Genomic DNA, 144,179 nt, shown 5'->3' on the forward strand with positions numbered 1-144,179 from the left:
TCAGCGGCAATTGAAGACACATTCTCCTCCCCGGGGGAATAAATGCCAGGGGCTGGGAGGGCTTGGCAAGGGTGAGCTGCCTGACCCCAGGGCAGAACAAGGGCAATCTGGGGCTAGGAGACAGAGGAAGAAGCTGCAGACCCCTACTTAGCCTCTCCCCCTCTGCTCCCCGATAAAAGAGGCGGCGGGCACGAGTGCTGCAATATAACATCTCTATTTTATTTAAAAAAACAAAACCAAACCCCTCCCTTGGAGGGCCAAGGCTGTTCCTTTACAAAGCTCCCGTCAGAGGAGATTGGCTTCTGCCATCAGAAGGAAGTGAGCGGCACGGCGGAGCTGAAGCCACCCACAGTTGGCGTTTCCCTCTGCTTCCCGGTCGCCCCGTGCCCTGGACCGCCTCCCCCAGCCCGGGGTTCCTTCCAGTCTCTCCCTATGGCGGCGGACTGGGGCGCCCCAGTAGGAGATGATGGTCTCACATTCCCCTCTTCCCCTGCCACCTCTTCCCGGCTCCCGCTGGGATGAGCCTACAGGTGGCTGGGGGGGAAGGGGAGGCATGCCGGGACCCTTGGAGGCAGCCAGGGGAGAGGTGGGAAGGGGAGCCCCATCCTGCCCGGAAAGTTACAACCGCGGAAGGGTAGGCGGGCCGGCAGCGGGGCCGCACTCTGGGATGGAGTTAGCGAGAAGAAAACATGCACGCAAGCGACTTAGTGTTCCAGTCTCACCACATTTACAAGCTAAGTGTTCAAAAATGAACTAGGTTGGCCAGGCGCTCAGGGGACCCCCACGGTGCCCTCTGACCTTCTGCCTGAACCCCAGAAGGGTGGTAGAAGGGACCCTCTCCCAGCCTCCCACCCCTGGCTTTTCCCCCATTATATATTATTATTATTATTATTAATAAGAGATTACATTGCCCTAACGAGGCCTTGTGGCCCTGGGGAGAGGGAACCTAGTCCACAGGAGCCCTGGGCCTCGAACTCCTCCCTTTCCTCCCTCTCCCGCCCCTCTCCTCCCTCCCCCGCCCCTCGTGACTGATGACCGCTCTCTCCCATTTCCCCGGTGCCAAAGTGCCCCAGGGAGGGAAGGGGGTGCTGGGATCTGGGCCCCCTAGAGCCCATGCTCACGGCCAGGGCCCAGTCCTCTCCCTGAAAGGAGCGAATGCCGGGTACCGCTGGCCCCGTCTACTCCGGCAAACGGAGGGCCGGGAGCTGGTCCGCCCTGTCGGAGGGGGGGCGGCGGGCAGGAGCCCGGGGACCTGTTCCCTGGGAATGGCAGCATCGGGAGGCAGTGCCGACTTTGTGCTTGGTGCGGCGGCGGGCCCGGCTCCCTCCACGCTCCCTCCAGGCCGGTCCGGGTTCGGCCTCAGCACCAGGGGTCCCGAGAGGCCCGGCCGCGGCACAGGCTGTCGCTGCGCTGCCAGGCGCTGTGGATGAGGCTCAGGGCGTCCTCGCACTTCTTCTTGCAAGAGGCCTCCTGGACTGCCTTGTGCGGGAGGTCCACCTGGGCCAACAGGGATAGTGGTCAGAGGCCAGAAGGGGGGATGCCGGCTCGGGAGAGCCAGGGTTCCACCCCCCGCCGCCCCTCCCCACGCTCCATCTGGGGATTCAAACACCAGATGGCTTGAGCTCTCAACCCGAGCCCTGTCCTTGAACTGACAGGGCTAAGGAAAGCTGTCCTATCCCTCCCCATACTTCCTCCCACCAGCCCAGAGGCAGAGGTAATAACAACAATAATAGTAGTAGTATTTGTTAAGTGTTTACTTTGTGCCAAGCACTGTATTAAGTGCTGGGAAAGGTATAAGATAATCAGGACCCACATGGGGCTCACAGTCTCAAGTAGAAGGGGGAACAGATATTTAATCCCCATTTTGCAGATAAGGAAACTGAGGCTCAAAGAAGTAAAGTGACTTGTCCAAGGTCACCCCAGCGGAGACGTGGTGGAGCCGGGATTAGAACCCAGGTCCTCTGACTCCCAGGCCCGTACCTTTCGACTAGGCCAAGCCGCTTCTCTGTATGTCTAGGCTGAATTAGGAGACGGCCCTCCCTCCGCTGGTAAGCATATGGAGTTCTTGACCACCAGGAGGTTACGTAGAACAAAATCTAATCGGTAGGCCTAGGCAGGGTTTGGATAAATGTACAAAAGAGCAATCTGTAATGGGTCACTAGAGGAAAAGTTAGGGATATAAGAGCAGTGTGGCTTAGTAGAAAGAGCACAGGTCTGGGAGTCAGAGGACCTGGGTTCTAATCCTGATTCTCCCACTTGTCTGCTATGTTACCTTGGACACGCCATTTAACATCTCTGTACTTCAGTTGCTTCACATGTGAAATGGGGATTCAATACCAGTTCTCACTGTCCTCTAGAGGTGAGCCCTATGTGGGACAGGGATTGTGTTTGACATAATCTGTATCCATTCCAGTGCTTAGTACAGTGCTTGGCAAAGAGTGAAGCACCTAACAAATGCCATTAAAAAAAAAAGAATGCTGGCTGATCCATCCCTAGATGGATGTACAAGAGGGCAGTCATGACCCGGTTCCTCCGAGCATCCCGTCACCTCTATCGGAAACAGAAACGGACAGACGGAAATCGTGGTCTGCCCCGGGAACGGTGTTTGATTCTTGGATTCCAATTCCAGGTCAGAGAGCCTCAAGTGGCGGCCTTGGTCTCCATAACGAGTCCTCAGGACGGCCTCGATTTCTGCAGCCTTGTATTAGCTATGCTTGTCCGTGTGAGCGGGCAGAGTTGTGTGCGATTTTGGATGAGAGTGTTAGATTCAAACCTCCTAAAGGACAGGGCTTTAGCCAGTTACCTAATCTTGTAGCCAGCTCAGGACAACTCTGGGCACCCACGGCCCTCTCCTAATATTCTCTGATGCTGCTGCTTGATTGGTTTCAGCCCTCCATCTCCTTTCCCCCTGGAACCCTGGGCTCATTACCTGGTAGAGGGCTTTCCACCCAGCACTCAGGGCTGAGAGGAGCCGGTCCAGTTCCGTGGTGCAACTCAGATAGATGACCCAAGGAGGGAGGAACTGCTTGCGGTCCTGGGCAAACTCCTGTGGAGGAATTCTAAAATTAGTTTTTTTGGGTTTTTTTTTATGGCTTTGGCTAAATGCTGAACTATGTGTCACGCACTATACTAACCCTTAGGTAGATACAAGATAATCAGGTTGGATGCGGTCTATGTCCCACGTGGGGCTCACAGTCTTAGTCCCCGTTTTACAGATAAAGTAAAGTGCCAATAATAATAATGTTGGTATTTGTTAAGCGCTTACTATGTGCAGAGCACTGTTCTAAGCGCTGGGGTAAACACAGGGGAATCAGGTTGTCCCACGTGGGGCTCACAGTCTTCATCCCCATTTTACAGATGAGGGAACTGAGGCACAGAGAAGTTAAGTGACTTGCCCACAGTCACACAGCTGACAAGTGGCAGAGCTGGGATTCGAACTCATGAGCCCTGACTCCAAAGCCCATGCTCTTTCCACTGCGCCACGCTGCTTCTCTGTGTGGCCAAGGCCACACAGCAGACAAATGGCAGAGCCGGGATTAGAACCCAGATCCTTCTGACCCTCCCGCAGGCCCTTGCTCTATCCACTAGGCCTCAGTGTATCTCAGGCCATTGGGGTGGCCTCACTCCTCCCCCTCCCCAACACCCGGCTCCCGTTGGGCTCTGGTCCTCGTACTCACCACGATGCAGTACTCCTTGCCAGGCTCGGTGGCTACGCCCGCGATGTCAGCCAGCTCCATGGTCCCCAGGGAGCGGAAGAAGCTGGTCTGGCAGTCCTCGTGGCACGTAAACAGCCTGTCGTCCGTGATCACCAGGCAGCAGGGGATGCAGGGGCTGGGGGCCAGGCCCTGGGGGATCACCTGCTGGGGGATAGAGGAGGCCGCTCAAGGACCGGGTCACTCCTGCAACCTCAACCAACTCAGTCCCTGCGGCCGGGCAGGGCCGTGGGGCCGTGCTGCTGCTCCGGGCCTGGGGGAAGTGGAAGGCACTCTCGACCTAGCCACGGGTGCCCCACCAGGCCCCAGGAGCAGAGGCAGGTTGCCGTTCCTTCCATCTGCAGTCGCCTGGGCCAGGCCCGGCAGGAAGCGGTGAAATGAAGGTAGAGGGAAAGGAGAGCGGATGGCGGGGCTGGGAGTGGCGTGCCGGGCCACGGCCTACCCCTTTGGAGACGGCCTGGCAGAAGTACTGCATCCAGTCAGCCATCTCGGCCTCGTTGTCGGCACTCAGCTCCAGGGATGGCCGGTCGGTGAGGATCACCTGGAAGGCGTGCGGTCGGTCGGTACTGTTGGATCTCCGGCAGCCGCCACACTGCTCCCCCCTGAGGGCAGCCACAAACTGGGAGTGAGGGAAGGAACGGGACGCCAGACCGCACAGGGCCGTGACCCCCAGCTGGGCCCTGGTTCCTCCCCAGGTGGCCCAGGGCTGCCCTGCAGCGGAACCACCGCTCCCTCTGGCAAGAGGACGTGAGAGCCCCTGTGGGTGACCTCGGACTGGCTGAGGATCTGGCTCCCAGAGTGCTTTCGCCGGCTTCCCTCGCGGGCAAGGAGGAAACACTAGGGGAGTCTCGAGGATTTGGGGGTGGCCCATCGCCTCTCCTGGGCTCCCGCTACGGAACATAAACGCTTCCCCGTTGCCCCAACAGTGTCATCACCCGCCAACCCAGGTCCTTAGATCGCCCGCTTTAGACCTCTCTTTTGAGCTACCCAAGAAAGAGATTCTGTTCCACGCTGGGAAACCCTGAGAGGCCGTGTTACCTAATGGAAGGAATATGGTCTTGGGAGTCAGGAGACCTGGGCTCTCTAATCCTGGCTCCGTCATTTGCCTGCCGTGTGACTTTAGGCAACTGTCACGACTTCTCTGGGCCTCAGTTTTCCTCGTCTATAAAATGGGGAAGAAATACCTGTTCTTCCTCCCCCTTAGACCTGTGCGCCCCAGGTGGGTCAGGGACCATGTCCGACCTGATTATCCTGTATCTACCCCAAAGCTTATACGGTGCTTGACACATTTGAAAGCACTTACCAAAAACAACAGCTCTTAAATTGAGACCTTCTCCAGCTTGGAGCCACAGCGACAGGGAATTGGCTCTGTGAGTGAGGCCAATCTGCTTGGGTAGGGGTAAGGGTGCTTGAGTAGGGTAGGTTTGGAGGAGGCCCCTGTTCCCCAGCAGGGCCCGGCCCTAGAAGCGGCACACCCCAATGCTAGAGACAGTTCCTCCAGCCTTCTGGAGGACTGTCTTGGGAAGCAACATGACCTAGTAGCTAAAGCACGGACCTGGGAGTCAGAAAGACCTGGCTTCTAATCCAGGCTCCAGTACTTGTCTTCTGGGTGACCTTGGGCAAGTCACTTAACTTTTCGGGGCCTCGAGTACTTCGTCCGTAAAATGGGGATTAAGACTGTAAGCCCCATACGGGACAAGGACTGTATCCAACCTAATTAACTTGTATCTAACCCAGTTCTTGGAACAGTGCTTGACACATAGTAAGCGCTTAACAAACATTATCATTACTATTATTCTGGTCCGGGGGCCACTCACCCCATGTTAATGGAGAGCAGAGGGATGACATCGGTGCGATCTGGGTACTGATACAGGATCCCGTTGCTGACCGGAAAGGAGACAACACAGATGGCCATGAGGAGAGGGGAGGTTGGTTTCTTTGACCCTCTCTTGGCTCAACAAGTGGGTTTCTGGGTCCAAGAGGCCTGAGGGCTCCCCTTTCGATGCCAGGATCTCTCTTCCCAAGAGCTCCCTCCTGTCCCATTTCTTGGACAGGGACTTCAGGCCCAACACTTACCGTCCTTAGACCTGATGGGTACGGGAGGTGAGGAGGTGAACGCGGGTGGGAAATTGCAGGGGGAAGTGAACAGAGTTAGAGTGGAGTGAGGAGACTTTGAAAACCAGACCTGCTGGGAAACTGTGACCCAGGGGAAACTCCCATGGATCCAATCCAGAATCCCTCTCCTCCCACATCAGGGGCAGATGGAAACCAGAAAGGGAAGCTTGGGGTCATTCTGTGGTGATTCTGGGTGGCAATGTGGCTAGCTCAGTCTGTAACTTTCCGGCAACAAGGTGCTGGACTACTGGTCTCTATCTTCTCAGGTCCTTGCCCACCCAAACTCTGGTTATTCCAGCCCGTTGTGGGGATCTGCCCTCTCCCACTCCACCAAGACTTCCCCTCCCAGGTCACTGCCGGCCAGGCAGGGCCTCTGCCGGTACTCCGAGGGGCCCCCACCTGAGCACCACGAAGCAGGTCTTCCAGTGCTCCTTGCCCAGGTATGAGGTGCCGGCCTTGTAGTGCAGGATCCCTTCTTTGGTGACGGAGTTCTCGATGGATGAGTAGTGGCAGGGGACGGGGCCCAGAGCCTCGTCCAACGGGTCCTCCCAGTGTACAAGGCCGTAGAACCGCACGGTGACGGCTGGTGCCTGGGTGAGGGAAGGGAACGGAGGGGGAGGTGGGGCGCGGGCCAGGACGACTGCCAGTGGATTGACCCTTGGCGGTGCCAGGGGTAGCCTGATCTCGGGAACGGCTGCAGGGGAAGTCGCGTTCTCTGCTCTGAGATGGCCTCTGGACAGAGGGAGCTAGATGTCATGAAGGGCCTCAGGAGGCTCACAGAGTAATGCCCAGAAAACCACTCACAAGTGGTAAGAATTGGTGGCCTTAGGAGCTAGAGGGCATCTAACCATCAGGTTCTTCGTGCGTGCAACAGACTGGGATGATGGCAGCCATAGCACACCCCAAACAATAATTACGGTAATTATGGTACTTTTTAAAGTGCTTTCTAGATGCCAAGCACTGGGGTAGATAGAAGTTAATCGGGTTGGACAAAGTCGCTGTCCCTCATGGGGCTCACAGTCTCAATCCCCATTTTACAGATGAGGGAACTGAGGCCTAGAGAAGTTACATGACTTGCCCAAAGTCACACAGCAGGCAGGTGGAGAAGCCAGGAATAGAACCCAAGTCCCTCTGACTCCCAGGACCATGCTCCATCCACTAAGCTGCTTCTCAGCCTCCTTCACCCCTCCGTGGCCCACGACTCCCAAGAAGGTCCATCCCTGGCAAAGTCTGGGCACCCCTCAGAGTCTGCCCTGCTGCTCACCTCACATTTAGATTCCTGTGCCACAAACTTGGCCAGAGCGAGTTTCTCCATGGTGGCATCAGTCAGGATGCTGGGGTAGGGTGGTTCGCGGCAGCCTTTAATCATGGCCGACTTCAGAGAGACCAAGAAAAACCTGCAAGGGATGGGCACTTCCGGTCAGCAGTAGGGAAGACCCGCTGGGGAATCCCAAACGGAGTCGGGAGGACTGGGTTCTGGGTGCTCAGGTGTGGCACTCTTTCCCCACTGGTGGGTACGCTCCTCAAGGGGAAGCAATCAGCGTTGTCTGGTCACTCCCCACAGCACCCAACGGAGGGCACAGCATGCGGAGGGCAAGGCATTCGACCTTCCGGACTGTCGACTACTTGGCTCCAGGCCGGAGGGGCTGCTGAATGCTCATAGCTCAAGAAGTAAGACATGTATGACATGAGAAGCATGGCCCAGGGCTGGCCACTGTAGAAGGAAAGAGTTGGTTTTTTAATGGCATTTGTTAAGCACTTATTAAGTGCCAGGCACTGTACTAAGCACAGGGAGAGATGACTTCTAAGTCATCTCTCCTTCCTCCACCCTTCCTCATAAGGTTCCTCCGAGCTTCTTGGTACCAACATCAGAGGGGGGATACTGGGCTGCTTGATCTGACCCAGGACTGGCATTTATAGCCTTACATTCCTGAATGGGTTCCCGGCTATGGCCAAGAGCAAGTAGGAACTGAGTCGGTCAGGAAGAAACGCGGTGTATCGGCGGCAAGGATGGGACGGGATGGGGGTGAGCAGCTGACATCATGGCTTCACTCACTCTGCGAGGGCCACGTCAGCAGTGTCGAGCAGAAACTGTTTTCTCCGGTTGGTACAAACCAGGGTGATTGTCTGCTGGTCCAGGCCAACCTACCAGAGACAAAGTGTGAGCATACACAGAGAACACATTTTTTCATTCTCTTTTTCTCTCTCTCTGTGCCTCTGTCTCTTCCCTGTCCTTTCTTCCTTTCCCCTTCCCTCCAGCTCACAGCAGCGTGGGGCGGCTTGGAATTGAGGAAGAATGCTGCCCTCCAAAATTAACCCCAGTTTGGCAGAGAAAAGGTGAAAGGAGTCCCAGGGGCCCAGATCGCCCTGGGGTGCGGGGCAGCTCTTGGGCAGAGACACAAGGAGTAAAGGCGAGGACACCGAGTGATCGCATCACAGCCCACTGCCTGTTGTGAGATGACTTCCATCCAGCAATCTGGGCAAGCATCCAGAAGTTTCCAGGGATCGTTGGTGCCCTGAGGAAGGTTACTGCAGGGCAGGGTTAGGGGATGGTGGAGGTCGGCGGAGGTGAACTTCGGGAACTGGTTATTGTCGCTGTCTCCTGATGCTATTGAGCAAGCCACAGAGCCAACCCCCCTCCGGGGTCCAGGAACCAGCTCCTCGCAGCCCCAGGGGTTCTGCTTCTCGAGCTACCCAGCACTGCTGCCCACTGCCCTGAAATGCCTCCCTTGTCTGCCACAGCCCCACCCCTCTAGCCTGGCAAGGAGACACTGCTGACCACCCCCTACCCCATCAACCAGCTTGACTCTCCACAGCTGGCCACAGAGAAATGAACCCACCATGCGGTGGTCTGAGAGCGGGGGCTTTTGGAAAAGGTGACCTCACATCAACACAACAAATAGCCTTAAGAACCCCTCACGCCCTGGGGCCATTTTTTTTTAATGGTGTTTGTTAAGAGCTTACTATGTACCAGGCACCGTACTAAGCCCAGACGTAGATACAAGTGAATGAAGTTGGACACGATCCCTGTTCCAAACAGGGCTCACAGTCTTAATTCCCATCTTACAAATGAATGTAACTGAGGCACAGAGAAGTGACTTTCCCAAGGTCACACAGCAGACGATTAGGGGATTCAGCATTAGAACCCAGGTCCTTCTGACTCCCAGGCCCACCCGGTCACGCTGCTTCCCTGATCCAGGAGGACATCTTACCGAGACATAGTCAAGTTCGTTGTAGGACACGGCCTCTTCTACCATGTATGGCTTCTCTGTGGCTCCTGAGGGAGGAGACCACAGGGGTGAGCAAAGGTGGCTTAGAAACCGCCCCTTGAAATACCCTGAAATCCCCCACCTCCTGGCTCATTGAGGGCTGCCATTTCCCCCTGCTGGCTGAGAATAAGAAGTGTGGAGAAGCATCAGAAAAATCATGGTCACTGAGGGTGAAGCAGAGGAAGGACAAATAATAATAATAATAATAATAACAACAACAATAATAATACTGATAATAGGCTTTAAGCTTCTCTTTAAACTCACAGTCTAAGATGGAGGGAATGTGTCTAACAATGTTGGTATTTGTTAAGCGCTTACTATGTGCACAGAACTGTTCTAAGCGTTGGGGTAGATACAGGGTAATCAGGTTGTCCCACGTGAAGCGCACAGTCTTAATCCCCATTTTACAGATGAGGGAACTGAGGCACAGAGAGGTTAAGTGACTTGCCCACAGTCACACAGCTGACAAGTGGCAGAGCCAGGATTCAAACCCATGACCTCTGACTCCCAAGCCCAGGCTCTTTCCACTGAGCCATGCTGCTTCTCTACCAACCTTATGTGTCTCCCAACCCTAGTGTACTGTTCCCTCCCAAGTGCTTATTACAATGTTTGGCACAGAGTAAATAATATTATTATTGTGTTTGTTATGTGCTTACCATGTGCCAGGCACTGCACTGTGCACTGGGGTGAATACAGGCAAGTCAAGTTGGACACAGTCCCTGTCCCACATGGGGCTCACAGTCTTAATCCTCATTTTATGGATGAGGTAACTGAGGCCTAGAAAAGTGAAGGGACTTGCCCAAGGTCACACGGCAGACAAGAAGCAGAGCCGGAATTAGAATCCTGGTCACATAGCAGAAAAGTGGCAGAACCGTGACCTTCTGACTCCCAGGCCTGCACTCTACCCTCTAGGCCATGCTGCTTCTCTCTTTGATTAACTGACCGATTAATAACTGTGGTATTTGGTTAAGCACTTACTATGTGCCCAGCACAGTACTAAGCACTGGGGTAGATGCAAGATAAACAAATGGGGCCAAGTCCTTATCCCCCATGGGTCTCACAGTCCAAGGGAGAGGGTGAACAGTTTTTCATGCCCATTTTACCAGTGAGGAAACCGAGGCCCAGAGAAGTGAAGCGATTTATCCAAGGTCAGAGGCACAAGGTCTGAGTCCTCTGACGTCCAGCCTCTGCTCTTTCCACTTAATAATTATGGTATTTGTTAAGTGCTTACTATGTGCAGAGCACTGTTCTAAGCACTGGGGTAGATACAGGATAAACAGATTGTCCCACGTGGGGCTCACATTGTTTAATCCCCATTTTTGCAGATGAAGTAACTGAGGCATAGAGAAGTTAATTGACTTGCCCAAGGTCAGACAGCAGACAAGTGGCAGAGCCGGGATTAGAACCCACGACCTCTGAATCCTAAACCCAGGCTCTTTCCACTAAGCCACGTTTCTTCTCACTTGGCATGAGCCTGGAAGTCAGAGGACAGATTCTAATCCCAGTTCCATCACCTGTCTGCTGTGTGACCTCAGGCAAGTCATTTCATTTCTCTGCACCTTAGTGACCTCATCTGAGAAATGGGGGTTAAATCCTCATCCCTTAGTCTATGAGCCCTATGTAGGACAGTGACTGCATGCAAACTGATTATTTTGTATTTGCCCCAGTGCTTAGAGCAGTGCTTGCGACATATTAAGTACTTTAATACCAAGGAAAAAAAGACTGAACAAGGAGCCGTGGCATTGAGAGGGAGGCAGGTGGGGGCCTGAGACCAGACTGGCTGCTAGTGCTTTACAGACTGTGCTCCTTCCACATCTGCAGCAGGGCTTAGTGGACAGAGCGCAGGCCTGAAGGACCTAGGTTCTAATCCCAGCTCTGGCTGCTCTGTGACGTTGGGCAAGTCACTACACTTCTCTGGGACTCAGTTACCTCATCTGTATAATGGAGATTAACAGTGAGCTTCATATGGGACAGGGACTGTGTCCAACCTGATTAGCTTGTATCTAAGCAACATGGTGTAGGTGATAGAGGCCTGGGAATCAGAAGGTTATGGGTTCTAGTCCAGGCTCCGCCAATTGTTTGCTGTGTGACCTTGGGCAAATCACTTTATTTCTCTGGGCCTCAGTACCCTCATCTGTAAAATGGGGATTAAGACCGAGAGCCCCATATGGGACAGGGATTGTGTCCAACCCGATTTGCTTGTAACCACCCCAGCACTTAGTACAGTGCCCAACACATAGTAAGCGCTTAAAAAATGCCATTATTATTATTCCAGTACTTAGAACACTGCTTGGCACATAGTAGGCACCCAAATACCATTATTATTATTATTATTACCACCCAAGCATCGGGCCTCAGGGTGCAGTGCCTAGTAGCCAAATGGGGAATCCTTCCCCGCTAGACTGTAAGCTGGTTGTGGGCAGGGAATGTGTCTATTATATTGTTATATTGTACTTTCCCAAGCACTGAGTACAGTGCTCTGCACAAAGTAAGTGCAAAATAAATAAAATTGACTGACTTATTCTGCATCTTCACTCCTCCCAGCCCTGCCCTAGGCAAAAGCAGGGCAAGCACCAACAGAGCGGGAAGGGAGGAACTGGGGGGAGGAGGAGAAGGGAAGATACCTTTCCGGAGCAGATAGACGTAGCAGTCGGTCAGCAGCACGTAAAGCAGCTGGAGGTTCCCTTCCATGTGTCCTGTGCTCATCCGGATCATCTGGGGCCCGAGGGGAGAGAAGTCGGATGCCCCTTCGAGCTCTGAATCTGCGGGCATCGCCGTGGCACCACCCTGGGGGATCCACCATCCCCGCTCCCCTGACGGGTTGGGTCCCTCCCGCCAGACCGCTTCCCTCCCCTCGCTCTTGGAGGGAAGACATCAGGGGCCCCTCAGCCGAGTCACCCGGACTCACTCACCCGGAATAGCTGCTCCTCGTTCTCTCGGAACACGTGGATCATCAGCAGGAGCAAGTGATTGTTGTCCACCCTGCAGAGGAGGGGGGAGGGAAGAGGCATAGACGGGAAGGGAGCACCAGGGAGGCAGTCTGAAGCGGCAGCTTCTCACAGGACCAGAGCCTCTCACCCGCCACCCACCGAGCCAACCCTCTCTGGCCTCCGAAGCAGCCTTTGAGTTGGGGACTTCGGGCTACTCCGGTTCAGAGTGGTGCCATGAACGTCGGATCCGGCATCGCTCTGTCTCTGCTTGGTGGCCGGCATTTGTGGTCCCGCTCGAGAGGAGCATAAATTGCTTGCTCCTTTACATAGGGGAGGGGGACGGGACCCACCCCATTTCCCCAGCACCCCTGCTGGGCTGGCAGGGGGCCCCTTCCTCACCTGAACTCCGAGGGGTGGATCATTTCAGAGGGGCTCCCTTGCCCCTCATCCACTCCGGAGTCCTCAGCACTGCTCAGGCAAGGGCTGGGCTGGTCCCTCTTGAGTCGGCAGACGGCCTCCCCAGTCCCCGCTTCGGACTCGTCGGCTCGGCTCACGGTGGCCAGCTCCAGCTTGGCTTGGACCTCCTGATTCTCAGACCCTGGTGGCAAGGCCTCTACAGGCCCAGGTGCTTGTCCTTCTCCTCCTCCTCCCTTTCCTCTTCCTCCTCCCTCTTCTTGGCCAGCAGCCTCAGGGCCACCAGAAACATGTAGCGGTTGGCCAGGCCCTGCAGGGTCATGGTCGCCACCACCTGCTGTAGCAGCGTTTGGACTCTCGACGGTAAAGCGGTAGAAGTCCATCGGGGCCGGAATCCCCTCACTAAAGTCACAAAGCGGTGGTCCCTCCGGGGTCTCCCCTGGAGAGCGGGTCCGAAAGGACTGGTCCGGGGGCTCGACGGGGGGTTGCCAGCCCCTGGGATCCAGCTGCCCATTCAGCTGGTCTATCACTTTGCTCAGTGGCTGTCCCACGCTCTCCATGGACGTGTCCTTCATCTCGGGGATCCGCAGGCCTATCTGGCTCAGCTCCGAGCGCTCGCTGCTCTCGGCCGTGCCCCCCTGACCCTCGCCCCCATTCTGGGGCGAGGAAGGCCTGGGGTCTGGCGGGTCGGCCCCGAGCCCTGCCTCGTTGGCACTGCTGTCCCCGTCCCCATGATGGGAACCAGGCTGGTGGGTAGAGCGGGGGTGAAGGGCATTTGGCTCCTCTTCGGATTTGGCCTTTTTCTTCTTGCCTGTTTTCTTCTTCTTGGTGACCCTGAAAGGCAGAAAAGCACCCGTGATGGGAGGAGCCTGGAATTCAGCCACTTTCCAGGGGCTTCGGATGGGACCCAAGTGGCCTGGGTCCCTCCTAGGCAACCTCCTGGAGAACATAAGCAATGCCCCACTGGGCCACACCAAAGGGCTGGTCCAGCCAGTCCCTATTCTTTTTTTTTTAAATGGTATTTAAGTGCTTACTATGTGTCAAACACTGGCCTAAGCTTTGGCCCACAGTAAACGCTTAATTGGGGTAGGTAAAAGTTGATCAGGTTGGATCCAGGAGGACTAGTGGCTGAGCAGATGCGAGAGCCTAGGAGGTGAATCTCATCAACCCCGGGAGGTGAATCTCACACTGGGGTCCCGCACTACTCCCCAGTGTGCCCGAGGACTGCGGGAGGCCCCCGAACCCCAAGGGGGAACTCAACGTTTCCTTCCCAAGGAGCCGCTTCAACCCTGGGGCAGAGGTGGCCCATCACATCCCTCCGCCACACGGGTCTTTCCCAACTGACCTGATGACTTCAAGCTCTGTGCAGGTTTCTGAAGGCTCCGGCCCTGTGGCCTCTTCCTTCTCCTGGGAAGTGGCGTGCACGGGAGTGGTATCGGAGGAGGACACGGTCTCTGCTCGGTCCTCGTTGAAAGGGTTGTAGCGCTGAGTGGGGCTCTTCATGGAAGCTTTGCTGCTGGTCAAATCGGAGGCGGTGGAGTGGGGGCAGCTGATGGTGTCCGTGAGGTCTCCATCTGGGACAAACAAGAGCAGGGAGAACCTCTCCTGTCAGAGGTTGGGACCACAGAATGGGAAACGGGGAGTTCCTTTCCAAGAAGCCGCTCACTGGCTGGGAGCTGTGCCCGGCCTGTACACAGGCTGTGCCCCATCTCAGAGCAAACTGCAAAAGGCATTTCTGCTTTAAGGTGAATTTAAGGGAACAAGAGAAATAACTCCGTGCATTTTGGGAATGTCTTTCTCGAGAGCTCAAGGCTCTTTCATAGATATCTTCCTTACTCTCCCAACACTTTTGCAAATATGAGCAGGCATTATCACCCCTGTTTTAGATGAAGAAACCAGACACATAGCAAATCAGTGATGAGGGTAGGACTAGAAGCCAAGTTTGTTGATTCCCAGCCCAAGATTCATTCTTCTAGACCCTGCTGCCTCATGGATAGGAAATCCTTGCTCCGAAACAACCCGGTTTTTAAATACCTTATTTGCTTTTCTTGACTCTAGAGGATGAAACTGCGGCTCCTTCCCGAGTGGGTGAGGGGAATGCATCACTAGATTTTAAGCTCCTTGAGGGCAGGGATCACATATATTATCTCTAGTGTACGCTCCCAAGGGCTTAGAACAGTGCTCTAATCAATAAATGCTATTGATTGATCACCAATATAAGATACTTAGTTCTATGTAACTTCTGCCAATGCTCCAGGGCCAGTTCATCTCTTGGTTTCCTGATGCTTCAAGGATGGCCATTGACCAATGAACTCTACTCAATTTTCAGCTCTCCCCCAGAGTCTTAGGCACAGTCATGGCAACACACCTCTTTCAGTTGTTATACTGTAGTCTCCCAAGCCCTTAATGCAATGCTCTGCACGCAGCGAGCGCTCAATAATAAAACTGATTGATAGGGCAACGTAAGAGAGGGAAGGCACTTCAGAGAGGAGCTGGCTTAACTCTGCTCGTCGGCTTCATCAGCTTTAGGATTGGGGAGACAAATTGGGCCAGTGGAAGGGAAAAACCAGCATTCATTAGTCAGAAGAGGAATGACACCTGAACAGAAAGCCCTTAGGCCCAGCTGGTGGAGCGGCCCGGGGTTGGGGGTTAATGGGTGGGGGGCACAGGATGACACGGTACATTTGCCAGCTCGCGCACATCTTGCTGGCCATTATCTGCTCAGAGTAAATGCAGCGAACGTCATTCTACCCTTAGCCCCATCTGGAATGCTCCATTTTGTCATCGGCTTCTTAGCAGGTCTTGGAAACCACCAATCAACTGCCTGCTGAAGACAGCAGATTACCTTTTTAATAGCAGGGACCTAAGAAAGGGGTGGGGGGAAGCTCTTCCCCAGCTGCTTAGAGCATTCAAGTTTGTTCTGCGGACAACCGGGGCAAACGTAAGGAGCCCGTTTCCCCCACGCCTGCACACTGCCTACCTCTAGCACAGACACCCCAGAAACCCGGATCAGGTCCTGGTTAGTCTCTCCCCAACACGCGCTATTATTCCTCAACAGTTCCACCAGACTTCTTGCTTTGTTCCACCTCCTCAGCCTACGGGGTTAGTCAGGAGATGAGAACTGCTACAGCAGCTGCTACTCAGAATCCTTCCAGCACCCGGTGCTGAGGTTGGACAGGCCACTGAGTGTTGTCAAGAAGGCCCACTGGTGACTCAAACCAAGTCGCATCAACAAAATCACCACCAAGTCCAAACCATCAGTTCTTAGAGCTGTCCCCTTCCCCCTATTTTCCTTCCCAGGGACGCCCCAGTGGGATTTAACCAACGGATGTACCCTCTTCCAGGTCATGTTGATGACAGCAAGTGCGCTGATCTCATTCTCTGCATTAGGAGCTTGTTAGAAAATGGGGAGGGATGGGGAGAGGGGGCGAGAGGAGGGCAGACCCTGGGTGTCTCCCAATGACTCAGGCTTTTCCCGAGCATCCTCCATTGCTTACAAGCTCAGGAATAATAATAATAAAGATTGCTATTATTATAATTACGGTAGTTGTTAAGTGCTATGTGTCAAGGACTGTACTAAGTGCTGGGGTAGATACAAGTTACCTGCCCTACATGAGGCTCACACTCTTAATTCCCATTTTACAGATGAGGTAACTGAGGTCCAGAGAAGTGAAGTGACTTGCCCAAGGTGACGCAGCAGACAGGTGGAAGAGCCAGGATTAGAACCCAGGTCCTTCCGAATCCCAGGCCTGTGCTCTATCCACTAAGCCACACTACTTCTAACGTGTTGGCAGGATTGGCCGAGGGAACACCAAAGCCAACCCGGCCTTGCCAGGTTCCATCAGCGAAGAGAGAGTTCAGATCTTTGGGTTGACAAGACGCTGCAGAATAAGGCTGGGCCCCAATCACCACATGATTAATCAGCAGGAAGGAGCCGGACTGGGGAAGTCCGGTTGGCTTTTAGGCTGTGATTCGGGAAAAAGCAATGCAGGGCACATGTGCCGTGAGGCGAGCTGCTTGGAGACTGAAGCTCTGCTGATGGAATTCTGGGTTTCAAGTCAGAATGGGCCACAGTCTGGGATTCTGAAGCGCTACAGACATCTTGGTCAGAGGAGCCTTAAGTTTTATCAGGGAAGAAAAGAGACATCACCATCAAACGGGGGTCTGGCACTCAGGCTACATGGGAAGAAATCACCATATCCCAGCAAAGGCCCGGGACCCAGGAAGTGACCCTTTAAGAGACAAAGCTGGGGGAGTCCCAATGCCTCAGAGCAGTTGCCTGACTTGGAGATCCTTCTCTAGGGGAGTGAGGGATCGTCCCTCAAGCTGGCTCATGGGGCAGGAAAGAAGTCACCAGACTGAAGGTGGTGAGGGATTGAGGCCCAAGTGTGTTTCCTCTGGGCTAGGAGCCAGATCTCAGGAGGGGGCACTCAGATCTCCAAGCTAGAGATTCTTAGCTTAGGCAGCTCCGGAAAACTTGCAAAACTGCCTGAAATCCTGCTGCTCCGGTCTCATTTCTCCTCATTCTTGTCTTTTACATGATTTCATTTTCCTTTATGCGTCTGTCACCAACCACCTCCCTCCTCCCCTCTTATTTTTAGGCTGTGAACCCCTGGGGGCCAGAGACCATATCTATAGCTCATCTTTGCACTTCTTTCTCAGTGCTTACTGCAGTGCTTGGCACACAGATGGCACTTAATAAATATTATTAGTACTGCTAACCCTGGGGTCTGTTAGAAATCAGGCTGCTTTCAAAGCAAAACGTCTAATGGAAAAAATCAAAAATGCAACTCAGACCTCTTGTACTTTCCTTCAGACTCTTTAAGCTTGCTGCTCTCAGGCATGAGGATGACACTAGTTAGGATGGGAATGGCTAGTGACTGTTTGTGGACTGAAATAATGATACAACACTACTACTACTCCTAATAATAATGGTATTTGTTAAGCACTTACTATGTGGCAAAGCACTGTTCTAAGCGCTGGGGTAGATACAAGGTCATTAGGTTGGACACAGTCCCTGTCCGACGTGGTGCTCACAGTCTCAATCTCCATTTTACAGATGAGGCCACTGAGGCCCAGAGAAATGAAGTGACTTGTCCAAGGTCACACAGGAGGCAAGGGGCACAGCTGGGATTAGATCAGCCATGACCTTCTGACTTTCAGGCCCATGCTCTATCCACTCTACCATACTGCTTCTCTAATAGAAATGATAATAATAATTGCAGTATTAGTTAAGCGTTTACTTTGTGCCATGCACTGTACTAAGCGCTGGTGTAGATATGAGATAATCAGGTCTCACATGGGGCTCACAGTCCAAGTAGGAGAGGGAACAGGTATTTAATCCCTATTTTGCAGATAAAAGATCTTTGAAGTCAACCAGCTGCTGGGAAACAATCCCTCTTAAAGAAATCCACAAAGAGCTTCAGTTTAGAGGTAATATAAAATTTCTTTACATGCAATTTTCTGTAATATTATCTCTAGACTATTATTTATTGTCTATTAAAGTATTTCAAAGCAAAATATTACATTAACTAAATAAGGAGCTGTAACATGACTAATTAGTCTTTACAGGAGGCTACAGAAATAGAAGCTTTGCTTAGCTAACTGATTATAATTTTTCAACTTTAGGGAAAAGTATGTCCAACTTAGTTTCAACAACCACCCTGGATAGTTGTTGAAACTGGGTTCTAATTCCAGCTCCGCCTCTTCTCTGCTGTGTGACCTTGGGCAAATCAATTAACTTCTCTGTGCCTCTGTTACCTCATCTGTAAAATGGAGATTTAAACTGTGAGCCCCATGTGGCACAAGGACTGTGTCCAACCTGAGTAGCGTGTACCTACCCCAGCTCTTAGTACGGTGTCTGGCGCATCATAACAAATACCACAAAAAAAAAATCAAAAAAAAAAAAAAAGACTCCAGCCCCGGCCTCAGAAAACCGCAGTCTCCCAAATCCCCGAGCCAAATTCAACAAGATGCTTGAAGAGCTTTCAACTACACCACAGCAATCCCCCCCTTTGCTTCACCCCCTATCTCAAGGCGATGTGCTATTCGTCTTTACCCCCACAGGGAAAACGATACTACGGCTTGAGAAAGAGTCCACCGCACCATCACCCATCAGTCCTGCTCTCCACTGCCTTAGAACTGGTCTGATTTAAAGAGCCTGTTCTTGGTTCCTGAGAGACGTCGCTGAAGGTGTCACATGAAACAAGTCGGGATGCCCTGAACAGGTACTTCAAGTCACTGATTGTCACGCATTCAACAGCCCCATGCTAGATGCAACTGATCCATTAGTAGGAATTAGAGTTAGTAACAGTGATCACCCCAGGGCCCTGAGTGTCATCACTTTAACAGACCCCCCAGCGTATTGCATAAGGCAGGGAAATTGCATGCTGGACAGTGTTTGCTTGTGCACACGCTCGGCTGTGTGTGTGTCTAATTCCCCTGCTGCTTGAACACATGGAAAGTTGTTAGGCCTGAGCATTGGGTTCCCCTGCTACCAAATTCCATCAGGATTAGCATACTGAATTTGGGTTTGCTATTAATGAACTGATTTCAGAGCATGCAGCAAGCTTGGCACAGAGACGTTGCAGAACACATAAACGGGGTAAGAGCGGACCGGGTCCCACCTTCCCAGTCTGTGCTGGGTACAGACGGCACTGCTGGAAACACATCTCCAAAATCATAATCTACAAAAATGAGGGACAAAACTGAGGATTAGAAAACATAGGCAGTGGGGTGGGGGCGGGAGAGGGGAGGGGAGAGGGGAAAGTAAGGAGGGAAGAGAGAGACATGGGGAGAAAACATGAGAGAAAAAAAATTACCCTTCTACATTTCATCTAGAAAATGAAGGACATTTAGTTAGAGATCAATCAATGGTATTTACTGGGTGCTTATGGTGTGCAGAGCATTGTACTAAGCGCTTGGGATCAGAGATTCAGAAGTGAAAGGGAAACTGTTCTTCAGGCTCAGCTCCCCGCACAACTACCACCAGAGGGAAGGAATTGGTCTTTGAACTAGACCAGATGGGGTTTTCCTTTTTTACAAAAAACTGGCGTGTGTGGCTTGGGCAGAAAATGAGCCACTTCAGAATGCCCCAAGTGGCCCGAGTCCTCGACCCACCTGCCCCTGAGGAGCTCAAGAAGGGAAGCACACAGTGACTGTAGTTTCCTCCGGGTCACTGGAAGCTTGGAGGGCTCTTTCAAGGCTCCTCCTCTTGTCATCCATGGCTACCGAGAGCCCTGATACTGCCAACTCTAAGGGCCATAACCCCTTTGAGTACTCGGTCCCAGGAAATCCACGCAGAGTCAAGGACCTGGTACTGGGGCAGCCAGTAACCCCCAGAGGGCTCCCAAAGGCTGAGCCCCAGCTAGGTTCTTCTCTCCAGTGATTCTGTAGCTTCCGGCTGTTCCCGATCTTGAAACCAGGCAAGGTTAGTTGGCAGGAAGGTCTGGCCTCTTGGTCTGATCCTTTCCTGCCCTCCTTCAGGTGAGAATGTGGCTCGGCCTGACCATGGAAATGATTCCCAAGGTCTTACAGAAATCAGCCTGCGGGCAGGGGAGAATTTGAAATGGGAAATAGCGATACACAGCTCTGCTCTGGGGTTTCTTCGGGTCACTCAGCTCACTGCCAGCACTGGCAGCCTCGTGATGGGAAAGACTGGGGAAATTGGGTGGGCAAATGCCAAATTTCCAGGATGATGGACTTTTCTGGACGCTTTGCTTTCTATTTCAGAGTCCACTCAAGCAACGTTGGCGTTTAATCCCAGATCGGTCCCCTCAACCTGTTCCTTCAGCACTCCTCAGGCTTTTAGGGGATAGGGCACGACCAGTTGGGTGCCTAGTTCTAGCTGGTTGACACTCCAGCTGTCCTACTAAAAAGGTTTGACTTGGGGAGCCCTAATGTGAGCCAAGGAAGGTGCCAAATTGCAATGCCAGGCCACCCGAGAAGGTGGTTCCAGAGAACAAGACGGACTCCATCCCGCACTTACCTTCGCTGGATGGGGCGATGGCACTGTCATCCCACTCCAGGTTCGTGGAGGTGACAGAGTTGAAGGAGTTGAGAGACAAGCTGTCCGAGCCATGGACTGAGCTGGGCAGGCGGTCTTCGAAATCCAGCAGGTACTGAGGTTTGTAGTAGTCGGGCATGTAGGGGGCCAAATCTAAATAAGGTGCATCCTGAGTAGAAGGTGAAAAGGGGACACAAAGGGTCAGATTTAGAGCAGGGAGGGATTTGGGCTCAGAGAGCAAGGTCTAGTCTAGGTAGGGGAACGGTAATGCTGACTGACCCTGCCTCTACCCTCTATAGTGCTCTAGAGCTACACAGATCAAAGAAGCTACGTTGCCTAGTGGAAGGAGCTTGGGCCTCAGAGTCAGACGACCTGGGTTCTAATCCAGGCTTTGCCACTTGCCTGCTGGGTGACCACTTAACTTCTCTGTGCCTCAGTTTTCTCAACTGTAAAATGGGGAGTCAATACTCACTTGGTCTGTGGGTCCCATGAGGGCCGGGGACTGTGTCTGACTTGTAACCTCTCCAGGCTTTGGACAAGCCCATTCTGACCCAAGTAAATGAGTGTAGGCTCATTGTAGACTAGATCTAATTAGGATCAGGAAGTGCAGGCTTCACTAAGTTAGCATGGGTTACAGCTGTCCCCATCGGCTTCTGGGACTACAAATCCCATCAGCCCTCCAGGGCAAATCACGCATCTGCAAAAACACTGCACAATACGTTACCGGGTTTCATTTGTCAGGCCGTGGGCCCCTAAACAACAGGGCTTGAGGGGGAATTTGAGCTGGCTCCAAACCAATGGCATCTTTCGTAGGCCTATTTCAACCAGAGATACAGGTTCAGGCCCTAGGGACTACCTGAAGGACTTTCCCACATTCCCCTGCTAGCCAATTCTGCTTCTTTCCTGTGGAAATCAACTAACCCAAGAGGAGGGAGGTCAGGGGTGCGATCCTCAGCATTCTCAGTTTTCACAATTGCCTGGTTGGGAAGAAATGGTTATGGTGGCAGGGAGAGCTTAGAACAGTGATTGGCACATAGTAAGCACTTAACAAGTACCATCATTATTATTATTATTGGAACCAAAGTCTTTACCACCAAAACTGCCCATCTGTCCTCTTTCCAAGTGTCTTGGGAATTCCAAACTTCTACCCAAGTTTCCCTGAAGCCTAAAAGTGAACCTGTTCAGACTCCTTCCTCTTTCCCAGCATATTTATTCTCAGTTCTCTCTCATAAATCATACATATACGGTGTCCACCCTAGATGGAGGTAAACCTCAAGGTGGGGAAGGGAGAAATGCAGTTCTCTGGGTATTTGGGTTTGGACAGGTAAAAATTGAGTTGTTTTTCATGGATTTTCTCCATAAAACTGCCATCGTGGGGAAAATCCCAAAGAAACAACTTGAAGTTTACAGTTCACTGCTGCTGAGGATGATGGAGTATTGGCTCTGCTCCCCAGAAAATGAATGGTGTCTGTTACCCCCTCCAAACTGTAAGCTTACTGTGGGCAGGAAATATCCATGAACTCTGTTGTACTGTACTCTCCCAAGAGCTTAGAACAGTGCTCTGCCCACAGAAAATGCTCAATAATATCACTGATGGACTAACTGACATAGTGAGGATGAGCTAAGAAATGTTGGCCTCATTTAAGTCTCCTTACGCCTCCATTCACCAGATCCTATCAGTGGCTCCAAACTTTGGCTCTCCCATGACTTCCTCCTCAGGAAAGAGCTTAACTGGTCTAGATGAGTTCCCTCTTTGTGGGCCTGATAAACTACATTTCATTCCTAAACCAACCACCTCTCTTGCTGGGCCCGTCAGCTTTACCATGAGCACTGCTGACCTCTGACATGTGCAGAATGGGGTTTCGATACCTTTTCTCCCTCCTACTTAGATTGAGTGCCCCATTTGGGACCTGGTTAGCTTTAATCTATCCCAGCGCTTAGTACAGAGCTTGGCATATAGTAAGCGCTTAACAAATACCACTCAGTGAACTTTGGTGTCTCCTCACCAGATCCAAGTCAAACCGAATGAACTCCAGCCCGGATACCAGAGTCAGGAAGAGAGTCAGGTGATCATGGCTGCAGACGAGGGCATTCCTGCAAGACGAACAGGGAAGTGTTCTCAGTTGGGAAGCGCAGCATCCAGCCCAAAGAAAGGGTTGAACCAAGCACATGACCTCCTGAAGGACACCTCAATACAATTCCCCTCAGTCTGAGCCTTTCAGCGTTCTCCCCGAATGATCCTGAGATGTCTCTCTTGATTTTGATGCAAGTGCTTATCCTTGAGCACCCTCAGATGCAGACTCAAGCCTCATCAAGGAGATGATAGGAACAAACAACTAACCTAATGAATACATTTCTTTACATTTTATCTCGCCTGATGAATACAGATGTTTCAAAGCTCTCCACCACCTTGCCCTTCTACATCTCGGCCTGCACACTCCGCTCCTCTGGCACTAACCTTCTTACTCTGCCTCGATCTCGCCTTTCCTGCCATCAAACCCTGGCCCAAGTCCTATCTCTGGCTTGGAATGCCCTCCCTCTTCACATCCACCAAACTAGCACACTTCTCCCCTTCAAAGCTCTACTGAAAGCTCAGCTCCTCCAGGAGGCCTTCCCAGACTAAGCACCCCTTTTCTCTTCTCCCCAACCCCTTCCCATCGCCCCAACTCACTCCCTTTGCTCTACCCCCCTCCCTACCCCAGAGCACTTGTGCATATATGTACATATTTATAATTCTATTTATTTTTATTAATGATGTGTATATATCTATAATTCTTTTTATTTATAATGATGCTACTGATGCCTGTTTACTTGTTTTGATGTTTGTCTCCCCCCTTCTAGATTGTGAGCCTGTCATGGGCAGGGATTGTCTCTATTTGTTGCTGAATTGTACTTCCAACCTCTTAGTACAAGACTCTGCACACAGTAAGGGCTCAATAAATACGATTAAGGAATGAATTCTTCTGCTTTCTGTGAAGTGTGCGTGCCTGCTGACCAGACTAAGTTACAGACCTATGGTCAGAGGGCCAGAAGTCTCTGAATGGAACTAGTGAATATGGACCACGAGGGAGATCAGCTATATTAGCTCCGCCACTAGCGGAAAGACCACTGGCCTGGGAGTCAGAGGACCTGGATTCTAATCACGGCTCCACCACCTGCCTGCTGGGTCACCTTGGGCAAGTCACTTCACTTCTTTGTGCCTCAGTTTCCTCAACTGTAAAATGGGGATTCAAAACCTTTGCTCCCTCCCACTGACACTGGAGCCCCATATGGAACAGACATTGTTCTACCTCCCCAGCATTTAGTACAATGCTCGGGGTATAGTAAGCGCTTAAATACCCCGATTATTTTTATTAGCTGGTGATGCAGGAATTACATCTCTGGGAGAGGGTAAGGGAAAAGGCTCCATGGAAGATCTGAGACTTGCCAGGGCTGCTTCCCAAGAATGAACAGAAAGATATTTGGATGGACTTAGAGGCTATCATTTTGCTCAGCTAGGACTTGTGTAAAAGGTGGGGAGTGGAGAGGTACTTAGAAACTCTAGACTAAGCTCACTGTGGGTACGGAATGTGTCTGTTTATTGTTATATTATACACTCCCAAGCACTTAGTACAGTGCTCTGCACAAAGTAAGAACTCATTAAAGACGACTGAATGAATGATTGAATGAATACTCACTTGACATAGTATTTATGCAGCAAAGTCGAGTTTTCCTGGAACAACCTCAGGTAACTCTCCAGGGAGTTCTCATTGAGAGCGAGGTAAAGCCAGGCCCGACCTGAAACAAGAGGACAGGTGTGCAGATCCAGCCATGGACAGTCATTCTTCCCCAGGCAGGGTGCTGGACTAAGGGCAGAATGGGGACAGGGGACCCGTGACTGGACCAAACTCTGAATGCACACTGGGGCACCATCTCTGGAGAACGTTATCCTTCACACTATAAGAAGCAGCATGGCATAGTGGATGGAGCACAGGCCTGGGAGTCCGAATGTGGTGGGTTCTAATCACGGCTCCGCCACTTGTCTGCTGTGGGACCTTGGGTAAGTCATTTCACTTCTCTGTGCTTCAGGGAACTGTAAAATGTAAAATGGGGATTGAGACTGTGGGCCTGATATGTCCAATCCGATTGGTCTGCATCCACCCCAAATCTTAGCACAGTGCCCGGCACACAGTAAGGGTTTAATGGTAATAATAATTATGGTATTTGTTAAGAGCTTACTATGGGTCAGGGACTGTTACTAAGCACTGGGGTGGATACAAGCAAATTGGGTTGGAGATAGTCCCTGTCCCATGAGGGGCCAGTCTCAATCTCCATTTTCCTGATGAGGGAACTGAGGCACAGAAAAGTTAAATTATTATTGTAGTATTTGTGAAGTGCTTACTATGTACCAAGCACTGTTAAATGACTTGCCCCAGGTCACACTGCAGACAAGTGGTGGAGCCAGGATTAGAACCCATGACCTTCTGACTTCCAGGCCCGTGCTCTAATAATAATAATGCTGATGATATTTGTAAAGTGCTTACTGCGGGCTAAGCATCACGAGGCTTCCTAATAAATACCACAATTATTACTATTAAACCATCTGCTCCCCTTCTTTCCTTTTGGGATCAATCTGTCCAAGATGAATATCCCCATCTACTTCCTAGCAGACTCCAAAGAAGACAACCTGGAAACTGCAAGAAGTCCTATAATTCCCAAGTCTGATATCTATCCCTCTTTCAAAGGGGAGGAGTGGGGCCTATCCTTAGGGGCTTTGGCTTTCAGGGCAGAGATGATCTTTTGAATTACTTAGGCTGGAGCACTAGCTGTCCGCCTCTGTAAACTCAGCCAGGGGTAAAAGTGCAGAAGAATCAGGAGTTGGAGTTGACACCCCACTGCTGACCTTTGACTGCAAGTGATGACTGAGGAAACAACTGAATGATACCCACTTTGACACCAGTGGTCCCGTCAGAGCCCAGGAGGCTCGAATCCCACTCTCCTTGCCCAAAGCAGATGCCGTGGGTACTCACTGCGTCCCAGGTTGGTTGCCACGTGCTGAAGCACTTCTATCTGTCGAATGGCTTCTCTCCGAGTGAAATGCACCACCAATACCCAGTAGCCCGAAGAGAGATCCTGTAGCCTGAGAAAGCAGGACATCTGTGAGGGTTCAGCCCGGGACAGGGGCTGGAAGCTTGGATTGTGGCCACCAGCCAAAGGATGTCCCCCTCGCCAAGGGAAGCTAGAGGCCTAAAAATGCCCATTCCAAAATTTTCTAACGGGAAAATAATTCAGGCCAATCATAATGAATCCCCCTGCTTCCATTCCAGCGTGGTTTAGTGATAGAGCACGGGCCTGGGAGTCAGAAGGACCTGGGTTCTTATCCCAGCTCCATCACTTGCCTGCTTTGTGACCTTGGGCAAGTCACACCTCTTATCTGGACCTCGGTTCTCTCATCTATAAAATGGGGATTAAGAGTGTGAGCCCCATGTGGGACTAGGACTGTGTCCAACGTGATTACCTTGTCTCTACCCCAGTGCTTAGAAAAGGGCTTGGCACAAAGTAAGCGCTTAACTGGTACTAATATTATTATGATTATTTATAATGGCTACTGGCACCTTCCACAAGCCCCTGCCCCCACGGACAATATACCCTGACACCAGAAGTCAGGTGGCAGCCCATATTCAGAATCCAAGTCCTCTTTTTGGCAGAGGAAAGCAAAAGCCAGACAAGGCAGGCTCTCCTGCCCTCCTGGCCCTAATCACGCCCACGTCCACGTCCACTCTTGTTCCTAGCAGAGGTCCAACCCCAAACCCAGGCCATCTTACCCATACAACAGAGCGTGGTCCAGGTGTTCGCAGAGGCGCTGAAGGACCTTGTCGTGGTTGCGAATGGCCGGGGTCTCATCCTCACAGGCCGCGAAGTAACTCTGCAACTAAAGACCAAAAAGTGCCCTGAAGAGCACTGGAGCTGGAGAAGCTGCCCAGAGACATTTTAGTAAAGTTTCGATCAAGCAGCCCCAATCCCAGCAGAGTCTGACTTTCACCACGTAGAGCTATGTTTTGGGTTCCTTCGGTTTGGGCCGGGCTGGCTTTCTCAGCTTCTAGAGGGTAGGACGCAGTCCCACTCTGAGGTTTGTTTTCCCTCTGAGCTCTGTGTGGACAATATACCTACAAACTCTCTTGCATCATACTCTCCTAAACACTAGGTACAGTGCTCTGTACACAGTAAGTGCTCAATAAACACCACTGCCTGCTTGATTCAGCTCACAGTCCGGCCCAAATAGGTATTTTTTCATGGTATTTGTTAAGCACTTACTACATGCCAAGCACTGTACTGAGCGCTGGGATAGATACAAGATAATCAGGCTGGACAGAGTCCATGTACCATGTGGGGCTCACAGTCTTAATCCCCATTTTACAGAGTTATCTGAGTCACAGAGAAGTGGTTACCTGCCCAAGGTCAAACAGCAGACAAGTGGCGGAGCTGGGATTAGAACTCAGGTTCTTCTGACTTCCAGGCCAGTGCTTTATCCACTAGACCATTCTGCTTCGGTTAATAAATGGTGATCCCTCCCGCCACCCCCAACTAAAGTCCAAGCCTGATCTCATCCGGATTGGTGGTGCCACAGCCAGATGTGAGGGGTTGCCCGCTGAGGCTTTGCCATCAGCGAAGGTTTTTGATTAGAGGATGGCTTTTGACTGGAAAAAGGTATTTTACAAGGCGGACAGGCACAGCCGGGATCCTGAAAATCGCCGGCCAATGGTAATGGCGAAGACCGCAGCAGTTGCTGGTTCACTGCGCTACAGCGCAGCATCAGCACTAGGCTGTGGTCACTTCGGTCGGTCACTGTGGTCGGGTTCTGCTATGCAAAATTACACCTCGCAATGTGCTGCATTTGCTTGGGAAGCCGTATGGCCTAGTGGCTAGAGCACGGGCCTGGGAATAAGAAGGTCACGGGTTCTAATTCAAGCCCTGCCACTTGTCTGCTGTGTGATCTTGGGGAAATCACTTCACTTTTCTGTGCTTCAGTTACCTCACCTGTAAAACAGGGATTGAGACTGTGAGCCCCACATGGGACAGGGTCTGTGTCCAATCCGATTTGCTTGTACCCACCCCAGCACTTAGTATACTGCCTGGCACATAGTAAACGCTTAACAAATACTAAAATTAAAATTGTTATCGATGCACTGCATGCCCCAATGGGAAAAGGATGGATGGGAACCATCAAGGACATGTACTGCCATGCCAACCATTACTGCTATAATCAACTCTTCCATTTTTTTTTCTAATGGCATTTGTTAAGCGCTTACAATGTGCCAGGCACTGTACTAAGTACAAGCTAATCAGGTTGGACATGGTCCCTGTCCCATATGGTATTCATAGTCTTAATCTCCATTTTACAGATAAAGAAATGAGGGACAGAGAAATGAAGTGACTTGCCCAAGATCACAGGAGTGGAGGAGCTGGAATTAGGACCCAGTTCCTCCAGCTCCCAGGCCAGGGCTCTTTCCAATAGGCCATGCTGCTTCTCATGAGAGTCACCGGTTGGGATCTTCCCGTCAAAAGTCGCAGGACCGAGGTTCGTCTGCATTCTCGATGAGAGACCCCGTTAGACGCCATTAAACGATGATGACCCCATGTAATGGGGGCAGATCGCAGCAAAAATCGTGAAATGGGGGATGGGGGCATGAGGGGGTGCTCAAACTGACCCCTGTAAGGGCTAATGGAGGATCAGCTGGTGGCCAGTGGCCTTCCCCAGACAACCACTGCTGGGAAGAGAAGTCGGATTGTAGTCGAGGAGGAGGAGAGCTTCTGAACCTGATCCAGATCCAGGCCTGGGTGTGTGCCCAGCTCACGTGCACCACCCATCAAAGGAACCGTTGTTTCAAGCCCAACCTGGTTTCAGACGAGCCATGGGCACAAGGAAAGAGGTTGGCCAGACCACAGACCCAATCAACTGCACAGGAGGGGAGTCTTCAGTCAATTAATGGTACTTATTGAAGGCCTACTCTGTGCAGAGAACCGTATTTAGAGTTTTTGCAGAGTACAGCAGAGTTGGCAGACACGTTCCCTGATAGGTTGTGCTTCTTGGGCCAGGGACTGTGTCCAACCTGATCACCTTGTAACTACCTCAGCGTTTAGAACAGTGCTTGGCACATAGTAAGTGCTCAACAAATGCCACAATTATTAAAGCTGATGGGCTAAAGAAAGTCTGAGACTCCCTGAGAACTGAACCATGCATCATTGTCTGAGACTAGCATCGCTCTGACTTGCTTCCTTCATTCATCCTCCCTCCTATCCTCTATATGTATAGATCTGTAATTAATTTATGTAGATTCATAATAATAATGTTGGTATTTGTTAAGGGCTTAGTATGTGCAGAGCACTGTTCTAAGCACTGGGGTAGATACAGGGTAATCAGGTTGTCCCACATGAGGCTCACAGTCTTAATCCCCATTTTAAGATGAGGGAACTGAGGCACAGAGAAGTGAAGTGACTTGCCCACAGTTGACAAGTGGCAGAGCTGGGATTCGAACCCATGACCTCTGACTCCCAAGCCCGTGCTCTTTCCACTGAGCCACGCTGCTTCTATCTGTCTCTCCCTCTAGACTGTGAGCTCACTGTGGGCAAGGAGTGTGTCTGTCGTTGTACTCTCCCAAGAGCTTAGTACAGTGCTTTGCACACAGTAAGCGCTCAATAAATACGACAATTGAATCAAATTAGCTTCTCTCCTGTTGACACTCCACGCTAAAATCTCAGGCTTTCCAAATGCACAGAGGTGACAGAAACCTTGACAGCACAAAGCCATCCCAGCCTTCCAGCCAGAAAAATGTGCTTTCAAGGGCAGTAGTCCAGAAAAATCCACCACATTAAGTCTCACGTGCTTTTGGATACAGAACAACCATTCAACTCCTACCACAAAAATAGCTTCTCTTCCCACTGCACCAGGCAAAGGTCTAACACAACACAAGGAAAGATCTGTTGGCTACTTCCTGTGTCCTCCCAGTTTTCCAGCAGGCCCTAAGTCACATTAAATGGCGAGAGGGATTCCCTGAGAGACCAGCACAACGGTTGGGCTAGAGTTCGAGAACAAAGGAAAGGAGTGAAAGGCCAACTGTTAAAAGCAATGTCCATCTTACACAGGCTTCTTTTCAGGCCTGGCTGAAAGAGTTTCTGTGCTCTTTTCCAATTAGAAGTCTAATACAAATGGATCGGGGGTTTCCCCATCCAAAATTAGAAACAGTCTCACTAACAAAAGTGGCCAATAGACCAGTCAGATAATCCACCACAATGAAGTAGGTAAATCAGGCTGTGAAGAGATATCAATTCAATCTATTATTTCTACATGTGAGAGAAAATACATCCTGGGGGTTTTTTTATTGTTTTGTTTTGCTTTTTACAGTCTTTGCTAAACTGTATGTGCCAGGCACTGTACAATGCACTGGGGTAGATGCAAGCTAATCAAGCTGGGACACAGTCCACGTCCCACATGGGGCTCTATGGTATTAATCCTCATTTTACAGATGCGGTAACAGACATAGAGACATTTTAAATGGCTTGCCCAAGGTTAGCAGCAGACAAGAGGTGGAGCCAGGCTTAGAATCCAGGTCCTTCTGGCTTCCACGCCTGTGCTCTATTTACTAGCCCACAATGCTTCTTAAAGCTAGATAGAGATTGATAGTCTACCATAATGAAACTGGTAAATCAGGCTGTGAAGAGTTATCAATTCAGTCTATTATTCCTACATATGGGAGCAGATGTGTTCTGGTTTTTTTTGCAGTATTTTAATTTTTTTTTACAGTATTTGTTGACTGCTGTCAATGTGTCAAGCATTATTCCAAGCACTGTGGTAGATACAAATGAACCAGATCAGACAATTCCTGTCCCACATGGGGCTCACAGTCTAAATAGGAGGGAAAACAGATATTGAATCCCCATTTTCCAGTTGGGAAAACTGAGGCACAGAGAAGTAAAATGATTTGCCCAAGGTCAGACAACCAGCAAGTGGCAGAGCTGGGATTAGAAGTCGGGTCCTCTGACGCCCAAGCCTGTGCTCTTTCCACTAAGTCACACTGCTTCACTAGGCCAAGCTTGCTTTTGTTATATGTCACTTTGAAATCATCCAATGAGCAAATTACCCTAAAAACCTCCATTCTTAATTGTGAAGAGCAAAAAGGTAGGGGACAGCAAGGAAAATTCAGCCACTTATATTTTTAAGTGCTTACTCTGTGCAGAGCACTGTAATAACAATAATGTCAGTATTTGTTAAACGCTTATTATGTGCCAAGCACTGTTCTAAGCGCTGGGGTATATACAAGGTAATCAGGTTGTCCCACGTAGGGCTCACATTCATTCCTATTTTAGAGATGAGGTAACAGACACAGAGAAGTGAAGTAACTTGCCCAAGGTCACACTGCTGACATGTGGCGGAGCTGGGATTAGAATCCACAACCTCTGACTCCCAAGCCTGGGCTCTTTCCATTGAGCCACGCTGCTTACTAAGCTCACTTGGGAGAGTTCAATGTAACAATGTAAGACAACTCTGTTTGCACAGATAATCCAAAACTCTTGATTTTAACCCATGTTTTAACCTTATTCCAATCAATAGTCAGACTTCATCTACTGCCTGTGGGTAGACTATGCTAAATCCTTGGTAATACAACAGAGATAACAGATATCTGTCTTTAAGGATTTTACAATCTAAAGGGAAAAACAAGCACAAAATTGTCTACATTTAGGAGAAAAAAGAGATTGGGAAGATGGATAGGTGAAAAAATAGGCTTTTCAGTAGTAGATTTTGTAAATCAACCTGTCTATAAAAGTTATATGGGTGGCCCTGAATGCACAAATGCTGAGACATGTACATATCTGCAATTTATTTATTTATATTAATACCCACCTTCCCGTCTAGACGGTAAGCTTGCTGTGGGCAGGGAACATGTATAGCAACTATGTTATACTGTACTTTCCCAAGCACTAATACACTGTTCTGCATACAATAGGGGCTCAATACATATGATTGAATGATTAATTGATTGAGACGAGCAGGGGAGAAGAAAAGAATTGGGGAAAGTCTCTGGAGATGGGATTTCAGCACAGCAAAGTGGATAGAGCATGGCCCTGGGAGTCAGAAGGTCATGGGTTCTAATCCCGGCTTTGCCACGTGTCTGCAGTGCAATCTTGGGCAAGTCACTTAACTTCTCTGTGCCTCAGTTACCTCTTCTGTAAAATGGGGATCGGGACTGTGAGCCCCATGTGGGATAAGGGAAGGAGTCCAATCCAATTTGCTTGTATCCACCCCAGTGCTTAGTACAGTGCCTGGTACATAGTAAGTGCTAACAAATACCATAATTATTATTTTGAATAATTATTATTTCAGAAAGGCTTTGAAGGTGGGGAGGAGCTGTATGAAATCTGGTGGATTTCAAGGGAGAAGTAATTTTTGCCAAGAGAAAGTGAGAGTAAGGGGTTGGAGGCGAGAGAGAGAATTAATAGAAAGTAGGTTATGAATGAAAGGTGTGGGCTGGAGTGTAGTGGGAGAAGAAATCAAACAATCGTATTTACTGTGCAGAGCACGGTATTAAGTGCTTGGGAGAGTACAATATAATAGAGATGGTAGTCACATTCCCTGCCCACAGTGAGCTTATAGTCTAGAGGGGAGAGAGACATTATTATGAATAAATAAATTACAGATATATACATAAGTACTGTGGGGCTGAGGGAGGGGTGAATAAAGGGAGCAAATCTGAGCGCAAGGGAGATGCAGAAAGGGGTGGGAGAAGAGGTATTTATAACCACTTAAGTCATTTTAACTTCTCTGTGCCTCAATTTCCTCATCTGTAAAATGGGGATTCAGTGCCTGTTCTCCCTCCTACTTCTGAGTCCTATGAGGAATAGGGACTTTGTCCAACCTGATTCCCCTCTCAGGGTCACACCTGAGGCCTATCAGTCACGACTACAGGTGGGAGAGTCAAGCAGAGGCTGACCCATTCCATTCCTAGCTTGGTCAGAGACTAGTGAGTGACAGGCCATCAGCTACAAGTCAAAACTCCCCTGTGCTGGGTAATAGGGGCACGGGAGAGAGTCGAGGGCAGAGACTCAGTTTTACTGCACAGAAGGTGGCAATGGTAAACCACTTCCATATCTTTACCAAGAAAATTCTATGGACACACTACCAGAAAGATTGCAGATGGAAGTGGGGCGTTCTGGAAGAGATGTGTCTGTGGCGTCACTATGGGTAGGACACGACAGCATAACAACCACCACCGACCTGATTAACTTGTATCTACTCCAGTGTTCAGAACAGTCCTTGACACGCATTAAGCACAAAACAAATGTCATAATAGTGACGGTGATAACACTAACAAGAAGTACCACCGACTTTTATGTCTCTATGACTCCCATCAAGCCAATACAGCCTTCATGACCTAGGAAGACAATATTAAGCATGGCTCACTACTACTACTAATAATGACGGCATTTGTTAAGCGCTTACTATGTGCAAAGCACTGTTCTTAGTGCTGGGGGGATACAAAGTGATCAGGTTGTCCCACGTGGGGCTCACAGTCTTCATCCTCATTTTACAGATGAGGTAACTGAGGCACAGAGAAGTTAAGTGACTTGTCCAAAATCACACAGCTGACAAGCGGCAGATCTGGATTTGAACCCATGACCTCTGACTCCCTAGCCTGGGCTCTTTCCACTGCACCACGCTGCTAGAGAATGGCCTTGTTGCTCACTCAACACGCCCAGACATTATCTGTCTCCCCCTCTAGACTCTAAGCTCGCTGTGGGCAGGGAATGTGTCGGTTATATTGTCACACTGCATGCTTCCAAGTGCTCAGCATATAGTAAGCACTCAGAAAATATGATTGATTGACTGGATCTAGACACTCAGAAAAGCCCCACATCCCTGAGGAAGCCCTCCCTGGCCTGTTCTAAATGCTGGGAAGAGCCCTGTCTCCCCGAGAGTTGAGAGTCTTCAGGGAGCCGATGACCCAGTCATCTCCTCTATGGCGCATTGGGCCCCTTCCCATTAACTCTGGCCGGAGGGAATGTCAAGGACTATCCATCTCCAAACTAGCATCCTTAAAGAGTCAACTGGGGGCAATCAGGAATGAGCTCCTGAAGCCACTAAGAAGGAATAATAATAATAATTGTGGTATTTGTTGAGGATTTACTATGTGTCAGGCACTGTACTAAGCACTGGAGTGGATACAAGCAAACTGGGCTGGACACAGTCCCTGTCCTAGGTGGGGCTCACGGTCTCAATTCCCAATTTGCAGGTGAGGTAACTGAGGCCCACAGAACTGAAGTGGCTTGCCCAAGGTGACACAGCAGACAAGTGGGGGAAACGGGATTAGAACGCAAGACCTTCTCTCAGGCCTGTGTGCTATCTACTAGGCCATGCTGCTTCTCAGGAAGACCTGACACCACAGATGGGCAGGGTTACAAGGTGTGAATGTGAACTGCCAGTGCACGACAAAGGCGATGGATATTAGTAGTATTCATTCAATAGTATTTATTGAGCGCTTACTATGGGCAGAGCACTGTACTAAGCGCTTGGAATGAACAAGTCGGCAACAGATAGAGACAGTCCCTGCCGTTTGACGGGCTTACAGTCTAATCGGGGGAGACAGTCAAGAACGATGGCAATAAATAGAGCCCAGGGGAAGAACATCTTGTAAAAACAATGGCAACTAAATAGAATCAAGGCGATGTACATTTCATTAACAAAATAAATAGGGTAATATAAATATATACAGTTGAGCAGACGAGTACAGTGCTGAGGGGATGGGAAGGGAGGGGGGAGGAGCAGAGGGAGATGAGGGGAAAAGAGGGTTAAGCTGCGGAGAGGTGAAGGGGGGGCGGTAGAGGGAGTAGTAATAGTAGAGCAATTTACTAAGCACTGGGAAACACTGCTAGGGTGGGAATTGGATAATCCCTGGTTCTCAAGGGGCTCACAATCCATAAATAGATAGGGGGCAAATGGAAACTGGTGACAGACCCCCTAAGGCAAGATGAAAAAATTAAAACACTAAAACAACAGAAAAGTCAAGGTTCCCTATTCTTGACAGCTCAGTTTCTTAGAAGGTGAAATCAAAGAGGAAGGTGTTCTGTCTTGGGGAAGCAGTATGGCTTGGTGGAAAGAGCATGGGCTTGGGAGTCAGCAGTCATGGGTTCTAATCCCGGCTCCGCCACTTGTCAGCTGTGTGACTTAGGGCAAGTCACTTAATTTCTCTGTGCCTCAGTTACTTCATCTGTAAAATGGGGATTAAGACTGTGAGCCCCACGTGGGACAACCTCATTACCTTGTATGTAATCCAGCGCTTAGAACACTGCCTGGCACATAGTAAGCACTTAACAAATATCATCGTTGTTATTATTACCACCTCTTAAACTGCAAATCCCATACGGGATAGGAATTATGCCCAATTTTGATGCCTGACACAGGGTTTAAGAAACACAATGACTATCATAATTTATAAGGCCAATCAATGCTCTAGTCAGTCAATAGTATTTATTGAGCACTTACTGTGTGCACAGCACTGTAATAAGTGCTGGGGAGAGGGCAATAGAACAATAAGCAGACACATTATTTGACCACAAGCTTAGTTTAGAGGGGAAGCTCTAGAAAAGAAGCTCGTTATTACTCTCTCTAGGATTCCACTCCAACTTGTTTCAGGATTTTCCATCAACAGGGTTACCTTGAGAAGCAACATGTCTAGTGGATAGAGCACAGGCCTGGGAGTCAGAAGGACCTGGGTTCTAATCCTGGCTCCTTTATTTGTCTGCTGTGGCCTCGGACAAGTCGCTCCACTTCTCTGTGCCTCAGTTCCCTCATCTGTAAAATGGGGATTAAGACTGTAACCCCTACATGGGACAGCCTGATTACCTTGTAACTACCACAGTGCTTGGCTCATAGTAAGCGCTTAACAAATACCATAATTATTATTATTATTCTTTCTCACCTGGCTGAGTAAGGCTGAGCAGATGCCACGTGGTGCCTAATGAATACACAGGGCTGCCCCGGGGGCTCAGTCTGGGAAGGTCTCCTAGAGGAGGTGAGCTTTCAGTAGGGCTTTGAAGGGGGGAAGTGTGCTAGTAGTAGCAGCAACGGTATTTGATGATGATGATGATGATGGCGTATGTTAAGTGCTTACTATTTGCCAAAAACTGTTCTAACCGCTGGGGTAGATATCAGGTAATCAGGTTGTCCCATGTGGGGCTCACAGTCTTCATCCCCATTTTACAGATGAAGGAACTGAGGCAGAGAAGTTAAGTGACTTGACCAAGGTCACACAGCAGACAAGTGATAGAGCTGGGATTTATTAAGCAATTATTGTGTATAGAACACTGTACTAAGTGCTGGGAAAGAGTATATAGATGGGAATTAGAACAGACCCTGTCCCTTAAGGGGCTCACAATCTATGAGGTTTGAGGCAGATGGACAGTTAGGGTAGGGCATATTATTTGGGCCAAAATCAAGAATAATCCTATACAGACTGTGTGCCCCAAGTAGGACAGGCACTATGTTCAACTTGATGATTTTGTATCTACCCCAGGGCTTAGAACAGTGCTTGACACATAGTACTCACTTAAATACCATAATGCCTTAATTACATGTCTGTTATGCTTCCATCCCTTAACGGAATATCCAAAGTGAAAACTAGTTTTGTTGATTTCTGTGATTTTTTTTTAAAATAAATGACAGTTAAGTGCTTACTATGTGCCGGGCACTGTACTAAGTGCTGGGGTAGGTATAAGCTAACCAGGTTGGACACAGTCCCTGCCCCACATGGGGCTCACAGTCTTCACCCCCATTTTACAGATAAGGTACCTGAGGCCCAGAGCAGTGAAGCGACTTGCCCAAGCTCACATAAGCAGAGAAGTGGCTGAACCAGGATTAGAACCCAGATCCTTCTGATACTCAGGCTCGTGCTCTTTCACTCAGCCTGTTCTTCAGTGCTTCTTTACTGTTCTTTCCTCCACCACGGTAATCGATCCTCCCGGCTTTACCGGAAGAGTTATATAGGTCCAATTCATGTGACCCGGCAGCTTCTTTCCCATTGAGGTTTCTGGCACTGGCCAGAGAGAAGGAAGAGACTTCCCTGTGACTCATCCCTTGCTGAGGTATTCTGAAGGACTGGAAGTCGCGTGACCACTGGAGAACCCATGGCTGTGGGGAAGCGTGGGTCGAGGCGCCAGGCCACTCAGCTCAGGGTTGCTTCCTGCGCCTGACTCACAGACACAGCATTTTAATTAGGGCCAGCCGGCTCTCACCAGGAGCTGGTGGCTAGGTTTCTCTCAAAAACTTCCAAATGCAGAAATACATCAATCTCTCTAAGCCGACTGCTGATTCCTAAAATCATCAGCTCAATGCACTGAGGCCCCTCAAAATATTTGGCATCATTGAAGGGAATTGAAAACAAACCAGAGGTCAGTTTTGCCACCACAATTGGTCTGCCTTTCTAGACTGTGAGCTTGTTGTGGGCAGGAAATGTGTCATGATATACTGTACTCTCCCAAGCACTTAGTACAGTACTTTGCACAAAGCAAGTGCTCAATAAATACGATTGAATTGAACATAAAATATCCACATCCCCTGACCATCAGTTTTAAGGAATTTAATCAGCTCTCTCCCTCCTCATCAACTCCCTCCTCCCTCTACATCCCAGTTCACATGTTTTGCTCCTCTCACACCAATCCACCCACTGGGCCTCGTCCTTGTTTCTGATGCTGCTGACCTCATAATGATAATAATCATTATAATAATAATCATGGTATTTGTTAAGGGCTTATTGTGTGCCAGGCACTGCACTCAGCGCTGGGGTGGACACAAGCACATTGGGTTGGACACTCCCTCTCTCACATGGGGCTCACAATTTCAGTCCCCATTTTACAGATGAGGTAACTGAGGCACAGAGAAATGAAGTGACTTGCCCAAGGTCACACAGCAGACAAGTGGCGGAGCCGGGATTAGAACCCACGACCTTCCCCTTCCCAGACCCGAACTCTACCTGCTACACCATGCCGCTTCTCATGCTCACGCTCACACCCTCTCTCCTGCATGGGACACCCTCTCCTTTCACATCTGGCAAAACACTACCGTCTCTATCTTCAAAGCCTTTCTGAAATTCCAATTTCTCCAGAAAGTCTTCCCCAATTAACTTTTCAACACTCTGCTTCATAACCCTTTGACTACCACTTAAACACTTTCATATCACCTAAGCTCTTAGGTACTCACACCTAAACCCTGTGCCATTTCTACACACGACTTTATATAAGCTCTATTTCTTTTAGCTGTAATATTTTTATTGCCTGTCTCCCTGCTCGTTTCTAAGTTCTTTGAGGGTAGAGATTATACTTATTAAGTCTACTGTATTTTCCCAAGCACTTAGTACAGTGCTAGTAGTATTAATAGTAATTGTGGCATTTATTAAACACCTATGTGTTTAAGCACTGGGGATGATACAAGACAATCAGGCTGGATGCAGTCCTTGTCCCACATGGGGATCACAGTCTAAGTAGGAAGAAGAACAGGCAGTCAATCCCCTTATTTACAGATGAGGATACTGAGATGCAGAAAAGTTAAGTGACTTGCCCAAGGTCATGCATCAGTCAAGTGGCAGGGCTAACATTAGAACCCAAGTTCTCTGACTCCCAGGCACGTGCTCTTTCCACTAAGTCACACTCTTCTGTTCCCTAAAGGTACTCAAACATCATTGATCGACTGATTGATTCATCTGGAATAACGCTTAAAATTCTGGTCACTACATCTCCAGAAGGACTTTAATGAGCCAGAAAAGGCAGAAGAGAAATCTAAAACAATTAGGGGAATGGAAAACAACTCAAAACTCTATCTGGGCAGGGAATGTATATGCTAATTCTGTTATATTGTACTTTGCCAAGCTAAGTGCTTAGTATAGTGTTCTGTATATCGAACTTGGCACTTAGATATTCATCCCAGTCTCAGAATACTTACGGAAATTTCCTTATGCTGTTTCCCCCATTCCTAATCTACTTTAATGTCTGTCTCCCCGTCTAGACTGTAACCTCCTTGTGGGCAGGGATAGTGTCTGCCAACTCTGTTGTACCATACTTTCCCAAGCACTTCTTACAGTGCTCAGCCCACCGAAAGCGCTCGGAAAATACCACTGAAATCAAATAAAAAAAAACCACAAATGAAAACAAATCTAGAAAGAAGAAGGCTGAAAGAGGACAAGATTAAAGTCTAAGAAATCATAATGAAGGGTAATGATGATGACAGTGAGCCTCAGTCGGGAATGACAGATGACAGTTAATCCTTAGACTTCAAGACCAAGAAGTGCTGTGGAGGAATTAATTCTCGTGGTACCGTTTGTCCGCTGCCACTCCTACTCCCTCTCTCTCTCTTTCCTGTCAGGGCCAAGGAGAGAAACAGGGCTGCCACACACGGAATAATACTCGCTTAACTATATTTCCATGCAGGATCCATTTACAGCCTAAGTTCCTGAGGGTCAAGGAACTGAAGCTCCCCAAATCTTAGAATACCAGAACTAGGGGACACCCACCCACTATGATTTGAAAATGGGAGATTCAAGGCAAGCAGAGACAGACATTCTTGACCTGGAGGATGATAAATGTGGGGAATTCAATAGCTCACAAAGGGTGTGGATTAAATTTGGGGCCAAAGGGTCCAGAAGAAGTTACTAGAAGGGAAAATTGGGGGTGAGCAAGGGAAAAATTAAAGATTTAGAAAAGGCAGGAAGGGTTCGGAGGATAATAGGTCCTTGATGAATGATTACAGGGAAGAGTTGAAGATACCAGAAAGAAATATCCTGATGTTGAGGAGTTGCCAAGGAGCTCAAGGAGTAGTTGGTACACACAACTCCATCAGAAACACTCCCTGGCGAAAGATTCAAATTCATTAGTGTGGGATTAAGAATGAAACTAACTACAGGGTTATAAATACCCTCTCTCCAGCTCCTTAATGAAGACAAAATAGCTTGTAATCCTTCAACCCCAAGAGGGTGTAAAGCTTTGAGATTCCTTGAACTGGGCATGGACGATTTAGCTTTCGACTTCCCTGGTGTGTAAGTATTTAATACTACTACTAGTCAGTCAATCGTATTTATTGAACACTTACTCTGTGCAAAGCACTGTACAAAAGTACTCGGGAGAGTACAATTTAACAGTTACATCCTCTGCAGACAACAAGCTTGCAGTATAGAGGAGAAGAGGGGCATGAATATAAATCAATACAGATATGTACATAAGTGCTGTGGGGCTGGGATGGGGGATGAATAAAGGGAGCAAGTCAGGGCAACGCAGAGGGAGTGGGAGAAGAGGAAAGGAAAGCTTAGTCAGGGAAGGCTTCTGGGAGGTGATGTGCCTTCAATAAGGCTTTGAAAGGAGGAGAGTCATCATCAGATACTATAGACAATAGTAGTATTACTACTACAACTACAGTGACGACAACTGCCACAACCAGTTTCGTGATTTTGGAGCCAATTCTTTTCTGGGAAACCTGGAAAGCAGCTATCCCAGCAACAGCTGGTAGAAGCTCAGCTTGGGTGTACACGCTCAGCCTAAAGCTGACTGCATTCAATTCACACCCCTGCCTCTGGTCTTGTATCTGTGTCAGTTTCACAGTCAGGTGGGGTGGGGGGACAGGGATACTGAAAGGAACCCTGGCGCTAAAAGGAAAAAGACAGCCGACCTTTCCCACCTCAGTTGGGCTGCTGACCCAACTCTGGCTAGGTTGGATTCGATGGGCAATGTCAAAGTCTTCTTGTGGGTGCATTTAGATCTCGCCCTAAGAGGGAAGCAGCAGGGTGTATATGGAGGAGTTGGGTGGGGGGTGTGGGGGTCCTCTGCTCACACAGATCAGAGAAAACATGTGGCCTAGTGGACAGAGCACAAGTCTAGGAGTTAGAAGGACCTGGGTTCTAATCCCAGCTCCACCACTTGTCTGCTGTGTGATCTTCAGCATGTCACTTCACTTCTCTGTACCTCAGTTCCCTCATTTGTAAAATAATTATGGAAATAATTATGGTATTTCTTAAGCGCTTGCTATGTGCCAAGCACAGTACTAAGAGTTTGGACAAAGTCCCTGTCCCTCACCGTGCTCACGGTCTTAATCCCCATTTTATAGATGAGGTAACTGAGGTACTGAGAACGGAAGTGACTTGCCTAATGCCACACAGTAGACAAGTGGCGGAGAAGGTATTAAAATCCATGGGGATTAAGACTGTGAGCCCCAGGTGAGGCAGGGACTGTGCTCAATCTGATTTCCTTGTATACACCCCAGCCTGGAACAAACCAAGTGCTTTACAAACACCATAATTATCATTATTATCATTATTATTATTTTTATGATTTCCCTTCTCAATGCTCCCTGTCCATTCCTCCTTGCAGCCACCACTGGATCCAAAAAAGAAGGCCCTGGGTCTGAGATTCCTTGTTATCTGAACCCTGGGGTAACTCCATCCGCAGTGCCAGCCAGAGAGCTATTTATGGAGCCAGCAACAGGCATCGAAAGGCATCTTGGCAAATGCCAGAGATCCTGCCAGTTCCAAGACCACGGAAGCTAGCAGCTTCTCCCTGGACTGCTGGAAAGCAAAACCGTTGCCCCTTACCTGTTGTCCTAACCCAGCAAACTGGGAGAGCCTAAGAAAAACTCTGGCCTTCAACCACCCCCGGTTGGAGATGGAGGCTTAGGGCAGACACCAGGTTGGGGTGCAAACCAATGGCTGCTTGGCTTCCTCTTGAATTGTGTTTCTCAAACAAATCTGGCGTAAACATAGTGCCTCGTTCCTTGTTTCCTCTAGGTCTGTAGTATTAATTAAGCAAATTTGGTGACCTTGTCGCATCTGCAGTCGTCATAGATTGGACATGGGATCTTGGCTAGGGAAGTGGCTTGGGAATGAGAGCCAATCCGGTTAAGGGCTTCATTTCCCTTTGGCTGCAACGGTAAATGAGGCCACTTCACAGGAACCGGGCCAACCTGACAGAGATTCAGGCTGATATACTTCAAGGTCTCAGCCGCAGGGCCCATATCTAATGCCGTCATCTCCAAGAAGCAGTGTGGCCTAGGAGAAAGAGCACAGGCCCGGAGTCTGAGGAGCTGGATTCTAAATTGGTGCTGCCATTTAAACGCTTAACAAATACCATTATTATTATTATTATTGTTCTCTGTGCCTCAGTTACCTCATCTGTAAAATGGGGATTATGGGGCTCAGGACATGAGACAGGGACTGTAAATGTGAGCTCCATGTGGAACAATCTTATTATCCTGTATCTACCCCAGCGCTTAGAACAGCGCTCTGCACATAGTAAGCGCTTACAAATACCATAATAATTATCCAACTTGATTTGCTTCCACCCTAATGCTTAGAACAGTGCCTGACACATAGTAAGTGCTTAATAAATACCACTGTTATTCTTATTACCAACAGCCTGTGAAAGCATCCTAACCACATTCTCTCTACATTTCCTTATTGCAGGTGCCTGGCTGGCAAATTTAGTGTGCTCCTTTCCCCAAATATCAGCTTCCCCTACCTTCAGTTTCTCAGCGCTAACCGAGTGGGGTGGGAGAGGTTGGGAGGTGGTGTGTGTGTGTGTGTGTGTGTGAGTGAAAGAAAGAGAGAGAGAGGGAGAGAGAGGGAGAGAGAGGGAGAGAGAGGGAGAGAGAGGGAGAGAAAGAAAGAGAGAGAGAAAGAGAGAGAGAGAGAAAGAGAGAGAGAGAGAAAGAGAGAGAGAGAAAGAGAGAGAGAGAGAAGAGAGAGAGAAGAGAGAGAGAAGAGGAGAGAGAGAGAAAGAGAAGAGAAAGAGAGAGAAAGAGAGAGAGAAAGAGAGAGAAAGAGAGAGAGAAAGAGAGAGAGAAAGAGAGAGAGAAAGAGAGAGAGAAAGAGAGAGAGAAAGAGAGAGAGAAAGAGAGAGAGAAAGAGAGAGAGAAAGAGAGAGAGAAAGAGAGAGAGAAGAGAGAGAGAAAGAGAGAGAGAAAGAAAGAAAGAAAGAAAGAAAGAAAGAAGAAAGAAAGAAGAAAGAAAGAAAGAAAGAAAGAAAGAAAGAAAGAAAGAAAGAAAGAAAGAAAGAAAGAAAGAAAGAAAGAAAGAAAGAAAGAGAAAGAAAAGGAAGGCGGAAGCAAGAACATGGAAGAGTTTCAAAAGTCCATGTTGGTTCAACCCATCACACGAATAAAAGGAACTTTCACTGACAGCTGTTTTCTCTCACTTCTCTTTTCCTCATCTGTGTGCACCTGTCTCCTGACCCCAGAAGGCTGGCCCCCCCCAGGAGCCAATTTGGGAACTATTCAAACCTCACCCCAACAGAGGAAATCCCACCAACAGTCCTGTCCTGCCCCACGGACACCTCTTGAAGGTCCAGAGTTGGGCAGATAGCCCCACATACACCACCCTCTGGGAATAGAGAGGCTCTGTCAGTTGCCACTACCTCAGACTTTTCATTTTACTGTTCATGAGACTTTCCCAGCCAGGGGCTGGACAGGGAAATAAAAGGGCTGAAATGCAAAACTCTTCATCTCAAGAGTCATCATCACTTGTTCTGTCAGTAAGTTCTGAGGGGGTGGGGGTCAAATCTCTTGGCCGAAAAGAGGAGCTTGGGATTATCTTCTGTTTTGGTTATTTTTGCTACCTTTCTTTGCCAATACGAGGGTTAACTGAGAGAAGGCTGTGTTTCTGGCTTAAAACTCCTTGTGTGTGTGCATACACACTACAGATTCAGCTTCCTGAACATTTGTCTACTGATGCTCAACTGAAGCTGGGTGGTCTAGGGGACAGAGCACGGGCCTGGGAGTCGGAAGGACCTGGGCTCTAATGCCGGCTTCATCACCTGTCTGCTGTGTGACCTTAGGAAAGCCACTTAATTTCTCTGTGCCTCAGTTCCCTCACCTGTTAAAGGGGAATTAAGACAGTAAGCCCCATGTGGAATGTGGACTGTGTCTAACTTGATTAGCTTGTATCTACCCCAGCGCTTAGTACAGTGCCTGGCACCTAGTAAGCCCTTATCAAATACCATCAAAATAAAATGGAAAAACTTGATCAACAGGGGGGAACTCTTAATTCCTACCAAATGGACCTTAGCTGCGAGAGTCATAATTCGCCTGACAGGAACAGAAACTGTTGGGTTCTGGGTAAACAGAACGGGCAGGAGAGGTCCTCTAGAGACCAGAACTCATCCAAGAGGAGCCTATTATCGGCTCTGCTTAGGGCCCAGACCTCCAGTCTGAAAGCGCTTAGTACAGTGGATCAGGCCCACAACCCTGGTGTCATCCTTGACTCTGCTCTCATTCACCTAACACATCCAATCTGTCACCAACCCCTGCCGGTTTCACCTTCACGGTATCTCCAAGATCCGCCCTTTCCTCTCCATCCAAACTGCTATCATGCTGGTACAAGCTCTCATGATATCCCGGCTGGATTACTGTGTCAGCCTTCTCTCTGATCTCCCTTCCTCCTGTCTCTCCCCGCTCCAGTCTATTCTTCATTCCGATGCCCGGATCATCTTCCTGCAGAAACGCTCCAGGCATGTCACTCCCCTCCTCATAAACCTCCAGTGGTTGCCTATCAATCTCTGCACGAAACAAAAACTCCTCACTCTTGGCTTCAGAGCTCTCCATCACTGTGCCCCCTCCTACCTCACCTCCCTTCCCTCTTTCTACTGCCCACCCCTACACTCTGCTCCTCTGCCGCTCACCTCCTCACAGTGGCCCGTTCACGCCTGTCCCACCATCGACCCCTGGCCCATGTCCTTCTTCTGTCCTGGAATGCCCTCCCTCACATCCACCAAACTAAATCTCTTCCTCTCTTCAAAGCCCTACTGAGAGCTCACCTCCTCCAGGCGGCCTTCCCAGACTGAGACACCCTTTCCCTCTGCTCCTTCTCCCCTCCCCTTTCTCCCATCCCACCCTCTGCTCTTCCCCCTTCCCCTTCCCTCAGGACTGTGCTTATTTGTATATATTACCCTATTTATTTTGTTAATGAGATGTATATCTCCATGATTCTATTTATCTTTATGATGTTTTGTTTTGTTCTGTTTTGCTTTGCTGTCTGTCTCCCGTTTAGACTGTGAGCCCATTAATGGGCAAGGATTGTCTCTATCTGTTGCTGAATTGTACATTACAATTGCTTAGTAGAATGCTCTGCACATAGTAAGTGCTCAATAAATACTACTGAATTAATACAGTGCTCTGCACAGAGTAGGAGCTCAACAAATGCGATAGAATGAAATATTTGGTATCACCCAGCACTCAGGCTGAAAACCCTACTTGATGACAACCACAGCAGCCAGAGAGAGAGCTTTTTTTTCTGCTCCATAGTAAAAATTAGTGAGAGAGAAGGTCCTGCCAGCTTCATCAGCCTCACCTCGGTGCCAACAGAGTGGGTGTGCTGTGTCAGAGATGTGAAGGAGGACTGTGCCACAGGCTACACAAGCAGGGATCTTCACCCCAAAACTCTGGGAAGTATCTTGGAGGGGTGAGGAGGGAAAAATATGGGCTGGAGTCCATCAATTGCTGTACTGCTGTATCTTACTTTCCCAAACTCTTAGTCCAGTGCTCTGCACAGAGTAAGCGCTCAATAAATACGACTGAATGAATCAATCAATGGGAGAGCTCAAGCTTCTGGACTAAAGGACTTCCTCTCCTCTTCACTGACTTGTCCGACTGCATCTTAAGTAGTGATAGACTTTTAAATCTCCAAGGAAATTCATTTTATCTCAGTCATGGACACATGAGTTCCAAGGAAAGAAGGTGGGCTCAGCCCTTGCCTCTGCTTTGAACCCCTGGGTACAAACAGTTGATGAAATCCAAAGGGCAGTGGGTGCCTCCAAGTGCCCAGGGAGCCTGTTCCTGACAGATGATGAGCTGTTTTGCTTTCCACCTCGTGTTCAAAGATAACTTCCTACTGAGTCCCAAAACATCCTGGGCATCTTCCAACTTGCCTTTGCAGCTGGCAGACGGGATAGCCTCTTCACTCCCTCAATTTTTGTTGTTGTTATTCTTGCTTTTGTTATGCGCTAACGACGTGCCAGGCACTGTACTAAGGCCTAGGGTAGATATGAGATAATCAGATTGGACAGAGTCCCTGTCCCATATGAGGCTCATGATCTTAATCCCCATTTTTCAGATGAGGTAACTGAGGCTTAGAGAAGTGAATGGACTTGCCCAAGGTCACACAGCAGACAAGGGGTAGAGCCAAGAATAGAACCCAGGTCCTCTGACTCCCAGGTCCATGCTCTTCCCAGTAGGCCTCATTCCTTCTCTAAAATGAGAGCACTCAATCACTCAATCACCTTGCCCCCTCCTACCTCACCACTCTCCTACTACAACCCTGCCTGCACACATCATTCCTCCAGTGCTAACATTCTCATTGTACCTCAATCTCATCTATCTTGTCACCAACCTCTCGCCCATGTCCTGCCTCTGGCCTGGAACACCCTCCCTCTTTGTATCAGACTATTACTCTCCTCTCCTTAAGAACCTCATTGAAGATACATCTCCTCCAAGAGGCCTTCCTGACTTAGCCCTTCTTTCTCTTCTCCTACTCCCTTCTGCATCACTTTGACCTGCTCTTTTTATCCAGCCTCACAACACTTACCTCATCTGTAAAATGGGTATGCATTCTCTACTCTCCCTCCTACTTGGATTGTGAGCTCTGTGTGGGATGGGGGCTGAATCTGGCCTATCTTGTATCTTCCCCAGCACTTAGAACAATGCTTGGCATTGAATAAACGCTTAACAAATACCATAATTATTGCTATTATTATTAAGATGAACTGTTGATCCTGTGAAGACCTTGAAACTGGACACAAACACCTAGAACAGCAAATCTTTGTGTACCTCCAAGGAAGGTCCCTACAGGAAGCAGTATGGCCTAGAGGAAAGAGCATGAGCCTGGGAGTCAGAAGGACCTGGGTTCTAATTCCAGTTCTGCCACTATTTGTTTTGTGACCTTGGGCAAGTCACTTAACTTCTCTGCATCTCAGTTCCTTCTTTTGTAAAATAGGATTAAGACTGTGAGCCCTTTGTGGGACAGGGACTGTGTCCACCCCGATTATCTTGTATCTAGCCCAGCGCTTAGAACAATTACTGGCATATAGTAAGCTCTTAACAAATACCATTAAAAAAAAAGGCCTTTTTGGGTTGCTGAAGAGGGGGTACATGACATAGAACATTGCCTGGCACACAGTAAGTGTTTAACAAATACCACAATTATTATCATTATTAGTAGGAGTACAGCCCAGGATCCTCGGGGCAGGGAATGCCCAGGATCACCACGGGTGAGGAGGCAAGCTGTTAGTGCTGAGTGTTTGTGTGGCAGCAGAGTGTGGTCATCTAAGAGGTGGGGGGCTGTTGGGCCCCAGTATTTTTCTTGCTCTGCCTCTGGGATACTGGCTGGAGGGGACACTCTGTCCAGCCAAGCCTGCATGTTCACAAGGTGGACCAACAACCATCTGGCTGACAATGGCCTATCAATTGAGGGAGCTGGAGGGGCTAGGGAGTCCCTCACGGGGCTAGAGAAAAAGCATTTTGCTCCCATTGATGGTATTCTGGCAGAGTCAGCGGAGCCCCGAGGGACAGGAAAGACAGAGTGTGTTCTGAGCGCTCGCTCATCGCTGCTCCCCTCAGCCCGTTTCTTAGTCCTAGGCAGAGGGCTCACATCTTAACACTGTCACCCACCCTACCTTCCTCCACTTCCTAGAGAGGGTGTGAGGGGAAGGAGCCTCTGGGCATGATATCTCAGAGAATACATCACTGTCATCTAGAAAAACAGGTGTCGGTCAGGTCTGAGCCCTGCTTGTTGGGCTCAGTTTGGATTGAGCACTGAAATTTCACTCTGGATATGGCCTTAACTCTGGTGACTAAGTTCCTTAAGCATTTTTTGAGTTTTGCAAGAGGAACCCAAGTAGGATGGTCTAGTGGATAGAACATGGGCCTGGGAGTCAGAAGGATCTAGGTTCTGGTCCTGGCTCTGGCACTTGCCAGAGGTGTGAGACCTTGTGCACTTGTGAGACCTTGGGCAAGTCACTTCAGTTCTCTGGGCCTCAGTTACCTCATCTGTAAAATGGGGACTAAGACTGCAAGCCCCAGGGACTGTGTCCAACCTGATTACCTTGTATCTATCCCAGATTTTAGAACGGTGCCTGGCACAGAGTAAGCTCTTAAGAAATACTATTAAAAAAAATAAGGCATTTTTGGGTTGCTGAAGATGGGATATATGACAGATGTATGCAAACCACCTGTGCATTACAAGCCTCTGGGTGTCATACTTCACCAATAATAATAATGATACCTGTGATATTTGTTAAGCATTTACAGTGTGCCAAGCCAATGCTGGGGTGGCTACAAGATAATCAGGTCAGACATAACCCCTGCCCCATATGGGGCTCACAGCCTAAGTAGGAGGGAGAACAGATATTGAATTCCTATTTTAAAGATGAATTCCTGAATTTCTATTGAATTCCTATTTTACAGGCATAGAGAAGTTACATGACTTGCCCAAGATCCCAGAGCAGGCCAGTGATGAAGTTGGGACTATAACCCAGGTCCCCAGACTCCGAGACCCATGCTCTTTCCCTTAGGCATTTCTGTTGAAAGTTAAAAAAAAAAAATTTAAATATCTAACCAGAATATTGGTGGCCTCTGCTGCCCGTCTTCCCCAACCTTTCTACAGCCTCATCCCTCTCGCCACCCTCTTGTCCCAGAAGCAAGCAGGTCTTCAGGAGAGAGGGATGGTGAAAGCCCCAGTGGTGAAGGAGCAAAGTGGGAGAGGCGAATGTACACCAACTCTGTTGTACTGGACTCTCCCAAGCTCTTAGTACAGTACTCTGCACAGAGTCTTGTCTCATGCAGTCAAGTTGTTTCCAAATCATAGTGCACCACAGACACATCTCTCCCAGTATGCCCCGTTCTCCACCTGCAATCGTTCTGGTAATGTATCCATAGAGTTTTCTTGGTAAAAATATGGAAGCGGTTTACTATTGCCTCCTTCCTTGCAGTAAACCTGAGTCTCCGCCCTCGACTCTCTTCGGCGGCGCTGTTGCCCAGCATAGGTGAGTTTTGTAAGTGCTCAATAAATACCATTGATTCACTGATTGAGAGGGAAGGGGCAGTGGCCGGTCAACCACTGAAGATGACGCTTAGGGCCTCTAGGTGGAATAAAATGGGAATCAGAGGAAATGGGTTCTAATCCCTGCTCTGACACCTGTCTGCTGTGTGACTGTGGGCAAGCCCCTTCACTTCTCTGTGCCTCAGTGACCTCATCTCTAAAATGGGGCTTGAGACTGTGAGCCCCACGTGGGACAGGGACTGCGTCCAACCTTATTTGCTTTTATCCACCCCAGCACTTAGTACAATGCTCTGCACATAGTAAGCGTTCAATAAATACTATTGAATGAATAAATACAGTGCCTGGCACATAGTAAGTGCTTAATAATTGCCATAATTATTATTTTTATAAAATGGGAGGGCAGGGGCTCTTGTTGACCAAAGGGACAGCAGACAGCAAGGACTGGGGGTGGGGTTTAGCGACACAGCCCCTTCCCTGGTGAGTTCCAGCTGGTTCTGGACTAGTTCCAACACCGGACCGCCCTCCAGAAAGAGGCAGATCCAGCCGGTTTCCAGAATGACAGTGAGTGAGCCAGTCAGTGGAGGAGGTAGAAGAATGTGGAGCATCCACTGTCCAAATGCTAGGCTCCTAAATCTGACAGGCCTGACAACCCTGCAGATTTGAACAACAGCTGCCTGAGTGGATCCCAAACAGGGATACGCTAGCCGGTTCCTCTGCACAGTTTAAGTGACCTTGTATGGTACCTCAAGCACCAAGAGAGAAGACCTACCTACTCACCCGCCATCTTCACGCCTTGCCTGCCCAAAGAGGAAACTGGGATTGGCAGGAAGTGAAGGGGAGGCTTCGGGACCAACTTGGTGGGAAGGAATGAATAACACTAATTGCGGAAACTATTAAGTTCTTATTATGTCCCTCTCATTGTACTAAATGCTGGGGTAGATACAAGAAAATCAGGTCCCACATGGGGCTCACGGTCTAAATAGGACAGAGAATGGTACTGAATCCCCATTTTGCTGATGAGGGAACTGAGGCCAAGAGAAGTGAAGTGATTGCCCAGGGTCGCATAGCAGACAAGTGGCAGAGACGGGATTAGAACCCAGGTCCTCTGACTCCCAGGTCCGCACTCTTTCCACCAGGCCATGCTGCTTCTCCAACGGAATGTCCTCATGTTATGGTTCTGGTCCCAAGTAAGTGACTGCTTTCCCTGCATACCTGCAGAAGCATTATAATCCTAATGTCCTAGCCAGCTTCCCTTAGCCGTAAACACAGGAGGAATAGGCCATTGCCTTAACCTGTTCCATGGGCCTACCGGCAGTTTAAAACAGCTGTCACGACTGTATTTTTGAGAGCAACCTTCAGTGAAAGACATTTTTAGTCCAGGTTCCCTAAACCATGGTCCAAAAACAAGAGGAGGCCTAGCAAAGAAACGTGGATGCCCTCATTTGCCCCCATTCAAGTTTCACTCGGTTCTGAATCTTTTTCCTCATGGTATGCTACTGTAGTCAGGGGTCAGGGAGTGTAGATGAATGAAAATGAGGAGAAAGGGGAAAAAAAAAAATCATGACAAATGAACCACCAGGAGAGACACCAAAAATGATATATCCTCAAACCACAACTCACAACCCTTGTAGCCTTTCGACCTTTTCAGATACAAAAATGTGACCATAGGTAAAATTCCAACCAAAACGTTCTCTATCTCCCAGAAGTTGTGAATAGGTGCTCATGTGACAAAATGAATAGTTTGCCTCAATCTAAGACACTGGGGATTGGCTTGAGGAACAATATTTCTGCGTAACTGTTGTTGCAGAGACAACTAGCAGGGCATTTTACCTTCAAGAACATATGGAAACTGCTTATTCTTTATTTCCAATTAATCTGGACCTCTACCCTTCAACTACCTGATTTCATATCAGAAGTACCCCTAATGAAAGATATTTACTGAGTGCTACTGTGTATTGAGTGCTTACTGTGTGCAGTGCACTGTTCTAAGAGCTTAGGAGAATACACTACTACAGAGCTGGCAGATAGGTTCCCTGCCCACAAGGAACTTACAGTCTAGAGAGACAGACAGACATTAATATGATGCTGATGGAAAGAGTATAGAGACTATGCCTTTCTGATACCAAGATGAGGAATCTGCCTTCCTGAAAACCACGCTGGCTGAAAATAGCTCATCCTAAATATCATTATTTACTAGTATATAAATACAACAATAACAACCATCTTATGAACTAAGGTTAACCCCTCTCAAGAAGCTCAAGAGCTTCGCACACATCTCATTGAGCTATAAAACATCCTTGTGAGGGGGTATTATTAATCCCATTTTATTGGTGAAGGAACAGAGGTACAAAGGGGTTAAGCGACTTTCAAAGGTCACAAAGAAATATGGGTCAAATGGGGCCCAGACTCCAGAACTGCTGTTTTTTTTTTAGGCTTAGCCTCATTTCCAGATATCTGTTGGAGGTGGCAACTAAAAAGACCGGAAACTTGAGATATTTTCTGAGACAAAAAGTATGTCAGGTTCCATCTACAGGCGATTTACAGGAAACTAAGTTCCTGCAGTCCACGGAGGTTTTTCATATATATATATATATATATATATACACACACACACACATATATATATGTGAATATCTGTCTCAGTAAACATACTGAAGAGCAGCATGGCCTAGTAGGAAGAGCACAGGCCTGGGATTCGGCAGTATCTGGGTTCCATCAGTTGCCTGCTGTGTGACCTCTGGCTTCACTTCTCTGTGCCTCAGTTTCTTCACCTGTCCAATGGAGAGTCAGTGCCTGTCTCCCTCTTACTTACAGTGGGAATCTCATGTTCATTCATTCATTCAGTCGTATTTATTGAGCGCTTACTGTGTGCAGAGCACTGTACTAAGCACTGGAAAGTACAATTCGGCAACAGATAGAGAAAATCCCTACCCAACAACGAGCTCACAGTTAGCATGGGGGAGACAGACAACAAAACAAGTAGACAGGCATAAATAGCATCGGTATAAATAGAATTATAGATATATACACATTATTAATAAAATAAATAGAATAATAAATATGTATATATATACACAAGTGCTGTGGGGCGAAGAGAGGGGTTGAGCAGAGGGAGGGAAGAGGGGCGATGGGGAGGGGAGGAGGAGCAGTGGATAATGGGAGCTCAGTCTGGGAAGGCCTCCTGGAGAAGGTGAGCTTTCAGTAGGACTTTGAAGGGGGGAAGTGAGCTAGTTTGGTGGATGTGAGGAGGGAGGGCATTCCAAGCCAGAGGTAGGATGTGGGCCAGTGGTGGACGGCGGCACAGGCGAGAACGAAACACAGTGAGGAGGTTAGCACCACAGAAGCAGGGTGTGAGGGCTGGGCTGTAGAAGGAGAGAAAGGAGGTGAGGTAGGAGGGAGCAAGGTGATGGAGAGCTGTGAAGCCTGATGGGGACTGTGACCTGATTAACTAGCAACTACCACAGTGCTTATACAGTGCTTGAAACACAGTAAGTGCTTAACAAATACCACAATAATAATATTGGTCGGCAATCTCTAGTGCCAAACTCCAATTTCCACTTTGGATAATATGAGTAATAGAAGCCAATTGCCCTCCATTTTAGGGAGGACCTAATTTTTAAAGTTAGGACAACCATCGTCACCTAAACCAAGAAGGAGTAGGTCTGTCCCGGTGGTTTCCTTTGGGTCCAGTCAGGAGTCCTACGGAGCTGTTACATCACAGGGAGAGGTCCTCCTCTCCCCTCTTTCTATCTCATGAACCCTTCAATGGCCTAGCAATAATCCCCCTTTGGAGGAGGGGGGGTAGAGTTCTGAGAACCTCTCCCCCTCCAAGCCATTGTGGTCAGCTTCCTTACACGTCCAACATTTCTACCCCGCTCCACACTTCAACTCAGCAGAGGGGTGAAATAACAAGAAGTAGGGGAAGGCTCGCTGGGACTAGGACATCCATGGTGAGGTTTCTGACTAAAGAACTGTCTTTGGCAGGGGCCGGCAGCCCGTGGCTCTTGAGCCACAACTGGCTCTTCTCGGAACCAATTTTGGGCATCGAACCTCGGGGCCTACCTGGAGACTCAATGCTGTGACGCGGGAGGGGGCACCATTAGCTTTGCCCCCTGATAGCAAAAAGCTGTGCAGAGAGCCGAGCCGAAGTAGCTGGTCCGTCCCATCCCTTGGAACAGGAAAGGGGATGGGGGAGGGACTCAAGACGGCAGCTCCACCCATCCACCTGCTGCCTCCAGAAACAAGCAGCAATAGGACCAAGACTGGGCAGGGACAAAGACCACTCCCCAACTTGCCCATCGGGGGCAAAAACAGCCGCTATATCAGGGGGCCAAACACATGACAGCAGCAGCAGGTGGGCTGCCCGCTGGACAGGGAAGTGCCGGGGTCAAGGGATGAGTTAAGGCCCGTGTCGGGCACCATGGGCACTTACTCTGCAGCTTCATGTGAGCCAGCCCTGGATGCGGCAGTTAGGGAGTGGAGGAGGAAGAGGGTGAAAACGACCAGATGAACATTCATTCTCTCTCTCCTGGCTGCCTCCGGTGAGCAGGGTAGGACACGCAATGGCCTTTTCAAACACTCCCAGCCCTTCCTTGCCCAGTTTTCTCCTGATGGTACTAACGTGGGCAAAGATTTTCCTCCACAATCGGCCCCTGAGCAAACTGCCTGTGGGCCACACTCTGGAGAGAGCAAGGGTCGATAGCAAAGCTGTCCCCAGTCCCCCAGAGCTGACCAGTGGGGAACCTCGGGAAGCCTGAGAGATGGGGTCCAGAGGTGGTCCAAGACAGAGTGGACATCGAGGTAAGGCGACTTGAGTAAGCCCGAGAGGAAACAGACAAGGCAGAACTCCCTAATATGAAAACAGACTCATATCTCTCTGCCTCTCACTTCTCTTTTTCTCTCCCCCACCTCTTCTCTCTTACTAAGCTCATTCTAAAATGGCACTATAAATACAAGATTAAAATGCAAATGATTATTAATAAGAAATAGTAATGTGTTTAAGTTGTACAATAGGCTCAAATAATAAGATTGGCTCTTTGGGCCGCAACTGCTCAGAGATTTCTTTTTTTAGTTCTTCTGCACAAAGAGGTGGCTGAAAGGCTCAGGAGGAATCCTGAAAATAGTAGGCTAGCGTGGGCAGCAAAGACCATGGAGGCAACTACTCTGGTAGCCACCCGCTGGTCTATGGTGCTACGGCATATCACTGCCACCCTGACATAGCCACTTTGGGCACAACTGGGTTTGGCAATGTGCTGCACACCTGCCCAGCTATTATTATTTTTAATAGTATTTGTTAAGCGCTCACTATGGGCCAGATGCTGTACTAATAGCTGGGGTAGATATAAGATAATCAGGATGGATACAGTTCCTGTACCATGATCTTAACCCCCATTTTACAGATGATAATAATAATATTTGTTATGCACTTACTATGTGTCAAGCACTGCTCTAAACACTGGAGGAGATACAAGGTAATCAGGTTGGACACAGTCCTTGTCCCATGTGGGGTTCACAATCTTAATCCCCATTTTACAGATGAGGTAACTGAGGCACAGAGAAGTTAAGTACCTTGCACAAGGCCATACAGCAGACAAGTGAGAAGCAGCGTGGCTTAGTGGAAAGAGCATGGGCTTGGAATCAGAGGTCGAGGGTTCTAATCTAGGCTCTGCCACTTGTCATCTGTGTGACTCTGGGCAAGTCACTTAACTTCTCTGTGCTTCAGTTCCCTCATCTGTAAAATGGGGATTAATACTGTAAGCCCCACGTGGGACAACCTGATAACCCTGTATCTCCCCAAGAGTTTAGAACAGTACTTGGCACATAGTAAGGGCTTAACAAATACCATCATTATTATTATTATTATTAAGTGGCAGAGCTGAGATTAGAACGCACGACTGACTCCCAAACCCATGCTCATGCCTCTAGGCCATGCTGTTTAACCTAGGCCATGGTCAAGGTCATACAGCAAACATGGGGTCAAGCCAGAATTTGAACCCAGGTCCTCTGACTTCCAGGGCCATACTCTATCCTCTAGGTCATGCTGCTTCTCGTGGCAGTCACTGCTTCGGTGGGAATGGGACTGCAGAGATGAGAGAGTGCAAACAGAACTGCCCAAACCACAGGCAGCGGAATCAATTCCTCTGCGCAGGCTCTTGGCCCCAAAGTCTTTCCGAATGCACCAGGGTCTGTCCAGTGGTTACGATGGGAGGCTCCATCGCTACTGAGTAGCAGGGCCCAAGGCAGCGAAAAAACCCCTCACTGGCTATTTACTCACAGTGGGATGCAGATAATTTACGGTGCTCTGAGCCTGCTGCCTATACCCAGATCACGGACCAGTAAACAATGAGATGTACATCACCTTGATTCTATTTATTGCTATTGTTTTAATAAGATGTTTATCCCCTTGATTCTATTTATTGCTATTGTTTTTCTCTGTCTGTCTCCCCCGATTAGACTGTAAGCCTGTCAATGGGCAGGGACTGTATCTGTTGCCAAGTTGTACATTCCAAGCACTTAGTACAGTGCTCTGCATATAGTAAGCGCTCAATAAATACTATTGAATGAATGAACAATGGAAATCTTTTCCATCTGTCGCTTGATGATTTATTGCAATGAGTTTTGGTAGAGAACAGCTACTCAATTAGTCATTTCTTGATTGGTCCAAAATGGAAAACTTCCCTCGCCCCTCTAGGAGTCTCCAAGTGCTGTGGACGTGAGATGCAAAAACTAACTCTGAAATCACTGGAAACTTGATTGTTAACAAAATCCTCCTGGTTTAAGTGTAGCCCAGTAGCCAATGAGGTAAAGAGTACCTGTGCTAGTGTCTGATCAAAGTGAGGAACTGCAAAGAAAAGTGAAGCTAAAATAAGTCGCTGAAAACAGTTTGGAATCAATCAATCAATGGTACTTATATAGGACTTACTGTGTATACAGGATTGTTCTAAGCACTTCAGAGAGAACGATCCAACTAAGGTTGGTAGACATGCTCCCTGCCCACAAGAGGCTTACAGTCTAGGGAGGGAGACAGACATTAAAATAAATTACAGATATGGACAGAAGTGCCATGGGCCTGAGTGAGGGTGGCGAATAAACTCCATTTGGCCAATTCACACTTTTTTCTTTATTCTAGTCCTACAATCCCCCCCTCAAATTATACAATTCCCCCCCTCAAATTAAAACTGTTTTGTAGGGATTAAAATAACCCTATAGGGGAGTACAGCCCCTGCCCCACCCCAACAACTGGAAGCTTCCCTTTCTCAATCACTTTCTCAATACTTAGGAGTCAATCCTCTGCCTGAAGTTACTATCACCACAGATTAGATTAGAAAGGTCATCATACAGTTCTCCTTTCTCTTCAAATGATTTATTGCTTTTTTATCTTGATGTTTTTGCTTAAATGACTTTTCTGGTGGGTGAGCAAAAACCATGCCCTGTAATAAAAAGCTAACATACTTTTATAAGAAAGCAATCCTTTTTAGAGCTAAGAAGTGGGATTGAGATTTGAGTTTTTAATAGGAATTTTAACAACATTGATTTTTGTTTTTTCTTAAATTCAAACCTATTCTTGAAAATAGTTTTCTACTTTCACGCTGAAAAAATAGTTTTAAAGATTCACAACATAAAAGATTCTATTTTTTCATTTTGCTTAGTTTGAAAACTAGCTAGCTCTATTCACTTGGTTGGAGATGTAAACTCTACAGAGGGGAATACCCTTCAATCCAATCATCAGAAACAAACTTCCTTACTTTTAAATTGGGGGGGGGGGGAATCTATGAATTTAGTTGAGAAGTGGAGTGGCTCAGTGGAAAGAGTTCGGGCCTAATTAAAGGACCTAAATTCTAATCCTGGCTCCACCCCGCTACTGTGTGACCTTAGGCAACTCACTTAATGCTCTGTGCCTCAGTTTCCTCATCTGTAAAAATGGGGATTCAATTCCTGTTCTCCCTTCTAGGCTGTGAGCCCCTGTGGGACAGGGCTGTGTCCCGCCTGATTAACTATCCCAATTTGTAGAACAGTGCTTGACACATAGTAAGTGCTTATCAAGTACCATTATTCCTATTCTTATTATTTTAGCATTCCAGTTAAAGGTACTTAGCTGAGCATAATAATAATGATAGTGGTATTTGTTAAGCACTTACTACACACCAAGCCCTGTTCTAGGCACTGAGGTAGAAACAAGATCATCGGGTTGGACACGTTCTATGTCCCCCATGGGTTTCATAGTCTTAACCTCCATTTTACAGATGAGGGAACTGAGGCACGGAGAGTGAAGTGACTCACCCAAGTTCACAGCAGACAGGTGGCGGAGCCGGGATTAGAACCCAGGTCCTTCTGATTCCCAGGTCTGTACTCTATCCACTAGGCCACACTACTTCATTTACAGACCCTTTTCCAAGGAAACACTCCAGCTCAGGCCTAAAAATTTCTACTTGGGTTGAGGAAGACAGCAGCCATTAGATCGCTTTCTATAAATCCAAACTTCCATAGTCAGCAAGGGTTACAAATCACTGCTCAAAACTTTCCGTATCATGGTGTGGCAGAACCTCAATGAACTCTCCCCAGGTTCACACCAACTCAGTAAGGAATAGTGAGGAACGTCCCCGCCAGGTCTGTTGTATTGTATTTTGTTATAGTATTGGTTTGTACTAAGCACTGGGGTGGATGCAAGCAGATCAGGTTGGACACAGTCCCTGTCCCCCATGGGGCTCACAGTCTCAATACCCATTTTACAGATGAGGGAAAGGAGGCCCAGAGAAGTGAAGTCACACAGCTGACAAGCGGCCAGAGTCAGGATTAGAACCCACGACCTCTGACCCCCAAGCCCAGGCTCTTTCCACTGAGCCATGCTGCTTCCTCCTAAGCACTTAGTGCGGTGCTCTGCACAGAGGAAGCGCTCAATAAATAGCACAGATGGATTGACTGATTGGTGGTAGCGCAAGCAGAGGGCTTGGGATGGGGAAACACAAATTATTTGGTGACCGATCTTGATCCTGACTGGGGTGGGCTTGTGGAGGAAGTTATGGGGCTGCCTGAAGGAGTCTAGCTGGGCCAGTAAGCGTGAGGCCCTGGGGCTGGGCCATAGAGGATAAGGCTGTGGAGCACTGGCAGGGGAATAATAATAATAATGATGGTATTTATTAAGCACTTACTATGTACCAAACACTGGGGGGGGGGTGGGGATGGAAACAAGGTAATCAGGTTGTCCCAGGGCTAATTTCCCGGGGGGGGGGGGGAGGTGTTGAGTCAGCATCCTAAGAGGGTCTTCCTCTTGTAGCCCCCAAGACCCCTGACAAGCCCCGAGCCTGCTCTTATTATTAGCAAGAAGAAGCATGGCTCAGTGGAAAGAGCGTGGGCCCGGGCATCACAAGACATGGTTCTAATCCTGCCTCCGCCACTTGCCTCCTGTGTGACCTTGGGCTTCTCTGTGCCTCAGTTACCTCATCTGTAAAATGGGGATGAAGATTGTGAGCCCCATGTGAGACCACCTGATTACCTTGTATCTACCCCAGCGCCTAGAACAGTGCTTGGCACATAGTAAGGGCTTAACAAATACCATAATTATTTATTAGCCCCACCTGATTACCTTGTATTCACCCCAGGGACAACCTGATTACCTTGATTCCCACCCCCAGCGCTTGGAACATTGCTTGGCACATAATAAGCACTTAAATGCCATTATAAAATTATAAATAAAGCAGCATGGCTCAGTGGCAAGAGCCTGGGTTGGTGAGTCAGAGGTCATGAGTTCTAATCCCAGCTCCTCCACTTGTCAGCTGTGCGACTTGGGGCAAGTCACTTCACTTCTCTGGGCCTCGGTGACCTCATCTGTAAAATTGGGGTTAAGACTCCCCACATGGGCAGTCTGATTACCCGGTATCTACCAGTGCTTAGAAGAGTGCTTGTCACATAGTAAGGGCTTAACAAATACCATAATTATTCATTAGGCCCACCTGATTACCTTGTATCCACCCCAAGGACAACCTGATTACCTTGTTTCCCCCCAACCCCCAGTGCTAGGAACAGCGCTTGGCACATAGTAAGGGCTTAAATACTATTATTATTGATTAGCCCCACCTGATTACCTTGCATCCACCCCAGAAACAACCTGATCACCTTGTTTCCCCCCCAGCGCTTGGAGCAGTGCTTGGCACATAGTAAGGACCGAACAAATACCATCGCTATTTATATCATTTATTATTATTCTGAGTGATGATTGATTTTTGTCCGAATGCTTTGGGGGGAGGGGGGTCCCGCAGCAGATGGGGGTCAGCTGGCCCTGGGGTCAAGGGGGGCCAGGCCCGGGGCCTGTCCGTCTGTCCCCGCCTTGTGGGTTGGGCCCGGTCGGCTCACCTTCTTGACGGACAGAGAGATGTTCTCCAGGATGCGGTCCTTCACCTCCCCGGGCTCCATGGGACCCCCGGGACCCCCGGGACCCCCTGGCCGCCGCCCCCGCCGCCTGCCCCTCCGGGGGTCCGGGGGTCCCAACGCCGGCCGCTCCGTCCTGACGCTGACCACCCGGACCCGGACCCCCGGACCCGGAGATCAGCGGAGGCCAGGGCCACTCATGGTGGGCGACGGGGGCAGGGGCAGGAGCTGCAGGACGAGCTGCAAGAGCTGCAGCAGGAGCTGCTGGAGGAGCTGCTGCAGAACCTACAGCTGCAGGAGGTGGAGGAAGAGGAGGAACAATTGGGGCGGCACCAGGAACTGATGTCAGGGGAGGGGGCGGCTCCCCGCCTCTCATTCATTCATTCATTCATTCATTCATTCATTCATTCATTCATTCATTCATTCATTCATTCATTCATATTATTTATTGAGCGCTGATTCTGTGCAGAGCACTGGGCTTAGCGCTTGGAATGGACAATGCAGCAACAGATGGAGACCATCCCTGCCCCACAGTGGGCTCGTAGTCTGAAAGGGGGAGGCAGACAGCAAAGCAAAACATTCATTCAATCGTATTTGTTGAACGCTTACTCTAATAATAATAATGTTGGTATTTGTTAAGCGCTTACTATGTGGAGAGCACTGGGCTAAGCGCTTGGAATGGACAACTGGGCAACAGATGGAGACCATCCCTGCCCCACAATGGGCTCGCATCTAAAAGGGGGAGACAGCAAAGCAAAACATTCATTCAGTTGTATTTATTGAGCGCTTACTATGTGCAGAGCACTGGGCTTAGTGCTTGGAATGGACAATGCAGCAACAGATGGAGACCATCCCTGCCCCACAATAGGCTTGTAGTCTGAAAGGGGGAGGCAGACAGCAAAGCAAAACATTCATTCAATCGTATTTATTGAGCGCATACTCTAATAATAATAATGTTGGTATTTGTTAAGCGCTTACTATTATGTGCAGAGCACTGGGCTAAGCGCTTGGAATGGACAACTGGGCAACAGATGGAGACCATCCCTGCCCCACAATGGGCTCGCATCTAAAAGCGGGAGACAGCAAAGCAAAACATTCATTCAATTGTATTTATTGAGTGCTTACTATGTGCAGAGCACTGGGCTTAGCGCTTGGAATGGACAATGCAGCAACAGATGGAGACCATCCCTGCCCCACAATGGGCTCGTAGTCTAAAAGGGGGAGACAGACAGCAAAGCAAATCCAATCAGGCCCATTTAAAGAGAGAACTCAATCATTCATTCAATCGTATTTATTGAGCACTTACTAAGCAGAGCACTGGACTAAGCGCTTGAAATGGACAACTGGACAACAGAGAGAGACCGTCCCTGCCCTACGACGGGCTCCCAGGCTAAAAGGGGGAGGCAGACAACAAAACAAAACATTCGCTCATTCAATCGTATTTATTGAGCGCTTACTCTGTGCAGAGCACTGGACATCCCTACCCTACAACAGGCTCACAGCTCCCTCTCCCTAATCCACAGGGTCTCTGTCCATATTGGTATTCATTATTTATTACCCTATTTATTTTGTTAATAACCTGTATATCTCCACGATTCTATTTATCTTGATGATGTCGTTTTGTTTTATTCTGTTTTGCTTTGCTCTCTGTCTCCCTGTTTAGACTGTGAGCCCGTTGTGGGGCAGGGAGGGTCTTTCTCTGTTGCCCAATTGTCCATTCCAAGCGCTTAGTCCAGTGCTCTGCACAGAGTAATTGCTCAATAAATACTATTGAACGAACGAATGAACTTCCCTCCAGGCACTAGGAACTGATGTCAGGGGAGGGAGAGGCTCACCGTTCCCTCTCCTGCTCCCCAACCCTCATCCAAAGGGACTATGTCCAACCTCCTTCCCTTGTACCCACCCCAGCGCTTAGAACAGTACCCGGCACAGAGTAGCTACTTAACAAGCACCCTGATTTGAGGAGGCCGATGCGGTGGTCATGCCTTTGCACTTGTGCATATTTGTATATATTATTTATCACTCTATTTTATTAATGATGTCTATATATATATGTGTGTGTGTACATCTATGATTCAATTTTTCTTGATGGCATTGAGACCTGTCTACTTGTTTTATTGTCTGTCTCCCCTCTTCTATTCATTTATTCATTCAATCGTATTTCTTGAGCGCTTACTATGTGCAGAGCACGGTACTAAGTGCTTGGAATGTACACTTTGGTAACAGATAGAGACAATCCCTGCCCAGTAACGGGCTCACAGTCTAAACGGGGAAGACAGACAGCAAAGCAAAGCAGAACAAAACAAAACAAGTAGTCTGGCGTAGATATCATCGAGATAAGTAGAATCATAGATAGATACATATCATTAACAACATAGAGTAATAAATAATATATACAAATATTAACAGTGCTGTGGGGAGGGGAAGGGGAAGAGCAGGAGAAGGGGGAATGAGGAGGGGAGGAGGAGCAGAGGGGCTCAGTCTGGGAAGGCCTCCTGGAGGAGGTGAGCTCTCGTTTAGACCCTGAGCCCGATGTTGGATGGGGACTGTCTCTATCTGTTGCCAAACTGTACATTCCAAGCGTTTAGTACAGTGCTCTGTACACAGTAAGCGCTCCATAAATACAATTGAATAAATGAATTTATGGAGTGCTTACTGTGTGCAGAGCACCATACTACATTCATTCAATCACATTTATCAAGCACTTACTGTGTGCAGAGCACTGTACTAAGCGCTTGGAAAGTACAGTTCGGTAACAGAGAGTGACAATCCCTACCCAACAACGGGCTCGCAGACTAGAAGGGGGAAAAATTCCTATCAGAAGTCAAAGCAAGGTATACGGGGCCCCCCAGGCTTCATCTCCATTTTATAGATGGGGTAACTGAGACCCAGAGAAGTGAAGAGGCCCTAATAATAACTGTGGTAGTTATTGAGTGCTTACTAGGTGCCAGGCAGTATACTAAGCTTGGGGTGGATACAGGCAAATCGGGTTGGACAGAGTCCCTGTGCCGCGTGGGGCTCACAGTCTAAATCTCCATTTTACAAAAGGGGGAACTGAGGGACAGAGATGTGAAGTGACTTACCCACAGTCATACACCACACAAGTGGCAGAGCCAGGACTAGAACCCATGCCCTTCTGACTCCCAGATCCTTGCCCTATCCACTAGTCCATGCTATTTCTCCCTAAAGCCCCTCATGCAGAGACAAGACAGCCCAATTTTCTTGCAACCATCCAGACCCTCACCCCAGGAGACCCCACCTGTCTTCTAGCCCCACAACTGCTCAGGAGTCCAATAATAAGTACCAATTATGAATAGCTACCAAGTGCCTACTACATACCAAGCACTGGGCGAAATGTAGGGGTAAATGCAATCAGATCAGACATAGACTCTGCCCCACATGGGGCTCATGGTCTAAAGGAGTAGGAAAACAGCACAGGTAGCCTGCTTTGACTACTGCAGCAGCCTCCTCGCTGCCTTTTTTTAAAAAATGGTATTTGTTAAGCAGTTACTATGTGCCAAGCAGAGTTATAAGCGCTGGGGTAGATACAAGGTAATCAGGTTGGATACAGTCCCTGTCCCACATGGGGTTCACAGTCTTCAATTCCATTTTACAGATGAGGTAACTGAGGCCCAGAGAAGTGAAGTAACTTGCCCAAGGTCACACAGCATACAAATGGTGGATCAGAGATTAGAACCCAGGTCCTTCTGACTCCCAGGCCCTATCCACTAGGCCAGGCCGCCTCCTGCGTCTCCAGTTCCCTTTGTTGTCCAGATCATTTTCCTTAAAAACCACTCAGACCATGCCTCCCCACTCCTCAAAAACCTCTGATGGTTGCCCTTCTATCACCATATCAAAAACTCCTAACCATTTCCTTTAAGGCACTTTATCAACTCTCCCCCTCCTACCTTAGCTCACTGATCTGTTATTACGATCCAACTCCACACAGTTGTCTCCTCTCACACTAACCGACTCACTGAACCTCCATCTTGCCTGTTTTGCTGTCAACCGCTTACCCACATCCTCCCTCTGGCCTGTGACTCCTTCCTCCACATCCAATAGCCCACTACTCTCCCCATCTTCATAGTTTGTATCTCCTCCAAGAGGCTTTCTCTGACTACACCCTGCTTTCCCTTCCTATTTGCCCTCCCCTCTGTGTCCCCTATCCACTATGGCTGTATCCCTTAAGCACTTTGACACCCACCCCACCTCCAGCCCCCACAGCACTTATTTACGTATCACTGTACTCTGTTGCTTCCCCTATCTGTAATTTACTTTAATATCTGGCTCTCCCACTGGATTGTAAGCTTCTCGAGGGCAGGGATTTTATCTTCCAACTCTATTGTCTTATCCTCTCCCAAGTGCTTAGTACAATGCTCTGCACACTAGTAAGTGGTCAATAGATACTACTGATTGGTTATTCCCATTTTACAGATGAGAAAACAGGCTTCAGCAGTTAAGGGTCACACAAGGTCACACAGCAGGCAAATGGCAGAGCCGGGATTAGAACCCAGGTCTCCTAGATCTCCTGGGCCCTGTATTCTTTCCATTAGATCACGTAGCTTCTCTAAAGAGGCAGTCAACAAAACCCCTTTTTCTTCCTCTGCCTTAGAGGGCAGGGCATGAGCCCTCTGATTCAGTCTGGAGCCCAGGGTTCTCTTTGAGGTTTGGGAGGCTGGGGGAGAAAAGTTCAAGGGGAAGGAGCAGTGTCCGGCAGCAGTTGGGGGGAGGCGGGAGAAGGAAACTGTGGCTTGGAGATTTTTGCTGGGCTTGGAGAAAGGACCCAAGAGACTCTACTGCAAAAAGGGGAACCGGGCTTTCCGGAAACAGAATCAAGATGACCAAGAGAAGGTGGGAATCCTTTCCCAGCTCTGCCACTTGTCAGCTGTGTGACTGTGGGCAAGTCACTTAACTGCTCTGTGTCTCAGTTATCTCATCTGTAAAATGGGGATTAAGACTGTGAGCCCCACATGGGACAACCTGATTCCCCTGTGTCTACCCCAGCGCTTAGAACAGTGCTCTGCACATAGTAAGCGCTTAACAAATACCAACATTATTACCAGAAGCAGCGTGGCTCAGTGGAAAGAGCACGGGCTTTGGAGTCAGAGTTCAGGGGTTCGAATCCCGGCTCGGCCACTTGTCAACTGTGTGACTTTGGGCAAGTCACTTAACTTCTCTGGGCCTCAGTTACCTCATCTGTAAAATGGGGATTAAGACTGTGAGCCCCACGTGGGACAACCTGATTCCCCTGTGTCTACCCCAGCGCTTAGAACAGTGCTCGGCACATAGTAAGTGCTTAACAAATACCAACATTATTATTATTATTATTTCCCGGGAATTAGAGCTCCCACTCATTTGGCGGTAAGGATTCCTTTCATTCACTGAGAGAAGCAGAGATTCATTAGCGAAGCAGCGTGGCCCAGTGGAAAGAGTCCAGGCTTAGGAGTCAGGGGTCATGGGTTCTAATCCCCTCTCTGCCACCTGTCAGCTGTGTGACTTTGGGCAAGTCACTTCACTTCTCGGTGCCTCAGTTACCTCATCTGTAAAATGGGGATGAAGACTGTGAGCCTCACGTGGGACAAGTTGATTACCCTGTATCTCCCCCAGAGCTTAGAACAGTGCTCGGCACATAGTAAGCACTTAACAAATACCAACATTATTATTATTATTATTCATTCAACCATATTTATTGAGTGCTCACTGTATGCAAAGCACTTTTCTAAGCACTTGGGAGAATAAATTATAACAACACACATTCCTGCCCACAGCAAGCTCACAGTCTAGAGGAGGAGACAGACATTGATATAAATAAATTACCTTAGATACAGATATATACATATGTGCTGAAGGAATGGGAGGGAGAATGAATGACGGAGCAAGTAATAATAATGATGGCATTGGTTAAGCACTTACTATGGGCCAAGCACTGTGCTAAGAACTGGGGGGATACAAGGTAATCAGATTGTCCCACATGGGGCTCACAGTTTTAATCCCCATTTTACAGATGGAGGTAACTGAGGCACAGAGAAGTGAAGTGACTTGCCCAAAGTCACACAGCTGACGAGTGGCAGAGCCAGGATTATAGCCCGTGACCTCTAACTTCCAAGCCCGGGCTCTTTCCACTGAGCTCGCTGCTTCTCCAAGTAAGAGCAGTGCAGAAAGGAGTGGGAGAAGAGGAGGGGAGGGCTTAGTCAGGGAAGACTTCTTGGAGGAGATATGCCTTCAATAAGGCTTTGGCGGGGGGGCCGGAGAACAATTTTCGGTCTGATATGAGGACGGAGGGCATTCCAGGCCAGAGGTAGGATGTGGGCGAGAGGTCAGCGGATAGATGAGATCCAGGTACAGTGAAAAGGTTAGCTTTGGAGGAACAAAATGTGTGGGCTGGGTCGTAGTAGGAGAGGAGCGAGGTGAGGTAGGAGGGGGCAAGGTGATTGAGTGCTTTAAAGCCAATGGAGAGGAGCTTTTGTTTGATGGGGAGGTGGATGGGCAACCATTGGAGTTTGTCGAGGAGGGGAGTAAACATGGTCTGAACGCTTTTGAAGAAAATGATTCAGGCGGCAGAATGGAGTATGGACTGGAATGGGGGAGAAGATTCCTTCTTGCCCAACTCAGGGCTGCAGTGGCCAGGTTAGACCCAGCAGATGCCATCCAGTCAGTTCCTGATGAGGAAGCAACCACATTCTACACTCTGGAACCTGAAGGATTCCAAGAACTACCCAGCACTGGAAAGCAGGTCACACTAGGGTGGAACCCACGGCACACCTGAACCCTGCCCTAAAGGGAGGTGGTGGTTTGGGCATGTCAATTCTAGGAGGTGCGTTGCCTGTCTTCTGGCTTGTTAATTTAGCGTGGGTATCTCCCCCAGAAGACACCGAGTCCGTCTTTGCATTCGGCTGGTGTGAAAGGAAAATAGAATTAAATAAAGTGATGCCTTATCTCAACACCTATGCTGCCTTTAGGAGCCAGAAGTTGAAGTGTGTTTCCTTAAGAATTGATTATCCAACGCATTGTAAGGAAAGAGGGCAGAGCTGAAGAGTGGCACATGTCCAGGTCTCTGAGTCAAGAGTCATCATGAGTCAAAATCCCTCCACTGATTCAGTCAGTGACTTGGGCAAGACACGCCAAACCTCATTTTTTCTGTTGTCTAATGTGGAGCTAATAATGGGTCTCACCCTCCTCTCACAGGGAGCTGGGAAATCCATAAAGGAAGGAGGAGGGAAGGGCATTACACCTAAGGTGCTTCAGCTGCTCAAGTGAGAGAAAGGCAGAGACACTAACAATACAAGAGTCTTTCACCCTGCAAATAGTAATAATAATAATGTTGGTATTTGTTAAGCGCTTACTATGTGCCGACCACTGTTCTGAAGAAGATGGAGCAATTTGAAAGAAGTCTGCAATCTGAAGCAAACACCAGAAGCCAAAAACAGTATCAATACTAGGGGAAGATGGTCGTTCGATGAAAAAGGGGATGACTCAAGATGGAAATGTTTGCGAGGTAATTTCCAGGATTTGGCAGATATTTCCTTGGCGGGCAGAGTTGTTGGGTTGTTTGCTGTTCCCTCTGGAGGCAGCAGCAGGGATAACACTTTAGTGGTTCCAGAGGATTCTGCGTGACATCATCATAATAATAATAATTATGGTATTTCTTAAGCGCTTACTATGCGCAAAGCACTGTTCTAAGCGCTGGGGTAGATACAAGGTAGGTTGTCCCACGTGGGGTTCACTGTCTCAATCCCCATTTTACAGATGAGGGAACTGAGGCACAGAGAAGTGAAATAACATTAACCCAGCCACTCCTAGGTGTTCCAAAACAATCTGTCAGTTTATGGAGTGCTTACTATGTGCAGAGCACTGTACTAAGCACTTAGGAATGTACAACAGAATTAGCGGACACGTTCCCAACCCATCACGAGCTTACAGCCTAGAGGGGGAGACAGGCATTGATATGAATAAAGATTTAATAAGAAATAATTTAATGATATGTACACAAGAGCTGTGGGTGGGGCGGATTTCAAATGCCCAAAGGTCACAGATCAGAGAGCATAGACGACGCAGAAGTGAACGTGAAAGATGCCACCGGAAACCAGTTCACTCACCTTGGGCTTCGCAGAACTAAGCCTGCTTCTGGAACAGTGCATGGTTTAATAAATACTATTATTATTATTCTAGAAACTTGACATCAAGCAGAATGCATCTGGATAAAGCACCCTTCACCTTCAGTTCAAAAAGGACAGTTTGCTCCTTGTGACCCCAGGACTGGGTGGACTAAACAAATGCAGTCTATTCAATGTGCTGAAACTTAGCTCCTTTCAAACTGAAAATAGGGCTCCCTGGGCCTCTGATGGAGTTGGGAGGAAATTTGTTAGTCTGGGGGATTATTTTTGCAAATTTCCTTCTTCAATTTGGTCTAAGGAGGGAATTCTGTGGAAAATGAACATCTAGGGGGTACAAACCTGATCCCTTTTGTACATAACTGCAGGGGCAACACATTTGCTTTTGGAAGCATTATGTTGGTGATTTTGGTGGAACAAAGAACCTGAGAAGGCCCCCTACCATTTTCAACCACACTCTGGTGCTTTGTCATGAAGGTCGATAGGTAAAAAGGTGCATGTCACGATTCATCCTTAGGACTTCTTGCACATCTGATTACATCACAGCCCTCATATGCTACACTCAAGCCCGCCCATACCCCCGGGCCCTGCCTGTTTGATGCTGCTTCCTTGAGAATCAGGATTTCCTTGTTTCCCTCTTTTGGAAACTTTCTAGTTTAAATGCTCCCTATTTGCCCTTGAAACACTCATTATTCTCAACTTCATCTTATTCCATTACATTTTTGATCCCACACAGTGGGTACAGTACAGTGAGGAGCAGCATGGCTCAGTGGAAAGAGCATGGGCTTTGGAGTCAGGGCTCATGAGTTCGAATCCCAGCTCTGCCACTTGTCGGCTGTGTGACTGTGGGCAAGTCACTTAACTTCTCTGTGCCTCAGTTCCCTCATCTGTAAAATGGGGATTAAGACTGTGAGCCCCACGTGGGACAACCTGATTCCCATATGTCTACCCCAGCGCTTAGAACAGTGCTTGGCACATAGTAAGCGCTTAACAAATACCAACATTATTATTATTATTATTAGAATTCCTCATCCAACCTCCTATATGTTTCTTAACACTCCCCTGCAAATCAGGGTTGCTCCCTTAAAAAAAAAAAAAAGTACCTTCAAAATAACCTATTCCATCCAAAAGTATTTAAATAGCTCTCACTGTGGTCAGGGACTATGTCAGTTTATTGTTATATTGTACTCTCCCAAGCACTTAGTATTCATTCATTCAATCGTATTTATTGAGAGCTTACTGTGTGCAGAGCACTGTATTAAGGACTTGAAAAGTTCAGTTCAGCAATAGAGAGAATTCCTGCCCACAGCTGGTTTACATTCTAGCTTAGTATAGTGTTCATTCAATAGTATTTATTGAGCGCTTACTATGTGCAGAGCACTGTACTAAGTGCTTGGAATGAACAAGTCGGCAACAGATAGAGACACTTAACTTCTCGGTGCCTCAGTTACCCCATCTGTAAAATGGGGATTAAAACTGTGAGCCACACCTGATTCCCTTGTGTCTACCCCAGCGCTTAGAACAGTGCTCGGCACATAGTAAGCGCTTAACAAATACCAACATTATTATTATTATAGAGACAGTCCCTGCCGTTTGACGGGCTTACAGTCTAATCGGGGGAGACGGACAGACGAGAACAATGGCAATAAATAGAGTCAAGGGGAAGATCATCTCGTAAAAACAATGGCAACTAAATAGAATCAAGGCAATGTACAATTCATTAACAAAATAAATAAGGTAATGGAAATATATACAGTTGAGCGGACGAGTACAGTGCTGTGGGGATGGGAAGGGAGAGGTGGAGGAGCAGAGGGAAAGGGGGAAAAGAGGGTTTAGCTGCGGAGAGGTAAAGGGGGGGTGGTCGAGGGAGTAGAGGGAGAAGGGGAGCTCAGTCTGGGAAGGCCTCTTGGAGGAGGTGAGTTTTAAGTAGGGTTTTGAAGAGGGGAAGAGAGGTGAGGAGGGAGGGCGTTCCGGGACCACGGGAGGACGTGGCCCAGGGGTCGACGGCGGGATAGGCGAGACCGAGGGACGGTGAGGAGGTGGGCGGCGGAGGAGCGGAGCGTGCGGGGTGAGTGGTAGAAAGAGAGAAGGGAGGAGAGGTAGGAAGGGGCAAGGTGATATAGAGCCTTGAAGCCTAGAGTGAGGAGTTTTTGTTTGGAGCGGAGGTTGATAGGCAACCACTGGAGTTGTTTAAGAAGGGGAGTGACATGCCCAGAGCGTTTCTGCAGGAAGATGAGCCGGGCAGCGGAGTGAAGAATAGACCGGAGCGGGGCGAGAGAGGAGGAAGGGAGGTCAGAGAGAAGGCCGACACAGTAGTCTAGCCGGGATATAACGAGAGCCCGTAGCGGTAAGGTAGCCGTTTGGGTGGAGAGGAAAGGGCGGATCTTGGTGATATTGTAAAGGTGAAACCGGCAGGTCTCGGTAACGGATAGGATGTGTGGGGTGAACGAGAGAGACGAGTCAAGGATGACACCGAGATCGCGGGCCCGAGAGACGGGAAGGATGGTCGTGCCATCCACGGTGATAGAGAAGTCTGGGAGAGGACCGGGTTTGGGAGGGAAGATGAGGAGCTCAGTCTCGCTCATGTTGAGTTTTAGGTGGCGGGACGACATCCAGGTGGAGACGTCCTGGAGGCGGGAGGAGATGCGAGCCTGAAGGGAGGGGGAGAGGACAGGGGCGGAGATGTAGATCTGTAGATGTAGTCTGTAGATGTAGATCTGTAGTGCTTTGCACACAGTAAGTGATAAATACAATTGAATGAATTCCAGAAACTTGCCAAACCACCAAAACTTATACCTGACTTCCCACTCTTTACAGAATCGTTCCAACTTGCCAGCTAGACGACTCCCTTCTGAAATTCTCTCATTGCCTTTTGCCCTGTCCCCAGTCCTCCCAAAGGACACTGCCTCGCTAATCCTCCTCTGTCTCCCAATCCCTGCCCCTCTGCCTACGATGCCCCAGGCCCTGCTTGCAGGCTAAAGGGAGTCACAGTTTTCCTCACGCATTCTCTTTCCTTCTTTCTGGGCTCCCATTCCTATTGGGAATTGGTCTCTTCCTGTGGCACCAAGATGGAGAGCTGGATTGAGATTAATTTTATCGTCAGTGAGACAGCTCCAGTTCCTTATCTGGAGGCTGCCCCTCACTACAGATTACAGATCTGAACACAGAGCAGTGGTCTGTTTTAGTGACTGCTTTACATGCCCTACCGTGTCATCAACAATGGTATTTATTGAACACTTATTGGAAAGAAAGTACTAAAACTCTGTTGGGAAATGCCAAAGACATCGTAACTGTGGTATTTGTTAAGTTCTTATTATGTGACAAGCACTATTCACGAGAAGCAGCATGGTGCAGTGGAAAGAACCTGGGCTTGGGAGTCGGAGGTCATGGGTTCGAATCCTGACTCTGCCACTTGTCAACTGTGTGACTATGGGCAAGTCACTTCACTTCTCTGTGCCTCAGTTCCCTCAACTGTAAAATGGGGATTAACTGTAGCCTCACGTGGGACAATCTGATTACCCTGTATCTACCCCAGTGCTTAGAACAGTCCTCTGCACATAGTAAGCTCTTAACAAATACCAAGATTATTATTATTATTATTATTCTAAACACTGGGGAAGATACAGATAATCAGGTCAGACATGGTTTCTGTCCTACAAGGGGCCCATATTTCTAAGTAGGAGAAAAAGCAGGTATTGAAGCTCATTGTGGGCAGGGAATGTGTCTGTTTATTGCTTTATTGTACTCTCCCGAGCACCTAGTACAGTGCTCTGCACACAGTAAACACTCAATGAATATGACTGAATGAATGAATCCCCATTTTAAAGATGAGGTAACTGAGGCATCTCCTCTCAGGATGGCATCTGGAGTTTCCAGGACTCTACCAGCCTTGGCTATGGGAGGGAGAGTCAAGTAGAGGCCAACCCATTCCATTCCTAGCTTGGGCAGTGGCTAGCGAGTAGAAGACCACCTGCTACAAGTCAAAACTCACCTGGCTGGGCAGCAGCGGCACGGGAGAGAGTCAAGAGTGGAGACTCAAGTTTACTGCGTGGAAGAAAGCAGTGGTAAACCGCTTCAGTCACGTTCCTGCTGGTGCATGGAATGCAATGAGCCAGTAGGGAGGCAGGATGCAGCACAGTGTGAAATGCGAGCAAAGTGACCACAGCATTGTGCTGATGCTGTGCTGAAGCACTATGACCCATCAGGCTTTTGCCTTGGTAACCACCATAGTCTTTGCCACCCACTTTAGCCTATTTTTCAATATTCCTGCTGGGCCCATCCACCTCGTGGAAACCCTCAGCAGGCAAAACTGGGACTAGGCCCCAGATTTCCTGTTTGCTGTTTCCCAGCTGGTATTGGGGTGGCGGATCCAGGATTAGAACTCAGGTCTTCTGACCCCCAAGTCTGTGCTCTCTCTGCCGATCTATTCCTCCCCTTCTTCTAAATTCTATTAAAGATACACGTCTCACTCGAAGCCTTCCAAGACAATCTCTTTCCGCAACACTGATCATGCCACTGAACTCAACTACCCCAATACCTGCTGTTGGTCTAGTGGTGAGATTTGAATGATTAAAGCAGAGAATAAAAGCTAGACTGTGAACTTCTTGAGGGCAGGGAGCATGCCTATCAACTCTACCATATTGTTCTCTCCCAAGTACCTAGTACAGTGCTTAGCACATGTTTAGCGCTCACTAAATACCAATGATTGATTGGGTATAATGTGAGAAGAAGGGAGTTTGACTTTGTGTAACAGTTGGTGGAGAAGCTTGAAGCTGATCGTCACTGAGGAAGCCACTGAGGACTTTTGAGGAGGGAAATGACTGAGATCCAAGTGCTAAATGAATGGATGACTGAACTGGTTGGGAAACAGTGTGGCCTAGTGGAAAGAGCACGGGCCTGAGACTCAGAGAACCTGGGTTCTACTCCCAGGCCTGCCAACTGCTAGCTGTGTGACCTTGGGCAAGTCACAACTTCTATGAGCCTGTTTCCTCAACTGTAAAATGGGGATTCAATACCTACTCTCCTTTCCATTTAAGACTGCGAGCCCTGTGTGGGACAGGGACTGGGTCCGACCTAATTGACTTGTACCTACCCCAGCACTTAAAACACTGTTTGACACATAGTAAGCCCTTAATGAGTATCGTAAAGCAAACAGCTACAATCCTCATTTGAATTTAATTACCCAAAGCCAACATTCCTTCAGATCAGAGAAATAGCTGAATGATGGTTGTGTTTTTTACCCCTACCAATAAAAACATTGAATTATGAAGTGTTCTATAATTCCATAATTTGGGCCATTTTATCTTTAAACCAGATCACACCAACATGGAGAAATCAGAAAAATGTTAAACTGTGCAAAACAACTCTAAGGAACCTGGGAGTCTTACTGGGATCTGAATGAAGTGATAAGATAGCTATAGGCTTGAAATTTCCTGCCTTCTCTGATTAAAGTCTAATCACTCCCCACTGTATTTTGCATTCCTTCTACCTCACATAATAATAAGAAAAATAACGATAATAATGCTATTTATTAAGCATTTACTAAGTGCCAAACACTGTACTAAGCTCTGGGGCAGATACAGGATAATCAGTTCCAATGCAGTCCCTGTCCCACATGGGGTTCACAGTCTTAGTAGAGGAAGAATGGGTATTTCATCTCCATTTTAAATGAGGAAACGGAGACAAAGAAAAGTTAAGTGATTCGCCCAAGGTCACATGGCACATAAGTGGAGGAGCTGGGATTAAAACTCCAGTTCTCTGATTCCCAGGCCTTTGGTTTTTCCAGCGGGCCGCACAGTTTCTTTATGCATTTAATCCCACACCCAAAGCATTTATGTACTCACCCCAACCCCGCCCGATAGTACTTACTTATATATCCTTATTCTTGGTGGCTTCCCTTACCTGTGGTTTATTTTAATGTCTATCTCCCTGCCTAGACTCTATGATCCTTGAAAGCAGTTGGGCCTCCCAACAGTATTGCATTTACCCAAGCTGCATAGAGCAAGCACTCAATAAATACTATTAATTAGCTGGCTGTTGTCCCAAGGCCAATCTGCACCTGCTAGGAAGCTCCTGAATTTGAGTTGGGACAGGCTCTGCTCCGCTTTTAAATCTTTAAAGCACTTAAATCACCTTGCCCCTTCTTACCTCACCCTCCTTGATTTCTTCCTGCAACCCGGCCCGGACATTTCACTCTTTCAAGGCAAACATACTCGCTATACGTTGATCTCGTCTATCTCACTGTTGACCTCATCTATCTCACTGTTGACCTCTTGCCCACATCCTGCCTCTGGCCTGGAATGCCCTTCTGCTTCATATCAGAGCATCACTCCCCCCCACCTTCAAAGGACTTCTCCAAGAGGCCTTCCCTGACTAGACCCTCATTTCCTCTTTTCCCATTCCCTTCTATGTTGTTCTTAAACTTGGATTTAACAACCTTTATTTCCTCTTTTCCCATTCCCTTCTCTGTTGCTCTTGAACTTGGGTTTAACATCCTTTATTCACCCCTCCCTCAGCTCCACAGCAATTATATACATAGCCATAATTCATTTATATTAAGGCCAATATCCCCCTCTAGAATGTAAAGCTTATTGGCAGCAGGGAATGTATCTACCACTCTGTTATATTGTACTCTCCCAAATGCTAAAAGTACATTGCTATACACAGAGTAAGCATTCAATAGGATTGATCGATTGGTTGGAACCAGCCTGGCCATGAGAAATTCCTGAGTTCCCAAGGATCATTCATCCTAGCAGTAATAGTATTTTTAGAGCACCCACCGAGTGTCGATTAATCAGTGGTACTGAGCGATTAGCTGAGCATCCTGATAGGTGCTTAAGAGAATATTATAAGAGTTAAAAGATGCATTCCCTGCCCACAAGAAGATTACAGTCGAGAGGGGGAGACATTAAAATTAATTACTGATAGAGGAAATGAGTATAGGGGTATGTACATAAGTGTTTGGGGGCTGGGAGTGGGGTAAAGAGAAAGTGCTTAAGGGGTATGGGTCCAACTGCATAGGGGCAGGGGGATAAATAGGAGAAATGAGGACCTAGTCAGGGAAGGCCTCAGAGGAGTTGTGATTTTAGTAGGGCTTTGAAAATGGGAAGAGTGGTCGTCTGTTAGGTTTGTGTTAGAGGAATGAAGCCTGGGGGTTGGGTTTTAGTAGATCAGAGTTAAAGTAGTAGAAGGATAGCTGGTTGAGTGCCTTGAAGCTGACAGTAAGGTGTTTTGGTTTGAATCAGAGGTGGATGGGCAACCATTGGAGGGAGTCGATGCACTCAACTAAGCAAATAATTCTAATCCTGGCTCCACCACTTGCCTGATGTCTGACCTTGGGCAAGTGACTTCATTCCTCTGTCCTTCAGTTCCCTCATCTGTAAAATGGGGATTAAGACTGTGAGCCCCATGTGGGATATGGACTGTGTCCAACCTGATTAGCTGAACCCCAACACTTAATACAGGGTCTGTCACAGAGTAAGGACTTAAATACCATTAAAAAAATCCTAACAAATGACATTTCCCAGAGAGTTTACCTTCTAATGGGGGGGAGACAAAATTACATAAAAATCGGGTAATCCAATAAATACTTGATTGTTCCATTCGGGATGTATATAATTAAGTATATAAGTTCTAGAAATGGCTGATGAGTTTGCATCACTTGAGGTGCTGAGAATGAATTGAGGAAGGCTTGGTGTAATAGGCTTTCAGGAGGGCTTTAGATATGGGGAGAGCTGTGATCTGTCGCATTTGGGGAGGGAAAGAGTTCCAAGCCAGGGGAACAGTGTGAGGGGGCAGAGGAGGGGCAGTTGAGAGCTAGTTATAAAGTAAACAAAGCAAGCAAGTTGTGAAGTGGGTGAAGAGAGCAGCTATGTAAGATAGGGTGAGTAGGAGGAGAGTCTTGAAGTCAATTGCGGGGCATTTTTGCTTGATGTGGAAGCCAGTGCAGGGTTTTGAGGCCTGAAGAGATATCTGTCAATGGATGCTTCATGAAGAAACTTGCTCTCCCAAGGAGAACCTCATCTGAAATGGCAAAACTGGGCCTCCTGTGGAACAAGGTGCCAAGCAGTGATGTAACATCCTTCTACTTCCCAGGAAGCGAATATATCCTTGGTCGGTTGGCCAGTATCTTATGATCCTTCAAGAAGGAAGACGAAAATCAGGAATGGTGCCTAGAATTTGAACCAGAGTCGGGGACTCAGAACTCCTGGGATCCATTCCCATATGTGGTAGAAACACTTTATTCCTTTCTGGGCCTTGTTTCCTTTGGCCAAACTCCTAGGGTGTCTGGGGATAACTTTTTAGTGCTCGGGCCCAACTGGATTTATGCTGAATGCATATAACTACAAATGCTATCTACGTCGCTGAACTACCAACTACTTTTTGAAAGTTCCTAACTTCTCTCAACCCAGATGTGGAAGATAGTGGAAACCAGTGTTTCTTTTTTGCAAAGCTAGTCCTTCCTGCTGCTTAGGAATAGGTTGCCGAGCCTGAGTGGAGATAGCATTTAACTTTTTTGAAGAGACGGAGGGAAGCTGCATGGTCTAGTGGATAGAGCGTGAGCCGGTGAGCCGGGGAAGCAGAAGGACCGGATTCTAATAGGGGCTCTGCCGCTTGTCTGCTCTGTGACCTTGGGCAAACCACTTAACTTCTCTGGGCCTCAGTTCCCTCATCTGTAAAATGGGGATTAAGACTTTGTGCCTGGCACATAGTAAGTGCTTAATAAATACCACAAAAAAAGATGTAAACACACACAAGCAAAAAGGTATAGGAAACTCACCGGGCCCCTCTTCTCCAGCCAGGCAGGGGTCAAACCCCAGCTCATCAAATTGTTGAGTCTGCTGCCTGGAAGAGAGGGTGTCCAGTCTCCATACCTTCAGGCTTCCAGCACCCCCTTCTTCTGCCACCCAAGGCCAACAAGACACAGCTGTCGCTGGGAAGACTGCCGTGTATCTGAGACTACTGTGCCTGTTGAGCTCTGAGCCATGAGAAGCCTGAAACTCTGCCCCCCAGCTCCAAGTCTATTGCAGTTATCAAACAATCAATGATATTCGTTGATTGCTTACTGTGTGCCGAGCACTGTACTAAACGCCTGGGAAAGTATAGCACAGAGGGGGAAGATGCACTCCCTGCCCACTGTCTGTACTAACTTTCTCTTTTCTTCCCACTGACTCTCCCCCTCAACATTGTTCTTAGATTTTGTGAGCCTGTTGGGGTCAAGGAACCAAGTCTAATTTTCATCCCTATATTTCTTCCCAGCACTCCATAAAGTGCTTTCCACCCAGTTTGTGCTTAATCAATACTACTGAATGAGAACAAATCAACAAACCAAACAATACTCTTCTGAGAAAAGTTTTATTGTTTTAAATATCAAATTTTTTACATCAATTCTTATTGTCAAGAAAGTCCCTAATATTTTAAAAAAACCCAAAACAAGAAAAATCAAGTGTATTTTGATTACTCAAGGCTGACATATCCTGATGCTTGAAAAAACAAACTTATTCGCCAAATGCATCCAGTTTACTTTGCTGCAGACAAACTACATGTTCAGCCCAACAGACCAATGGCACAAATGCAACCAGATTTGGGATTCCTGAGTTTGATTCCCTTAAATTCCTGGAAGAGTTTTCCCAACTCTTGGGACCCAAAGCATTGGCTGAACAGTTGCCAAACTGCTGAGAAGCTAGCTTTACAGAATAGCCTAATTCTTATTAAAAAAAGTTACTATAGACAGTCTTAATGCTTCAAAAAGAAAAGTTCGTGTTCACTGTGAAAATTCAAGGCAGTTGACAGGGGTGGATATATATGTGTGTGGGGAAAATAAGGTCTTGATTTTCCCCCTTAGGACTGCCAAAGCTATTTTTCCAGATATGGAAAGCTGGTAACATCTTTTTTCAAAACTCTGCTGAAAAAAAAAAGGAGGGAATTTAAATGATCAAAAAACAAACCAGTTGTTAAGTGGTGAAAAACAGGTTCAACTAATCCTTCCAGTGACTGGATTACTCTGCGGCAGGAGTCACTGAAACTGACACGTGTAAAACTCCGAGAAGAGATAACTGATCAGACAGTGACATTTTCCCATCAGTGCTCTAAGAGACTAGTGGATGATTTAAATTGAAATGGCCATAGGACACAAAGCCCTTCCTATAAAAATGAGGAGAAAAAAACCAACAAAAAAACCCAAAACAATGACTTGGTCACAGTCCAGGAACTTCAAAAAGTAACCTGGAAGTGACATGACCACTTTAAAGGAAGGAAAAAACACAGGCCACATAATCAACTGCACAGGGCTATCAGCTCCAACTGTCAGAGTGGTTTGGGGGTACCATCACTCGACAATCTGTGAACTAAACTGTTTGGCACTATCCTTCACACTTTTAACTCTTTTCCATCAGCAGCCGTCTTTTTAGGTGGTAAAAATTTTCAGTCACTACTCATCCAGAGCCAGCTCAACAGCTTAAATCACCAACACCCTCAAGTTCTCTGGTCCCACCAACCATTATTTTCTTATTAGTTTGAGGCCATCTATTTGACCTTCCCAAGCCAGGACTCCCTACTCCAGATCTGAAATAAATTTCTCCCCAGACTCTATCACGGGATAGAACTTAGATGACCCAAGCAGTGACCGTGACTCTTACTTCTGATGATTGAGCACTAAAGGGAAAATGGCACTCCCAAAATTGACCTTTGAGCTGGGTTGTCCTAGTTATTTCACCCCCTCGATGTGGATTATGCAAGAAAACACATGGCCCCTCCAAGAATTTGTAGGAAGCATTACCCCTGCAGTACCTATTTCCATCTAATTACAGATTCATCTGTCCAGTGCAGAGAATCCCTGATGAACCAAATCTGGGCAGGGGTGACAACAGCAAAATCCAGATTATTAGATAGATGAGCCAATCTGTGCATTCCTTGAATGGCCATCAGTGATTTTCAAGCCTTCTTCCTAAGAAAGCGGCAGAAAATTCAAGGTCTGAATGTACCAGGACATGCTGTAAAATGGATATATTATGTGGGGAAATTAAGAAGCACAGGTAGATATAAAACCAAGACTTGCAATTATTAGAAAATTTCCTTCTTCACCCAAACCTTCATCTCACTCATTAGGCTCAGGCTAAAATTCTCCAACTCCAACCTATCCTGGGTGGCTGCGGAGGCCCCAAAACATATTGTAAATCACAATGCCTAGTTCTCTGTTATCCAATTTTATAAAACAATTCTGAGTACATTTCCCAACAATAAATCTCAGAGAAGCAGTGGGACCTAGTGGAATGAGCCCACCCTGGGAGTCAGAGGACCTGGGTTTTTAACCCGGCTTGACCACTTCTTTGCTGTGTGACCTTAGGCAAGTCACTTAACTTTTCTGTGCCTGTTACCTCACCGTAAAATGGGTGTAAAATGGGGATTAATAATAATGATGGCATTTAAGGGCTTACTACTTGCCAGGCATTATACTAAGCCCTGGGATGGATACAAGCAAATCAAGTTGGATACATTCCCTGTCCCATTTGGGGCTCACAATATCAATCCCCATTTGACAGATGAGGCAACTGAGACGCAGAGAAGTAAAGAAGTGACTTACCCAAGGTCACACAGCAGACAAGTGGTGGAGCTGGCATTAGAACCCATGACCTCCTGACTTCCAGGCCCCTGGACTATCCACTTTGCCAAGCTGCTTCCCAGGTTACACAGCAGACAGGTGGCAAAGCTGACAAAAACCCCAGGTCCTTCTGACTCCTAGCCTCCCGATCTATCCACAAGGCCATGCTGCTTCTCAGAGTTGGTTCCCCACCCACAATGAGGACGTTCTGTTTTCAAAGCGATAGCTTTATTTTAAAGGTATTTTTTTTTTACCACTCATGGACAAAAGTAAGGTTGGGTCAGTATCCCTTAGTCTAATCCCAGCCTGGCCCCGAATTACCAAAATATTCTATCATCAGGGCTTCAAACTCTCTCAACTATTCGAAGGAGAAATTCTTCTTCACTGGAAGGCAAAGATCCCCAAATGAAAGGTGCTATAGTAGTTCAAAGCAGTATCACAGCAATATTTTCCTGGAGCACATTACAGCAGAAAAAACAGTAATAACTGAAGATAAATGTCAGCTTTGCAGTGAAAGACCACTACGTAAATCTGCTTTGAAACCGAGTTCAAAACATTCAACGGATCTTGCATATATATTTATATGTATTTGTAAACCAGATTCCCCTTTCCCCAGGTAGTAAAAGGGAGACTGTATTCGCTTATCTTTTGGTTTAAATGATCTGTCCTGGGTGAGTGGGCAAGTAATTATCGGCTGGTGGTACACGCGGGTTCCAAATCCTTCAACTCTGAACAGAAAAAGGAGAACCAGTCAGCCGCTGGTTTTTGCCCTTGTAAAAGGTGGGCAGGACTGGGGTGAGAACAGGAAGACTCCACCACATCACAAGCACAACTCCTCAAACTATATTGGGAACAAAGTTGGATCTGTGTAACACTTTGGAAAAATGAGACCAGTGACTCTGTACCATCATGCTGGATGGGAGTGCCGAGCCCAGGATATCTTCAGAACTCTAGTAACCCTGATGGTTGACGTGGAGTTTCTAGTAACTGCTGAATGAAAAAGTAACACAGAAAACCCTAACAGTATTGACTCAAGTTTATTTCACACAAACAGAATGAAGAAATGGCAAGAAGTTGCAAATCTTAAAAATGTTTAAAAAGTTCAAAAGCTGTACTTAAAAAAGAAAATAAAAGAAAAGCTTTATGGATATTGGCAGATGCCCTGGAGCTAGAGTCTCATTCAAAATGTTCCTCAGAAGCACCCTCAATAAGGCTTTTGATGCATTTGATTTTCAATTAAAATTCAGGCTTAAAAGACACTAAGGCAGAACTCTCGCAACAGTGCTGTTCAGAATCCACACAACTAGCAACTGTTTCTAACGTCATTTGCATTCTTGGGATTCAGACTCAATACTTTTATACTATGGTCAATACTTCCTCTGCTTAACCAACAGAAAAACTGGGTAGCCTTCCTTTCTACACCTAGAAGTCTTCCGAGAAGTGAACTGTTAGAAACATTTCACTTTCACAACCATCACTTTCTCCCCATCTTGAAACAAAGCTTAACGTAAAGGCTAGCCAAAGTACCACTATTGGATTTTACACTTAAAAACCCATATTTTCAAGGCTGATCCCAGCAAAATGAAGTGGATTCACAGAAACTTCAATATTAAATTTCAAATCTCTGGAGTGGAGGGGGGAAAAAAAGAGTACAATATTTTCCCAAAGCAATCTAAAAGAAAAACTGTCTTATGGGTAGACAAGCCAAATAACGTACTGTTTCAATAAGCACCTAAAATCCATCCTTCTGGGCCCTCTCTCCAGGAAGCTGGTTCTGTCTCTTACCAACCAGCTAAACACTTTTACAAAGACTAACCAAAAGGAAGCAGGAGTGAGAGGAGTGAAAAAGAGTAATCTTAACATCCCTAAAAGCAGTCAGTTGATTTCCATCCATTAGGCTGAGAGATTTGATTGTTGCTGGAAACAGAAAGTTTGTAGAATGTCCAAGTTATATACAGCCTCTTCAGAGAATTTGCAAAGAGGGCTCTCTAGGAGTTGACTTTGATTCATATGATTATGATTTATCATGCCTTGTCCTCTCTGCCTTCAAACTAAAAAGACAATGTGATTTTCAAGCAGTGGAAAAAACAAATCTTCTCCCAGGAAAGAAGTCACTAGGCAGAGTTTTCCCCTGGATCCAGAGGGGCAAAAGAATTTCAAGAACTGGTCTTCCCAGAAGGCCATGAGAGTTTAACCCCTATGACCACCAAAAAACAGACAAAAAACCCCGAAAATCTACAAACCCTATTTAAAATAGGAGGCCTTTGCGAAAATGAATGGAGAAGTATGGACTCAAAAGGAGAGAGAGGCTAGTAACTGGAAAGCCCCTCTGACCATCAATTTTCCGATGGCCCAGGCCATTCTCCCCAATCACCGAGATAATCTAGCATACGATACGCTTCCTCTAAGTTTCGCTTGCAGAACAAGAAAGCTCAGGCACCCAACAGTACCGGCTCCTAGGAGAGGATTGGTATGAAGTGGATAAGAGGGTAAGTGAACTCCTAGGGCTCAGAGTCATGAGTTCACCACTGGACAACTAGTATTGGGACTCTTGGTGGGAATTTGGTAAACCCAAACTCTGGTAACCCCCCCCCCCCCGAGTGTCTTTGGTTCATCACTCCTCATCCATGGCCCATGAAATGACCCGAATCCACCCACAGATAGAATATCAGATATTTCTGACTTGGGCAACACAAAGTCCCTCTCTAACTGAACTCTGAAAACAAGATCCCAGCCAATGAAATAAAAGATTCTGGCAGTCTAACAGCAGAACATATTGCACAAGAAGTACTAATCCTAGACACCCAGAGTGTCAGGTTCTGAGGTGATGGGCACAAAAAAAGCAAGCAGTTCTAGGCAATCACGGGTCTTGACTTTCTGAAGTGGATGACAGACAGACACACACACACGAGTACCAGGTACAAACCTAAACATCACTTCATGGGTAACAAAGAGTTCCCGGTAAACTGGATTTGTCGCTCTCTGAGACAGCATGCTCTATCTTTTCTCCAAGCCCAGCCAAATGCCTACTACGCTAAGTCACTCTACCTATAGATGCATAAAGCAGTGGGTTTCTCAAGGGCTTCTGCTGTTTTCAAAATGCTTAAGCTCATTCTAACCTGGTTGTTACACATGAACTAAAAGCATCAACTTTATTCCAGTACACATTATCTTACTGTGAATAAACAGCTCCTGTGTGTGCACACTGCCAACACATTAAAAGGCCCGGTTTTAACTAGGGTAATAGGCAAGAAGAGATCATAAATAAACTTTTGGCAGAAAATAAAAATCGTACAAAAAAAAAAATAATCTAGCCCAACATTCTGCTTGCAAGTTTCTACATAGGCTGTATATACTTGTACATATATTAAAAAAGAAGGGGGCCTAGTCAGGCCCGCCTTTTCCAAGGTAATGTAGGAACTACGATATTCTTTGCTAGCAAAATGAGAAGAGCAAGGTCTGCATTTCCGCCAACTTGTTCCAAGGCCCCGAGAGCTTCCTGCAGCGTGAAGCCCGCTCGCAATATCCGGTCAACGTCTGCAGAGGGAAAAACCGGTGCTGGAAGAACAGAGGAGTCTGGGGGATCAAAATCACGAGGGGACGGAGGGGCTTCGGGAAAGGCGGCATCTTCCCTGGTTTTAGGCACTCCTATCAGCAGATGTTCTGTGGCCAGATGGAGGTCTTTAACTAATATGATCTCAGATGAAAAGGACTCAAATTGCTCCAACGTCTGATTGACAGGCTTCCCGTCACCTGCCGAGGGTCCAGGTGAAGTTTCCTCACCCAGAGTGCAGCTTGGCCAATCAGTTGTTTCAGCAGAGGTTAGAGAAACTGAAGAGCTCTCCCTCAAGAATGCCGGAGATTTCTGAACCTCTTCAGCAGGCGCTGTCAGTCTGCGGTCCAAACCTTCCAAGCTGTCATTTTCTACTCCTTCGAACCCAGGTGGTGTCTCGATGGATTTCTCAGCTTTCCCGTGTCCACGTATCCCCTGATGGGAGGGGCCTTCCAGATTCTGCTCCTCCAAGTCTGCCCCCAAATGCTCACTTTCGGGGTGCTGTGTAGAAGCTTCCTCGCTGTTAGCATGATCTTCCACTGCCGTTTCCAGGTGACAGGGGACTTCTTTCCGAACAGGAGTTTTAGAAGTTTCTTTACAACTGACAACCAAAAGTTCGTGAAGTTCCTTTAGGGCAGCAGTTACAGATACACATGGTTCTTCACAGGGGACTGGAGGCTCTGTGGAGGGCTGGTGAAGGCCAGAAGAGTTTAATGAGGAAGAACAACCTCTATCTAGTAAATATGGAGATTCAGTATCAGTTGCAGGCATTTCAACATTACTTTCAGGGAACCGAAAATCAGGAGGGGTGACCAAATTACTCAAAACTCCTGATGAGGAGTTAAGCTTTGCTATCTCGACCTCCATCCAAGGATTATCTAAGTTGAAATCAGATGCAGCCACATTCTTCACGTCAGTTTTCCGTCTGCTTGCCAGGTTGTGCTCAGTGACAAGGGAATGCTCAACTACATCTATTTCCATGAGGGTTTCTGAGCAGTCAAAAGACGCTGGAGGGGTACTTTCTTCTGGACAGGGAATATTTATCTCCTGCTGTTGACTTCCTTTAGTTTCAGCTGGAAAATCACCAGAGTTCTGTCGGACCACGGTATGGCTCTGCTGCCTTACAGAAGGCAATTCTAGGTCCTCGGTGGTGTTAAGTTGATCTGAGTCAACCGGCTCCCTCTGTTCTACTTCCAGTTGCTCATTCTTTAAATTTATATGCTGTCGAAGATTATTTTCTCCACTCGGTTCCAGATGTTCTAAATGCTGACGTTCTTCATCTAGAACCATCTGCGGATCAGGCACCCCGAGGGTTGAGGTGGACAAACTAGCTTTCTGTTCTGTATCGGGATGGACCTCGAAATCCTGGGAGCTTTTCTCTTCGGGAGATTTCTCTGGATTGTCTGCAACAACTGTTTCTTCCAATGAATTCTGCAAAGCAATAGCTGGACTTGTAGAGGCCTGGGTGGCCGGGGCACCTTCTGCTAAAGAAACATGACCAGGAAGGACCTGTTCAGGAGGAGAACATTCTTTCTTTTCCGGGGTTATCTGCAATTCAGGTGAAGCCTCCAAAGCCTTTGCAGCTTTAGATTCAATGATCTCTGTAAGCCTGGGCTCGTGTGAGCAAACTGAAGCAGGGGCTGAGACGGAGCGATCGAGACTTGTAGGGTTACTGATCCTAGAACCATGTCCTGAAGAATGGGCTGGACAGTTAAATCCATCCGAAGTTGGTAATGATGACATTCCCAGTGAGGTAGTTTCTTTATCACTTTTCTCTGCGTGCGTAGAAAGGGAAAGAGAAACAAAGATCCAGTTAGCGGGTAACGGCTGTCAGAGGTTTTCCTTCTACGTGTGTAATCACACAAACAAGTATTTACGATGTACATAAATATAGATATTTTCAATCATACAGGATGAAAGCAGGTCCTTTAAATCCATTTTTCTGCTACCTATAAACAAAAGAAAGCAACAACAATACCTCTTTCCTTAATGTGTTTGCTACAGTGTAATGCGCCAAACTGACTAGGTTTCCACCTACATATTTTTAAAGTGCTTTCATTGCAATTTAATATGAGTAAATATTCAAGTACCATTAATGTGCATGCAGATGCTGGCTGGATGGGTGGTCAATGTTGACATAAAATCCCTGTGTCTATGTGGCATAGAAACTAATCACTGAATTTAGGAATGAGCCTGTAAGAGCAATCCTGAAGTTTTAAGAATTACTCTTATTCCAAGTTATATTTTTCCCAAGGTGATCACGGAAGAGCTAACAAAAAAACCCCTTTAAATCAGGGATATTGCAGGGTAGGAAGGAAGCTACCTGTAAAAATGAATGAAGTCACTCTCTTGGGAGGTCTACAGGAAGCCAGAATTATCAGCACTCTGCTCTCTAGCACCTCTAAACTTGCCCTGGCCTGAATCACGGCAAGATTGAGATGGCATCTAACTCAAGGTAGGAAAAATAAAAGAAAATGGACAAGACAGAGATCCTGAATCCACATCCTTCCAAATGAAGCAACTTCAAAGGGATACCTGTCAAATTAGTTAATGTTTGAAAAAGGCATTTTAGATTCTGATAAAAAAGTAACTGTTAAACATATTTAAAATTGATAAAAACCAAAAAGGAATAAAGACAAATTTTAAAAATATTTATCACACAGTAATATCAATTTAGATTCAAACTCACACCTGCTGATCACTAGGTAACAGGCTCTGCATTTCTGTACATTTTCACACTATGTAATCCCAAAGGGGCTCTCTCCACCACTAGCCTGTTCTCCTCATTTACTTTTTCTTCCTCCAGTTTCAAGTTACACCCACCCTGCCGAGAGCACAAATAATTCTCTATTCACTAGCCTCTACATTGTTGAATTAGAGCACCAAAAGACCATTAAAAACAATTTACTGACACCAGTTCACAACGCAATTTGTTACAGCAATTGTGAGGATTAGCATCTGATTACGTAACTCAAATGCTCTGCTGTGAATATTAATACGCACCCCACCCTTACAAATCTGTAACATGGAAATAATTTAGAGGTTCTCTAAACCTCTTCTAGTCAGACAACTTAGTTAAGCACATGGTGAGAGGATAGAACTTTCACTTCAGCATTTGGGTACTACTGGCCACTCAGGAAGTATGTCTTATTGATTGCTGTGGGGCAAAAGGCATTATAAGATAGCAGTTTGCAATTTGATATCATTTGGGATGGAATGATATAATTACTTTGATATTTATCAATAAAACCCACAACTTTGGGTACTGGGAACTAATGCTTTCGTCTAATTCTCGACGTTTCTTTTATTCTCTTCTTCCTAGTTACTTTCCAGTCTTCCATTGTTCTTCCTCGCTCCTCATCCCTATGACCACCTGACGACAGCTAAGTTGGTGCCTTCCTTTGGAGCTGCTGGGCCTCTCTCTTTAAATCTACCACTGTGTGTTTGTCTCCGTGTCTCTGTGGGGGTATCCCAGGAAAGCCACGAGAAGCAGCGTGGCTCAGTGGAAAGAGCCCGGGCTTTGGAGTCAGAGGTCATGGGTTCGAATCCCGGCTCGGCCGCTTGTCAGCTGTGTGACTTTGGGCGAGTCACTTAACTTCTCGGTGCCTCAGTTACCTCAACTGTAAAATGAGGATTAAGACTGTGAGCCCCTCGAGGGACAACCTGATTCCCCTGTGTCTACCCCAGCGCTTAGAACAGTGCTCGGCACATAGTAAGCACTTAACAAATACCAACATTATTATTATTATTATTATTATTAGGAAAGACAGTAATGTAGGTGGCCAAGACCCCTATGGTTCCGCTGACCACTCACTGCCACCTGGCTAAATCCGGCTCTTCTACAGGACCTCTTCTGCCATGAGGACAGTAGCACTCAATAAATTCGACGGAATGAATGCCTTGCCCAATTTCTGATTGGTCCTGGGCAGCAGCACTGACTGCGTGGGAATCTTTGGGTTCCAGTTCTCTATTTGTTGGCTACTTGCTTGCTCTGTCTCTCCTCACAGTCCACGGTCTTACTCTTACTGGCATGTCTGTTCTACTGCCTACACTAGTGTGCCAGATGGATCCAGGACCATGGCAGCTTCTAAAAGAGCCCCCTAGATTTTTAGAAATATACTACCATACCTCAGTGCTCTTCATCAGCTCCACAAAACTACAATGCTAAGTGAAAGAGTGCTAAAAGAGAAGTTTAGTTTCTCATAGGAAATAATGAAAAACACATTAATGCGACCCCCAATAAACCAAAATAGAAGTCTATTTAAAAAACTGTTATCGCCCATACATATATGATCAGCGAGAAATGGGTATACACACTGATACCTAAAGACCTTGAATTAGATTTATATATCTTACTGTATAATAGGATGTACAGGTTAATTACGAAGACCATGCTGTTGGTTATGGAATCTCTTCTTAATTAATGCTATATTTGTTGCTTTGGGCATTCAACACCAAGGGCATAGTTTGGAAACCAGAAAATCATATATATTTATAATTGCAAGCCTACGGAGGGAACATTCAGATCAAACACGGTGAAAAGCTTCGTAGATGGTTTTTCCCTGATTCCGCTTAGAAGGAAGAAGGCAAGATGATTGCACTGGAGGCTCATAGTGGCGGCTATAAATACCTGGTCTGAGGCCCACTTCAGCTGCAGTAAACACACACTACATGCATCAAGGCTTCTGACGTTCTGTTTGAATTAGGAAACAAACAGGCAAACTTGGGTTAGCGACTCAAACCACACGACATGCAAGGTTAAAGACCCGCTCCTTTTGCTGCCATCCAAACCAGAGTTCGGCAGCATCAACACTGCACTGCGTTCCTTTTAGTTTAAGAAAAATTCTTCTGGGAGTTGCCGTTTATTCCTTGAGGTAGCTTTCTTTTAAAAATGGGACGTGTTGCCTTCCAACAGCTTTCCAAACACACTTTATAAGGAATCATCCACTAGAAACACCCTGAATTCACAAGCCAACACATATGAATTAGGTGAGAAAGATTTCTATTTCCCCATACTGGCTACATTTTGGCAAACACAATAATTGGGTGAGAAATGAAGACACCGCTGAGGTGCTTTAAGTTCTCATTCAGTTAAAGTAAATTTTTCTTCACTATACTAAGCCTGGTCAGGTTACATCCTTGCTTAACTTCTGATATCTCTCATCTTCCTGGCAGTTAGTCAAATGTCCCAGATGAAGTTCATTTTGTTCAGCCTTTTGGGGCTGAAGAGTTCTCAAATCTCAGATCAACTGTCATTGGGGTGGCTCCCCAATAATTTTGATGCAGATGCTAACAAAATGATTAAATAAGAATAATCAAAGTAAGTGTACTCATTGAAAATGTCGCTGTTCACCAGCTTTAAGTTCTTATTCACCAAACAACAAAAAACCATTAGCCAGATTCTTAAAAACGACCAAGAGCACATTATGCATTCTAATCTTTCAAACTACAAACTGCCAACACCACCAAGGGAACTAGAAAAGGCTTACTGCTTCCTAACTTGTTTTAGTTCTTTAAAATTTAACACTTTTCTTCTTCCACCTACAAGAGGAATCTACTTCAAATCTTTTAATCTTTTGTCTCACCCATCTAGCCAAGAAGGATTTTATCAAGTGAGTGGGTTAAAGAGGAAATATATGGCCAAGTTGTTTCCGGAGCAAACGTACCCTGGTCTTGGAGGGCTGGGAGTTCCGGAAGAAGTTCTCGGACTCCAAATTTATGAAACTTGTGAGACTCCAGGGAGAGTTACCTGGCTCCAAACTACTTGAAACCTCAAATGCTACGGGTTTAGTATTTGGGTTTGCTTACTTTCACTTCGGAATTATTTCTGCATTGATGAAAGCTCCAGTTTTGCTTGGAATCCCCCTTTCTCTTGACCGTACCAATTCCCTTGCTAGAGAAGGACTTGGCCAAGCTCAAGAAGCCCTGTGGGTTACTTTGACTTTTAGCAATATGCTTATGTGATGGCTAAAATCTGTACTTTGTATATGTAACTCTGGACAAAGGCAGCAGAGCAAATTTCCATGCTGGCATGGAAAATGTTTTCGGCCACCCAAACAAGCTGATGGACAACTTATCCAAAGTTCTGGCTTTGGCTAGGCCCCGGTGACAACTGGTGGACAATCAAGGGATAAGTTTGTTTTGCCTCTCAAAAACAAAATGGAAAAACGAAAAGAATATACCCTGCTTTTCCTTTGAGAAAAAGCTATCACAAGAAGCCCAACTTACTATTCTTACTCTTCCTTGCAACTATGGCCTTATCATAGAGAAGCAGCGTGGCTCAGTGGAAAGAGCACGGGCTTTGGAGTCAGGGCTCATGAGTTCGAATCCCAGCTCTGCCACTTGTTGGCTGTGTGACTGTGGGCAAGTCACTTAACTTCTCTGTGCCTCAGTTCCCTCATCTGTAAAATGGGGATTAAGACTGTGAGCCCCACGTGGGACAACCTGATTACCCTGTATCCACCCCAGCGCTTAGAACAGTGCTCGGCACATAGTAAGCGCTTAACAAATACCAACACTATAAATTCCACCTCTCCTCACACCATAAAGTCATTTATGTGACCTACAATCTAATATGAGAGGTGTTCAACATATATGACAACTCGGCAGGGTCAATTAGACCCCTTAAAGTTAGTGGGAATCCCTTGACTTTGGAGATAGCTTTGCTTCTGATTGGAAGACTTTAGGAAGGGGATGCTTAATTACACAATCTATGCTGACCCCCCAAATAAAAGGGTCCCAAAACTTCTAGTAATATTCAGAATGAAGAATAATTATCTCGGACGTCCCTCAGACGGAAGGTATAGGGGTTTTCGGAAAATGATGTTTTTGATAAAAGTTTTTAGTTTACTGATATACTTCCTTTTGGAAAACCCCCCTCACCCCTAAGAAATCCACTGAGAGGCATAAGGGGTGAGAGAACACAGCCTTAGGGCACTCGGGAGGCTGTTGAAAACCCTGTCGGTAAATGAAAGCAAACTGTGGTCTGTAGACACTCCAACTCCAACCTCCTCAACCAAACTAGGAGTGATAGATTCCTCTTGTCTACCTGGCCTTTGGCACCCACTTGATTAGGCATGGGAGGTGGGACAGTCCGATACCGAATAATTTGGACACGGCCCTTCCTGGATGCTGGGGCTGATGACGGCAATCGAAGCTCACAGAGTGCTAGTTCACCGATCAACTGAATGGTTATTACTTAGTGGTCTGGCTGCCTCAAATACCTGCATCCTCTACAGATTTTTGGAGAGCTTCTGCTAGTTCTTGGTCTGCAATCTCCTCTGGCCGCATGTCGTCCCGTCCTGCACCGTACGCCAATCTTGCACATTCTGGCAACTCTCCCTCTGGAAGAAAGGTCGTCTGCGTGCCTGTGGTGCCAATCACTAGTACATTTTTCTTGAGGTCAATGGAACACTGAGAGAGGAGAAACCAAACCCCGAATGATCACTCATAAGCTGGGACTTAAAATGAGAACATAACATAGGCGCGGAAGGGGAAGACACGCAAACTACAGCCCGGATATTAGGATACGAAAGATCCATTGCTGTCTGGGTCCCATGCAAGCCAGGGAGAAAAGACTAATGGATACTGGCCGAATGGACCCCAAGGGTACCCTGCCTATAAGAGTGGCGATTAGGCCAACTAGTCAGTAGCCTGTTTGATTTCTTGGGCTTATCTCTCCCGGTATATTCTGGGATACACTTAGTAGGAAGACAGATGTATCAGTCAACAAGTATGTATATGTTAATGAGGTTAACAGGGATACACTCAGTGCTGTCCTAAAGCCCCTTTTCTCTAGGCAGTGGGGCAAAAATGTCGTTAGGGAATTAAGGCACGTTCCTCTGACAACACAAGCCTGTACGGATAAATCGCAGAGTAGGGTTGGATGAAGCCATTTATGTAGAGTGGACATAGTGAGTGCAATTATAACATGACTTTTTTGAATGCGGGCTTCTGCAAGAATGCAAACCCTGCATTACGCGGGTCAATTCATTTACTAAAGATACATCAATCGATCATATTTGAGTGCTTGCTGTGTGCAAGGCGCTGTACTAAGCACTTGGGAAAGAGGTACAACAGAATTAGCAGACATGTTCCAAGCCCATAATGAGCTTACAGTCTAGAGGGGGAGACATTACTATGAATAAGTAATTTGTAGTTATATATATAAAATAAAGGTGTGTGAAATGACTTTTATTGACTCCATATAAGTCTGAGCCTAAAACCTGGTCACTTACACTAGGCATAAGTTCAGGGGAGCAAGCTTTGTCCAGGGCCAAGGACGAATAAATCATGAAACCCTGATTCCTCATTTCGCACAGAACCGTATCACCTTTCTCCTTGGATGGTGAGCAGCAGCCCCGCTGGTCTAGAATTCTGTCTCTGGCAGTAGCACTGAGGATGTTTGCTGGCATAGTGCAATAGCTGCCCTCTGACATCCTCACTTGCTGTACAAAGGTCATTTCTAACACCGTTACCTGTTCTTGCTAAATATCTCTTGGGAACTATTCCCTATGACTTTATCTAAACTTTTTGAAGGGAACAGGTAAATAATGATAACAATGATGGCATTTGTTAAGTGCTTACTATGTGCCAGGCATTGTATTAAATGCTGGGATGGATACAAGCCAATCGGGTTGAACACAGTCCCTGTCCCAAGTAGGGCTCACAGTCTCAATCCCTATTTTCCAGATGAGAAAACTGGGCCAGACTTGCCCAAGGTCACACAGCAAATGGAAGATCCGGGATTAGAACCCATGACCTCCTGATTCCAAGGCCCATGCTCTATGCTCTATAGCATGCTGTACCAGGTATGCCAATTTCCTCGGGCAAGAGGGTGGGGAGGGATACAATCATCCCCTCGAGACTAGAACCAAGGGGGTGAAGCTCATAGTCTGGGGGCAGGGTAGGCAGCTGGGGCTAGCCCGCTGGATCCCTCGGAGCCACGAAGGGGTCGCAAGTGGAACGGCGAGTGCCGCAAAGCCAGTCCGCGTAAGGGCTGTAACATTTTCCAGACCGGAAACTGCCAGGGCTGGCCAAGGGGCAGCAGCTCCCAATCAGCTGGCCTCTCCTGGGCCAGGGCTAATAGCTACTGTTGCTTGGCATGCTAATGCAGCTAGGGGGGAAGAGGGAGAGAAGGAAAAAGAGCAGGAGGGGGAGGAGGAAGAAAGGAGGAGAAAGGTTGGCCGTGAAGGAGAGGTGCCCTCTTTCCTTCCTCTCCCCTCTCTCTCCACCACCTCTTTCCCTCCATTTCTCTCTCTTCCCTTCCTTTTTTCTCTCCCAGATCCTCTTTTCTTCTTCATTCCCATTTCGTACATCCTCCATCCCTCTGTTCTCTACTCTCTCAACATAACCCTCCAAGATCACTCCCATCTAAAATGAAAAGTTGGCATTTCTGATTAATATGATCAAGAAATCTCAACTGTTCACAGGAAGGTGAACCAACACTAAAAATTAGTGGCTGCTAATTCTGTTGCACTCTCCCAAGTGCTCAGTATGGTGTTCTGCACATACTAAGCGCTTAATAAATACCATTGATTGAGTCACTGACAAGAGCAACATTAGAACGGTCTCGACAAAAATGCCAAAAGAAGGTTAATTCATCATTTGGAAGTACAGGTGGAAACTTCACCACCCTGGGGATACTTGACATTTTAGCCAGTTGAGTGTCACTGGCTCAATCAATCATATTTACTGAGCGCTTACTACATGCAGAGCACTGTGCTAAGTGCTTGGGAACATACGACCTGACCTGAGAATAGAACCTGACCTGAGCCCAGGTGCATTGGCATTCACTGACCTGACCCAGCCATGGGGCTCTGGAGTCCACAGGTCTAACCTGGCCCAAGCAGTGATGCAAAACAAAATCCTACCCAGACACAGACACATAAACCCTCTCAACAGAATGAACATTTTTCTAATTTCTTGATTGCTAAGAGCAGGACTCTGAACTGCAACTGCGTAAAGAACTTACATTTTTAGAGCAACAATCATCTTGAAAAAGTCTGACTCTCCCTACCGACCCACGCGGATCCACTACAGAAATGCCCATATGTGCAAAGGGGTGGGTTCTGGACAGCTGCAGTGCAGCATCGCTCAGTACTTTAAGAAAAGTGCAAGTGAAACAGAATTTAATTCCCCAAGAAGGGAATGGACAGAGTGGCTTTGGCTTATGTTATCCCACGCCACTGTGTGTGAACGAACACACAGCCCTCCCCGCAACCCCAGCTCCCACTAGCAAGTCACATTAAACTATCAGGAGCTCTGGTTGAGGTTTTGTCAAAATCTCTTTGCACAGCACAGTTTATCTTAGAAGATCATATCATTCAGCAGGTCAGAACTGATTCACACAAAAAAGTGCTATTAATGAATAGCCAAGTTCACTGGGACACCAGGTTTCTGAGTCTTCCATTGTGACTCATCCATCATTCTGAAATCCAACTGATTATGTCACCCAAAGAAGGCTAGTTACAGAGATTTCTCCAGTCCAAGATAAGTTCTGTTTCGGCATGCCGGCAGTGAACAGCTAAAGGTTTTCCACTCAAGGGGAAAAAAAGTCGCATTTCTCAGTTTACAAGTGCCAATCCAACATCGGGATAGGCTTTGGTTACCTGATGTCGCTTGAGCATATCCAGTCCTAGAAGCATGTCCATGGGCTGCTCCTCAAGTATAGAGAAGGAACATGGCAGGAAATCCCCTTCAATCTGAACCTGAGCTGAAAGACACCAAAGACAGATGTCACTTTCTACGCCTTCGAGAAAGGACCAAATTACATTATGGGAATTGGATATCATTGTGCCAAGTTGATTTTACTGTATTAAAGTTGCACGGATTCTCAATCGAGTTCAAATATTTCAGCTCAGTAGTGGAAAAGCCTCTAAGGTGGCTATGATGCGCAATACAAATGAACTAGTCTTCTAGGCCAATTACTTTTCTTTGCCAATTCATTTAATCTAGGCTTTGGCCACAGAAATTGCTTGGGATCCCAATGCTCAGTAGAAACTGGTTTGCCACCTGTTACGAACAGGGTCGGTGCTCCACAAGACTGGGGCTGAAGGTCTCCTGGGAGCTAGAGACATGCCATCTTAAAAAACACGTCCTTAAAATGAGCCTGTTTCTGGAATTTCTGAATTACATTGACCACCCAGGGCCAGCACTGTTTCAAAAGCATGTTTATTTGGGTCACGACCCTGGAATCAATCAGTAGTATTTATTGATTGCTTACTCTGTGAAAAGAGAGCACTGTACTAAGAATTTGTGTGAGTACAATGCAACAGGAGTTGGTGGATAGGTTCCCTGCCCAAAGTGAGTTTACAGCCTAGAGGGGGAGACAGACATTAATATAATTTGGAATATAGCATTTATAGATATATAATAAGTGATGTGGGACTGAGGGTGGGGTGGATACCAAATGCCCTAGACTTCGCTTATAGTCATTTGGTCAGGACCACATCAAATTGTGGGTTTTACATACCAACTGGTCAATCAGTGGCATATAATGAGAGCCTACTGTGTGCAGTGTACTGTATGAAATGCTCGGGAGAGTACAATCCAACAGACTTAATAGCACCTAAAGCATCATTTCATTCATTCATTCAATCGTATTTATTGAGTGCTTACTGTGTGCAGAGCACTGTACTAAGCGCTTGGAAAGTACAGTTCAGCAATACAGAGAGACAACCACAACGGGCTTACATTTGCTTTTAATATCACAACTGCAATTGTTACCAAAGAGTTATAAATAAGAGAAGTGGGTCAGTGGCAGGAGATTTGCTCTCAAGGCAACTCAAAGTTATCATAGGAGCCTAGCACCTCATGGGCTAAATATTTTTTCCTGGGTCAGAATATGATCCTCTCCCATCATGTGGCAAAGCAATTACCTTTCTCGAATGTATTTGCACCGCCCCCTGAATCCAGACTGCGTTTTGGAAAGGCCTATGGGGAAACGGGTGGATAAATCCTCTGCCCCTCCCACTTGCTTTTCAAACTGGGCCCTGGGAGGAGCCGCCCCTTCATAGATTGGCCCTTGGTTTTCATCCAGCCTTTGCCACCAGGCAGACTAAAAACATGCTCGTTATCAGATTTACTGGCCCGAACGTTTGATTTCCGGCAATATAGTTTTTATGATGGCAAGAGTATCTTTACTTACCTAGATGTACCCTCCCAATAATTTTCTGGGTCCCCACGCCTTTAGCAATCCCTGCCCATCGCCGGTCCACCAGTCTCATTATATTACACCTTTCTGCACAAGCTTGGCTCATGATGGTCATCTGGGCCCCTGGAATGACGAAGAAAGCCTAAACTGTATCACCCGGCCAGAGTTTATTTAAGAATCAGTAGTTCATTGCCTAGGACTTAGCTTAAGTTTAGCACAGGGACCAACTCTAGGGCATTCCAAGAGGAAACCAGCTATTGTACTCAATAAGGTTTTTATCTATATTAAAAAGATGTGCAAACGCTCCCCTCAAATTGTCCTCATGAAGCATCCAGGTAACCATTATCCATGAGGCCTTTTCTGAAAATGCTTCATTCTGCTTCGGTCTTGAAAACACTGAAGAAATTGGTTCTCCAGGGAAAGACTATCATTTTACTGGGACTCAGCGAACAAGCAGATTTATTTTTGTCACCGGCATTCCACAAGTGCTCAAACTTCAAGAACTGAAAGCAAAACAGTCAGGGGCACAAAGTCTTCAAACTTGCCAGTATACAAACAGAACAGAATACAAACACGCTCTGTTGCAATGGGTTACCTGCCGTTTAGAGAGGCAACATCTCGCCATTAAGATTTAAGGATCTCTCTAAATGATTTACAGACCCGTGTCATCTCTATTTTGTAAATCAAATCAATCGTATTTATTGAGTGCTTACTGTGGGTAGAGCGCTGTACTGTTTTGAAGAGTACAATATAAGAGCTGGCAGACATGCTCCCTGCCCACAAGGAATTTACGGAGGGACGGACAGTCATTAATACAAACTATGGATATGTACATAACTGCTGGGGGGCTGAGGGTGGGGTGAATAAAGGGTGCAAAGAAGGGAGAGGGAGGAGAGCAAATGAGGGCTTAGTCAGGGAAGGCTTCTTGGGGGAAATGTGATTTTAATACGGCTTTGAAGGTGGGGAGAATGGTGACCTGTCTGATATGAAGTGGGAGGGAGTTCCAGGCAGAGGCAGGATGTGGGGAAAGGGTTGGTGGCAAGATAGATGGGATCAAGGTATAGTGAATAGGTTGGCATTAGAGGAGCCAAGTGAGAATGTGCCGGGTTGAAGTAGGAAATCTGAGGCGCAAGTTAGAAGGGGGAAGGCGACTGAGTGCTTTGAAGCCAATGGTAAGGAGTTTCTGTTTGATAGTCAGATACATCAAGTAACACGTTCCTAAGTCACCAAACAAATCAGTGATGGGACTGGGAATAGAACATAAAACAATCCATCTCTTCCGCTGGAACTGGTGGAAAATGCTCCCTCATTCTCTTCCACTTCTTTGGACGACTGTGATTTGTTGCATTATATTAATTAAAGTTGTCATTTTTTGTAACTTGTCAACTGTGAGAACAGAGGGTTACCCTCTGGAAGAGAGGGCGGGTAGGTTGAGGACTGAGGAGGATGAGAGACTGAAAAGTCACCTGAGTCGACGAAGGCTTTCACCGGATGTCCATTCACTTTACAGTTAATGTAAAGCATCACCACTTGGCCAAAGCTCTCAGGGGCTTCTTCCATGGCTATTGTCATGTTCTCCTCGATGTTCTGTTGCCTGGCACAAACCAAAACCAAGCATCGGAAGCATTTATATCAATGAAGAGAAACTTCAGATTTTGCAATCACCAAATCGGAAATAAATGTGCACATTTTTTCTGCCCCCAAGTACAACTACATTATTAAAACAGGACCATCACAGTTTTTATCCAGTTTAAAGAACTGTATGATGACCTGCTTTAAAGGCTGTTGTAAGAAGGAAATTCTCCTTAATCTAGAGGAATCAGAAGGTCCTTCTCCAGAAAGAGCTCACCTCGATTCTCCCATAGCACTTTCAGTTTCTGTCTTAAGTAAGCGACTGGCTGAATTTAGTGGCCAAGGAAGTCCCTAGCCAACAGCTGTCTATTCCCAACTAAAATCTAACAAAGAGTTAATCAGAAACACTATAGAGGGTAAACTCCAAGAGGTCAGAGATCATGTACCTTCTTCAAGTCCCGTGTATTAAACAATCAATGTTAAAATTAGAAAAGAGCTTTCAGACATCTGAATCCATCTCCTACTCTTCAGGCAGGAAAAGCCACTGAAGTAACATTATCTGCAAACTTAACACTCAGAAGAGTCACTTCAAACTGCTTGCGGTTAATGAAGCCAAACACATTTAACCTAGTTACACACTATAAAAATCCTTCTTAATGCCTGTGAAGTACTTCTGTGCCTAATTTTTTCTTATAAAAACTTCAACTAGACAGCACTCCGAAGAGACAAGCGTGACCATAACCTTCTACGTGGACTAATGGATAGAGCACGGACCTGGTAGGAAGGTCATGGGTTCTAATCCCAGCTCTGCCAATTTGCTGTGTGACCCTGGGCAGGTCGCTTCACTTCTCTGTGCCTCAGTTAACTCACCTGTACAATGGGGATTAAGACTGAGCCCCATGTGGGACAGGGACTGTGTCCAACCCCATTTGCTTGTATTTCCTCGCAGTGCTTAGAACAGCGCCTGGCACATAGTAAGTGTTTAACAAATACGGCATGTTGTTGGGGCCTGGGGCGGTGTCCTGTGAGGCCACCGTACTCCCTCCCAACCAAGAATTAGCAGTGAACTCAGCTCCACCATGTCTTTCGGGTTGTTCGTGACCCACCTCAGTTTTAATCGCAGCCTCATCTGCAATGGTTTTGGTCAAAACAACTCTGCTTGGATGGATGTTCAGGGGAATGCTCTGAACTTTTCAAGAGAGCCCTCGTGCACCCCTGTTCTCTTCCCTTACTAGCTTCAAACCATAATTATCTTTTTCCTCCAAAGGGTCAAACCCAGCTGTTCCCTGGAGTGTGTTCTACAGAGGGACTTCCCAACCTTGTCACTGGAGGAAAACCCATAACATCACCTTTCAGAGAGATCTCTGGCAAGGCAAAGAACCAGCCTTCTGATTACATGGAGAGATTTGCCAGTGATGTTTCCCAAGGCCCCTTTCTTCGGTCTCATCAAATGCCTACATGCACTTATTTTAAAATCCGGAATGAGGAAAGCCAGTAAAAGGGCTCTGGGGACGACACAACCTACTCTAACTTCCAAATGTCATTTTTCTTCCCGAGTGTTATTTAAGCTCTTTGACTTCCACGAAATTTCAGTTTAGTTTTCCGAGATATCGCTCTTTGCTGCTATTGCATCAGATCTGCCAGCAATGGAAATGTTACTTTGCCAAAGGCAAAGCAGTATTTTATTTCCATTTGTCACAGTTGAATAGGTTAAAAATGCAGTTTCTCTTTTAGTTATAGAGACTGATCCTACGTGGCTAACAGTTCCTTAAATTTTGTTTCGATTTTACGATGACCAAATGCAATTTTGGAACACAGAAATTCAGGCTGAGCAATGTCATTCAATTCATTCCCTGGGGCCGGTGCAGGAAAAGCTGAAGGAAAATGATTTTGGAACACCAACCTGGCCATTTTACAGAGCTGTTTCTCTCTGACTGTAACCACGCTCCAGGTCTGAATTAAATCAGAGTCTCAAACTTCCTGCCGAAGGAAATTAATTCAAAAAGCAGGCATCAGCAGCTTGGCAGATGTCACTGCAAGAAAGATTTCTGTTTCCCGGGGGTGGGGGGAGGCCAACAACGTCAGCTGTCTGATCCCACCCAAAGGAAGCCTGGATGGAAATTGCTCTGATGATGCTCTCTGCCTCTTATGAAAGGAACGGAGCACTGTCCGCAAGTGATCATCACCACATAACCTTGATTAAGCTCCCTCATTTGCATGACGCTGTTCAGGCACTGGGGGAAAATCGACAGGTAGGGGAAGGCTGTTACTGAAAAGACGTCTCCAAGCGGTACATGGGTCCTAGCAGCGAGGAACCCTGTCACGCACTCAAAGCCTCTCCCTTCGACGGAGGAGGTCTGTTATTACCTTATGTCTTCTTCTATCTTGGCTTGAGCTTCAAGATCAAAGGGGTCAGCTGAAAAGAGTCGAATCCTCTCTTGCTCCCTTCGAGCTCGGTCCTGCTGCTGTTCCACCAGGACCCTGGTAAATTTCTCTGCAGAAATCACAGTGACCGCCATCAAACTATGAGCTGTACTAAAGCGTACCACACTGTCACGCCATCCTGCCCCAGGTTGCCTAATGGCTTTTCAAGGGCCATTTCCAAGTGGGAGGTGGAGATGACACTTAGAGATGATTTGGAAAGGCTATCATTTAGACTGAACCACAACCCTGAATTATACAGTTAGTACGGGCAACCTGAAGACTCTTAACTTGAAGTACAGCAGAGAGAAATCAACTGTTTGCCAAGTTAAATGTGCTTTTAGACCTTCAAAGAGTCTTCTCAGTGTAAACGTCAATCTATCAATCAATGGTGTTTGAGCATTTATGTGCAGAGCACTGTACTAAGTGCTTGGGAGAGGACAGAAGGGCTAGTGAATATGATCCCTGTTCTCATGGAGGTTAAAATCTAGCAGGGAGAGGCAGCAGTGGTGTGAAGGAGGGAGGTACTAAAGTAAGTTATAGATAAGAGGAATTGATAGTCAAATGTATTTACTGAGCACTTACTGTCTGCAAAGCACTGTACTAAGCGCTTGGGAGAGTACAATATAACAGACACATTCCCTGCTCACAAGCAGCTCACAATCTACAGTTTAAAAATATGTACTTAAGTGCCACAGGTGAAGTGTTAAGTACTTGGGTGGCACTGAAGTGGCAGCTGAAAGGGATATAGGATGGGGAAGTGAGAAATTACTTGGAGAAGACCTCCTGGAGGAGCTGTGATTCCAGAAGAGTGCTGAAGATGGGAAGAATAGTGGTCTGTCAGACATGATTGGGGAGGAAGTTCCAGACAGGAGGGAGGGCAGGAGTAAGAGGTCACGGCAAGAAAGCTATGGGAAACTACTACCTTGCAGTACCTTGCCTGGAACTGCCTATATCTCACCCAAAACCCTGGTCAATTTAATGTAATAATATTAAAGACAAGTTCTTTTTCCTCTCTTACCCTCACCACCCACTCTGATTGAAAAATATACACTAAAGACTGTTTACCAACTCACATTCATTTGGCAGGCCACTTGGTCTTCAGGAAGTTCCATGGAAATGGATGAGAATGTAACTAAGAAGAGTTTGACACTTTCTAACTTTTGTGTCTTTTAGCACATGAGTGATGATCATTTAAATATGTCACCTTAATGTGGTAACAATGTAATCTTTTTAATTTAATCATACGCTCTCAGCAGAAAGTTCCAGAAACACAGTAAGAACCATAAGGTTAGGAAAAGTGATTCGCTCAAAGTGCAAATCTCTTGATACCACAAGAAATAAAATAGGCGGCACCGGTTCTCAAAACAATTAGCCGGGAATTCTGAGTTGGAAAACATCTGCTGATCCCTGTCCTAAATAAACCCTAATCACCACAACACCGTAAACCCTAAACTATGGATTTAGCCACTGGACAGGCAGAGCTGCTTTGTTCTTTCTATGCTCGGGTCATCTCCTCGATGCAGGTCTACTCGCCCCTACCCTCCGGCCATTCGGACTCACCAAGGTCTCCACTGAGAAGAGCTTCGGCGAGGGGAGGGTTGCGCTCCTTCAGCAGGGACAACTCGTGAGGGTTGGCAAGCAGCATATCCCGCAGTAAGGCTGGATTATCCAAGCCCTGAGGGGATGAGGCAGAGTCGGCCGGGGATGAGCGGGAATGCTGTGCTGGCTGTGGCTGCTGCTGCTGTTGCTGCTGCTGCTGGGGAGTTGATGTGCCGGGCACAGCAATGCTACTGAAGTCTATCCGCGGGAGACCTGTGGAAGGGGAAATCATTTCAAAAATTCACACCGACAGATCACACACATACAATGGGGGGACAAATGCGGCAGCATCTTAGGCTCGCTGCACCCACGCTTTGGTCTTTAAATAGACGTGGCCCGGTATCTCCCATGGGGTTGCTGCATCCTACCATCTTTCCACCTACTTCCCTGTCTTTGCAGATCTCACCCGTTTCAAAGTACTTTCTGGACGAGATGGGGTGGGGTGGGGGGAGAGAAGAGAAGACACTGAGATCGGCCGGGAGAAAAGGAACAGAGGGCAACAATAATGAAGGGCAACAACTTTAAAGGTAGTAATAACGATAATAATAATAATTATAATAACAACTGCGGCATCTGTTAAGCACTTACTGTGTGTCAGGCACTGTTTTAAGCACTGGGATGGATACAAGCAAATCGGGTTGGTGTCAGTCTCCGTCCCACAGGGGGCTCAGGGTCTCAATCCCCCTTTTACAGCTGAGGTAACGGAGGGCCAGAGAAGGGAAGTGACTTGCCCAAGGTCACACAGCAGACAAGTGGCGAAACTGGGATTCGAAACCATGACCCTCTGAATCCCAGGCCAGTGCTCTATCCACTACGTCACGCCGCTTCTTGCACAGTAACATTAAATACACTTGCTGCTTGGAAATTGCTAGAGAAGGAATGGGAATCTCTGTCACTTTTAAGCGAACACATTTGTGGGCCTCCTGTTTCACATTTCTGGGTGCCTAATGCCCGCCCGTCCCCGTCCCCCCCCACCCCCGGAAAATCACTGTGGCACTGGCGACCTCCACTGACTGACATTAACCACCAAAACCCTGATGCCTTCAATTAGAAAGCTGGTTCTGGCAAGAGGGATGTGAGGGGGTAGATTCTGCAAGTCTGGGCTGGATGTGTCTATTGGCTGAGTGAGATTCCTAGCAATACTTTGGATTTACGTTGCCTTTCATCTAAGCTGTACAGACATTTACTCTTTAATTGCCCCCGGGAGGCAAGAAGGTGGCAATTATCATCTTCATTTTATGGACGGAAAAATAGACGGGAAAAATGAAGTGACTTGCCCGAGGTCATACCGAGTTAGCAAGGCTCTTGCATCAAACTTCCACACTTTACCTTCTAAACTGTGCTGCCACTGTCATAATTAAGGTGACAGAATAAAGAACCTTGGCCCCTGAAGTGTTCAATGAGCAAACCAAAGGATTCTCTCAGACCAAGGGAAATAGGCAACAGGCGCTACTGAATTCAAACTTTTTAAAATTACAGTCTCAACCAGGAGGAGTGGGCCATCGCCCAATAAATCTTCTTGAAATTGGAGGTCAGGATTCCTGTGGGGGGTGAAAAAGGAGAGAAGGGTAAGAGAAGGAGCAGGGAGGAGGAAGATAGGAGGTGATGGTGGGACAGAGACAAGAACTACGCTGTTGATGGTGTTCCCTGAGAGCTACACGAACTAAGTAAACTGGCCGCCGCCTCCTTCCAGCCCCCTCTTCTGCCCTCTTCCCATCCCCTGCAGCCTCTAAGATCTTTAGCTCCACCGAGAGGAAGAACTCTGAAAATTTTTCGCTGACAGAAAAAGTGATGAGGAGATGGGAGGGCTAGATGTTATGGGATGCGATATTTTGAGAAATATAACACGCAACTGCACAACTTGGGAACTTGATGCTGTGGCAAGTATTCATTCATTCATTCAGTCGTACTTATTGGGTGCTTCTGTGTGTAGAGCCCTCAGCGGGTTCACAGTCTAGAAGTATTTTAAGCAACCTCATTAGAGACAGGTTCTACCTACACCAATGGGTACAATAGACGAGGGGATTCTGAATCAGGATGGGACACATCTTATTTGGGTGTCTGTCTCAAAACGACTCAATTCTGGTGTATTTTTCAAAGCTCTTGAATTTCTATAGATCGTAACACATTATTAGAAAGAAAGGTAAGGGCTAGAAGAGGTTTTCTAACCATGTGGCTGGAGGCCAAGGAGTATAAGCCCCATTATATTGATGGCACTTATTTCTCGGTGCCACTGTCAGGCACAGAATACTGGGGTTATTGAACCACTGGTCTGATTTGACACAGCATTTCTAGGTTCTTATGACTTGTCCCAGCTCACAGAATAAGGCCATATGCAAGTAACACACCAGTTAAAAACACTTCTAGAACTCAGAACTCTTTGTGCTTCATTATATTAGCTAATAATGCTGATCTAATGGAGCCCCAGGACCTCATCTGTGTGCATAATGTTTAAGGGTAGCAAACCAGTGTTCCTTGGGCCCACATCATGTTAAGAAAGAATCCTCATAAAAAGGCAAAAGTTTGGAAGGATTTTTGAGGTGTCTGAGGACAAATGCCAGGGAATGGATAGCACTCTTACCTTGCTGGTGACTTTACTTTCTCAAGGACTAGACAAAGTAATAATAATGATAATAATAATTATGATATCTGTGAAGAGCTTACAGCGTGTTGAACACTGCTCTAAGTGGTGGGATAGATACAAATTAATCAGGTCGGGTGCAGTCCCTGTCCCAAAGAGGGCTCACAGTCTAAGTAGGAGGGAGGAAGGGTATTGAATTCTCATTTTACAAATGAGCAAACTGAGGATGAGAGAAGTTAAGTGACTTGCCCAAGATCAGAGAGCAGACAATTGGCAGAACCAAGATCATAACCCAGGTCCTCTGACTTCCAGGCTGGTGCTCTTTCTACTTGGCTATGCTGCTTTCAATTAACGTTGGGCTGCTCAATACATACACAGATATATCCCTATATACATACACAGATATATATATATACCCACACACGCATACATATACATCCACACATCATAGCCTACATATCATCCACCAGCAATAAGCAACCGACTTCCAAGTAAGTTTTTCACCCAACTATCAAATTACATCAAAACCAAACCTCAGGAAAAACTAGTCAGCTGCTCTACTGGAGTTGGCAGGGAACACATTTAGCAATTCTGTTATGCTGTACTCTCCCAAACACTCAGTACAGTGCTTGGCACATGGTAAGCTCTTAATAAATACCACTGACGATGGAGTCAGCCCTCTGCATTTTCAAGTGTAAGATTTTCATGAGACAATTGATAAAGCACTTCATTCTCAAATACAGTCAGGGAATCCTGGAATCCACATGAGAAAAAGCCAGTCTTTTGAAGGTCTGCTCCTCCTGTAAATTAGTAATCATCCCAAAACAAGTCTCCAGCCATTTAATAATGATGGTAAATGTTAAGCACTTACTCTGTTGACCTGCTGTGGAGGAGCCGGGGGCAGGGGGGGAGGGGGAGAGGCATGGTACTTAAAGGACATCTTGTACATCAAGTTAATAATAATAATGTTGGTATTTGTTGAGCGCTTACTATGTGCAGAGCACTGTTCTAAGCGCTGGGGTAGATACAGGGGAATCAGATTGTCCCACGGGAGGCTCACAGTTAACCCCCTTTTTACAAATGAGGTAACTGAGGCACAGAGAAGTTAAGTGACTTGCCCAGAGTCATACAGCTGACAAGTGGCAGAGCCGGGAATCGAACCCATGACCTCTGACCCTGAAGCCCAGGCGCTTTCCACTGAGCCACGCTGCTTCTAGAGTTCTAGACTCACTGGAAACACTAACTTATAGGCTCTAGTGTGGCTCATTGAAAAGAGTCCGGACTTGGGAGTCAGAGGTCAGGAGTTCTAATCCCGGCTCCACCACTTGTCAGTTGTGTGACCTTGGGCAAGTCACAACTTCTCTGTATCTCAGTTACCTCATCTGGAAAATGGGGATAAAGACTGTGAGCCCCACGTGGGACAACCTGATCATCTTGTATCCCCCCAGCACTTAGAACAGTGCTTTCCACATAGTAAGCACTTAACAAATGCCATTATTATTATTATTATTGCCAATACCATCACGACAACTGTAAAGTTCCACAGCCAGGAGACTAGAAGGCTACCTCTCACTGTTTAAAGAACAGTTTCCAGGAATTGGCAGGACCAAAGAGAGGAGTTCCATTATATCAGGCTGTTCTGATGGAAAATTTCTAGGTGTTATCCTGCCTAGAGGCCTGGTGTTGGATCTGAAGCAGTGTGGTCAAGTGGACGGAGCACAGGCCTGGGACTCAGAGGATCTGGGTCCTAATCCCAGCTCCACCACTTGCCTGCCTTATGACCTTGGAAAAGTTCTTGAACTTGTGCGTGCCTCAATTTCCTCCTTGGTAAAATGGAGATTAAATACCTCTTCCCTGTCCCCTTTATACCGTGAATCCTATGTGGCACCTGGGCTGCGTCTCTCATTTTTTATCTGCCTAAATACTTGGCATGTGGTAACTGCTTAACAAGTACCACAATCATTATTAGTATTATTATTATAAGTAGCAGTAATAGTATTCTGAGCTTTCTTACCCGGAAACTGCACTGGGGGCCGTGGATCTGCATTTTCCTTCTGCCGTAAAATCACCACATCCCCATCTTTCAAGCCGTATGAAGCCAATGACCTGTGGTTGTCAGTGAGAGGTCTTTCTGCATAAACAATCTATAAGGGAGGGAAAAAAAGTGTCAGTGTAGCCCAGGACGGAGAGGTATCACGGAACAGGGAGACTAGGGCCCTTTCGACTGTAAATACTTGGCCGACCAGATTGTTAGAGCAGCCCTAACAATTCTCCGTTCTGGCTCTGAGCAGTAATGGAAATAGCAAATGATTTCCTCTGGGAACTCCGATCATACTACTGTTAAATAATTTGCTAACCGTTAAATGATTTATATGTTAGGGGCGGGGGGAGGATGGAGGTTCTGGTTGCATATTTTGATATCAGGAAAAAACAATTAATAAAAGGGAGTTCTGAGAAGAGTAGTCAGAATATTAAGGGAAGAGAGGCATCGACGCATAAGTCCATTATTTATTCCTTTTACCTTAGTAACGCTGAGTAACTGGAACAGGCCAACAGGCTTAAGTATATGAAGGACATAAACATCAAGGAGGAGGAAAAATGATGATCAAGGAGGAATCAAAGCAAGTGTTCAATGAAGGTCAGGAATCCTTTTCCAGTAATGAGAGCCATCAATTCAATTATAGTAAAACCTCCCTTCAAAGGAAAGGGAGTTTTATATCCCTGAAGGGCTTAGATGTCCACTAGGCAAAAACATTCAAGGATACTTTGCAAGAAACAACTTTTAGGCACTAGTGGGGTGGGCCCAGTAACCTATTTAGTGTTTTGCATCTCTCAATTTCTAAGTAACAACAGCCACCTTCTCCAGAAGTTTTAGGCTTTCAGAGATGGAGCATTTGGAAAACTCCAAAAATTTGAAAGATTATGAAACTGAATTTGAATTTAGCTCACTAAACCACAAAAGACAGCAGAAGGTAATGCATAGTGGTCTCCCCCTTTTGGGCTCAATCTTCCTTATATATGAAATCGTTTTGTGGTCCTAATTTAGTGCTCAAGGTATTTGCTTAAAGTTTCCAAATACCTTGGAATTGGAATAGTTGACAGTAGGGCCAGGGAAGTTTAAAGGGAACAGGATCAATGTGCCCTCCTGGTGCCAGAGTCATCACTCTCCTCCTCTCCCACTATACCCCAGCTCACACTCCTCATTCCTCTTCAATGAATCTATTCACTCTGCCTCTTTCTCATTTCTCCCTCGGCAGGCTCTTACTCACACTCACGCCCGGGCCTGGAACACCCCGTTTCAAATTTGACAGACCAAAGCGCTCATTTTCAAAGCCCATCTGAAATCACATTTCCACCCAGAGACCATCCCCAATTAATTTATGTCCCCACTCCTGCCAGTTCAGTACTTTTGTACCACCTAAGCAGTTCAGTATTGACAACCTCCAACAGCACTATGGGCACATATCTTCCATATCCTATTACTGAAGCACACACTAACTGTTCATAACCCTCTTTCCTTCTGTCTTTCAGTAATTGATTTTAATGCCCGTCTCCCCAGTTAGACTGCAAACTCCTTCAGGGGAGGGATCATTTTCACTGATTCTATTACGATCTCTAAAGTGCTTAGTATGGTGTGCTGCACCCACTAGACATTTGATAAAATACAAATGATTAACCATGGACTATGAATTTTTTTTCCCACAAATCCTCAAGGAACACTAATAACTCTGGCCTACAAAGCTTTAGGAACTGGGACTGTTGTTTTGTTCTGTTTTGCTTTGCTGTCTGTCTTCCCCCACTTTAGACTTTGAGCCCGTTACTGGGCAGGGATTGTCTCTATCTGTTGCCGAATTGTACATTCCAAGTGCTTAGTCCAGTGCTCTGCACATAGTAAGCGCTCAATAAATAGTACTGAATGATTGAATGTTGCTGTTTTGAGTTCTGAGCAGTTGCTAAACCACAGGCTAAGTTAAGAGGGTAATGGGGAGAAAGGTGGGAGAGAGTGCTCACATTAAGACAAAGAGCAACCCACATTCTCAAAAGTATTCTTCATGCAGCCTACAAAACAATTAGCATGAGGCTAATAAAAAAAAATGGAGAAATATCTCGATGCAAGTTCTGGTGCTTTTGGTTCTACTCTGAGAGGCACTCATAGCTGGGATGAATATTAGTTTTCACCATCCATCTGCAGGGTGGAAATGTTACCACAGACTGCATCTGGCATTATCACACCTTGCTTTTCCATCTTGAAGACCGGAAGTATATCTCACCTAAGGAATTCCACCACTTTGCAACTTCACAATCATATTAGTGACTGGAATAAATCTAACCCAGACCTATACATCTGATGTCTCTTGATTTATAATTTTAATTTATATATAATTATATATATATAATTATATATATAATTTATAATTTATAATTTTATAGACGCATCTTACTCCCAACTTGAAAATATAGTACCAGGCCCTTACGTCACTTACACTAGATCCATAAACTTTCTTTTAAAACTAAAGGGTCTCCCTCTCTCTCTCCTTCCTTCCCTTCCCCTCCTACCCCCAGACCCCACTCACTGCAAGATATCTGGATAACGAGTCGAGACGGGTTTTTTTTTTTTTTGAATTCTTAATTCAAAAATCCTAATGCAAAGACTGAATGATTTTTATCAGATTAAGTTTGTCTAAGAAAAGTGAATTTTTGGACATGTGTACATGGAATATGTATTAGCCTAGCTGGCTTTCTAACACAAATCATAAAGTACAAAGCAGCTTCAAAGCAGCCCTTTTAGATGGTGAGTCCCTTGAAGGACAGGGTCGGTGTCTAATTCCCAGTGCGTGGCACAGTGCTCTGCACAGAGTAAGCACCTAATACTATTACTACTATCGGCGACATCATGAGTTTTCTACCTATTTTTGAAACAGGAGGAGGTGTGTCCTACTTAACCCCGGAATATAAATATGGGAAAATTTAGCAAGGATTATAGTAGGCACTGAAAAATTAATCTTTTATTCCTACGTATTCCTGAAAAGGTCTCTATGGAAGTGAGAGGTCAATTCTTTAACAACAAAGGAGACTGAAAAAAACTGTTTCATGATTCTCTGACTTACCTTTTCTTTATTTTTTATTTTTTAAATGGTATTTAAGTGCTTAAATACCACTTACGCCAGTCACTGTACTAAGCACTGGGGTAGATACACTATAATCAGGTTGGACACAGTCCATGTCTCACTTGGGGTTCATAGTATTAATTCTCATTTTACAGATGAGGGAACTTCTGAAGCACACAGAAGGGAAGTGATGTGTTCAGGGTCACACAGCAGACAAGTGGCGGAGCGGGGATTGATTCTCAGATACTTCTGACTCTCTATCCACTAGGCCAAGCTGCTTTCCTTCTTACCAAGGAAAATGTGCTGAAATACTCTCTTTTTTCACTGTCATGCACAAATACCCAAACTCTCTGCACACCACATGGTACAAACAGGTTCATATTGTTATGGCCAACAATCTCTAATTCCCTAACAATGTTCTAGCCAAAATTCGTTGTCAAAAAAAACATTACGAAAGATTCAATCAATAGCATTTATTGGACACCTATTATGTCCAGGGCACTAAATCACGGGCTTAGTAGAACGCAAAAGAATTAATAATAGACTTGATCCCTTCCCGCAAGGAGCTTACATTCAAACTGGGGTAAGAGACAACAAAATAAATTGCAGCTAAGAGGAGGAAAGAAAAAGGGCTATGAAGGTGAATTAGTGGTCATCTAACTGAATATATTCACTAACCTGTAGTTTTACACCACCGCCGCACAGATCAATTGTAACTAATGTGGTTGGCTCTCCAAGTTCAAGTCTCCAGCTTTTGATGAAAGTTGGGATGGAAATGTTCAAAGTTCAAGCTATACCACTGGTAAGAACATTCTCGAGAAGCTGAGAAAGCACCACCACCAGCGGTATTTATTGAGCGCGGTACTTATTGAGCGCTTAGATATGTGCAGGGCACCATACTAAGCACTTGGGAAGAATGCAATGCCACAGAGTTGGCAGACATGTTCCCTGCCCACAATGACAAGAGAGGTCTTAATCTACAGAACTGGCACAAGTTGGTAGCATTTACTCCAGAGGAGCCACCCCGGAGAGCAAATCTGAATCTGTAATCAACATTCAAAAATAACCTAGCTAATCAAATTCTAAAATCTTTAAAATAACGATATAATTATTCTTCTGTTCCTGAAGAGAACCTTAATTTAGCAGAGGTCTTAAAGTATCCCATTCCGTGTGGAAATTTCATTGGCCTGGGATGCAAAAATTCTGAAACGAGTACGATAAAGGAATCAAAATATCACAGTGCTTTAGTATCGTTCACTGGTCTAATGATTTTCCCAGCACACGCTAGAAAACTCTGAAATAATGGATGTAATTTTCCAGCTGAAGAGTGGATTTCAGTTAGAGATGTGATTTAATGTCAGGACTTGAAACTTGTTCAAATCCCTTATTTGAAGAAGCATTTTCACAAAGCAGACTGAGCTGCAGCTTCACCTCCTTGAAGCCGAGAGAGATTCTTATTATTTGTCTTTAATATGCCTTTCACCTGAGGATCTTAAAGGATCAACACTCAAGACCTCACGACACCTAGATGTTTTAAGAGATTGGGAGACGATCCCAGGGCAAGATGAATTTCTGGCAATTGCCTGATGTTCAACTACCAAGTTGGTGGCGAGGTGAAGCAGCAGAGAGAACTGAAGCAGTGTGACCTAGAGGAAAGAGTATGGGCCTGGGTTCTAATCCCTGCTCTGCTGCTCGTCTGCTGTGTGACTTTGGACAAGCCACTTCACTTCTCTGTGCCTCACTTAACTCATCTGTAAAATGAGGATCAAGACTTTGAGTCCAACCTGATTATCGTGTCCCTATCCCAGGGACACGGTAGAATACAGTGCCTGGCACATAGTTAAGCACCTAACAAATACCTTAAAATAAAAACACCAAAAAAGCCCCAAAACTGAAGACTGATTTCCAGGCCCACACTGCAATCAGGAGATGGAACTCCCACCCTAGATCACATGTACAAGTGGAAGACAAGTTCTTTTCTAAATTTGGTAACATGCCCTATACGGTGACTGCCATAAAATCTAAATTATGTTACAAACTCCGCTACAAAATAAGGAGTAATCTAGTCGCAATATGTGGCCCTTTTTCAAGTCCAAAGGAAAATTCCATCTAAAAAGGAAAAGGTGACTTTTAAAGGGGTCAAATTATAACTACCTGCAGAAAGAAATTCTTGTGAAGATGAAGTAAGAGCGAGTGGGAGGAAGGAGGAACGAGGGTGGGGAAGGCAAGTGGGAGGGAGCCTTAAGGTGCAGAGAAAGTAGGAGGTGGCAGATATGGGGGGTGGGGAAGGCGAGTAATGAGGAAGAGCTCAGAGGTAATGGGAGGAGAAGATGAGTAGTGCATGGAAAAGGGAAAAGGAAAGAGATGGGTGGGTAAAAAAAAATACCCCTCCACATGTTGTTTACTATTATGATTTAAAGAAAGGAAGTGACTCAGTGTCTGGGACAGGGAAAGGTCCTGACTGATGGGGCGATGCAAATGAAAAATGACCACCCGACAGCTTAAAATAGAGGCAGTGTTGTCAGGTTACAAGGATGCCAACGGAACCATTTGAAAAACACGAGGTGTGTACGGCTAGATGGGCAACACAGGTTTTACTCCCTAGGAATACATGCATTTCCATGTATTAATTTGCTTTTGCCAAGATGCTCTGCTCCAGGATCAATGGAATTTATTGTTTACTGAGCACTGAACTAAGCACTAGGAAGAGTACAACAGAGTTGGTAGTTATGTTCCCAGCCCACAAGAAGCTTCCAGTTGCCAGTCTAGAGGAGCTTCCAGCCCAGAGGGGACTCCAGTCCACTTACTGGACTGCCTCATCAACTTCTTACCTAAAATAATGCCAAATTTTTAAATATCTTTTGCCCTGGTTACACCTACCTTCCTATATTAATTTCATTCACATTTGGGTGCTGCCAGCTCTGGATTTTTATGTGGCAACAAAGAGCAGCCGGGCTCTGGAAAATTGAAATCTATAAATACTCTATTTCACTTCAGCCACTAATCGGTAGCTCCTTCCCCACCAAATCTTTTACCAAGATACACAACCAGTTGATTTGAGTTTTTTATATCCTTTTATTTCTCTGGCTAACTTCCACAGGAAGTGCTCTTGAGAAGTGGAAAAAAAAAGTAATGGAGAGAAGAGAGCTTGTATAATCTAAAAATTGGATAACGAGCCACTAGCTCTAGCCATCGCTTCACACCATATGAGAAAAATCCTCATAGGTGGGAACTTACTGTAATGATTCTCCCAATCTACCAAATCTCAGTTAGACTGATATGTGCAGGTGCTTGAATTTTCTGGATTAGTTTCTAACAAAGCGTAGTAGGTCTGGTGCTATGTGCAAAGATTCAGAAGTGGCAATTTACCATTAATTGGTTTCCTTCTTGTCTGAGATAAATTGGGCATCCATTTTAGACTTTGGGATTCCAAATCCATTCTGTAATACATTCAACTTCTAGACAGGATGCAAAAGTCTTCCCAAGGCAAATATAATGCTTGTCTTTTGAACAGAATACTGACTTGATTCTATTTATCGTGATTAAGTTGTCTTGTTTTCGTCCGTCTGTCTCCCCTGATTAGACTGTAAGCCCGTCAATGGGCAGGGATTGTCTCTATCTGTTGCTGAACTGTACATTCCAAGAGCTTAGTACAGTGCTCTGCACATAGTCAGCGCTCAATAAATATTGTTGAATGAATGAATGACTTGTGCTGACTATCATGTAGGACATAAATCGTTTAACTTCTGGGACGATCTCACATATTTCTGCAAGGAGAGAAGGAAATTCTCAACATCCTAGTCATATTAACCCTATACGATCCTTAGCACTAATACAATTCATTTATATCCTCTGTATTTAAGTACATAGGTATATTTTATTTGTACATCCAATTGCTTCTTCACTTATTTTCATCCCAATATACTTGTATAACTTCCTGCTAGCTCCTTTTTTCCCACTATTTGCAAATAATTTTTGTCTGCCCACCCCATTATATTGTAAACTCCTAAATGTCAGTGATTGGGGGTTTTCCTCCTGCTGCAGTCCTTCCCAAGCACTCAGTACAGTGCTTTGCTCTCAAAAGGTGCTTAGTAAGTACTACTGATGATCTTTGTTTAAATGCAACTGCTTCTAGGCTGAAATAAAGCTGGAATGAAGCTGCCAGGGCAGGTCCCGAGGAGTTCCCCTCACCTTTCAGGTCAGGATTTCGGGGAAAATCACCTCTATTTTCTCAACACCTACACAGTGCATGGCACTCTACTAGACACTTGCAGACGCGCGACAAGAAGAAAAAGGCACGGGGCTTGCTCTCAAAGAGTTTACAATCTAATGAATAACAAGCAGAAACAAGTTGCAAACACACAACCGGTTTCACGAGTAGGAGCACAGAGGCGAATGATAAAAACGAAAGGAGGCAAATAAAATTGGTGGGAAAAGACTGCAGAAATGCTGCCCACTCTGATTTGGCATTCCTATCATTCCTAGGTCTAAATTTGTTTAATGTAAAATACCGCAAGAAAGTGAATAGTGCTGAACCTCATTAGGGGGGCAGGAGGGAGAGGGTTGGAGAGCAGGAATTAAAGAGTGTGAATGATTGACTAATTAAATTTAAAAGCAAACCTAAACAGCAACATTCAACCAATCCTGGGCGACCAAGTGGAGATGTCATCCCCTACCTAGTATCGAGGGTAGTTGTAACAAAGCCTGAATTACAGCAAAAACTCCGTCCTCCTGTGCCCTAAGCAACAAAAATTGGTTCTGAGGAATTGAGTGGGATTAATCTTCTGAGCCATAAACGTTCATCCGATTAGGAGGAAAAAAAATATGGTTTAAGTGAGTGGATTTTTGTGCTTATGTTTTAATGAACCGATTGGAGAATGTATAAGCAAGGCAGTGGGCGCTACTTACAACCTCAAACTAAAACAGACAGATCAGGTTGTTTTCTTTTTTTAAAGTAAACCAGATCTCTCCAGGCCGCAACACCTGCTTCCTGCTAAAAAACAGTGATGAGCGCCTAATACCTGGGAGATCCAAACTGGTATTTCTGGTTGGGAAGCTGGGACGCCTGAACCCGGGAACCTGGGTCTGAGTCAACCCAGGACCCTCCAGACTGCAGGCCCAGCCTGGCCTGGGACTGTCACTCCTCACTGCTGTACTGTAATAAAGATGGCATTTGTTAAGCGCTTACTATGTGCAAAGCACTGTTCTAAGCGCTGGAGAGGATACAAGGTGATCAGGTTGTCCCCCATGGGGCCCACAGTCTTCATCCCCATTTTACAGAAGAGGTAACTGAGGCCCAGAGAAGTGACGTGACTTGCTCAAAGTCACACGGCTGACCAAGCGGCTGAGCCGGGATTTGAACGCATGACCTCTGACTCCCAAGCCCGTGCTCTTTCCACTGAGCCACGCGGCTTCTCGCTGTACTTTCCCAAGCACTTAGTACAGTGCTCTGCACACAATAAGCGCTTAATAAATACGACGGAATGAAGGACCTGGAATCAGAATCCGGGGTCGTTCGGAGAGTGGGGAGGGGAGGGAGAAAGTGGGCTGGGGGCTGAAGTGGACTCCGGCATCTGCAAAGGCATAAAGCCCGAAGGTGCCTAATAATTAATTAATTCATTCAATAGTATTTATTGAACGCTTACTGTGTGCAGAGCACTGTACTAAGCGCTTGGGAAAGTACAATATAACAATAACGCAGAGAAGCAACGTGGTTTAGCGGCAAGTGCCCGGACTTGGGAGTCGAAGGGCGTGGGTTCTAAGCCTGGCTTCGCCACTTGTCTACCGTGTGACCTTGGGCAAGCCACTGAACCTCCCTGTGCCTCAGCTACCTCCTCTGCAAAACAGGGATGAAGACGGCGAGCCCCACGTGGGACAACTTGATTCCCGTATATCTACCCAGCCACGCTGCAGCGTGGCTTATTGGCAAGAGCCCGGGCTTGGGAGTCAGAGGTCATGAGTTCTAATGTCGGCTCCGTCGCTTGTCAGCTGGGTGACTTTGGGCAAGTCACTTCACTTCTCTGAGCCTCAGTTACCTCATCTGTCAAATGGGGAAGAAGACTGTGAGCCTCACGTGGGACAACCTCATTGCCCTGTAAATCTACCCCAGCGCTTAGAACAGTGCTCTGCACATAGTAAGTGCTGAACAAATACCAACATCTCTGGGCTTCAGTGACCTTGTCTGTAAAATGGGGATGAAGACTGTGAGTCTCACGTGGGACAACCTCATTACCCTGTAAATCTACCCCAGTGCTTAGAACAGTGCTCTGAACAGGCTTGGGAGTCAGAGGTCACGGGTTCTAATCTCGGCTCCGTCGCTTGTCAGCTGGGTGACTTTGGGCAAGTCACTTCACTTCTCTGGGCCTCTGTCACCCCATGTGTAAAATGAGGATTAAGACGGTGAGCCCCACGTGGGACAACCTGATCACCCTGTATCCTACCCAGCGCTTAAAACAGTGCTTTGCACATAGTAAGCGCTTAACAAATGCCATCATTATTATAGCTGCAACTCGCCATGAGCCGCGAGCACCAACCTCTCTGGGGGGCCCAGGCGCCCCCGTTTCCAGCCCCAAGTTTGAGGGGACCACGGGAAGTGTCCCCTCCGCCCCCTCTCCGGACAAGCAGGCGACCCTGCCTTCTGCCGAGGTGTGGGGGGCAGAGGGGAGGCTCGAGAGACAAGGCGCTATCTGTTTGAGAAGCAGCGTGGCTTAGTGGAAAGAGCTTGGGATTCAGAGGACATGGGTTCTAATCCCAGCCCCGCCACTTGCCTGCGGTGTGACCTTGGGCCAATCACTTCACTTCTCCGGGCCCCAGTTACCTCATCTGGAAAACGGGGATTAAAACTGTGAGCCCCACGTGGTACAACCTGATTTTCGTGGATCTACCCCAGCGCTTAGAACACTGTTTGGCACATAGTAAATACTTCATAAATACCATAATAATAGTAATAGTGGCTAGAGCACGGGCCTGGACGTTCTAATCCCACCTCTGCCACTTGTTTGCTGTGACCTTGGGCCAGTCACTTCACTTCTCCAGGCCTCAGTTTCTTCATCTGGAAAACAGGGATTAAAACTGTGAGCCCCAAGTGGTACAACCTGATTTTCCTGGATCTACCCCAGCGCTTAGAGCAGTGTTTGGCATAAAGTAAATTCTTAATAAATACCATAATAATAGTAATAGTGGCTAGAGCACGGGCCTGGAAGTTCTAATCCCGCCACTGCCACTTTGCTGTGTGACCTTGGGCCAGTCTCTTCACTTCTCCAGGCCTCAGTTACCTCATCTGTAAAATGGGGATTGAGGCTGAGAGCCCCACATGGGATAGGGGCACTGTGTCCAACCCCATTTGCCTGTATCCACTTCAGTGCTTTGAAGAGTGCTTGGCACCTGGTAAGCGCTGAACAATACTTGTTTTGCTGTCTGTCTCCCCCTTTTAGACTGAGAGCCCGTTGTCGGGCAGGGATGGTCTCTATCTGTTGCTGAATTCATTCATTTATTCAATCGTATTTATTGAGCGCTTACTGTGTGCACAGCACTGTACCAAGCGCTTGGAATGGATAGTTCGGCAACAGAGAGAGACCATCCCTGCCCAACAACAGGCTCACAGTCTGAACAGGGGAGACAGATAGCAAAACAAGTAGTCAGGCGCCAATACCATCAAGATAAATAGAAGCACAGATATACACAAATCATTAATAAAATAGAATAATAAATAATATATACAAAGACACACAAGTGCTGTGAGGAGAAGGGGTTAGAGCAGAGGGAGGGAGTAGGGGCAATGGGGAGGGGAGGAGGGGCAGAGGGAAAGGGAGGGCTCAATCTGGGAAGGCCTCCTGGAGGAGGGGCGCTCTCAGCAGGGCTCTGAAGAGGGGAAGAGAGTTCGAGCGCTTAGCCCAGTGCTCTGCACACAGTAGGCGCTCAATAGATACGATTAAATGCATGAACAAATACCGTGATGTTAATTGTTATTATGGGAGGGGAGGAAGGGCAGAGGGAAAGTGAGGACTGTCTGGGAAGGCCTCCTGGAGGAGGGGAGCCCTCAGTAGGCCTCTAAAGAGGGGAAGAGTTGAAGCGCTTAGTCCAGTGCTCTGCACACTGTAGGCGCTCAACAGATACGATTAAATGAATGAATGAACAGAAACTATTATGATGATGACTGCTATTGTGGGGGGGGGGGAGGTCGGGGCAGGTCCTGCCCCTGAAGGGAGGGACGGGGGAAGGTGGTGGGGCCCGCTTTTCTCCTTCATTCAATCGTAATGATTGAGCACTTACTATGTGCAGAGCACTGTACTAAGCGCTTGGAATGGACAATTCGGCAACAGAGAGACACCATCCCTGCCCAATGATGGGGTCACTATCCCTGAGGGTGGGGGAAAGTGGGGGGGATGAGGGAAGCTGAGGGAAGCTGGGGGAGGCTGGGGGAAGGGGGGGGATTGGGGAGGCTGGGGAAGGTTGGGGGTGGATGGGGGAGGATGGGGGAGGTTGGGGGAGGATGAGGGAGGATGGGGGAGGTTGGGGGAGGATGAGGGAGGATGGGGGAGGTTGGGGGAGGATGAGGGAGGCTGGGGGGATGGGGGAGGATCGGGAAGGATGAGGGAGGATGGGGGAGGTTGGGGGAGGATGAGGGAGGCTGGGGGGATGGGGGAGGATCGGGAAGGTTGGGGGAGGTGGGGGGGATGGGGGAGGTTGGGGGGGATGGGGGAAGTTAGGGGAGGATGGCGAGGTTGGGGGAGGATGGGGCAGGTTGGGGGAGATTGGGGGAAGATGGGGGAGACTGGGGCAGGATGGCGGTTGGGGGAGGGTGGGGCAGGTTGGGGAAGAATGGGGAGATAGGGGGAGGTTGGGGGGATGGGGGAGGTTGGGGGAGGATGGAGGAGATTGGGAGGGGATGGGGGAGGTTGGGGGAGGATGGAGGAGGTTGGGAGAGGTTGGGGGAGGATGGGGGAGGGTGGGGGAAGAAGGAGAGGTGAGGGAAGAAGAGGGAGGGTGGGGAGGATGGGGCAGGTTGGGGGAGGCTGGGGGGAGAGGATGGGCAGGTTGGGGAAGAATGGGGGAGGCTGGGCTAGGTTGGGGGGAGAGAATGGGAGAAGATGGGGCAGGTTGGGGAAGAACAGGGGAGGTAGGGGGAGGACGAGGGAAGGTGGGGGAGGGTGGGGGAGGATGGGGCAAGTTGGGGGAGGCTGGGGCGGAGAGGATGGGCAGGTTGGGGAAGAAGGGGGGAGGTAGGGGGAGGCCGGGGGAGGCTGGGGGGAGAGGATGGGGCAGGTTGGGGGAGGCTGGGAGGGTTGGGGAAGAATGGGGGAGAGGATGGGAGAGGCTGGGGCAGGTGGGCGGAGGCGGGGGGAGGCTGCGGGCGGAGGGCGGGGGCGTGCGAGTGTGCGGTGCGGGCGGGGGGGGTCTGACCTGGCTCTCTGCGGCGGGGATGCCGGACTCCAGCTCGCACAGCGCGCGGAAGTTGTGCAGCTCGAAGTCGGCATCGACCTGGAGGGAGAAGGTGACCTCGGAGAGGTCCTTGCGCACGCAGTACACGGTGAGCAGCATGGCCCGGACGCGCGGGGGGCCTCGCCCGCCGCAGGACAACCCCCACCCGCCGCCGCCGCCGCCAGGCCGCCCGCCCGGCTTGCCCTCCTGCCCTCCGCCGCCCGGACAACCCCCTCCCCGGCCGTAAAGCGCGCCGCCCGCGACACTGACGTAAAACCCGCCCGCCCCCTCCACCTCCTTGACGGCGCCGCCGAGCAACCGGCCGGCCGGGCCGCCGCCCTCCACGTTGCCATAGTAACGGGGGGGCAGACCCCTAATGCTAATAATCTTGGTAGCTGGTAAGCGCTTACTCTGTGCAGAGCGCCCTTCTAAGCGCCGGGGGAGATCCAGGCTCATCAGGTGGTGTCCTGTGAGGCTCCCAGTCTTCATCCCCATTTTGCAGATGAGATCACCGAGGCACACAGAAGTTAATAATAATAGTGTTGGTAGCTGATAAGCGCTTACTCTGTGCAGAGCGCCCTTCTAAGCGCCGGGGGAGATCCAGGCTCATCAGGTGGTGTCCTGTGAGGCTCCCAGTCTTCATCCCCATTTTGCAGATGAGATCACTGAGGCCCACAGAAGTTAATAATAATAGTGTTGGTAGCTGATAAGCGCTTACTCTGTGCAGAGCGCCCTTCTAAGCGCCGGGGGAGATCCAGGCTCATCAGGTGGTGCCCTGTGAGGCTCCCAGTCTTCATCCCCATTTTGCAGATGAGATCACTGAGGCCCACAGAAGTTAATAATAATAGTGTTGGTAGCTGATAAGCGCTTACTCTGTGCAGAGCGCCCTTCTAAGCGCCGGGGGAGATCCAGGCTCATCAGGTGGTGTCCTGTGAGGCTCCCAGTCTTCATCCCCATTTTGCAGATGAGATCACCGAGGCCCACAGAAGTTAATAATAATAGTGTTGGTAGCTGATAAGCGCTTACTCTGTGCAGAGCGCCCTTCTAAGCGCCGGGGGAGATCCAGGCTCATCAGGTGGTGTCCTGTGAGGCTCCCAGTCTTCATCCCCATTTTGCAGATGAGATCACCGAGGCACACAGAAGTTAATAATAGTGTTGGTAGCTGATAAGCGCTTACTCTGTGCAGAGCGCCCTTCTAAGCGCTGGGGGAGATACGGGGTCAACAGGTCTCCCACGTGAGGCTCCCAGTCTTCATCCCCATTTTGCAGATGAGGGAACTGAGGCCCAGAGAAGTGAAGTGACTTGCCCAAGATCCCACAGCTGACAAGGGGCAGAGGCGGGATTCGAACTCATGACCTCTGACTCCCAAGCCCGGGCTCTTTCCACCGAGCCACGCTGCTTCTCAAGAATAATAACGTTGGGATTTGCTGAGCGCTTACTCTGTGCGGAGCGCTGTTCTAAGCGCTGGGGGAGATCCAGGGTCATCAGGTGGTCCCACTTGAGGCTCCCAGTCTTCATCCTTGGGCAAGTCACTTAACTTCTCTGTGCCTCCGTTCCCTCATCTGTAAAATGGGGGTGAAGACTGGGAGCCTCACGTGGGACAACCTCATTCCCCTGTATCTTCCCCAGCGCTTAGAACAGTGCTCCGCACAGAGTAAGCGCTTAACAAATACCAACATTATTATTATTATTATTGTTATACAGGGTCATCAGGTTGTCCCATGTGAGGCTCACAGTCCTTGGGCAAGTCACTTAACTTCTCTGGGCCTCATTGACCTCATCTGTAAAATGGGGATAATAATAACGTTGGTATTTGTTAAACGCTTACTATGTGCAGAGCACTGTTCTAAGTGCTGGGGGAGATAGATACGGGGTAATCAGGTTGTCCCACGTGAGGCTCACAGTTTAACCCCATTTTACAGATGAGGTCACTGAGGCCCAGAGAAGTGAAGTGACTTGCCCACAGTCACACAGCTGACAAGTGGCAGAGCCGGGAGTCGAACCCATGATCTCTGACTCCCAAGCCCGGGCTCTTTCCACTGAGCCACGCTGAAGATGGGGATGTCCTCATGTGGGACAACCTGATTCCCTTGTATCTCCCCCAGAGCTTAGAACAGTGCTTGGCACCTAGTAAGCGCTTAACAAATACAAATACCTACCTTCATCCCCATTTTACAGATGAGGTCACTGAGGCCCAGCGAAGTGAAGTGACTTGCCCACGGTCACCCAGTTGACAAGTGGCAGAGGCGGGATTCGAACTCATGACTTCTGACTCCCAAGCCCGGGGCTCTTTCCACTGAGCCACGCTGCTTCTCGAGAATAGTAACGTTAGTATTTGTTAAGCGCTTACAAGGCGCAGAGCACTGTTCTAAGCGCTGGGGGAGATACAGGGTCATCGGGTCGTCCCATGTGGGGCTCCCAGTCATCATTCGCATTTTCCAGATGAGGTCACTGAGGCCCAGAGAATAAGAATAATAACGTTGGTATCTGTTAAGTGCTTACTATGTGCAGAGCGCTGTGCTAAGCGCTGGGGGAGATACAGGGTCATCAGGTCATCCCATGTGGGACACTCAGTCTTCATCCCCGTTTTCCAGATGAGGTCACTGAGGCCCAGAGAATAAGAATAATAATGTTGGTATTTGTTAAGTGCTTACTGTGTGCAGAGCGCTGTGCTAAGCGCTGCGGGAGATACAGGGTCATCAGGTCATCCCACGTGGGGCTCCCAGTCTTCATCCCCATTTTACAGATGAGGGAACTGAGGCCCAGAGAAGTGAAGTGACTTGCCCACAGTCACACAACAGAAAAGGAGAAGCAGTGGGGCTCAGTGGAAAGAGCCCGGGCTTGGGAGTCAGAGGTCATGGGTTCGAATCCCGGCTCTGCCACTTGTCAGCTGTGTGACTGTGGGCAAGTCACTTCACTTCTCTGGGCCTCAGTGACCTCATCTGTAAAACGGGGATTAACTGTGAGCCTCCCGTGGACAACCTGATTACCCTGTATCTACCCCAGCGATTAGAACAGTGGTCTGCACATAGAAGGGCTTAACAAACATTACTATTATTCGAACCCATGACCTCTGACTCCCAAGCCCGGACTCTTTCCACTGAGCCATGCTGCTGCTCTAATGTTGGTATTTGTTAAGCGCTTATTATATGCCGAGCACTGTGCTAAGTGCTGGGGGAGATAGAGGGTAATCAGATAGTCCCACGTGAGGCTCACAGTCTTCATTCCCATTTTCCAGATGAGGTCACTGAGGCAGGAGAAGTTAAGTGACTTGTCCACAGTCACACAGCTGTTTAGCATTTCTTGAGCGCTTACTGTGCGCAGAGGACTGCGCTAAGCGCTTTGGAATGGACAACTGGGCAACAGAGAGAGACGCCCCCCCCCCCCCCCCCACCCCGTAACGAGCTCACGGACTAAACAGAGAAGCAGAAGGTCGTGGGTTCTAATCCTTGCTCCGCCGCCTGTCAGCTGTGTGACCCTGGGCAAGTCACTTCACTTCTCTGGGCCTCAGTTCCCTCATCTGGAGAATTATTATTATTATGGTATTTGTTAAGCGCTTACTATGTGCCAGGCAGTGTTCTAAGCGCTGGGGGAGATACAAGGTCATCAGGTTGTCCCACGTGGGGCTCACAGTCTTAAAAACTCATCTAACAGATGGAGGTGACTGAGGCCCAGAGAAGCGAATTGACTTGCCCAAAGTCACACAGCTGACAAGCGGCGGATCCAGGATTAGAACCCACGACCTCTGACTTCCAAGCCCGGGCTCTTGCCACTAAGCCACACTGCTTCTCATAATGGGGAAAATGGGGATTCTCACTGTGAGCCCCACGTGGGACAAACTGATCCCCTTGTACCCACCCCCCAGCAATTATAACAGTGCTTCGCACATAGTAAGCGCTTAACAAACACCATCATTATTATCTGAAAAGCAGCGTGGCTCAGTGGAAAAAGGCCGGGCCTGGGATTCAAAAGGTCGTGGGTTCTAATTCCGGCTCTGCCGCTTGTCAGCTGTGTGACCCTAGGCAAGTCACTTCACTTCTCCGGGCCTCAGTGAGCTCATCTGTAGAATGGGGATGAAGACTGTGACCCGCCCCCCCCCCCCCACAACGTGGGACACCCTGATTACCTTGTATCTACTCCAGCGCTTAGAACAGTGCTTGGCACATAGTAAGCGCTTAACAAATACCAACATTATTATCATTATTAAACGGATAATAATGGCATTTGTTAAGCGCTTACTATGTGCCAAGCATTGTTCCAAGCGCTGGGAGGATACAAGGCGATGGTCAACTCTCCCCCCCCCCCGACCCCCGGACCCCGAACTCTCTGAGGCAGATAAGGCGCTGGCCCCTCCCCATTTCACAATTAATCATAATGATGGTATTTGTCAAGCGCTTACTATGTGCCAAGTACTGTTCTAAGCACTGGCGTAGATAGAATAATAATCATAATAATGGTATTTGTTAAGCGCTTACTGTCTGCCAAGCACTGTTCTAAGCACTGGGGTAGATACATGGTAATCAGGCTGTCCCATGTGGGGCTCACAGTCTTAATCCCCATTTTACAGATGAGGTAACTGAGGCACAGAGAAGTTAAGTGGCTTGCCCAAGGTCAGACAGCAGTCAAGGTCAGACCTCAGTCAAGTGGCAGATTCGGGATTAGAACCCAAGTCCTTTGACTCCGAAGCCTGTGCTTTTTCCACTGAATCAGGTTGTCCCACATGAGGCAACTAAGCGACTAAGCGACTTGCCCAAAGTCACACAGCTGATAAGTGACGGAGTCAGGATTAGAACCCATGACCTCTGACTTCCAAGCCTGAGCTCTTTCCACTAAGCCATGCTGCTTAGCAGCGTGGCTCAGTGGAAAAAGCACGGGCTTTGGAGTCAGAGGTCATGAGTTCGAATCCCAGCTCTGCCACTTGTCAGCTGTGTGACTGTAGGCAAGTCACTTAACTTCTCTGTGCCTCAGTTACCTCATCTGTAAAATGGGGATTAAGACTGTGAGCCCCACATGGGACAACCCGATTCCCCTGTGTCTACCCCAGCGCTTAGAACAGTGCTCTGCACATAGAAAGCGCTTAACAAATACCAACATTATTATGATTAAATGGGATTTCTCTAAATTCTCTAATTCACAAGTGGGAAACTGAGGCAGCGCCTGACCAGCCGGACCAAAGATAGGTTAAAACTTCCTTCTGTGTGTCGTGTGTGTCTTTATGTGGATTACATGATGATCTCGGGCAGGGAAGGTGTCTGTTATCCTGAGCTGTACATTCCCAAGCTTTTAGTACAGTGCTCTGCACAGAGTAAAATCTCAATATATAATAATTATGGTATTATATATAATAACAATAATGTTGGTATTTGTTAAGCGCTTACTATGTGCAGAGCACTGTTCTAAGCGCTGGGATAGATACAGGGTAATCGGGTTGTCCTACATGAGGCTCACAGTTAATCTCCATTTTACATATGAGGTAACTGAGGACAGAGAAGTGACGTGACTTGCCCACAGTCACACAGCTGACGAGTGGCAGAGTCAGGATTCGAACCCATGACCTCTGACTCCCAAGCCTGGGCTCTTTCCACTGAGCCCCGTGCTTTGTGCCAAGCATTGTACTAAGCACTGGACTAGACACAAGGTAATCAGGTTGTCCCACGTGGGGCTCACAGTCTCAATTCCCATTTTTACAGATGAGGTAACTGAGGCCCAGAGAAGTTAAGTGACTTGCCCAAGGTCATACAGCAGACGAGTGGCAGAGTCGGGATTAGAACCCATGACCTCCGACTCCCGAGCCCTTGCTCTTCCCACTAGGCTCTGCTGCTTCTTGTTTGATTGATCTTAGGGTCATCCTCGACTCCTGTCTAGAAGCAGGGTGGCTCAGTGGAAGGAGCCCGGGCTTGGGACTCAGAGGTCACGGGTTCTAATCCCGCCTCTGCCGCTTGTCAGCTGGGTGACTTTGGGCAAGTCACTTCACTTCTCTAGGCCTCAGTGACCTCATCTGTAAAATGGGGATGAAGACTGTGAGCACCATGGGGGTCAACCTGACCACCTTGTATCCCCCTCAGCGCATAGAACAGTGCTCGGCACGTAGTAAGCGCTTAATAAATACCATCATTAGACAATTGCATCCGTCTTCCTCCCTGCTCTCCCTGTCCCCCGGGTTTCATCTCTGTAAACGGCCGCACCCATCATCTTGAAGCATCACTTGGCCTAGATTTCTCAGAAACCTCTGCATCGAGCAAAAAATTCCCAGTGGCTCTTCATCCACTCTCCCCACTTTCCACACTGCTACTGCTGAATTTTCCAACCACGCCCAAGATTAATTTCTAAATGTTCCTTGCTCTCAACTTTTTAATGAGATGTTCTTCCCCTTGATTCTATTTATTGCCATTGTTCTTGTCTGTCCGTGTCCCCCCATTAGACTGTAAGCCCATCAAAGGGCAGGGATCGTCTCTATCTGTTACCGATTTGTCCATTCCAAGCGCTTAGTACAGTGCTCTGCACATAGTAAGTGCTCAATAAATACTATTGAATGAAGGAATGAATGAACTTTCCTGCCTTCATCCTCACTCATGCCGTGCTACCATCCCGGAACTCTCTCCGCCACAGATCGGCCGTCTTACAGCTCTCTATATAGTCAAAACCCTCCTAAAAATCCCATCTCCTTCAATTAATCGGTGGTATTTACTGAGTGCTTACTTTATGCAGAACACTGTATTGAGTATTTAGGAGAATATAATAGAGTAGGAAGACATCATCACTAAACACAGGGTGCTTCCCGACTAGAGTGGGAGTCTTTCATAACACCCTAGCCACATCTGAAGCAGCGTGGCTCAGTGGAAAGAGCAGGGGCTTGGGAGTCAGCGGTCATGAGTTCGAATCCAGGATCTACCACTTGTCAGCTGTGTGACTTTGGGCAAGTCACTTCACTTCTCTGTGCCTCAGTGACCTCATCTGTAAAATGGGTATTAAGACTGTGAGCCTGACGTGGGACAACCTGATCACCCTGTATCTACCCTAGCACTTAGAACAGCGGTCTGCACATAGTAAGCACTTAACAAATACCAACATAATTATTATTATCTACCCAATACCACCCTGAGTACATCTTATTTTTATTTGGGATTTCCATTTGTATATTCAACTAATTGGGCTATTTTTGTTCCTTTCATCTTCACCTTCCTAATTGTCCTTACTCATTTCCCACTTCACTCCAGCAGGTCCTCTTCCTTCTTTTCAGGCTGACCCACTCACAGTGCCTTGTTTTCCTTTCTCCTGACTCTGATTTCTTGCTCATACCTTTCCCCCAGCCTAGAACTTCCTCCTCCTTCAATAATAATAATAATAATAACGATGCTGGCATTTGTTAAGGTTTACTATGGGAAAAGCACTGTTCTAAGCACTGGAGTAGATATAAGGTAATCGGGGTGTTCCACGTAGGGCTTACAGACTTCACCCCCATTTTACAGATGAGGGAACTGAGGCCCAGAGAATAATAATGTTGGTATTTGTTAAGCGCTTACTATGTGCAGAGCACTGTTCTAAGTGCTGGGGTAGATACAGGCTCATCAGGTTGTCCCACGTCAGGCTCACAGTCTTTATCCCCATTTAGAGATGAGGTAACTGAGGCCCAGAGAAGTGAAGTGACTTGCCCACAGTCACACAGCTGACAAGTGGCAGAGCTGGGAGTCGAACCCATGACCTCTGACACCCAAGCCCGGGCTCTTTCCACTGAGCCATGCTGCTTCTCTATCTTCTTACACACATTGCAAGTAATTTCTGTCGGCCTTCCAGATAGGCGGTGAGCTCTCTGAGACGAGCAGTACTCCGGGAGACAAGAGACCCGAGTTCTAGTCTCGGGGCTGCCTGCCGGGGTTAAATAACAGTAGTGAAGGTTTCTGACCAAAGAACCAGCTGGGGCATTGGCCAAGGGGGGAGGCCCAGCAGGAATCCTGAAAAGTAGCCTGCCATCTTGGGCAACAGAGACTGGCGGCGGTTACCAAGACAACAGCCGGTCTGGTCATGGCACTGCAGCGGAGCACTGGCACCAAGCTGCCAACACTTTGTCTGAAAACTGGTCCCGTGTGTGGAAAAGTAAAAAAATTCCATGCTTACATTTTGCAACCTGCTGTGCCCCGGTCTGGAGAAACCACATGGACTAGTGGAAAGAGCGCTGGTCTGGGACCGAGAGGACCTGGGTTCTAATCCCAGTTCTGTCACCCTCTTGCTCTGTGACCGTCGGCAAGTCGCTTCACTCCTCTGGGCCTCAGTTTCTTCATCTGTAATGGTAATAATCATAACAACAGTAATGGTCCTTGTGAAGCCCTCCTCTCAGGATCGCACCTGGAGAGTTTCCAGGACTCTGCCAGTCTTGGCTACGGGAGGGAGAGAAAAGCAGAGGCCGACCCATTCCATTCCTAGCTTGGCCAGTGGCTAGCGAGTGGGAGGCGATTTGCTACAAGTCAAAACTCCCCGTGCTGGGCAGCAGCGGCGTGGGAGAGAGTCAAGGATGGAGACGCAAGTTTACTAAGCAGAAGAAGGCAATGGTAAACCACTTTTGCATTTTTACCAAGAAAACTACCAGAACGAATGCAGATGGAGGTGGGGTGTCCTGGGAAAGATGTGGCCATGGAGCGGCTATGGGTTGGAAACCCCTTGACCACTCGACAACATAAGACCAGACAAGGCTTGTTAAGCGCTTACTGCTTACTGCTTGGCATGCCAAGCACTGTTCTAAGCCCTCGGGTCGATACAAGTTAATCAGGTTGGACACAGTCCCGGTCCCGCATGGGGCTCACACTCTTCTTCCCCATTTTACAGATGGGGTAACTGAGGCCCAGAGAAGTTAAGTGACTGGGCCAAGGTCACACAGCAGACATGTGGCAGAGCCGGGCTTAGAGCCCAGGTCCTCCTGACTCCCAGGCCCGTGCTCTACCCACTAAGCCAGGTCGCTTCTCTAAAATGGGGATTCAGTAGCGGTTCTCCCTTCTACTTAGACCGGGAGCCCCCTGTGGGATTAGGGACTGAGTCCAACCTGATGACTTAGTACAGTGTCGGCGCGTAGTAAGTGCTTAACGAATACCACAGTTTTCTTATTATTCATTTAATTCACATCATGCCCCAGTGGGAATACAAGAGAGTGTGAGTAGACCTGGTGTTATAATCTTCTTTTGAGGGTATCTTACCGTCCTTTATTCTCCTTTCATGTTCCGCCCAGCAAAACTGTCACTGTGATCATTGATTTATTATTATTAATAATAAATGTTATTGTTATTACAGTATTTGGTAGGCGCTTAGTGGGTGATAGGCACTATACTAAGTCTTGGGGTAGATACCATCAAATCAAGTTGAACACAGTCCCTGTCCCACGAGGGGCTCAGAGTCTCAATCCCCATTTTACAGATGAGGACTCCCAGGTCCGTGCTCCATCCCCTACGCCATGCTGCTTTTCACGGTTTTGAGGTACTTATGGAGGCCAGAGTGACTCCCGGAAAGTGCGACTACCAACTCTTTTGTATTGTACTCTCCCAAGCGCTCAGTCGAGTGCTCTGCTCACAGTAAGGACTCAATAAATATGACTGCAACAATATACCGTATGTGGAACAAAAGTTATTTAGTACTACTAGGTCTTGGAAGAAAGGAGAGTCAGCTTAAAGGCAAAGATTGAGGCCTACCTTGCTGCTGTAGTTAACGGAATTGTTGTCCGGCTCTGACCGTACTGATGACTTATAAAACGACTGAGGCGGATAGGCCACAGGAAAAGGCAAGAATGTGTCCCCAACTCTGAGGTCCTGCAACCTTGTCGAGTCTCAGGCATTGAGGGCGACGGCAGGCAGAGATCAGGTGCGGGTTGGTGTGGTCATCTAATACAAACGGATGCCAAAAGCCTGCCCAAGTTGATGTGGTGTGGAGAGCTCAGCACCGTAGTATGCTCCGGACAGAGGTGGCCAGGGGGGAAAAAATACCAAGACAGACGGAAGACTATCACGGGGGCATGCTTCGTTGATACCAGGGTGATGGCGTCGTATCTGCCATTTGACTCTTCGGGCCTTTGAGGATAAACAGATTGATGCAGCGAAGGAGAAATGTGGGAGGGGAGAGGTGGCTTCAAATTCATTCATTCAATAGTATTTATTGAGCGCTTACTATGTGCAGAGCACTGTACTAAGCGCTTGGAGTGGACAAATCGGCAACAGATAGAGACAGTCCCTGCCCTTTGATGGGCTTACAGTCTAATCGGGGGAGACAGACAGACGAGAACAGTGGCAGTAAATAGAGTCAAGGGGAAGAACATCTCATTAAAACAATAGCAAATAAATAGAATAAATCCTGAAGAACAAAGTGGTACTGATCTTCCTGGGGCATGGATTGTGGTCAGCTGTGAGACTCCTGCTCCGGACTCCATAAGTACCTCAAAACCACCAAAAAGCAGCATGGTTGAATGGATAGAGCCTGGACCTGGGAGTCTGAAGACCTGGGCTCTAATCCCAGTACCACCACTTGTCTGCTATGTGTCCTTGGGTAAGTTTCTCAACTTCTCTGGGCCTCAGTTACCTCATCTGTAAAATGGGGATTAATAAATAATAATAATAATGTTGGTATTTGTTAAGCACTTACTATGTGCAGAGCACTGTTCTAAGTGCTGGGGTACATACAGGGTAATTAGGTTGTCCCACATGAGGCCCACAGTCTTCATCCCCATTTTACAGCTGAGGTAACTGAGGCACAGAGAAGTTAAGTGACTTGCCCACAGTCACACAGCTGACAAGCGGCAGAGCCGGGATTCGAACCCATGACCTCTGACTCCCAAGCCCGGGCTCTTTCCACTGAGCCACGCTGCTTCTCTGATTAAGACCGTGAGCCCATGAAGGCATGAACTGTGTCCAACTTGATTTGCCTGTATCTACCCCAGTGCTTAGTACAGTACCTGGCACATAGTAAGCATTTAACAAATACCATTAAAAAAACACTGGAAATAATAATAATGGTACTTGTTAAGCTCTTATTATGTGCCAAGCACTGTTCTGAGTTCTGGGGTAGATTCAAGATAATCAGGTTGGACTCAGTCCCTGTCCCTTGGAGCTCACAGTGTTCATCCCCATTTTGCCGATGAGGTGACGGAGGCTCAGAAAAGTGAAGTGGCTTGTCCAAGGTCAACGGCAGACAAGTGGTGGGGCTATGATTAGAACCCAGGTCCTTCTGACTCCCAGGCCCATGCTCTATCCACTAGGCCATTGCTGCTTCTCTATAGATTACCGAGGGATTTCATTTATCTATGCTCTCCCTGACTCTCATATCACAACTGAAAGTTGCTTCTACTTAAACAGAAAGCAGGCTGCTGAGATGTAAGATTTCAATACATTATTTATCTTCAAAAACAGCAAAACCATACCGAACTGAGTAGAAGTGGCCTTAAAATAGTCGTATTACTTCACAGATAATATATTCAATACCTAATTTTGCTAGGAATATATGTTTTGTAACATAAACTTGAGCTACCCCACAAGAACTGATATTTAAATTGTCGAGGGGAGAGGAATCTAGCCTGAATCACAATTATTTTTATTCTTTTACCTATTTGGTGTAAATGGTATTTATTTATTTACCCTGTGCCGAGCACTGAACTAAATGCTTAGGAAAGTACAATTCAGTAAAGTTGATAGGCGTGATCTTTGTCTTCAGAAAGCTTACAGTCTATTAGGAGAGAGACAGATAGTGAAATAAATTTGGGAGGGGGAAGTGGCAGGGGATAAGAATAAGGATATAAATGCTGTGAGGCTGAGGGTAGGGTAAACATCTAACTGTTAACTGGGGATAGGCCCAAGTGTGTAGAAGACACAGAAGGAGGGAGAATAAGGTGGTGAAATGAAGAGTTAAGTCAGGGAAGGCCTCTTGGAGTAGATATGATTTTAGTAGGGTTTTGAAGATGGGGAGAGTGGTGGTCTCTTGGATGTGGAGAGGAATTTCCAGGAAAGAAGGAGGACGTGGGCAAGGGGGCCGGTGGGGGGATGAGATCGAGGTTCAGTGAGTGGGTTGGCATTAGAGGAGTGAAGTGTCTGTGCTGAATTGCAGTAGATGAGTGAGGAAAAGTAATAATAATAATAATGTTGGTATTTGTTAAGTGCTCACTATGTGCAGAGCACTGCTCTAAGCCCTGGGTAGATACAGGGTAATCAGGTTATCCCACGTGAGGCTCATAGTCTTAATCCCCATTTACAAATGAGGTAATGAGGCACAGAGACGTTAAGTGACTTGCCCACAGTCACACAGCTGACAAGTGGCAGAGCCAGGATTCGAACCCATGACCTCTGACTCCCAAGACCGGGCTCTTTCCACTGAGCCACGCTGCTTCTCCTAAAAGTAGGAAGGGGAGAGCTGGTGGAGTGTCTTAAAGCTGGAGGTAAGGAATTTCAGTTTGGGGAGGTGGATGGGCAATCCCTGGAGGTTCTTGAGGAGCGGAGAACTGTGTACTTTGTGAAATGTGTGTTTTTTGGAAAAATGATCCAGGTAGCAGAATGAAGTAAGGAAGGGCTGGAGTGGGGAGAGGGAGGAGGCAAGGAGGACAGGGAGAAGACTGATGCAATTGTCAGGGTGGGATGTAAGCACAATGAATGAAAACGGTAGTTTGAAATTTCCCTTAATGTTTAGCTTTATTTATTAAACTGAATTAATTTGACATCAGGAGGCTTTTTCTAGGAACTGGATGTGAAAGGGAAGATAGTTGGGAAACAAAGATAATGAATTAAAATACATATAAGGACCGGTTACTATTTCTTCCATCAGAGCCTTTCTGGCCATTTTGCATTCCTTACCCCCTCTTTATAAGTTGGAAGCTGAAATTATCTAAAATGGCAGTTTTTGAGCAAAATATCTTTTATAGCAAATTTGGATGCAATCCCAGTCTACACTCAGCTATGCAAATGAAGTTTCTCCACCTAGTAATAAAGCTAACATTCTCACATCTATTTTGGGGAGGGATTTAGCAAGGGAAGAAAGTTAGTATCCAGTAAGGTATAATCCAATCACGAAGTTTATTTTAGAACTTGCAGATATTCTCCACATTCAACGTGAACTTGAAATGTAACTTGTAGATTTTTTTTTAATAGAATGCTGTCAGTTTAATAGTAGTCTCCTAAGGAATCGGATATAGTTGTCCCTTGTTCTCGGATAAGACTTTGCTGATGGTAAAATTAACCTATGGGAACATATGTGACCGAAAAGGCTCATGTGGGATCCAGCGTCCCAGCTGCATAGTGCAAATAAAAAGACATCCTCTGTTGTGCTGTCATAATTATTAATACTCGTAATTGTATTTTTAAGGGCTTATTTTGCCCTAAACGTTGGAATAGGTACAAGAGAATCAGATTGGACACATTCCCTGTCCCAAATGGAGCACTCATTGATGTTTGCAATGCCTAGTGCTGTTTACACTTTTTCCTCCTGGTCTCTCAAACGCTACAAAGCTTCTACTCAAAAACATCCCACCCATTCTTGATTGTAGTATGCCGTGCTTGTATATTAATCAAATCATATTTATTTAGCACCTACTTGGGTGCCAAGCACTGTACTAAGCACTTGATAGCAATTGTCTTAGTTTCAGCTGGAATGCATATCCATAAAATATTTCCTCTGTCCAACTTGGGTTCGGTTCCCCCTTTCCAGCTCACCGGACGGCAGCTGTTTGGAAATCCTCAAGTGTCTCAAAAGCAGCTTGCTGAGAAGCAGCATGGCTTAGTGGCAGGAACACGCGTTTGGGAGTCAGAGGACGTGGGTTCTAATCCCGGTCCCGCCACTCGTATGCCATGTGACCTTGGGCAAGTCACTTAACTTCCCCGTGCCTCAGTTATCTCATCTGTAAGAGGGGGATAAAGACTGCGAGCCCCATGTGAGACAACTTTACTTTGTATCTTCCCCAGCGCTTAGAACAGTGGCTGACATATAGTAGGCGCTTAAATGCTATATTTTCTTTTTTAATCCAAATAGCTGCTTAAAGGTGAGCAGAGCTTCAGTACTAAGAGTTGACAGGGCGGCTGCCTCTTCGGTGACCAATATTCTCGGCTTCTTACTCACAAAGGCTTTTTTTGTGTACAGTCATGAGACATTCCACCATCACCAGCCCTTGCGCAAGATTTTTCTTTTTATTAGTAATTTTAGTTTACTCTGAGCCACCTACACACTCTCTCCCAGGCCCTCTGAAGCCAACAGCAAGGCTGGCGAGACGGTCAGTTGGGGGATGGGACACTGTACTAAGCTCTTCAGGGAGTACAGTACAATATAACAGCAACATTCCCTGCCCACAACAAGCTTACCGTCTAGAGGGGGCCTTAGGACAAAGTATTCCTTTGTGCCCTCTCAATCGCAGCCCCTGCCGTATCCTCCAGTTTGCCTGCTGTTGTTGAGTAGACGCATTATTCTCTGTCCGTCGCTGGTGTCTTCACTGTTTAAGAAAATGCAAAGCAAGTCAAACGATCCTCACTTATGCTTGGTACTCGTTCTTCGGATGGAGACTATGTGAGGGAAATAATACTAATGCTCATTCAGAGTGTCTGGAAAAACAGTAAATCCTCAAACATTTGGGAAATCTTCTCTCAATAGAAAGAAATGTGGAAGGGTTGTGAACAGTAGGCGTCATAATTTAAATGGTTCAGTGTATTCATGCCTTTTGTGATTTATTTATTTCTAGGTCATACTTTTTTTACGGTATTTGTTAATAATAATTATTATGGTATTTGTTAAGCTCTTTACTAGTGCCTGGCACTATACGAAGTACTGGGGAAGATACAAGCTAATCAGGTTGGATACACTCCCTGTCCCATATGGGGTTTATAGTAATAATAATAATAATGTTGGTATTAATCCCCATTTTACAGATGAAGTAATTGAGGCACAGAGAAATTAAATGACTTGCCCAAATGGGTGAGCTGGGGTTAGAACCCAGGTCCTTCTGACTCCCAGGATCATGCCCTATCCATGAGGGTACACTGCTCCTCATGCTTTTAAAAAATGAGTTCATAGATTTTTTTTAACACATTTTAAATAGACAAAAACTTCTAAGAAAATTATAGTCTTTGTTGAATAAGAAACATGCACCTATACTTTTCAGGAAGTGATTTCTTAGAAGCAGCATGGCCTAGTGGAAAGAGCACAACCCTGCGAGTCAGAAGGCTTGGGTCCTGATCCCACCCATGCCAATTGCTTGCTGTGTGACTTTAGGCAAGACATTTAACTTCTCTGGGCCTCCATTTCCTCAATTGTAAAATGGGAATTAAATGTATTCTCCCTCCTACTTAGCCTGTGAGCCCCAAGTGGGACAAGGGCTGTGTCCAACCTGATTAACTTGAATCTTCTCCAGTGCTTAAAACAGTCCTTGATGCATGGTTAGCGCTTAATATAATAGCAATAGTAATAATAATAATAGGAATTGTTGTCCTAAACCATTTTGAAAATTCTTTTAAGCTTTGTGATATCAGCACTTATGAATTGCCGATTCTCCTGTTTATTAGATTTTCCCTGTCAAAGACACTCCTACTCTTGTAGGCAACTGAACAAAGGTTGTTGGGGGCAGACAATGAGGGTACCAACTCTGTTGTACTCTCCTAAGCAGTTACAACAGTGCTCTGTGCACAGTAAACACTCAGTCATCTTGCCCCCCTCTACCTCACCTCATTATTTTCCTACTACAACTCAGTCTGCACACTTTGCTCCTCTAATGCCAACCTTCTCACTGTGCCACCTTCTCGTCTATCTTGCGGCCAACCCCTCGCCCACGTCCTGCCTCTGGCCTAGAACACCCTCCCTCTTTGAATCCAGCAATTACTTTCCCAAACCCTCCCTCTTTGAATCCAACAATTACTTTTCCCCATTTCAAAGCCTTACTGAAGGCACATCTCCTCCAAGAGGCCTTCCCTGACTAAGTCCCTCTTCCCTCTTCTCCCACTCCCTTCTGCATCACCCTGACTCGCTCCCTTTGTCCACCTCCTTCCCAGCCCCAAAGCACTTTATGTACATATCTGTAATTTATTTTTATTTATATTAATGTCTGTCTCCCCCATCTAGACTGTAAACTAGTTGTGGGCAGGGAGTGTGTCCCTTTGTTGTTATATTGCAGCGTGGCTCAGTGGAAAGAGCACGGACTGGGGACTCAGAGGTCATGGGTTCAAATCCCACCTCCGCCACTTGTCAGCTTTGGGCACGTCACTTAACTTCTCTGTGCCTCAGTTCCCTCAACTGTAAAATGGGGATGAAGACTGTGAGCCCCATGTGGGACAACCTGATGACCTCGTATCGTCCCCAGTGCTTAGAACAGTGCTTTGCACATAGTAAGCGCTTAACAAATGCCATCATTATATTGTACTCTCCCAAGCGCTTAGTACAGTGTTCTGCATACAGTAAGCGCTCAATAAATGTGATTGATTGATCGATTGTGTGGATGAATGGAGCCAGAGGAAGCAGCTACACTGAGTTAAGGGCTCAGGTTCTTACTGAGATGAACCCTGACCCGAGCAAAGTGGCTCCACCACTTGTTTGCCATGTGTCCTTGGGCAAATCACTTAACCTCTGTGAATCAGTTCCCTCATCTGTAAAATAGGGTTATGGACTGTGTCTAACTTGGTTACCTTGTAACTGCCACAGCGTTTAGGAAAGTGCCTGGCACGGAGTGAGCTCTTAATAGATACCATTAAAAACCACAAGAGAAGCAGCATGGCTTAGTGGAAAGAGCCCAGGCTTGGGAGTCAGAGGTCGAGGGTTCTAATCCCGCCTCTGCCACTCGTCAGCTCTGTGACTTTGGGCAAGTCACTTCACTTCTCTGGGCCTCAGTAACCTCATCTGTAAAATGGGGATTAAGACTGTGAGCCTCATGTGGGACAACCTGATTACCCTGTATCTACCCCAGCACGTAGAACAGTGTTCTGCACATAGTAAGCGTTTAACAAATGCCAACATTATTATTATTATTATTCTCTGTGCCTCAGTGACCTCATCTGCAAAATGGTGAGTAAGCCTGAGAGCCCCATGTGGGACAACCTGATTACCTTGTATCTACCCCAGCACTTACCACAGTGCTTGGCATATAGTAAGCGCTTAACAAATACCAACATTATTATTATTATTCTCTGTGCCTCAGTGACCTCATCTGTAAAATGGGGAGTAAGCCTGTGAGCCCCATGTGGGTCAACCTGATTACCTTGTAACTACCCCAGCACTTAGAGCAGTGCTTGGCATATAGTAACCGCTTAACAAATACCAACATTATTATTCTCCGTGCCTCAGTGATTTCGTCTGTAAAATGGGGTGTAGGTTTGTGAGCCGCATATGGGACAACCTAATTACCCTGTATCTACCCCAGCACTTAGAACAGTGCTTGGCACATAGTAAGCACTTAACAGATACCAACATTATTATTATTCTCCATGCCTCAGTGACCTTGTCTGTAAAATGGGGAGTAAACCTGTGAGCCCCCTGTGGGACAACCTGATTACTTTGTATCTACACAACCTTGTATCTACCCCAGTGCTTAGAAAAGTGCTTGGCACATAGTGGGCGCTTTAACAAATGCCATCATCATGGACATTAAAAAATAACAAATGCCATCATCACTGGCATTAAAAAACAGAAAGCGCTTGATTCCAGGCATGCATAGGAAGTTGGTCCTGGCGCCTTGCCTAAAGCTCTCCTGCTCTGAGTCCTCCCTTCTTAGCCTTTGGGAAGATGGAGGGATAGAGAAGAGCCAAGGGCCCAGGCCTCTCCCCCTTCCTGGCAGAAAAAGGGCTCTTTGAGGGCCATGAAGGAGCCCTGGGGAGGCCAAATGGGGGCTGAGGGAGCCTAGCGCGCATGCGCGGTGGGAGGGCGGGCCCTTTCCCGGCCAACCCCTCTTGAGGCCTATTCCGCTCACCCCCCACCGCGGTGACCACGTGACCCAAGCACGCTGGAACGTCAGACCGACGTTGCGTTACGTAAGGCGTCGGGAAGGGGGTTGCCAAGGAAACCGCAGGGCGCGCGCCGGCCTAGCGCCCCACCAGGCCGCGCGCCCTCATTTCCTCCCAATTCAACTGTTCCCGAAGCCATTCATTCATTCATTCATCCCTCCCTCCCTCCCTCCCTCCCTCCCTCCATCCATCCGTCCATCCATCCATCCATCCATCCATCCATCCATCCATCCATCCATCCATCCATCCCTCCCTATAATAATAATAATAATGTTGGTATTTGTTAAGCGCTTACTATGTGCCGAGTACTGTTCTAAGCGCTGGGGTAGATACAAGGTAATCAGGTCTCACATGGGGTTCACAGTCTTCATCCCCATTTTACAGAACTGAGGCACAGAGAAGTTAAGTGACTTTGCCCACAGTCACACAGCCGACAAGTGGCAGAGCTGGGATTCGAACTCATGAGCCCTGACTCCAAAGCCCGTGCTCTTTCCACTGAGCCACGCCTCCCTCCAACCATCCATTCATTCATTCATTCAATTCAATAGTATTTATTGAGCGCTTACTATGTGCAGAGCACTGTACTAAGCGCTTGGGATGAACAAGTCGGCAACAGATAGAGACAGTCCCTGCCGTTTGACGGGCTTACGGTCTAATCGGGGGAGACGGACAGACAAGAACAATGGCAATAAATAGAGTCAAGGGGAAGAACATCTCGTAAAAACAATGGCAACTAAATAGAATCGAGGCGATGTACAATTCATTAACAAAATAAATAGGGTAACGAAAATATATACAGTTGAGCGGACAAGTACAGTGCTGTGGGGATGGGAAGGGAGAGGTGGAGGAGCAGAGGGAAAAGGGGAAAAGAGGGTTTAGCTGCGGAGAGGTAAAGGGGGGGTGGCAGAGGGAGTAGAGGGGGAAGAGGAGCTCAGTCTGGGAACGCCTCTAGGAGGAGGTGATTTTTAAGTAAGGTTTTGAAGAGGGAAAGAGAATCAGTTTGGCGGAGGTGAGGAGGGAGGGCGTTCCAGGACCGCGGGAGGACGTGACCCAGGGGTCGACGGCGGGATAGGCGAGACCGAGGGACGGCGAGGAGGTGGGCGGCGGAGGAGCGGAGCGTGCGGGGTGGGCGGTAGAAAGAGAGAAGGGAGGAGAGGTAGGAAGGGGCAAGGTGATGGAGAGCCTTGAAGCCTAGAGTGAGGAGTTTTTGTTTGGAGCGGAGGTCGATAGGCAACCACTGGAGTTGTTTAAGAAGGGGAGTGACAGGCCCAGATCGTTTCTGCGGGAAGATGAGCCGGGCAGCGGAGTGAAGAATAGACCGGAGCGGGGCGAGAGAGGAGGAAGGGAGGTCAGAGAGAAGGCTGACACAGTAGTCTAGCCGGGATATAACGAGAGCCCGTAATAGTAAGGTAGCCGTTTGGGTGGAGAGGAAAGGGCGGATCTTGGCGATATTGTAGAGGTGAAACCGGCAGGTCTCGGTAACGGATAGGATGTGTGGGGTGAACGAGAGGGACGAGTCAAGGATGACACCGAGATTGCGGGCCTGCGGGACGGGAAGGATGGTCGTGCCATCCACGGTGATGGAGAAGTCTGGGAGCGGACCGGGCTTGGGAGGGAAGATGAGGAGCTCAGTCTTGCTCATGTTGAGTTTTAGGTGGCGGGCCGACATCCAGGTGGAGACGTCCCGGAGGCAGGAGGAGATGCGAGCCTGAAGGGAGGGGGAGAGGACAGGGGCGGAGATGTAGATCTGCGTGTCATCTGCGTAGAGATGGTAGTCAAAGCCGTGAGAGCGGATGAGTTCACCGAGGGAGTGAGTGTAAATGGAGAACAGAAGAGGGCCAAGAACTGACCCTTGAGGAACTCCAACAGTTAAAGGATGGGAGGGGGAGGAGGCTCCAGCGTAGGAGACCGAGAATGATCGGCCAGAGAGGTAAGAGGAGAACCAGGAGAGGACAGAGTCCGTGAAGCCAAGGTGAGATAAGGTATGGAGGAGGAGGGGATGGTCGACGGTGTCAAAGGCAGCAGAGAGGTCAAGGAGGATCAGAATGGAGTAGGAGCCATTGGATTTGGCAAGAAGGAGGTCACGGGTGACCTTAGAGAGAGCAGTCTCGGTAGAGTGGAGGGGACGGAAGCCAGATTGGAGGGGGTCTAGGAGAGAATGGGAGTTAAGGAATTCTAGGCATCGATTGTAGACGACTCGTTCTAAGATTTTGGAAAGGAAGGGTAGTAGGGAGATAGGACGATAACTGGAGGGGGAAGTGGGGTCAAGAGCGGGTTTTTTTAGGATGGGGGAGACGTGGGCATGTTTGAAGGCAGAGGGGAAGGAGCCCTTGGAGATCGAGTGGTTAAAAATAGAAGTTAAGGAAGGGAGGAGGGCAGGGGCGATGGTTTTAAGAAGGTGAGAGGGAATGGGGTCCGAGGCGCAGGTGGAGGGGGTGGCACTTGCGAGGAGGGAGGAGATCTCCTCTGAGGATACTGCAGGGAAGGATGGGAAAGTAGGGGAGGGGGTTGTTGGGGGGGAGGGGAGAGGTGGAGGGGTGACCATCCATCCATCCATCCATCCATCCATCCATCCATCCATCCATCCATCCATCCAACCATTCATTCATTCATTCATTCATTCATTCGTATTTATTGAGCGCTTACTATGTGCAGAGCACTGTACTAAGCGCTTGGGATGAACAAGTCGGCAACAGATAGAGACAGTCCCTGCCGTTTGACGGGCTTACAGTCTAATCGGGGGAGACGGACAGACAAGAACAATGGCAATAAATAGAGTCGAGGGGAAGAACATCTCGTAAAAACAATGGCAACTAAATAGAATCAAAGCGATGTACAATTCATTAACAAAATAAATAGGGTAACGGAAATATTTACAGTTGAGCAGACGAGTACAGTGCTGTGGGGTTGGGAAGGGAGAGGTGGAGGAGGAGAGGGAAAAGGGGAAAAAGAGGGTTTAGCTGCGGAGAGGTAAAGGGGGGATGGCAGAGGGAGTAGAGGGAGAAGAGGAGCTCAGTCTGGGAAGGCTTCTTGGAGGAGGTGAGTTTTAAGTAGGGTTTTGAAGAGGGGAAGAGAATCAGTTTGGCGGAGGTGAGGAGGGAGGGCGTTCCGGGACCGCGGGAGGACGTGGCCTGGGGGTCGACGGCAGGATAGGCGAGACCGAGGGACGGTGAGGAGGTGGGTGGCGGAGGAGCGGAGCGTGCGGGGTGGGCGGTAGAAAGAGAGAAGGGAGGAGAGGTAGGAAGGGGCAAGGTGATGGAGAGCCCTGAAGCCTAGAGTGAGGAGTTTTTGTTTGGAGCGGAGGTCGATAGGCAACCACTGGAGTTGTTTAAGAAGGGGAGTGACATGCCCAGATCGTTTCTGCAGTGAACCATCCAACCATCCATCCATCCATCCATCCATCCATCCATCCATCCATCCATCCATCCATCCATCCATCCAACCATCCATCCATCCATCCATCCCTCTATCCATCCATCCATCCATCCATCCATCCATCCATCCATCCATCCATCCATCCATCCATCCATCCCTCTATCCATCCATCCATCCATCCATCCATCCATCCATCCATCCATCCATCCATCCATCCATCCATCCATCCATCCATCCATCCATTCCTATTTATTGAGCACTTACTATCATATAATAATGTTGGTATGCTTACTATGTACCTAACACTGTTCTCAGCGCTGGGGTAGATACAGGGTCATCAGGTTGTCCCACGTGAGGCTCACAGTCTTAATCCCCATTTGACAGATGAGGTAACTGAGGCACAGAGAAGTGAAGTGACTTGCCACAGTCACACAGCGGACACTGGCCTAAGCGCTTGGAATGGACAATTGGGCAACAGATGGAGACCATCCCTGACCCACAATGGGCTCACAGTCTAAAAGGGGGAGACAACAAAACCAAAGAGACCAAAACCATTCATTCATTCATTCAATAGTATTTATTGAGCGCTTACTATGTGCAGAGCACTGTACTAAGCACTTGGAATGGAGAAATCGGTAACAGAGACAGTCCCTGCCCTTTGACGGGCTTACTGTCTAATCGGGGGAGACGGACAGACAAGAACAATAGCAATAAATAGAATCAAGGGGATGAACATCTCATTAAAACAAGAGCACTGAATAGCACTGAATAACAATAAAACAATAGCATCTCATTGAAACTGAGCACTGTACTAAGCGCTTGGAATGTACAAATCGGCAACAGATAGAGACAATCTCTGCCCAGTGAGGGGCCCACAGTCTAATTGGGGGAAACAGATGGACAAAAACCAGACAACATAATCATGATAAATAGAATCAAGGGGATGATTCATTAACAAAATAAATAGGGTAATAAAAATATATACAAATGAGCACAGTGCTGAGGGGAGAGGAAACCCTGCTTCCCTTTCAGCAGGCTGCCCCACTGGCCCTTCCTTTTAAGATGATAATAATAATGACGATGGGATTTGTTAAGCGCTTACTGTGTGCCTAGCACTGTTCTAAGCTCTGGGGTAGATACAAAGTAATCAGGTTGCCCCACGTGAGGCTCACGGTCTTCATCCTCATTTTACAGATGAGGTCACTGAGGCCCAGGGAAGTTAAGTCGCTTGCCCAAGGTCACAAAGCAGACAAGTGGCAGAGCCTGGATTAGAACCCACATCGTCTGACTCCCAAGCCCGGGCTCTTGGCACTGAGCCACGCTGCTTCTCAGACTGTCAGACTAAGATGAGGATTGAGGCCAGTTTATCAATAATGATGATGATAATAATAATAAATTGTGTGATTAGTTAAGCGCGTATTATGTGCCAGGCACTGTACTAAGCACTGGAGTGGATATAAGGCGATTGGGTTGAATACAGTCCCTGTCCCACATGGGGCTCAGAGGCTTAATCCCCATTTTACACAGAGGAAAGCACAGAGAAGTGAAGTGATTGCCCAAGTTCATACAGCAGACAAGTGGCTTAGTGGATAGAGCACGGGTCTGGGAGTCAGAAGGACCTGGGTTCCAATCCCTGCTCAGCCATGTCTTCTGTGTGACCTTGGCTAAGTCACTTACCTTCTCTGGGCCTCAGCTACCTCATCTGTAAAATAGGGATTAAGAATATGAGCCCCCTGTGGGACAGGGACTGTGTCCCATGTGACTACCTTGTATCTACCCCATTGCTTAGAACAATGCCTGCCACATAGTAAGTGCTTAACAAATACCATTATTATTATTATTGTTACAACAATACAACAGAGTTGATAGACACACTCCTTGAGCTCCTACTATGTTCAAAGAACTGTATTAAGTCCTTGGGAATGAAAAAGTAGACACGATCCCTGATCCCAGCCCTCAAACAGCTCACAGTTCACTTGCGAGACAGTTTCCTACTAAAGATTTGGAGGTTTGTCCTCTCATCTGTTTTGGGAGGGACAGGGGCAGCTGTGTGTGTTGGGAATTGGCCCTCCTCCACAGAACCAGAGTCCTTTCTGCCTCTGGGAAACCCTTAATTCCAATTCTCACCTCTTCCCACCCTTTGGGTGGATTCCAATTTGGTAAATTTCTGTTTACCACATTTAAATGAAAACCATTAGGCATGGAGGAGAAGGGATAGGAACAGGCTATTTTAATCTTTAGAATCTTTTATTCCCAAGTATTGCAAAACACTTTACTGATGCACTAATATGATTAGAGCAAACCAACCTCCCGGCTAACAGTCCTTCCTTAAACAATTCTAGCTCCAGAAACTTTTGGTTGTGCCTTCGTGGGAGAAAGCTCACTGCAGGTAAAATTTTTCCAAGAAGGCTCTCAGGGAAAGACAAAGTATTATGTGCCTTGTCTGGCTTCTCGTGGTTTGTTTAGTTTATTCTTTAATTCTCTATCACAGTTCCAATATGTATCTTTTTTTCTGCTGTGTCCTTTAGCTGAATTAGAACTGGGTGGTTGGTCCCCTACGTAATGTCTGCTTCAAAATCCAACAAATGAGTTTTAAAGTACCATCACTAGGAATTTCAAATTCTGTGGTTTTTTATCATTCCTACATTAAAAATGCAGTCAGACTTGAATAACGCATGTATATGTGATACTGTTCTGTATACATGAAAGTATTCCTAGCAAATCCCCACTACATTTCTTGCCAATTTCAGTATCATTTAGAAACTGTAGGTAGATCAAAATTCTATGAAAACTTTATACACAAGGCATTAGAAAATATATTTCCTCAAATTTCATTAACTGAACTGCTTTGCACAGAGTAAATGCTCAATTAATGCTATTGATTGAATGATGTTAGCAACTGTAAGTTCCTAAAAATAATTTAGACTAAAGAATAGACAAATGAATTCTAGATTTTAGAGAAAAATTTTAGAAGGAAAACATTCAAAATATCTTACTCCCATTGAATCTAAAGTAGATTCAGTCTCCAGTCATTTTTACTGTTGTACCTTCTCAAGGGCTTAGTACAGGGCTCTGCGTACAGTAACCACTCAGTAAATACGATTGAATTAATGAATGAAGTCATTCTCCCATTGTTTTTGCTACTGACACTAATAGGAGCCTTTGGGCAGGAAAGAAGCTTAACAGTTCTGTTTTAAAATGGCTGAAGAATCATAGAAATTGAACAGAAGCACTTGTTCAACATGTCACACTTGGGGACTGTGATTAACGCGATCACTTTACTCTGTGGATGATCATCAAAAAAGCCATAGTCCCAGTATCATATTCAAATACCTTATTTCCACATTAATCTTGGTATTTTAATTAGAGTTTTCTGTAAATGCTTTACTCGGAATTCCCCAAATGACAATTTGGAGAATAAAAACCCTTCGTGGAAGTAATTCACATTGTGTTTGTCAGTGCTGTGGGATTTTTGTAAATTTCTAGACTCCGGTCTTGCTATTAGGCCAAAGCTATACAGCAGAATGTCTGAGTTTTACCTAGTATACATCTCACTAGGCACCATCTTCGTTTGCCTCCCGTTGGGAAAAGAAATGGCTAGCTGATTCAGTTTTTCCCTCGGGAATTCCTGATAAAGTTTTGTTTCCATTGCCAACAGATAAAGGGTAGTGGAATTAAAATTCCTTATTAGACTGTAAACTCCCCATTAGATGTGAGGCTTTCTGAAGGCCGGGAATCCATCTTTAACTTTTATTGTACTCTTCCAAGCACCTAGGATAGTCCTCTACACACATCTGGCTTTAAGGCACTCCATTAGCACTCTCCTTTTTAGATATTCATTCATTCATTCAATAGTATTTATTGAGCGCTTACTATGTGCAGAGCACTGTCTATTCTCCTTTCTTTTTATGGCATTTCTTTTTCTTTTTGGAATTTCTTAAGCACTTACTATGTGCCAGTCATTGTACTGAGCACTGGGATAGATGCAATGAATCAATCAGTCATATTTATTGAGCACTTACTACGTGCAGAACACTGTACTAAGGGCTTGGGAGAGTACACTATAACAGAATTAGCAAATACGTTCCCTGTCTGGAGTGAGCTTAGTCTAATAATAATAATAATAATGGTGGTATTTGTTAAGCCCTTACTATGTGCAAAGCACTGTTCTAAGCGCTGGGGGGATACAAGGTGATCAGGTTGTCCCACGTGGGGCTCAAAGTTTTAATCCCCATTTTACAGATGAGGTAACTGAGGCACAGAGAAGTTGACTTGCCCAAACTTGCACACTGCTTCCCGTCTGTCCCTTCACTGTTCTCCCATCTTCAAAGTCCTTCTGAAATCTCACCTACTCCAGGAGGCCTTCCCCAGTTAATTTTTCTTCTCCCTAGGCCATTTCCTCTTACTTACCACCTCAGCACTCTTGCACCATCTCTCCACCTCTTTACATGCTGACTTACAAAGGCTAGCATTCAACCACAGATCTATGTTTCCATTTTCTTTCTCCTTCTATCTGTAAATTATTTTGTGTTTGTCTTCCCCATTAAATTGTAAGTTCCTTAAGGACACGGATCATGTCTTGCAATCCTATCGTACCTAATATTGAAATTTTTGAAGCTTGTTTTTTGTCGTAAAATAAATTCATAAGAAATATACAATTTATTCAACCCCTTAAAATAGTTTTGCCATCCAAGACGTTTCGTACAGTACTGGAAAAGGGGGAGTCTCTGAATTAGAAATCAGAAAAATGGGAATCTAGCCATAATGCTGCCTGAAACTATTCACCATTAACGATCATTTAACTCCTCTGGATTTGTTTCTTGATCATATCTGCTATTTACTAACTCTATGGCTCTCAGATGAGGTGATGGATGAGGGAGGCAGAAGAGCCAAATGGCTTTGGGAGTGGAGGGACCCAGGTTTAATGTTGATGTTGGTATTTGTTAAGCACTTACTATGTGCCAAGCACTATTCTAAGCACCGGGGTAGATACAGGGTAATCAGGTTGTCCCACATAGGGCTCACAGTCTTCATCCCCATTTTACAGATGAGGTAACTGAGTCCCAGAGGAGTGAAGTGACTTGCCCAAAGTCACACAGCTGACAAACGGCAGAGCCGAGATTAGAACCCATGACTTCTCTCAAGCCCGGGCTCTTGCCACTGAGCCACGCTGTTTCTCAAGGTTTAGTTCCAGCTATGGCCACTAGCCTGGGTAACCTTGGGGAAATAACCTAATCACACCTGGCCTCAGTTTCCTCATCTATAAAATTTGGATACAGTATGTACCCTACATTTCTACCTCTTCGACTGTGAGCCCTGTGGGCACAGGAACTGTTCCTGTTCTGATTATTTCGTATCTGTTCCAATGTTTTGGCACATATAGCATGTGCTTAATATAAAAATCACACACATTTGTGTGCTCTGAACTTGATAATAATGTGCAATATAAAGTTAAGGTATTATGTAAGTGAACCAATGTAAGATGGCATACAACTATGTCATATACAGTGTACACATATGCATTTCAATCCTGTTTTCCATTTTAAAATTTCCATGTTCAGAAACAAATCCCTTTGGTTATTAATAATTGAACACTCAGTTTTACTAATGACTCAGTCAGCTCAATATACCCGGAATACATTTTATAATTAATACTAACCTCTTGCATTTGCCTAATGCTTTTCTCCAAGAAGGCCAGTGCACTTTACATAACTTTATCTCACCGCCACATCATTTCTGGAAAATAGGCAAGAGGCAGATGTTATTAGCCGGCTTAGTGGAAAGAGCACAAGCTTGGGAGTCAGAGGTCGTGGGTTCTAATTCTGCATCCACCACTTGTCTGCTGTGTGACCTTGGGTAAGTCACTTAACTTTTCTGTGACTCAGTTACCTCG

The 144,179-nt window shown here is 47.1% G+C and overlaps 2 protein-coding genes and 1 non-coding gene across 9 annotated transcripts; 1 reads left to right on the forward strand and 2 right to left on the reverse strand.

The window, feature by feature from the left end:
• Positions 1–1,011: 1,011 nt before the first annotated feature.
• Positions 1,012–59,173, reverse strand: PLEKHM2 (pleckstrin homology and RUN domain containing M2). Of its 6 annotated transcripts, none has more exons than XM_029065738.2 (20): positions 58,849–59,173; positions 26,251–26,351; positions 25,456–25,565; positions 24,124–24,223; positions 22,453–22,540; positions 20,429–20,615; positions 19,068–19,127; positions 13,787–14,015; positions 12,427–13,275; positions 12,010–12,079; positions 11,722–11,812; positions 9,041–9,105; positions 7,885–7,973; positions 7,093–7,225; positions 6,228–6,418; positions 5,531–5,596; positions 4,156–4,315; positions 3,678–3,860; positions 2,930–3,046; positions 1,012–1,497 (listed from the first exon to the last, which is right to left on the reverse strand). In XM_029065738.2, exons 1-20 carry the CDS (start codon positions 58,906–58,908, stop codon positions 1,360–1,362), a joined length of 3,087 nt encoding a protein of 1,028 aa, XP_028921571.1. In that variant the 5' UTR covers positions 58,909–59,173; the 3' UTR covers positions 1,012–1,359. The 6 variants fall into 6 exon arrangements, with proteins under 6 accessions (XP_028921571.1, XP_028921569.1, XP_028921572.1 ...); XM_029065736.2 differs by having other exon boundaries at positions 26,251–26,357; positions 58,849–59,172; XM_029065737.1 differs by having other exon boundaries at positions 1,360–1,497; positions 3,678–3,857; positions 26,251–26,357; positions 58,849–58,908.
• Positions 59,174–79,591: 20,418 nt separating this feature from the next.
• Positions 79,592–117,158, reverse strand: LOC100081001 (protein DDI1 homolog 2). 2 transcript variants are annotated; one of them, XM_029065410.2, is made up of 9 exons: positions 116,967–117,157; positions 104,471–104,600; positions 99,837–100,088; positions 98,220–98,346; positions 95,747–95,874; positions 94,275–94,403; positions 92,737–92,840; positions 89,350–89,539; positions 79,592–83,901 (listed from the first exon to the last, which is right to left on the reverse strand). In XM_029065410.2, the coding sequence occupies exons 1-9, from the start codon at positions 117,102–117,104 to the stop codon at positions 81,962–81,964; spliced, it is 3,138 nt and encodes a 1,045-aa protein (XP_028921243.1). In that variant the 5' UTR covers positions 117,105–117,157; the 3' UTR covers positions 79,592–81,961. The 2 variants fall into 2 exon arrangements, with proteins under 2 accessions (XP_028921243.1, XP_028921244.1); XM_029065411.2 differs by lacking the exon at positions 79,592–83,901 and adding an exon at positions 86,757–86,819 and having other exon boundaries at positions 116,967–117,158.
• An 8,151-nt stretch (positions 117,159–125,309) lies between these two features.
• On the forward strand, positions 125,310–125,447 carry LOC114812329. The gene has a single exon (XR_003759985.1). It is a non-coding gene; the product is annotated as a small nucleolar RNA SNORA7 (small nucleolar RNA).
• The last annotated feature ends 18,732 nt before the right edge of the window (positions 125,448–144,179 follow it).

This window comes from Ornithorhynchus anatinus, chromosome 5 (assembly GCF_004115215.2).
Source record: "Ornithorhynchus anatinus isolate Pmale09 chromosome 5, mOrnAna1.pri.v4, whole genome shotgun sequence".
In the NCBI taxonomy this organism is placed as follows: Eukaryota; Metazoa; Chordata; class Mammalia; order Monotremata; family Ornithorhynchidae; genus Ornithorhynchus; species Ornithorhynchus anatinus.

Bases quoted from the DNA above. Each gene is read 5' to 3' on its own strand.
- PLEKHM2 (XM_029065736.2), bottom strand. From the start codon at position 58,908: ATGGAGCCCGGGGAGGTGAAGGACCGCATCCTGGAGAACATCTCTCTG. The intron at 25,566-26,250 runs GTAAGATGGCCT...CTGCTTTCTCAG, and splicing joins GACCACGCTCTGTTGTATGG to GCTACAGGATCTCTCTTCGG. The intron at 5,597-6,227 runs GTGGGGGCCCCT...CTTTCCGGTCAG, and splicing joins ACCTGCTTCGTGGTGCTCAG to CAACGGGATCCTGTATCAGT.
- LOC100081001 (XM_029065410.2), bottom strand. From the start codon at position 117,104: ATGCTGCTCACCGTGTACTGCGTGCGCAAGGACCTCTCCGAGGTCACC. The intron at 95,875-98,219 runs GTAATAACAGAC...GGTTTGTGCCAG, and splicing joins AAGATAGAAGAAGACATAAG to GCAACAGAACATCGAGGAGA. The intron at 83,902-89,349 runs GTATTTGAGGCA...CTACGCACGCAG, and splicing joins AAAATCTGTAGAGGATGCAG to AGAAAAGTGATAAAGAAACT.